General features: G+C 36.6%; 1 protein-coding gene and 1 long non-coding RNA gene across 2 annotated transcripts; one reads left to right on the forward strand and one right to left on the reverse strand.

Moving 5' to 3' along the window:
• Positions 1 to 9,001: 9,001 nt before the first annotated feature.
• Positions 9,002 to 11,049, reverse strand: LOC127988083 (uncharacterized). Its single transcript, XR_008161505.1, has 5 exons — positions 10,978 to 11,049; positions 10,269 to 10,323; positions 10,106 to 10,145; positions 9,606 to 9,704; positions 9,002 to 9,187 (listed from the first exon to the last, which is right to left on the reverse strand). It is a non-coding gene; the product is annotated as an uncharacterized LOC127988083 (long non-coding RNA).
• A 21,100-nt stretch (positions 11,050 to 32,149) lies between these two features.
• Positions 32,150 to 114,981, forward strand: LOC128014204 (reticulon-4 receptor-like). The gene is made up of 2 exons (XM_052597587.1): positions 32,150 to 32,637; positions 112,855 to 114,981. The coding sequence occupies exons 1-2, from the start codon at positions 32,616 to 32,618 to the stop codon at positions 114,270 to 114,272; spliced, it is 1,440 nt and encodes a 479-aa protein (XP_052453547.1). The 5' UTR covers positions 32,150 to 32,615; the 3' UTR covers positions 114,273 to 114,981.
• Positions 114,982 to 142,608: the final 27,627 nt, after the last annotated feature.

Genomic DNA, 142,608 nt, shown 5'->3' on the forward strand with positions numbered 1-142,608 from the left:
TGTTTTTTTATTTTTATTTTTTTATTTTTCATAGGAAGATAACTGACCCTTTACTCTCCTTTTTAATAAATGTGCTTATAAACCAAGAACAAGCTATTTATAGCTGTATTTATAAGCTGCTTACTACTGACTATTAATATTGGGACAAGGCTTTATAAAGCATGAACTGACTATTTACTAATGAGTGCAGTTATTATAAAGTGTTACCAATGCATTTACTAATGTTAACAAATTAGACATTATTTTACAGTGTTATAAAATTCTTTAATGACTTACAAGCATTTGTGAAAGTTCTGCTTGCATTACAGCTTAGTCTTCATCTGTGAGCTGAACAGTTTTACTGTTACATCCATGAGATTATGTAAATTAAGATAAATGTCATGTCACAGGATGGAATAGGTCAGTATCAAATGAGATTTAAATTATTATTTGCAGCACAAATAAGTATTTTTAGAATTTTGTTTTTAATTCCTGAAACTGTCAGAAAAGGATAAGGCCTAAGAGATTTCTTAAGCTGTAATGAAAACAGCAATGTTAGCAAAAGCAACAAAAAATAACAATTTAAAATAATTTTTTTTTTCTGGTGATTAAAGAGATGATTAAGTCTCTCTCTCTCTCTCTCATTCTCTCTCTCATTGTGTCTGCCACTCAGCTCATGCCCATCCCCCAATCACAGACACACACACACACACACACACACACACACACACACACTCAGTCAGCACACATACATTCCTCAAACAGAGGGACAGAGTGAGTTGAGATGTCTGACAGTTTTTTAATTTTCTTTTAATCATACAGTGTTGTAAAGTCATGAAACTATGCATATGTCCTCAGAATGATTTGATCTCTGTATGATTTTTTTTTTTTTTTAAGTGTTTGGAAGCTGCAATTTAAAAATACAAGACAATTAATGATTCCCTTTTTACTGTCATTTCAAAAAATCACCACGACAAAACCGTTCAAGCTAACCAAAATCCGTTCGCAATTTAAGTTCCTCAATGTTTTTTCAACATGTAGACAAAGTTTGGTGAGTATAGTGAACATTTCCTGTGAGGAGTATGCATTAAATCAAAGCTCAATTTAAATATTCAAATCAAAATAGCCGACTTCCTGTTGGTCGTAGCTGATGACTGTGAATTAGAAAGTTGTCCGTCTTGAAAAGAACAATTTATGTACCAAGTTTGGTGTCTGTAGCTAAAACTAACCCCCCCACTTTTGACAAAAGGTGGCGCTATAGAGTGCCTCCTTCACGCCCTTTTAAAAGCTTTTGCCATTGTCTAGCTATCACTAATACTGATATGTGTTTTGAGTTTCATGTAAATCTGAGCTTGTTGTCTGCCTCAAACTCACCATAACAGAACATTCAAGTTTGACACGTTGCCATGGCAACACAATATCAGATATCAATATCCCCACAACAGATTTACATCGGCCATGTTTTGTCATTATTCTGATGAAGTTTTAAGTAAATAGAGTAAAAATAAGATGCTGAATTCAAAGCATTTGGAAAATGACACACTTCCTGCTGCCAGTTGGTGGCGCTATAATGTTGACTCTTAATAGTCACATATATGCGATCGGTATCATACAACGAACAAACCAATGAAGTTTGATCAAACTCAGGCAATGTATGTGGATGTTATTAGACATTTCCTGTTTCTCATTTCTCGCCATAATTTCAACGCCTCGCCACGGGCAAACCGTTCGAGATATCAAAAATCCCCTCGCAATTTTCCATCCCCAATGTCTTGAGATCATGTTGACCGAGTTTGGTGGCAATCAAGTAAAAGACCTATGACAAGTATATCAAATTCCAGAGCATGCTTTTTATAAACAGCCCTAAATAGCTGACTTCCTGTTGGGCGGAGCCTATGACATAGAGTGCGAAAGTTGTTCGGCTCAATGAGATCTATAAGTGTACTGAGTTTCATATAAATACATGAAAGTGTGTGTGAGCTATGGTTCAAGATTTCTGACTGTGTTCCAGGGGGCGCTGTAGAGCCCCTGTGCCACGCCCGGGTCCCAGTCTCTGTGGCGTCCTGATGGCCGCAGATTCCAATGTGTGTGCCAATTTTCAAGAGTTTTTGAGCATGTTAAGGCCTCCAAAAAACCCCGGAAGGTTTAATAAAAAATAAAAAAAATAATAATAAGAAGAATAATCCTTAGAAGAACAATAGGGCTCTTCGCCCCTTCGGGCTTGAGCCCTAATAATAATCAGTATTTTATGTTAATTCTAGTCTTTACATAGCAACTTCTTAAAATGTATCTTATTTGTGTGTTTTGTTTTGATTTATGTTAATATTTAAAAGTCTTTGCTCTCCATGTGCTCAGTTATTACTGTTTATAATGTTTCTCTGCTCCCATTAATGTTTTAAGTGGAACTTTCTCTTAATAAAGTACAACATGGTGTTCCATATTTATTTATTTATTAATATAATTAGAATTATTATTATTATGATTATTATTATTATTATTTTACAAGGACAAATTGTTCTCTGGCATTTAAATTTTGGTCATGGGATCAAGGTTTGTCCAAGTGGCATGATCTTGCTGGTAGAAAACTTCACCATTTACTTCTAAAAGGCATCTTTCTTAAGGTTGGAAACAACCTTTGTATAGAGATTTTACCCTGATTTGCAGTCTGGTCAAATTGATGCTAGTTGCTGAAAGTCATTGCCCATGTGCAGATGTTGGGGCAGTCATAGTTGAGCGATTTCACAGAAAATCACGTAGTGTAAATTCGGCACAATTCTTTATCTTCAGACTATGATTACATCCAATGCATGGATATCAAGCTTGATTCTGTGTGGGTTTGTTTTGATCAGAATGTCTTGATAGTCTGTTAACATGTGATCACCAGTCCTTTAGAGAATGATGCCCAGGTTTTTCTCTGTAACTATTCTCAAAAAAACTGCAAAATCTGCAAATGCATGACACCTAGTAATTTAAAATCAGTTCAGGTTATGTTGTGTAGTGTATTCCAATCCATGATTTCAACCATTCAGGTTATTAAAGTTAACAAAACTAAAATGAAACCATAAAAAAGCTGTTACTTGGAATAAAATAAATGTTAACTGAAATAAAATAAAATATAATCAACTTTTTATGTCAGCTAGGTGCCAATGCAACATTTTTTCTTTTCTAAATGCAGTTTAACTTGAGTTATTAAAATAAATCCAATTAAAACTGAAATAAAAATGAATAAAACCAGACAAAAATGCTGAAAAAAAAAAAAACACTTGGCAAAATTACTAAACATAAGATATTATAAAATAAAATATTTAAAACTGTTAATATTAACTATAGTAATATTTCAATTATTCCGAAATACTGTCATATTCTGATGAAATTCCAAGCAGCATACAATTTATATATCACTAATATTACATTGTAGATGATCTATCAATAATAACAAGCCCAATTAACTAGCCGCTACTACTGTAAGTTCAGTCTTCTGGCTAATTTACCCATATATATTTATAATGCTAGAACATAGCAAAATCACAAAAATCTGAGCTTTAAACTGTACTTAAATTATGTCCCAAATGTTACAGGGTTGCAGAACTGCATTCCTCATCTAAAATAAAGCAGCTCATTTAATATTTCGTTTGACCTCCTGAGGTGAATGAACAACATCTGAAGGTTAAGCCTTTTTTTCTTCTTCTTCTTTCTTTGCTCATGCTTTATTGTATGGCCTCTTTGACTTCTACCTCAGCCTGCTCTCTATGGATGATCCAAAGCAGTTTCCTGAACTCCATCATGCCTTAGTATAGAATACAGTTTTAAATCTCTCTGACCTCTCAGAAGTGTACAATAGGTTACTGTTTTTGTTGGTATGTTTTGCCCCAGACCATGATTGCAGGTTTATACTTCTATCTATCTGGCCATGAAAGTGATAACTATGATAGAGGACACTTCATCTGCTCCAACGTGTCATTTTTTGCTCTTGTCGAGATAGATGGATGTGGTGTGGGCTGTTAACAAAAGTCTATCTACACAATACGCTTGTGTTTTGCCAATACAGTATTTGTGTCAGGTGGATTCAATGCATTGTGTTTGCTGATTGTGTGCTTTTTGTCCTGTTCCTCCATCATTCTCAGTAACCTACAGGAGTCATGTCTCTAAGAGCACATAGTGTCTGTGATATTGATGTTAGAGCGCTGTTTCAGGTGTGTGCTGGGATGATTTGTTCAGGATAAAGGTTGCTGAAGACTAGTTACTGTTCTACAGGGTTGTTTGATGTTCTATATATATATATATATATATATATATATATATATATATATATACGTATATATATATATATATATATATATATATATATATATATATATATGTGTGTGTGTGTCTGTGATTCAAGATTTGATGAATAAATAGTTAAAAAGAGCAGCATTTGCTCAAAAAAAGAAAATAAATATTTTCTAACATTATAATTTAATCACTTTTTATCAATTTAACACATCCATGCTGAATAAAAGTAATAATTTCTTTGTTAATTGTTTTGACAGAATTAAATGTTTATAGAGATGTATCCCTGTCATGTTTCCTGTGTATCAGGATTATGAATATATTATGAATGTAAATGGAAAGGCAGCTAATTCTTAAATTCTGAATCTTACTCAACCCTCTTGTCCCAAATTAGATTCAGATCACAGTCAGGCTAGAGTCAATCCGGCTGAAACTGAAAGAACATGATGGCAGTATTTACTTTAAAACATATTTATTTAAAACATATTTATGAGTCATAAATCACATCAGAGGAATAACGCAGTTTAAGTGAAGTGACGTGAAATATGGCAAAAAATGTTAAGTAAAGGTTTTAAATATCTAACTTTCCAGCAAAAGTCACAAAGCATTAATATTCATGACAGAGGTGTGTTTGGGTAAAATATGAAACAAAGTGTCCTAAACATAAAGGGGAAATTAATTTAAAATGTATTATCAGCAGTCTTTTGGAAAACATTTCAGTCAGTCGGCAGACTTTTGCCCATAATCTTATCCTTTTTATATTACATCATATTACGATGCAGCTTTTCCAAATAAATAAATAATAATGATGAATAAAATAGTGTAACAGTTTAGAAACACATTTCTGGGAAATGACTGCACAACTAGCTGATGTGAAAATAGTGCAAAGTGCAATGCATGGAATTGATCTGGATCTGTGTACTTGTTGCATAATGTTATCATGGCAAAAATTATGTAATTTTTCAGAGATAAGTTGCCACAAAGTTTTCCAATCACTTGTTGAGAATGCTCTGCTGGATTTGTGTGAGTAAAGTGGTCCATTAAAAGCCGTTTCAGGGGAATGAGGGACTAATGGCATATGTTCCACCAGATTATTGAGACCCACCACACCAAGATTCACGGCTTATGCCATTTATTTATTTATTTATTTCAAAGATTTGAAAATCCAGGCTTAAAGCAAGCTTGACAGCTGAAAACTTCAGCGGTTTATGTATTTTTGTTTTTTATTACTGTTTGGTTTCAAAAACAAAGTGATTGGTTTGATTATTTTGTACGGTTGAGATTGAGCAGCAAAGCTGATGAGTGCCTGTTAAAATGAAGGAAGAGAAAGCTGTCGGGGGAAATGGTCTGTGGGGGTAATAAAAATGTCTTCAAAACCCATCAGAAATGATTAAACCTCAAAACAAGTGAAGTTCATTAGCCGTGCTTCTGCATTCCAAAAATCTATCTTCTCCAAACTATCAATTTAGATCAATATCAATATTTGTACGCTTGCATTATTTATAGTAAACCAATCATGTCGCAGATCTTCCAACAGCTCTGTGTTTGCAACGTCACCAAACCTCATCAGTTCATCACCAGAAGCATGCACTGTAGGCGATCCTCTCCAAATCTGTCTTAAAATGTACCTTTGCTATTTTTCTGATATACATATGTAACTTAATTTGTTTCCCGATTGATTAGTTGCATCATGGCATTTGCATTACATGGTTAAAAAAGAAGAATCAGTAATTAGGTGTTATCTTATATAAATAATAATAATAATAATAATAATAAAATATTTTTTTATTTTAAATAAATACACTTTATTTATTTATCATTTTTTATTATTTATTATTATTATTATTACAATACGTGCATTATGTTTAATGTTTTTACAATGCAAATTATGTGCCATTTGTAGTTTAGGAACTAAATAATGTTGTTATTAACAGTGTTTATTTATTTGTTTGCAACTATGCATTTAATTGAAAATGTATAAATTAATAAATGCATACATACATAATTATACACCATTTGCGGTTTAGATTACAAATGTAATCATATAATATCATTGTTAAATATAAATAATAATAACAACAACAATAATAATTGTTTGTTTTATTTATTCATGTATTTATTTTTTGCATTCCATTCAATTATGCGTCATATGCAGTTTAGATGATATATAAATAAATATATTTAATTATAGTAAAAAGCAATTTATTATTTAGTTATTATTTTAAATTGCATGTTTTATTATTATTTTATTTATAAATTTTGGTTTAGCTGACAATTAAATACATTTTATTATTAACAAAATGAATGAATAACTAAATTTTTTTTTTTTTTGCACAAATGCATAGGCCAGTAACATATATTACTATTATGAAATGAAAAATACATTTTAATGTGAATAGAGAAGGTGAGAGCTTTTTGTGAGGTTTTAGTGAATGTAGGATTTCAATCAGTATCTTCCTATTCATAACGAGATGCTCTTACCACACATTCTGAAGCACTTAGTACAGTCTGTTTCGCTGTGTTAAATCACATTGCTGAATAGCTTTCACTGGGGTCATTATGTTGAATCTTCCTATCTAACAGACTGAGTCAAGGCCAATTTAATTTACAATAACTTTTGCATTTTGCACCACATCTGAAACAGAGATATGGCTACTGTTCAGGTATTATATCTACCTTTTGTTTCTTCATGTTTGAGTCTAATGCACTAACTCAGTGCAGCCACACAGATGGTTTGCTTTGCTTTGTGTGTATATCTATAGATCATGAACTATTATGGGCACCCTCTGAGGGCAACATATGGTTGTTTTTTTGTATTTGTTGTATTTCCAAAAATGATATATGATGATCATAAAATATACATGCTTGTCTCAGATCATTTCATGGCATAATTCATCCATAAGTCTACTACAAAACATTGATTTTACTTTGCATATTTATTTAGTTCCCAGAGCCACGTGCTATAATGCACTGTATGTCACTTTAGATAAAACTACATGCCAGATGCATGAACGTTAAAGTCTATACAGTATAAGCAAGGAATGGCACTAAATCATAAATGCACTTTTGTATGCAGGGACTCAAATTTGAAGTGACCCTGTGGTTCTTGTAACATTAAAAGACATGGACTTTATTATTCTGAAACTCTTGCTCTTTATTTTTACCAATCACTCAGTGTGGGCTTATGTGAGAATCTTTTGTGATATGTGCCTGCATTTTATCATGTAAACTCTCACCCAGATGACTGAGGAATTCATTAGAATCATATATGAACACCTGCTCACATACAGCCTGATAGCAGTGAGCAGTACGCTCACAATTAAGAAAATTTTTTGTGATTAACTTTAGAATTTATTTTAAGAACATATATATCTATATATATATGAAGAGTTTGGTTCCAAAACACTAGTTTAAGTATAAATGTGTTTTCTTTACCAAGAATGTGCCAAGATGAAAACCACTATTCTCTGTTTCAAACTTTCACATAGCATCTTTTGGTTATAATAACATTAAAAATTAGAATCCAGATTTTGATTTTCAAAGGTTTATCATGCTATAAATTAATTACAGCAATAAAATTTAATTTTATCATGAACAAGAACTTGTACAACAATGACCACAGAAATTCCAAAATGACATTTCCTTTACATTCAACTTCCAAAAGTTAATTCATCTTTGCCATGTTACATTTATTTAGTTGACTAGTGCTATGTGCTTTATTAACAACAACAGAAATCGCATTCATAAAAACACTAACACTGACTAGCTATGGAATATCACGTTCATAATCAAATACGATTCATCTAATGAAGACGATATAGCGTATAGCGTGTATTAAATGCATCTTAATCCATCTGAAAGCACGTTATGGAGATTTACCGGTACTATTAATCACAGAAATGGCTTTACTGATGAGATGCACATGACAGTCACATGTGATTTATCGTGCAGCCCTTGTTTGTTGAGCACAAAGTACAAAGTAGATGAGGAAAACTAGGATGCCACGTGTATTCAGAGCGCCACCATTACTGTCTAGAGTGCATGGAATGTTGCACTGTGATTGGTTGTTACCATTTACAGTGTGTAGAATGATGTGCTGTGATTGGTTGAGTGTATCTATCACATTCTGCAAAAAAGAGAGACAGTTTGAAAAAAAAAAAAAAATACACTGTAAAAAGTAAGACCTAGATCAAACTTATAAAAAGTGAGGCAAGTGGCTGCATTGGATGTTTTAAGTTGAGTCAACTTGCAGCCTTTTTCAAGTATAATAAACTCTGTAAAATTACTTAATTCAAACACAACAAAATCAAGTTGAGTTAACTAATAAGTGCTATATTAGTCAGTTAGATAAACCTAATTTTCTTGGTATATGTAACGTATTTATGTGTTGCTACAAGTAACCTGTACTCATTTTAGTTAGGTTTTATGAACTTTATGCTCATAGTAAATTTAACCTAATCAAATGTGAATAAACATTTTAATTAAGTCCTGGCTATTACCTCAGAAAATACATCTAAATGTCTATATTCTAAGCAGTACAGTAAATCACTTTACATAAACAGACTTTATCAATAACAATTACAAATTCAATTGAAGAAGAAAAAGATGGGAAGACGGATTAAAGACAATAACATTTATTCAATGTCAACTAGTGTCACTTTTAACAGTGCCTACAAAACATACAAAAGTATGCATAGGGTCCAATCCCACAAAGAGCCTCAGAAGTATATCTCAGAAGTATACACCAGATTTGAGTGATATTAGAGGTTGTGGGCATAGACAAGTCCAAAGAGGAGGTTTTCTACAGGTTTGGCACACCTCTGACCATGGGCTGTCCTTCAACTGTGATAATCCCAATCGTGTTTGGCTGATGGCACGTGTATATTTTCAGTGGGGAACTGCCAAGCTCAGCGTGCACCTCTGTTTCATCATGACTCTATTGAGGAGACAAAAAAGAATCAAGAGTTTGGTCAGACAAACAGGTATTGAGATGAATATAGCAGACTGGTAGAAGACAGATACGACACAAAGTCAAAGTTGTACTTTTTAGTTGCTTAAGGTGATGGATACTAGATGGATACTTTGACTAGAGCATGTGACCAGAGTGAAGTCTACCATGACAATGTCATAGAGTGTTACTATACTATCATGATCTACTGTAGCATGAGTGTTGTCTTTTCTGGTTCAAAGGATACATTACAATAAAACAATGCAATTTTCCTTGCCTGTACCTTATTGGTCATCACATTACTGTATTAAATATATTTCAAGGACAAAGTAATTACCCCATATCATCACAATAGTAATAACATACAGACAGAAATTAGATAAGTAGCTTTAAGCCCAGTACATACATGGTGGACACTTATGAGGTCTTCCTTTCCCTCCCATATGTACTCAATCAGGCATCTCAGTACCACTTCTCTCCTTTTCTCCACATAGCCAGACGGATCCTGTCAACAAGTAAAATCTGATCAAAATTCACTGCCTGATGACAGTATCACAAATCAGAGAACCTCTGTATTTCAACCATGCAATTGATGTAAAAGGTTGTACTATACATACACCACTACCACTGTACTGTAAAAGATCTCACACTATCACCAGCATCTCACAAAATTGAGATTTAACTGACCATGTAGGCTGTATTTATCAGTATGAATCAAGCTTCTATTAGTGCAGTAGTAGGAGGCAGAAAGGTGATCATATCTGCCTTCTATTGGTGGTTGGTACATAACCTAATTCAGAAATGTAATTGTATGGAGCCAACACTATTGTTTGCAATTTTACCTATGTTTTACTTACCTGGGAATAATTATAGCTTTAACTGTATCTATTCTGAAGTTTTTCTTACCTGTATCTGAAGACCCCAGGTAACAAAAACGCTTGGTTACCTAAAGACAGAAAAAATATGCATGTTAGAATAAGTTTAAAAACCAGTGGTAAATGTAAAATATTTAAGTAACAGGTTAAAAATAGTTTTATGGTTTTGAGCCAGTGCTATCAAATGCACTTACAACTCTGCTGCTGATAACACGAGGACCCCACGACAGCTGCATGCCCCACCGGAGACTGTGTTATTAAGATGAAATTAAATAAGTCAAGTCACCTTTATTTACAGTACACAGCACTTTGAAATATATATATATATATATATATATATATATATATATATATATATATATAAAGTCTTCTTTGTTGCCTTTTTCTCCATCACACTTTAGAAAACATTATATATCACCTGAAAACATAAAATCTCAAAATTCATCCTTTGAAACCCATTTTAAATTCATCTACCATGAAAATTGTACATCAAAATCATGTTACAAAATGTTTTCAGTCGTGAATTATAGGTTTGGATCATGCACTTTCAAGTCTATGTTCAAAAATGTGAATGGCAGTTAACAGGGTAAGTTAACGCTAACTAACGATTAAAAGTGATATTATTGGTAAAATTAAAGCCAAAGTAGTCTTAAAACATAATAGGCATTACTAAAGCACTTGTTTAATTTCATATTAACAACACAGTCTTAACTGCTGTTGTCTTCTTATCGTTGCATACAAGACTTCACTGCTTAGCACTGTGTAGCCAACTTAGCTTGCCATGTGTGCAGGATAGCTAGCTATATAGTACAATTTGCAAACCTTACTTTAGCTTCCTAGTTGAGTGAACAATTTTGCGTGACTTTACATCACCAATAAATTGCCAAAACTTGCACATCTTACCGTGTTAATCAGTCTGTGAAATTTAGATCCGCTGCAGCTTTCAGACAGTTGAAGTGCCGAGGAAGCATCTGCCTTGGAAAGTCCCCGCCAGTGAAAAAGGGATAAATCCAATTTTTATTTCAAATATTTAAGTTTGATGAACACACATGCTACATCGACAGCTGCTCAAATAAATTGTGTATTTCAACTAACTTTTATAACATTTCTTGTACACAACAAACTCATACAAAAAGCTACCCAAATAAATTGCTATTGTTTTACTTAAAATATATTGTTATGTAAAAAGTGATATATTTTAAGTAAAGAGGAAGTATATTTATACTTTTTAGTATAAAACAAATAAAATAAACTATATTACAACTATTTAAAATATATAAAACCTACTGTGTGGGTGTAGCACTTTTTACAGTGTACATATATATATATATATATATATATATATGTGTGTGTGTGTGTGTGTGTGTGTGTGTGTGTGTGTGTGTGTGTGTGTGTGTGTGTGTGTGTGTGTGTGTATACAGTATGATAAAAAATTTGTTATTTTGATTGGAAAGTAATAAACTTCACTCAAAAACTTAACACTTAAGTATATTTTCTAAATAATACTAAACTAACCCTGTGGATTACATTTCATGCTGACTTTAAGTGCTCTTAAACATACTGTATATACGGTATTACCATAAAAAGTTAGCAGCTCTACTTTTATTACGTTTCACAGATTTCATTATTGTTCTTCAGTGAATGTGTGTTCATTAAACAATCAGTCAGAAAGTCAAACAAACAAATGGATTGATATACAACTGAACAGAATTTGCATTGCCATCTGGCTGTTTATTGTAAATGTTTAAACAGGAAGAGCCTTAAAGCACTCAGTAAATATTGGGCTATCATTCCTGTTTTGCTTCTGTCTTGCAGTGTGACAGATACAATGTTAAACCTGTAAATATTTCAGTGCATCCACTGCTGTGACACATACTGAGTCATATCATAATGACTCGGCTTCTCTCAGGTTCTTCATCAGCTCGTCCAATTACAGGCAGCGATACTTTGACACGTCAGGTTACAGAGAGCCCAGGTGCAGATGTGTCCCATTACTGGGAAATAACACTTCTGAATGTCTCATCCTTGCTAGCCTCGAAAAAACACTTCCACTCATTGCTGTGATCTTTCATGAATTGTTTTAAAACATACAGAGAAGCAAAATGAATTGCTTTTTGGTCAGCTCTTCAATGTGGTTTAGCTCCGGAGTGCCACAGTAATGCTTAACAACAGAAGACCTATTGTTGGTCAGTGTGTTCCTCACATTCATATCTAAACCCTTGGTAAGCAGAGCGAGATCTGTTCTGGATGAGAGAGTCTGAGAGCAGTGATTGCTGCAGAAACCTGAACAAACACTCTTCTCACCCTCACGGTATACTTTCATTTGTTCTTATGATGTGAAAGTAGATGAGATATCAATGCTTGGTAACTCAATTATAAATATAGAACCAAAAATACAGTAAAAACAGTAATAGTGTGTAACTCTTTTCTATTTGAAAATCAATGTATTCCTGTGATGCAAAGCTGCAATTTTATTTTATTTATTTATTTATTTTTTTGCATAACTTTAGTCTTCATTGTCACATGATCCTTTTGAAATCATTCTAATATGCTGATTTGCTGCTCAAGAAACATTTATTATGTTATAACTGCTGACAACAGTTGTGCTGCTTCATATTTTTGTGGAAATCATGATACAGTATTACCTTTCAAAGTTTAGAGTAAGCATTCAATTGATGAAGTATCATGGTTTCCACAAAAATAATAGGCAGCAAAATCTGCTTTCATCATAATTTCAACTCTTATTAGTAACTGAGCACCATTAATAATTGATAATAACTGAGCAGCAAATTTGCATATTAGAATGATTTCTGCAGGATCATGACACACTGAAGACTGGAGTAATACATTAAATTTGCAAATATATTAAAATATAAAATAATTATTTTAAGTTTTAATAATATTTTGCAATAATGCCATTTTTTGGTCAAATAATTGTCTTGGTGAGCATAAGAGACGTCTAAAAACATGAAAAAATTGTCAAATGTTTTTCAGGCCCACACTGAATCTGAACACAAATATCCAAATATCCCATTTACAGTATTCTGCACATTCATAGAAGCATCTTGGTGTTATTGTTTTTAATCAATTTGATAAAAAAAAAAAAAAAAAAATTGTTAACCAGCAATAAAAGTGGAGCCGTCTCATCTCCCTTCCACTGAAATCTGCAGAATCAGAATCAGAATCAAATTAGTTTCATGGGCCAAGTGTGCTCATACCATTTGCATGGTAATGCAATGTCTGATTTTAAAATGGGTTTTAAAGGAAGAATTTTGAGATTTTAAGTTTTCAGTTGATATATAATTTCTGATGATTTCTAAAAGGCAAAGGTCAGAACTCCTGTTATTATGTAGATTTTTGAGGGTGCAACTCTTGTCATAGATTAATCTATTACTTTTCCCATTTAATTTTTAACAAAAAAACATTGGTAAAAAAATATATATTTGGGAGTCTTAGACCTTTCCAATGATATACAGTTTGTCAAGATTAGATTAGATTTAATTGTAATATAGTGCAGTACGGGACAGGTGACAGTTAACAGGTTAAATGGTTCTGGGGTGTGATAAATGTTTATTTATTTATTTATTTCAGTTATTCATAGAGCCTATCAATTAATATATATGCTTATTATAAAATAATTAGGAAAATGCTCTTTTCATGTACTGAAGTACAGCATTTTTTTATGTATAATGATATAAAATGCGTTTTACATCATGCATTATAATACCTTAAAAAGTATTTTTTTTTTCTAAAATCATAATGTAATATAATTGTGGTTGCAATAATTAATGTTACTTTTTGAAGTAATAAATAATGTTTTAAGTTAAATAAAACCTGTTTTTCAAAGAACTGTAAGAATTATTATTATTTTATTTTTTTGCAGTATACATAAAGACCTGCTGTCTTCAAATAAGGTGTACTATTATTTTGTAATCTGACTAAGTAGCATGAATGTTAGTTAAATATGCCAAACACACTCTTGAGCGTGATCTGTATAATCTTCTTCATAGCGGTTTAAGTGTGTTCAGACCCACCGCAGACAGTAGAGGGATTATGCCACTTTGAAAGAGGCCTGTTGAGGGAAAGTGGTAATTAAGTTCCAAACCTTCATTGATCTTCTTCTCTTTCTCTCCTCCTCCTCTTCAGTGCTAAATAAATAATGTAGCTCCACAGAGCTAGTATTAATTGGACTCTTACAAGTCTGTGGGGCTTGGATTGACCTTTGGAGGATTCCGTACGGATCAGTCCCATGGAGCTCACTGAGATACACACCCCAGGCAATTAAGCGAGAAACAAGAAGAGGGTTTGACGAGGAGTCTGCGAGGGGTCCAGAAAGACTTTTGCGCCGCTGGTCAGTGAGCACATACAATATTTGACTCATAAATAATCATAATTAGTTTTACATGACCGTTTTCCAAACTTTTTCTGAACTGAATTAAAAGACTTAATTTTTTTTTTTTTTTTTTTATGTTATGATTGGCTAATATTTTGAGATTTGAGATTCATAGGGTTTGGCAGAGGGATGAAAACAATATTTTTTTGCAAGTAATCGTTAAATGGCTCTTAAAAGGGCATTTCCAATATCTAATGAATAATAAAAACATCATTAAATATATTATATAATAAAGCAAGCACCTGACAAATTCAGATATTAGTTTGTCATGCAAAAAATAGTCAACCATTTCTTATCCTTTAATAAAATGCTTGATTGCCTGATGCTTTTTATTTAGATTATATATACGTATATATATATATATGTGTGTGTGTGTGTGTGTGTGTGTGACTAACCTATATATATATATTTCCCATGAAAGGTCAAAGTAGAATATATACCAATGATTCTATGGTGAATACAGAACAGGAAGTGGCAACATTTTCTGTCATGTGGTCGTGTTTCTCTGCACTGGGCTGAAAGAGAAATATATGACAGTGGGCAGAGTGAAGGGCACCGCTGTCACACCCGCGCACCGGTCATCACTGGCTTCTTAGAGATTAATGGAGGCATCTTAATGGACACTTTAAAGAGGTTATCCTCAGGCAGGTCCATCTTCCTCTGCTGTGAGTCAGACACAGAAGCGCTCTGTGGTGAAAGCAGTGGAGCATCTCTCTGAGCCCTAATGCTGACTGTTGGTGTCAGTTATCTTGTTTTTTGTTTTTTTTCGTTTCTTTTTTGGGAGTTTTACTATCAGTGAGGTTTAGATTAAATGAGCACAGGGGTACAGTGTCTGCAGTCGCACAGTTTGAGTCATTTTTGGGGTAGGTAGCTTCCAGATAAGAAAATCCCGGCTTATATTTATCCTGGGACACTTCAGCTGACCACTAGCTTTGTACCCAAGAGTAAGACACAAAATAAAAATGAAGAGTAAAAAAAAAAAAAAAAAATCCTGAAAGTTTTATGAACTCAAACTGGGCGGAACTCTAGAAGAACTTGCTTAGAACACATTTTATCCGAAAATCAAAAGAAAAAATAAACAAATTAGCTGTTATATTTTGTATTGTGACACACAGTGACAATACATTTTTTAATTACCCTCATTCTCATTACCATAATGTATTCAAATATGTATTTATTTATTTATTATTCATTGTGTGTGTGTGTGTGTGTGTGTGTTAAGAAATCTCATAATTCATAATCAATAATCAAAAATGATTTAATGACCTCAATATTGCAAAATTACAATTATTTATATATCTTACAACGATAACTTACACTTTACAATTATTATTTTTATTATTATTTTAAACAAATATATAATTTTTATAGCAACAATACATTTTTATATTTTTGTGTATTATATTTTTATGCAATGCCTTTTGATAGGCTTTATAACAAATATAATCTATTTTTGTTTTTGGGTAAAATATTTATTGAACATGATTTGGATAGATTTGTAATAATCACAAAAAATAATGTAATAATTTAATTAAATTAGACTTAGAAATATCTAATGATGTTGAACCAATGGGATTTCAGAGTGGGCGGGGCCACCCATCTTAATGCTACAGAAATTTTAAAATGTCATATTTAAAAAAAAAAAAAATGTCTGTTTGTTTGTGATTGTTTATTTTTATTTATTTATTTATTTATTTATTTATTTATTTATTTATTGTCTTGCAATATGGCTATGAGTAAAATATGAGAAAAAGCTGATTAATACGGCTATATCTGTATATCTGTCTTCTTTATATGACTATATCACTCAGTCAGCATATTGTCTTGAAAACTTCAATTACTTTTGGTACAGTCTCAATTGGTACATCTCTCTGGACAATATACTTTATTGAATTTGCATTGTTGAGCTTCTGCTGAGACGGATATTTAGATATTATTTCAATTTGACACTTGACATTACACTCACATTTTCACTCAGCCCTTTGCCTGTTATAAGAGGCTTAGTACAGATTGCGCTGTCTCCATGTAAACACACATGCTGTGTTCCTCAGCTCTCTGCCTGTTGTTCTTAGATGTAATCATAAAATCCTTAAGCAATCCCCGGGTGACATCACATCAACATCTTATATAAAGCTGTGGAAAGAAAGACAAGAGCTTCTCTGACCACAACATCATTTTCATAGAATTAGATGGGTTTTAGCATGTACGAATTTCACGTTTAAGTGTCCTGATGTAATCTAAACATCAGCTTAGCTCCCCAATTACTGTATATATTCATACACGCTTTGTATGACATGCTAAGAAGCTTTAGGGTTTAGTGCTGGAAGACGGAGCCGGAAAACAAAAGAGTTATATAACAATCAGTAATAGCACCGCACATGTCGGAAGCACAGTGTGTGTGTAAATATGATTTGCGCTACAGTACATTATGTTCTTGAAAAGCCAACTGGCATTTGGGCATGTAAGGATAAACAGGGCCTCTTACTCAAAGATGATTGACTGGCAATAGGATTGTCATGATTTGGAGAGTTAAATTGCAGTTATGGAGAAGAAAATCAGGCCTGTGTGTTTTTGCACAACAATGGTTGTCTTTGTTTTTGTTTATTCTCCATTGATTTTCAGATGTATGGCTGGCTGGCTTGACCTCTTCTGTGAAACATAAGAAATAAACTGAAATAAACTGAAATAAAAAATGGGTGTGGTTTGATTCTAGCAGTTGCTCCGAGAATGCTATGGTGTTGATGTTGTTGCTAAGCGGTTGCTAGTGTAAAATAATATTTTATGTTAAAAAAAAAATATTTGTACAAATAAAATTATATTTTTTTGTTTTATTTAAAAATATTTTTACATTTATATAAATCTTTTATAAATAAAACAAATTTTGGTATGTTTGTGCAAACATTTCTACAAATAAAACTGATATCTCTCATTATCTGCAAAAAATGTGTAAGTGTTATTTAAGTATGATTTCTGTATTATTTATTAATATTTTGATTTAAATTTTATTTTTGCTTTCATTTGCCATTTTATTTTTTAAATTGTACTAGATATTTTAAATGCTTTTTTCTTCATTTTTCTTTATTTGTTTATATACACACATAAAAGAATACGGAAAAAAAATGACAAAAGCATGTGATTCAATGACACTGGCTTCTTTAAGAGTCAGACAGAAATGTGCAGATTTCAAGTGTGTTATTGAGCTTTACTTTTAGAACTCAACTCCTCTTTAGTCGCTGTAATTCTCTCTGACTCATTCAACCCAGTCCAAAGAAAAGTTAAGTCGTTTTCTTGTCATGTGTCACTGTGTGTCCAGGAATAAACAGTGAAAAAAGAGAACAGAAAACAGAATTATCTGAGGGAGTCACAAGATTGTAGCCAAAGGAAAGCTAGAAAAGAAAAGTTTCCCCCGTGCCAACGAGGAGGGAAGTTCACTGATGTCTTTGGATTGTTGTACTGCCTCTGGCACTGGATGACACGAGTGTGTGCATGCTATCGTGAAATCAGACGAATACAAAACCAATTTAAAGCATTAGGTTTGTCATGGGTCACCCAGCGGGACAGTGACATCGAAGAACTTTAAAAAACACAAACGTGTATGCAAAACCTGACGGACTACTTTGTGGGGCAGCAATGAATGAATATCTAAATCCTTTTGTTAATGAAGATTGTTTAACAATTTAATTGTTTGTACTGCAGTGAACTGAATTTCCCTTTCAGTCGGTCACGTTCGACGTTACGAATGGGATCTCGCCCGAGAGCCCAATCACCTTCGAGTGGTACAAAACGAGCCAATGGTACACAAAGTACCTTGGTCTGCGGAATTTGCATCGCGAGCTCCGCCCCGCAGAGCGGGTATATAAGGAGCAACGCGAGCAACTCGCATTCAAGCTTTCGCTTCGGAGCCGAGCACATCGCTTGCTGCAATCACCGGAGTGTTTACAAACAAGAGCTGGTGTTGGTGTGACGGCGCGATTCAGCGGTTCGTCTGGGTTTCCTGCGACAGCTCCCGCGTTCCCCTGAGCGCTTCAACACCTCTAAAAGAGACAAATTTCTCTCACAAAAGAGTTACGGGCCGATTTGCGTCTTTTTAAAGATGTCATTTCGCCCGTGTGTTTCTGGGTGCGGTCGATATATCGCTCCTCGTGACGGTCACGATCGCTGTGTCACGTGTCTGGGCTTCCAGCACGCTGAGACTGCGTTCGTGGATGGCTCATGTTCTCATTGCGGGGACATGACCATCTCGGCGTTGAGATCGAGACTCGATTACCTTAAAAGGTATAGAGTCCCCTCTGCCACACCCCGTTCTAGCTCTTCTTCTCGTAAGAGAGCTACTTCGGCTGGTGGCCAGGGTGATCTGAGGGTTACCGTGTGGGCTTCCCCGACGAGCGAACCTCCTCGGGCCACACCCCCCTCACATACGTCGCAGCCGGTTGAGTTCCCGGATGAGTTTGCTGGACCCTCTCAGGCTCCTGACATCTCATTCGGGGCTCGCGAAGAGGACCGTATGTCGATCGCCGCATCACAAGGCGGGCTTGAGTCCTCGGGAGATGAGGGTTCGGCTGCGTTGCCTCCCTCGGGAGTGCCAGCGTTGTCCGAGTCTGATCCCGAGCTGACGGCCGTGCTTTCCCGGGCAGCGGAGAGCATCGGGCTTGAGTGGAATCCTCCGCCCTGTCCTGAGCGCTCGAGGCTGGATGATTGGTTCCTGGGGGCTGCTCGTGCGGATCGCCAGCACCCCCCTCTGGTTCCTTTCTTCCCGGAAGTGCACCAGGAAGTAACTAGTTCATGGAGGGCACCTTTAACTGCCCGAAACCGTTCTGGTTCTTCCTCCGCCTTCACTGCCCTCGATGGCGGGGCGGCCAAGGGGTATGTTGGGATTCCCCCGGTGGAGCGCTCTGTTGCGATGCAACTGTGTCCACAGAGCGCCTCCGCTTGGCGTGGTGGTCCCAAGCTGCCCTCCAAAGCCTGTAAGTTCTCATCCACGCTTGTGGCCAAGGCTTACAGAGCTGCGGGCCAGGCCGCTTCTGCCCTGCATGCCATGGCCTCTCTGCAGGTCTATCAGGCCAAGCTGCTCCGGCAGCTGCACGAGGGCAGTGCTGACCCAGGGGTTTTGCAGGAGGCGCGCACTGCAACCGACCTCGCTCTCCGGGCGACGAAGGTCACTGCGCGCTCCTTGGGTCAGGTGATGTCCACTTTGGTGGTCCAGGAGCGCCACCTATGGCTGAACCTGGCAGACATGAGGGAGTCTGATCGGGCTCAGCTCCTCAACTCCCCGGTCTCCCAGGATGGCCTCTTCGGCGACGCGGTAGAGAGCTTTGCCCAGCAGTTCTCTGCCGCCCAGAAGCAGTCTGAGGCCTTCAGACACATCCTGCCCCGGCGGCCCTCTGCTGCTTCCACCCCGCCGCCGGCGCAACCTCAGCCTGCTCGTCGCCGAGGGCGCCCCCCTGCGGCCTCCTCCACTCCCGCTCGACCACAGCAGCAGCCTTCACCCCGGCCGCAGCGAGGAGACGGCCGCAGAAGGGCGGCGCAACCCGTCTCTGCCCCTAAACCTGCCAAACGCCAGGCCAAGCGGCGTTCCTGAGACGGGCGACCTGGAGTTGGAGACGTCAGCTCATCAGGAGATGGTAGCAGGACCACTCCTTCCCCCGGAGGAGGGCCGGGGGAGAATCCTTTGTTCTCGTTTTCCTTTTGTTCCGCCACTGGCCCTGCGGCCAGTGGTACCCATATCTTCACTAAAAGAGCTGTTTCCTCTACCTCCGGGTCCCAAGAGGCCACGAATGACAGCTGGCGACGTGCTTCCTCGCCGCTCTCGTTCCCCTCTCCCCTTGCCAATTTCCATGCAAAGACGGCTCAAGAACGCTTCGCCTTCTCATGCCCTCTTTGCCACTTGGAGTCAGACGAGTGCCCGCACTCCGCCCCCGCTAAGGGACGCTATGCCTCCCATGCCGGGGCTGTCTGCTCCACCACGCTGCCCCACTGTGGGTACGCCTGTAGTCCCCTTGACCCCGCTGGTTCGGTTCCTGGGAGCCTGGCTAGAGCTCCCCAGGCCTTCCCGCTGGCTCATCCGGACGCTCAGGCTCGGCTACGCGATTCAGTTCGCCCGGCGTCCCCCCAGGTTTCGGGGTGTCCACGCGACGATGGTGGGCAAAGATGCCCCTGTCATGCGCGCGGAGGTCGCGACCCTGCTGGCAAAGGGCGCGATAGAGCCGGTCCCTCCAGCCGACATGAAGTCCGGCTTTTACAGCCCTTACTTCATAGTACCCAAGAAGACAGGTGGGTTACGGCCAATCCTGGACCTGCGTGCCTTGAACCGAGCTCTACACAGACTCCCGTTCAAGATGCTAACGCCCAAGCGCATTTTCGAATGCATTCGTCCGATGGATTGGTTTGCAGCGATCGACCTGAAGGACGCGTACTTTCATGTCTCCATTCTTCCTCGACACAGACCGTTTCTTCGGTTTGCTTTCGAGGGGCAGGCATATCAGTACAAGGTTCTCCCATTCGGGTTGGCCCTCTCTCCCCGCGTCTTTACGAAGGTTGCGGAGGGGGCCCTGGCTCCTCTCAGGGAACAGGGTGTCCGTATCCTCAACTACCTCGACGACTGGCTGATCCTAGCTCACTCTCGAGAGCGGTTGTGCGAGCACAGGGATCTGGTGCTCAGACACCTCGCCCGACTGGGTCTTCAGGTCAACTGGGAAAAGAGCAAACTCTCCCCTGTGCAGAGGATCTCTTTTCTCGGTATGGAAATAGACTCGGTCGCCATGTTCGCGCAGCTTACAAACGAGCGCGCGCAGTCACTGCTGAGTTGCCTGAGACAATTCGAGGGCAAGAGAGCGGTTCCACTGAAACTGTTTCAGAGGCTCCTGGGGCATATGGCGTCCGCGGCGGCAGTCATACCGCTCGGGCTACTCCATATGAGACCGCTTCAGCACTGGCTTCACGACCGAGTCCCGAGATGGGCATGGCAACAGGGCACGCTCCGAGTGACCATCACTCCGGCCTGCCGTCGATACTTCACCCCGTGGTTGGACCCCTCGTTTCTACGGGCCGGCGTGCCCCTAGAACCGGTGTCCAGACATGTTGTTGTGTCAACAGATGCCTCTGCCACGGGCTGGGGTGCCATGTGCAATGGGCATGCTGCGTCAGGCTCCTGGCCAGGACCCCGACTTCAGTGGCATGTCAATTGCCTCGAGTTGCTAGCAGTACGTCTTGCTCTGCACCGCTTCAGGGCCCTGCTGAAGGACAAGCACGTTCTGGTTCGTACGGACAACACTGCTACCGTAGCGTACATCAACCGTCAGGGTGGTCTACGCTCCCGCCGCATGTCGCAACTCGCTCGCCATCTCCTCCTGTGGAGTCACAAGCATCTGAGGTCGCTTCGTGCCATTCACATTCCAGGCAGGCTCAATCGTGCAGCCGACGAGCTCTCACGACAGCAGTCTCGCCCCGGGGAATGGAGACTCCACCCCCAGTCGGTTCAGCTGATTTGGGAACACTTCGGAGACGCCCAGGTAGACCTGTTTGCCTCTCCAGAAAATTCCCACTGCCAGTTGTTTTACTCCCTGACCGAGGGCACCCTCGGCACGGACGCCCTGGCACACAGCTGGCCGCTGGGCCTGCGCAAGTATGCGTTTCCCCCAGTGAGCCTTCTTGCACAGACATTGTGCAAGATCAGGGAGGACGAGGAGCAGGTCCTCATGGTTGCGCCTTTTTGGCCCAGCCGGACCTGGTTCCCCGAACTTGTACTCCTCGCGACAGCCCCTCCCTGGCCAATTCCTCTGAGGAGGGACCTTCTTTCTCAGAGACGGGGCACCCTCTGGCACCCACGTCCCGATCTATGGAACCTACATGTGTGGGTTCTGGACGGGTCACGGAAGGTTTAGGTACCTTGCCACCACAGGTGGTAGCTACCATCACTTCAGCTAGAGCCATGTCCACCAGACATGCCTATGCCTTGAAGTGGAACCTCTTCGTCACTTGGTGTTCTTCATGGCGTGAGGACCCCTGGAAGTGCCCGATTGGGTCAGTGCTTTCCTTTCTTCAGGAGGGGTTGGAACGTAGGCTGTCTCCTTCCACCCTCAAGGTCTATGTGGCTGCCATTTCGGCTCACCATGACCCTGTTGAAGGTAAGTCTCTTGGAAGGCACGATCTGATCATCAGGTTCCTGAGAGGAGCAAGGAGGCTCAATCCGCCTCGCCCTCAGCAAGTCCCCTCTTGGGACCTCGCAGTGGTTCTATCAGCACTGCAGAGAGCTCCCTTCGAACCCTTGCTCTCAGTAGAGCTAAAGTTTTTATCTTTGAAAACTGCGCTCCTGACGGCTTTGGCTTCGGTGAAGAGGGTCGGGGACCTGCAGGCATTTTCAGTTGACGAAGCGTGCCTGGAATTCGGGCCGGCTAACTCTCACGTTATCTTGAGACCCCGGCCTGGGTACGTGCCCAAAGTTCCCACCACTCCTTTTAGGGATCAGGTGGTGAACTTGCAAGCGCTGCCCCTGGAGGAGGCAGACCCAGCCCTGGCGCTGCTCTGTCCAGTACGTGCGCTCCGCACCTACGTGGACAGAACTCGGTGCCTTAGGACCTCAGACCAGCTCTTTGTCTGTTACGGAGGCCAGCAGAAGGGAAAGGCTGTCTCCAAGCAGAGGTTATCCCACTGGATAGTGGATGCTATTGTCCTGGCTTATCAGGCTCGAGACCTGCCATGCCCCCTAGGGGTGAGAGCTCACTCAACTAGGAGCGTAGCTTCCTCCTGGGCGTTGGCGCATGGCGCCTCGCTAGCAGACATCTGTAGAGCTGCGGGCTGGGCGACACCTAACACATTCGCAAGATTTTATAATCTCCGTGTAGAGCCCGTGTCCTCCCAGATACTCGCCCCTTCGGGCCAGCAAGGACCTGCTCGGTGTCAATCCGCTTGCTGCGCCATTCCACTCCGCGGACTGGATGCGTGCGCTATTCCCCTCAGGTGAGTTCCTCAGTCAGAACCCTGGGTTCCTCCAGCACTGTTGATGTCCAACACTTGCGTACATGCCCTTTGGTCAGCCATGTGTGGGACTAGGTGCCTCCATGTGTCGTGATTCCCCTTCTGGGTAATCCCACGTGTGTATGTCCACAGTAAGTCTCTCCGCAGCATGTGTCTTTCCCTTGGCAAGCCCTTGCCAGCTCTGTCGTTGAAAATTCCACCCGGCGGGCTGGGTACCTCAGAGTTCTTATGTATCACCACCTTGGTAGATACCTACTTCTGTAAGTCCTCCCACGGGCAGGCAGCCTGCTAGCATATGTCCAGCTGGAATGTGCTACCCAGCGTATTCTGTGCGAGCTGTAGGCCCTCACGCGTGCTGGCCTCACGACAGGGTGCTATCACTCACACGGGTCGCTGGAAGACAGCCATGTGGCGTTTTGTAAGGGACCCCATTCGTAACGTCGAACGTGACCGACTGAAAGGGAACGTCTTGGTTACGTATGTAACCCTCGTTCCCTGAAGGAGGGAACGGAGACGTTACGTCCCCTTGCCACATCGCTGTTCCGCTGAACGGCCGGGTCACTGGCTCGGCTCCTCAGCGAAGACTTGAATGCGAGTTGCTCGCGTTGCTCCTTATATACCCGCTCTGCGGGGCGGAGCTCGCGATGCAAATTCCGCAGACCAAGGTACTTTGTGTACCATTGGCTCGTTTTGTACCACTCGAAGGTGATTGGGCTCTCGGGCGAGATCCCATTCGTAACGTCTCCGTTCCCTCCTTCAGGGAACGAGGGTTACATACGTAACCAAGACGATCAATTAAATAAACAACAACAACAATAAAAAGATTGATAAAGGATTTTGAATTTTTTATGCATTGAAAAATATCAAGACACGCCAAAAATCATAATTTTAAGCAGTGAAGCAGTCATTTAATATGTTTAAAACTATCTATGTTTAATACTATCTTAACTGTGCATTAGATAATAGTTTAGCAAACGTGTCTAATAGGTCTTACAAGAAAAAAAAAAAATTATGTTACGTTTATATGCTTAAAAATAAGCAATGAGACACAAATGTGTGCCATATTCATAGACTGCGCCAAAATACATTAATCACAATGAAGGAAACTGTGTGTACATTGTTGTTTCATTCATCTTGTCCTTTATCTAGACCAACAGCGACTCCAAGAAACTTTATCCACTGGAAAATACAATATGAATGAAGAAATATGGGTAGATCATTTATCACATAAAATAGGTAACAATTTTAAAAACTCTGACCTCAGTGTAATTTATTTTTACTCATTGTCTCTTTGCTTAATGCACAGAGAATTTTTTTTTTCCTGGAAGGTATAAAAATTGAGGCTGTGGTGCTTTTATCATTGCTTCGTATGTTTTATTGGTTCAGTCGAGGAGGTATATGACCTGGAGAAAACTAACCCAGCACTTACTTAGCATTTCCTTCATCTCAGTGGGAACTGCTCTGCTTATGGGACCTGTTTGGAAACAGTCATTATTTTGACCAAACAGTCATTGTTTGGTGCCGCTAATGGCTCAGAAACTGCACACTGCACAAACAAGTATTATGAAAGAAACATTTGTGTTTTGTAGTTATATCACATATCTTTCATTTCATTATACATTTTTTTCAGACTGCAGAAACATTTTTTGTTGTGCATATTTTGTACATATGCTTTCTGTGTTTGCATTGCTGTGTATTTAATGATGCATGGCAGCTGAAACCATAATTTGGCTGCTTTATGTTGTGGTCTGATGTATAAAGCTATAATTTTCCACATGCCCCAAATACAAAATGTTTCTTTGATGGAAAGGAATTGCTAAGAATATCTTTTGCACTTCCACATCAGTGTCACCACATATTCCTTATGACTGAATCGCGACATGTTGCTGTGTTTTCTGTTTGCAAAAACAGGAGGCAGTACAACAGTGAAAATTAGGGCTGGTTTACATAATTTTTAGTCAGTGTAGTCTAGTTGGTCTTTGGTCATTGCATTCAAGCTTTAATTGCTTCTATGGTTAGAAAATGCCTTATTACAGAATTTATGTACAGGTCAGGGGATATGATTAATTGCACTAATTTTTTTAATAGCATTTTTTGTATAATTAATTAAAATTAATGTGACAGCCCTAGTAAACATTCAAATGAATCAAATTATTTTTCAAATTATTTTTATGTTTCTAAGGGGAATACTGGAGAAAAGAAAAATATGTGAAGACAAGGAGAAAGGAAAGGATGAGTAAACAAGACAGAAGGTAGTTGGAGGAAGGGAGGGAGGGAGCGAGGGAGGGAGTGGGTGGTGGTGGTGGGGGGGGGAGGGGTTGGGTCGTCCTCAATTACACTTTAGTCCTGAGATGCCAGAATAATCCCAGATGGAAAACTAGACCCTATTTTACCTTTAAAAAATATCCTTTTCTCGGTCAGGAGATTTATGCACTAATTCTAGGAAATCTGTATGTGATACTATAACAGCGAGGCAGCAATTTCTTGGCGTAATAAACAAAATGAACTTGTTATACTCTATTCATTGAATACTTTGTGACTATGAAAGTACTATGCTTTTTGTTATGTTTTAAGCAGTGATGTAAAGTATATAATTATTGACAAAAATGATTTGAAACTAAATTCTCTGTATTTTTTATTCTAATATATATTTATATTTATATATATTTATTTTCAATATTATTAGTATAATTGTTATTTTATTTATATTCCTATAAATTATTCATTAATAATAATAATAATAATAATAATAATAATAATAATAATAATACATATGTATGTATTCTGTTTGAATTGGAGGAAATTAATCATGATCTTCTTATAATTTCAAGCATCTGTCTAATCAGATATCAATAATTTATATAGAATTATATTGGAATGGAAAGTCAACACTGCTAGCTCGTTTAACTCTTTACATATTTTGTTTGCACTTTTTCTTAAGGCAGCATGTGGCTGTATTTTACCTTTAATAATCCACTGGCTGACTTTTAAATTTGTTTGATGCTTTTAAAATTAAAAGTTTTGTTGAAACAATATGCATTTCAGTTGTTTATACCGTTAAGGTGGATTTTAACAGTATTTGCCCTACATCAGTAAAATTAAGTTTCCATTGATCATGAAACAACAAATATTTTTTATTTATTATTTTTATATTTATTATGATCGATTTCATTTGACATACACATCATGGAGCGATGCACGTTTGCTTTGTTTAGATCAAATTCATGTTGAAAAGCCCCAAATAAGTCATTGATTCTCATGTTCTCTCTCTTAAAATGCACATGAGCGTAAAAGTCAATATCATTGTATATGTCTTAAGTCTTTTTCTTTTTTCTTTTATACTAACCATTACTCCTTGTTGGATGCCTACATAAATATTTAGTTCATATGTAGTTACATTTAAACTAAGTTTAATATTTAATAGTGCGTAAGTTGTAACATAGCGGCCCTTTTTTTTTTAGCTTACAACTAAGTTAGGTTGTAACTTACTGGTGCAGTCAGCCCCTGGAGTGTGTAGTGCGTATATGAAGAATACAAATTGTCCAATCTGTTTGATACTTAGTTCATTATAACAGAACTTTTGAAGCATGCAGTGGACTAAGGCAGGGCTTTTTTCTCAAGGTAAGCTAATTTATACAGCAGCAATTGAAAATCTAATTAAAAAGACAAAATTAAAAGGAGAGACAGAGAGAGAGAGAGAGAGAGAGAGAGAGAGAGAGAGAGAGGAAGACAGGGGCGATGTAATTTCAACTTAATGTGAACAAGCCTACATTGTCTTTATTCCAATGTGTTAATGAGTTTTGGACAGCGACAGGGGGCAGTTCCATCATGGATATTGTCGTTCTAGGCCACTGAGGAGAATGAGCTGTCACAGGCTCTTAACAGCGAGTGTCGCTGTGCAGGAGGATGTGTATGTGGGCATGGACTTGGAGTAGAGGTCACAGCACACAGTAAGCTTTGCGTGCGGATCTGTGAGATGTAGACAAATGATGGGGGAAAGGATTGTCTCATCTCATTGTGTGGAAATGCTTGTTACATGAATGGGATTGCAGTGGATGAACAAAGCCTGTAATAAAAACAGTCACGATTGATCCAGTGTTTCCTGTCGTGTGAGTGTGTGTTGTTGTAGGAGCTGTTTAAAGGACGGCCAGCTTAAAATACGTCAGAGTCAGCATTACAGAATCAGAGGTATTACTGACAGCGGGCTGAGTGGCCAACAAAAAGAACAATAAAACACAATCTGCCTATCCTATCAGTCCATTCATCCATAAACCCATCTTTCCATCTGTTTGTCTGTCATTCTGACGGCCTGTATCTGTATGTCATTCTATCTGTCATTATATAATTTTATCATTGTTTCTTGTTCTGACGTCCTAGCATTCTCGCTGTCTTTCATTCTGTCTGTCTGTCATTCTTTCATTCTATCAATCTGTCTATCTGTCTGTCTGTTATTCAGGTCTAGAAAAACAATAGTTCAGTAATATGTACAATGAGTGGTGTGTGTGTTTATACTGTATATGAGTGTACAAGAGTTTGAATACATGTTTGAATGCAATAACCAATCAGAGGTTTGTTCTGGGTTCATTTTAATTCCAAAATATTGATGGTGTAAATTTGCATTGTTTGGTTATGTATGCTTTTGATTTGATAATTGTCTTAATTGTTTACTCATAATTTTACAGCCTAAGTTTTTTTTGTTTTTTTTTGTTTTTAATCAAAACCAAATACATTTTGGGTTTTGGATTTTTTTAGAGGATGCAGAGCCAGACTTACACCATCTCCATTGTGAGGATAAACTCTAAACTGTCTATGAGTAAGCATACTTTTAGATGGCCATTTGCCTTCACATATTTTTCTGTGATGTTTTGTGTCCATCTGTAAATCTGTGAATGTATGTTTGGATTTTTATTTTTATTTTTTTGACTGTGTTTGATAGGGGTGTTAGTGGTTTGTCTGTGAATGCTCTAAAAAAGAGAATGAATCCAAATCTGTGACCATGTAATCAACTGTTTAGCAACCATAAACTGTCCTTCCTTTGTTCTATCACCATTATGTTGTTCTATTTTGTTCTGTGTAATACCTGAAGTTTAGTCTTGTGTAATTTTTTTTATTTTTTATATTACTGTGTGCAATGTGATATGCTTCAAAATTGAAAAAAGGCTACGAAAGCAGCATGACTGGATAAATGGAGAATTTGCGGTAGGATGAGAGCTTCAGATGCACTCAAAAAAACATGATTCACAGAGCAAATATTGACCGACTTTGATTCCTTCACATGCCGGCACATAGGCGGATCTCAAACTAATACAATTGAATCGTGATTTGAAATAAAACTATAAACCTGCAGGAAGCTCTGTATGTGGGTGATGGAAATGGTTAAAAACAGCTCCCTAGCGTAAAAGATCTCTCTCTCTCTCTCTCTCTCTGTCCTATTAAAACTGCTTTATCACTTCAACTCTTTAAGACTTGAGAAGGGATTAGTTTGAAATTGTGGCCATCCTAAATTATTTAAATTTGCGCTTAAAACAATTTTTAAGAAGTCATTTAGCAAGCAGTGCATATTTGATGCTCTTCGCTTCCTGCAGTCTGAAAGTTCAGTTACTCTCTCAAGGAGAGACCTGGCTAGTTGTCACAATAGGAAGTTTTCATAATTATAATCATCACTTAATTTAAAACAGCAAGTCATGTCTAATTTACAATTTCAAGATTATAATAATTTTCTATTGAGTAAATAAGTGAATATATCACAGCCATAATGACATACATTCAGACAAGAGTCAAATAAATAATGAAGGAAGACTGCAGAAGAGTTTGAACTTCGTTCTTTCTTCTCAGGACAAGGTATATAAAAATTTAATTCTTTTTTTCTTTTTTTTCTTAAATATGAAACTGGTGCAGGTTGTCTCATGCAACTTATGTTGCAATTGTATATGATTCATTGTGTACAGTTTCATATTTTGTATATTATTTTGTCAATGCTTTCATAAATGTTTTTTCTTCTTTTAAATATACACTGTAAAAAATATGTATTTGAAGTTTTGAATAAAACAAAAATTATAGGAGTTAAGTTTTACAGTATTTTTATTTCTTTTTTTTTTTTTTACTATTTTAGTCTTCTATAAAATTTATTTATTATTATATATATATATACTACTAATTTCACTATGAAAATTGTTTCACCACCATTTTTTTCAGTATATATGTATATATATATATATATATATATATATATATATATATATATATATATATATATATATATATATATATATATATATATATATCATATCATATATTATCTTCTGGCCAAAAAAATATCCCTGATAACTGTGTGTGTGAATTAACATGCTCATTTAATCTACTGTTCAAGTTTCCACACTGTGTTTCATCCACGATCTATGACTGCATATTACACTCCAGCATTAATTGTGGTTGGTAGTCACAGGCTCAGTATTAAAGCAGGCTATCTCAAATGCATATGCTCAAGGTAATGAGTATAGACAAAATTAGTTGGATACTGCATTATTGCATGATGGGAGCAACATATGAATGAATGCATAGAAATGTTAAACAACTGCCATTTGAATGCAACTCTTTGTGCACTGTTAAAAGAAACATTTGCCTGAAACTAAAGTACTTAAAATCATAAGTGTTTATTATTATTTATTTATTTTCTTTTTTAAATCTTGAATTGTTGTTATATATTATAAAAATGACTTATATAAACCATATGTTTACAATGCTTTGGTAGAAAGGCAAATAGGTAAAACTTTTGGATGAATCTTAAGCAATAGTTTTCATTCTTTTGCAAATGTGACATGTTGATTTACATTGTTTCATATCTAATCAGTAGATATTCACATCATTAGTCTGTGAGGAGAGAAGCCAGATGGATATGGATGGATCTTTTTGTAATTGTAACATGAGAGGTCTTCAAAGTCATCAAACCTGAATGTCATCTTTCTCTATTTTCACAGAAACAATTATCCTACCTGTACATTTTTCCAACAGAGACAGTTGATTCATGGAGCAGTGTGTTAAATGCAGACAAGGAAATTTGTTTTATTGGTTCTTTAGCTGTTATTATGGACTTTATAAGTCATCTGACAAAGATGGGTATGTCAAATGAATTCAGCTGCAATTTCTAAAAGTTTACATGTCCTCAGGCCCTTTTGTTTATAATTGTATATATATATATATATATATATATATATATATATATATATATATATATATATATATATGCAGGAATGCCTTAGTTTTATACAAATGAATTCTCTCCACGCCAAAGCATCTGAAATCTATAAAAGATTCATTAGTGCTCTATTCCTGCTCCTGTGCTATAAAACATTAATCTCTCCCTCTTTCTGTCTCTCTCTCTTTCACAAAGCAACCCCACAATACCCTTTCTCTTTCCCTTTTTGTCTTTGTTTGTTTATATTCAGTTCAGTTATGCTTCATTTGCATGACTATTGGGGTACAGTAATTTGAAAGTACAGTTTAAGAGAAATCAAATATGTAAACAATGCACAGAAAATAACAATACTAGATTAATAATAATAATAATAACAATAATAAAAGATACAGAAAGATAAAGAAAATGTTAGAATCTTAAGATTTTAAAAGGGACATATGTTAAAATTTCAAGTTTTCTTTTCTCTTTGGAGTGTTACAAGCTGTTCATGCATAAGATCCCTAAAGTTGCAAAGATTAAAGTCTCAAACCCAAAAAGATATTATTTATAAAAGATAAGGCTCGTCCATGTCCTACTAAAACAGCCTGTAAGTACTTTTTCATATTTAAAGAATTTGCCACTGATGATTCAAATGTGAGTTTTACGCAGTGTAGAGTAGCACTTATTGTGTCTTTAATCACAAATGCAGACATGGTTTTAGGTTTATGCGGAGAAATGCAACGCATAAAAATACAGTATAAGTCATTATAATCAGTAATTATGTTCCCACTGGATGCAACAAAAGCCTCATTTGCAATGGGTTTTATTGCTTTTGTCTCATCAAACGGCATCACAGTATGGTAAGGGGCGCAACATCACATGCTTGAGTTATTCGGCAAGTCACAACGCACTGGATAGCTGGCCAATTAGCGCACAACTCATTTTTCAGAATGATGAGCTTTGTAAAAATCTACGCCTTTCAGAAAGGCGGGGCTTAAATAATTGTATTTTTATTTTTACCTTAAACCACATTATCACATTGCATTACACCAAATACAGAAAAAAATATCATTCTATGAAACAGGTGCCTTTTCCAGTTAGTGATTTTTAGTCATTGTAAAGTAATGCATGTTATTCGACTGCATTGTGCCATTTCAAGCTAAACTGAGACATTTTAACATTATACAAAGTATGAAAAAGATGACTTATGCTTGATGAGGACCTCTTGGTGTCATTATTATATGTAGCCTATGTATGTATTTATGTATGTGTTTGTTTATTTATTGAATTGTTTATTACTAGTTTATTACTAAGGTTGACACAAGCTGGAGACTTTCATATTATTATTATTTATATGTTGTTGTTGTTTTTTCATTTAATTTTTGCATAACTGTGTTGATGTGTTTTAAAATTGTTTAAAATAATTGTCTGAAATAATAATAATAATTACCTGTATATTAATCTCTAAGCCGCCCCGCCAACTCTCTCTCTCTCTCTCTCTCTCTCTCTCTCACCTCTCTCTCTCTCTTTCTCTCGCGGGCGCGCACGGCGCCACAGCCTATTTCCGTTCCTCCCGCGCGGCTGCACGGACGCTCGGATCTTTGGAATACTTCTGCTTTCACCGGAAATGTGACATACAGCCTATATGGATTCATCCCGCCAGTAGTTTATCCCCTTCCAGTGTGACTTTCCCCAGCTCTCGGCAGTCCTCCGGGGCAGCTCCGTGTCGGCAGTGAGCAGCAGATCTTTGAGTTTGGATGTTACTGTGATTGTGTCTCTGTCCAAATGACTGAGAAAGGAACCACCGGGAGACGCTGCTCTCCGTCCCGCGCCTCTACGGCGACCGTCGGGTAAAGTTTGAGCGGCAGGGATGATAGTGGTTCATCTTCCGTGAGGTTTGCAAATTATTACAATTTACCACAGCGAGGAAAACACCATCTTCTGCAGACCAAAGGGAACATCTTTCTGGGATTACTAATTTACTGGATTTATTCGTAAAACATGAAGGCTTTAATTGTTGAGGGTAAGTCATGGACATTATTATTATTTATTTATTAAGTTATATTTGCTGAATTCGCTGTTTTGATTTATTATACACAGTTTAACCGCCGCATCTACACGCCACGCGCATTCCCAAATGTCTTTCACGGAAAAGAAGGGTATTATGTGCTTTACTCCCGGTACCTATTGCAAACACTGAATGGGTGTGCTCATATATTCAGAACTCTCCGTAAATAAAAATACGGTCATTTTGTACTATCGTACGCGACGCGAATGTTACACTACGAACACGACGCTTCGTTAAAAACGTGTTCTAGTTTGACGCGTCGCAAACAGACAGTCTGTCGGGAAAAGTCAAAGTTGCTTTGGATTGACACGAGCATAAACCTATGTCTCAACTAGTTAATGCGCGTCCATGAAGGGGTGCGCGAGCTTGAGTATCTGAATAGGTTTACGCAGGGTAGTTTGCTCACGGTCGAGGTTGGTTAGCAGTTTCCTACCGCAGACGGCACTCTTCCCGTTGTTGATGCAGTGAGAAAATTGAAAATAAAATTATTTTGTAATATTTATATTTTTTCTTTTTTAAATCAATTTGAAATGTGCTTCTAATTTTAGACAGTAATAATTGTGAGGTTTCAAATACATCCTGTGTGTTGTTCAAGACGTTTGAGTAAATCTGAGTAGTTTCATATGGGGTCTGCTCATTTGCATATGGTGTTTGGGGGAGTGGCCATTGGCTTTTAAATCAGAATATTTAATTACAAAGGCCTGGACAATGAATGGGGGTTTATAAAGATTGTAAATAGTTGTTGTTGATAACTTATAGTTGCGCGTGCAGTACTGTCCATGCAGTTTTGTGTTTAATGCTAGTGTTTTATTTGATTTATTTTCATACAATGTCAAATGTGAAATATATTTGAGCATTTATTTTCTTACAGTACCAGTATCTGAAGAAAAGGACCTTATCGAATATGCTAACTTTAGTCATTAGAATTAAGCATATGTAACTAAAAAGGAGTATTTTCAGAGTATTCTCCTCTAAATACATGCAAAATAAAAATAAATAAATAAAAAACATAAATACAGTATAAAATTCTCTGGTTTTCCCTGGTGTTTATAGATAAATAGGTCAAGGAAGACTTTATCTATAAAGTTTTATAATATAAAAATTCAGTCTAACATTTGGTTTTGCTTTCTAAATCAGGCAAATTCAGAAAGGTGCTGTCCATGGTGCTGAAATCAACAACAAAGTCTCAGCTTCCTGTTTTGCTGTTTTCAACCCAAAGAGGACAGCAGAGATTACGGCACTGTTAAAAAATGGTTGAAGCACATTTGTACTGCATTATACCTGGCCTAATTAGGCTTTAACAAAGCATTGACAATGTTTGTTTTGATTATACTTGTGAGCTCGTCAGCAGATCTAACTAAAGATCACATCACACGATCACAAGAAGCTTTGGGAGGTGGTGAAAAGCAGCAGTGCTCCACCCTATACAGCAGTGACTGAATCCATACATTTCTAAGAACGGAAGCATCTCACTGCACAACTTTCATCCAGCAAGCTCAATGCACTCTAGATTAGTCTAAAAGGGTATTTTAGATTAGTGCAAAATGTATTGCAGGGATTTAAGTAAAAAAAAAAAAAAAAGGTTATGTAGTGTTTCATGCATGACCAACTTGTGTGTCTCCTCGCGGTGCGCTTTCTCACAGGGGTAGTTATGTTGTTTAGGATGCCAGATGGACATATTCTTCTCACTGTTTGGACCCATTCTGTATCTGTGACCCCGCCTCGCAGAGCTAACCTGATTGAGCTGAAAACACATTAAATATTCCATCATAGTGAGACGGAGAGCGTTAAGGATGAGAAAGAGGGGTAGTATAGTCGTGCAGATGGATCTGCCGGGGGTGGAGAGAGGGAATGTGAGGAGGAGAGGAGAATGAATAAGGAGTCTTCATTTCTGTAATGTGATGTGTGGAGGTATTGGTATTTGGATGATAAATGATGTATATTTTTGTTTTAGCTGTGGATCCTGTAATTAAAGCTAGAGCAAGACGAAGGATAGCCCACTCAGAAAGCTTTTACTCTTATTTTCTTTGTTTGTCCACTCACTCACTTTTGGCCCTCATAAGCAGTAGTCAACCATAAAACAATCTGATTCATTTCAAAATGAGTGAACAGTAGCATGAAATTTACATGACCTCTGTGTCAATTTACTCACACTGTAAAAAAGATTATTAAAGTATGCTTTACGAGAAAATAGTATTTCAGTCCTTCTACTTAAACATTTCAAGGTTAGTTTATTGTTACTTGCTGTTTCTTTGTAAAAACTGCCAGCCATCTGACTTATGCAGATGTGAACAGAACATGAGCAGTATATTCATCCACTGGAAGTCTTCCCATCTGCTAAAGCTCACAATATTCATTTGCACTTGCTTGCACATTCAAATATGGCTCCTTTAGGTGTAACCAACCAAGTTTGACATTATTAACACCAATGCCGTTGGTGCAAGTTTGATGAATGTGTATCTCTTAGGTTATAATCTTACTATATAGTATAGGTAACATTAAGCATAAATCAACACGCAATATAAAATCTGAAACCTGGGCAGTGAGTTTAGAAAGGACAGTGAGTTTAGAAGTATTTCAGTCAGAAAGCATTGTTAACAGAAAGACATTTGTGTTTTAAGCTTGTAGCTATTGGGTCTGCAGTTTTGCTTGTGTTTGAAGTCTGAAGAGCATTTTTCTCCAAAAGGGTTTTAGTCTCTGTTTCAGGCAAGCAGCTGTAAAGATTACTTTTCCTTCCTGACGGTCGAAAAATTTATTAAAAGTGCTGAAAATATTCCAGCCTGCAGCTCTTCAACACGGAGAGCTAATTCACTGTGGTGAGCTTTTAGTGTAAAGCTTTGTCTTATAACTTTCACTCATTCTGTCACTCTCAAGAAGACCCTCTTCATAACCACCCATATTTACACAGACAGCAAACAAGGCATTTGCACTCCAGTCTCCTGTTATCAACCAAATAATGTGGATGATCAGGATACATGGCAGAGAGCAGCAGACTCACAGAAAGGCTCTGTTGGAGGGAGGCTCATTCTGCTGAGAGGTCTCTCTGATACAGAGCTTCATCTGCTACTCGCAGGTGTGGAACAAAGGGTATCAGCTGTTATGAAGTCGCATTGGTTGACGTAGGATGAATCAGACTAGCTGTGGTCTGGAAAGTGCTGGGATTTCAAAGATCATAGTAGGACTTGGTGATATTTTTCCAATTGTGTGCAATGACGTGTGCAGTCTGTTTGTTGAGAGCTTTAATGTTAAGAGCGTCACAGTCAACAAAACAAGTCTGCCTGATATTCCAGTGGATTTACAAGTAATTTTGTTTTCCTTTTTGTTTTGTAATTTGAATCTGAGTTATATATAGGGATGCAACGATACCATTTTTTTTTCAGAACTGATCCGATACCGAAAATTCTGAGTATCTGCTGATACCGATCTAATCCATTACCAGTGCATTTTTTTTAAAATAAATATAGAATTTCCATACTTCTCTGTGTTGACCTGATCATTACTCTTTTGTGTTAATCACACAACACAACTTTTTTTTTTTTCAATTTTAATGAAAAATAGCAAATGAAAAATAAAAATGTAATCATATTCTATGACTAAAATACTATTATAAACTAATTTATTCACAAATAAAAGTGAGTAAGTATAAAATCTGGTAAAATGTTACACTACTTTTTTTAATATTGTAAAATACATTCATGAAAAAACAAGTATATACATTTATATAGAAATCTAAAAGACATTTATTTTAAATGTATAGAACAGTAATAATGGCAACAACATGTGATAGATAGGACATAACAAAAAGGACTTTTAATAATCTTTGACTGTGCATAAAAGTATTATAATACTAAAGGTGCCAATACAGACCAGCACAGACCGATTATGCGCATCCCGTGCGCAGAAGAACGAACTTGAAACAATACAGTGTCACAGTGTGCAGGCTGCGCAGCCCTCCGAGTCTGCATAGAAAAGTTAGCACAACACACAAGCTGCACTGCTCGTGGTCATCTTCAGTTCTCTCTTCACAGCACTTCAGCTGGTGTACTGTTTGAATAAATCAATTACTCCAGGATACTGGTTTATTTTCGACTCAGAGGGAGTGTTAGCCATGTTAAAAAAGTAAATAACTTAAGTAATTTGCGGATTAATGCTTCCTGGAGAAATTAGTTTTAAAGGGGGGGGGGGGGGGGATGCTATTTCATGCATACTGAGTTTTTTACACTGTTAAAGAGTTGGATTCCCATGCTAAACATGGACAAAGTTTCAAAAAATTAAGTTGTACGTTTGAAGGAGTATTTCTGTTCCAAAAATACTCCTTCCAGTTTGTCACAAGTTTCGGAAAGTTTTTTTTAGAGTATGGCTCTGTGTGACGTTAGATGGAGCGGAATTTCCTTATAAGGGCACTTCTGCCGGAAGAGCGCGCGCTCCCGTATAGCAGAGCACTGAGAGGCTGAGCACAGACAATCACTGATCAGAGCGAGAGCGTCGCGAAATGTCACAAAAGAAGTGTGTTTTTGGTTGCCAGAGCAAGACAACCCTGCACAGATTACCAAAAAAAACAGCATTAAGGGACCAGTGGATGGAGTTTATTTTTACAGAGCATCAACGGAGTTGTGCAAGTGTTTGTTCCCTGCATTTCGAAGATGCTTGTTTTACAAACAAGGCCCAGTTTGACGACGGATTTGCGTATTGTTTATTTCTTAAGGATAATGCAGTCCCAACGAAAAAGGGTCACGATCGTGTGTTGGAACCGCTTGCGGTGAGTAAAACTGCTTAAAATATCTCTGCCTCCTTGTTAGTGCGTCCGCCTCCCATGCTGGAGACCTGGGTTCGAGCCCCGCTCGGAGCGAGTCGTTGCTGCTGCTGCTCTCGTTCAGTTTCAGCCATCACAGCTGTCACATGCTCTAAACACAAAAGCTTACTCGCGCTTGTGATTCTTTAGCTCCGCCCACACGTCACGCCTCCAGCCGGTCGTGTTTTTCTGGGAAAAATCGGTACAGACTATCTTTCTCTTCTGAATATAATAAAACTAAAGACTTTTTGGAGTTATGAAGGATGCAGTACTACTCTATAGGTACTCAAGATTAACAGGTTATTGAGTGAAAACGAGCATTTCACCCCCCCCCCCCCCCCCCCTTTAAATGATTCAGTTTGATGTGGTGAACTGGTTCAACTGGTTCACTAAGAAGAACCGGTTAAATTGAATGATTCATTCACAAACCGGACATCACTAGTACAAAGGGAAGAGGTATTTATACATACTGTATTAAATATGTGCGTTAGTTTATTGAGCCTTCTCTTTTAACAGTTTTAAACCACAGTTATTGTGCGATCTTGAAGATAGTTTCATCGTTTTTACTGTAACTGAACACAACACACAGTTTGATTGCTGAATGGAGGAGGACAGACATCCACAGCTGAAGAGTTTATGTGAACTTGAATTTAATTACTTCAATATTAATGTGTATCGCACATTGATCTATGGAACAGCTTCAGAACACTTGAAATATGGCAACAAAAATGTTTATGTGCCTAATAATGGTGTTGTGCCTTTCGTCTGTACGATACCCGATCAGCAGAAAATTGCAGTATCAGAGCCGATACCATACCCGAATATCGGATCGATGCACCCCTAGTTATATATTTAATTTAATTTCAAATATTTAAAATGTGTACATCTTGTATATTTTGTTTCAAATATATATAAAATAAAATAATAATAATTATACATTTAACAGAAGAAAAAAATTATAAAATAGTACTATGTACGATATGTATCTATACGATGCATGCATACAGTATATTAACTAATTCGTTATATATATATATATATATATATATATATATATATATATATATATATATATATATATATATATATATATATATATATAAGTAACTGATTTTTTCAAGAGAGTTTGCAGGCAGAGAGTGGGAGAGTGAAGTTATCAAGGTCAATGGTCCTTCCATCTTTCTGCCAAATAGCATTCTGAGTGATGGGTGACCTCAAACTGACTGCTAAATATTGCATTTAACGTGTAGAAACAACTGAGGCAAGATGCAGGTATAATCAAGAATGATTCTGTGGCATTATTTGACTTCGGAGTGCTGTAAGTAAATCAAATCAAATCATCCTCTTGGCTTTTGACGGCAATATAAAGGAGGCCATTATTAGAGAGATCACTTCTAATTATTATCGCTCCTGTAAGTGTAAATCCTGTTTGCTCGGAGTCAGTTGCTCAGATGGCAGCATTATCAACAATCAACAAGAGGAGACAGGAAACCCCTACAGTACCTCATTCAGTAGATGGGAAGCATGAACGAGTCCCTGAGGATTTAAAGAATGGAGAGTAAACTGATTGTATAGAACTATAACAGCTATAAGAATATATAATAATATGTTAATATCACCAAATATAAAACCCCAAACACTAAACACTAATACATGCATTTCACTTTTCATTCCTGAAAGTTGTTCATTACTAAGATAAAAAAGATTTTTGCTCCTGTGTCTCAGATTTTTTTTTTTTTATTATTATTATTTATGTTTTTGAAAGTTTGGGCAAGTTTCTCAGTAGATCTCAACAATGTCTCAAAATCATAGCTGATTTTATGAGATTTCAACATGAACATGAATTAACAGTAGACTTATCTGTGTCAATTTGATTTATTCTTAGGATTTTAAGAGGGCTGATAATATGATTTTTTTCTAAATATGTTACTTAAGTCTGATAAGCTATGAAACAGAAACACTATTGGGTGTGGGGGTTTTATCTTTGACAAATTATGTAATTTTATGGATTCCAGAATGGTGAGAAGAAAAAAAAAGGATACTGAAATTGTCAGCTTTCTGTATCTTGGGGGCTTCAAACTGTCAAAGCTGTATGTGGCTAATGCTGTGTTTTGCAACATTTGCGGATTCAGTTTTGGCCTAAAAAAAAAAAAAAATATCCATTGCATATAGTGTGAAAAGTATTGCAGGTGTGGTAAGAAACTCAACAGAAGCTCATCAAATCCCACTGAATGAACTGAATCCACTGCAGTAGCTTCATTTATTCAGGCAATCTCACATACTGTTGCATCAGATGAGCTCTCTGTTCAGCAGAATGACCAAACCGCATCAATCAGATGACCTTTACAGATGCAGTGTAACGATGCTTTGCAATCTTTCGCTGACATGGGATGTGTTGTGTATGAAAAAGGATGATATTGTTAAATTTGAAGTTATTCTTGCCAAAATAAGCTTAGCTGTCATGCTTAAAGGTATGAAATGGTGTTAACAGCTGTACTCATGGCAGCTTTTGACTATTAAAAGGCTTTGAGCTATAGCATGGAATGAAACTAGAGCAACTTTCGATTTGAAATTGGGGAGAAATTTCATCTTTGAGAGATTTGAGAAATTCAATCACCATCCATGATGGTGTTGGATCATTATGCCACCATTTTTTTCTTAATGCATTCTGCAATCTATTTTATTTTATATTATTTTTTCATTTTAGAGTTTCACAGATTATTATTCTATGTAAAAATATTTCCTACTCTAGGAAAGCGAGGTATAACCAAAATCACAGTATGTCTATGTACACCATGGTATCTCTGAATACCCGATTCTGATTGGCTGGCAGGTACAGTATGCATTAAAACCATAGGTTCTTTGCACAGGTAGTGCCAAGTCAGTTATATTAATCGATGCACACTCACACATAAACACGTCAAGAGAGAGAGATGTTGGAAATCACAGATCACGCTGTGCACAAAACTTATTGTCAGCGCTGCACTGCAACTTTTATTAATAAAATAGCCTAGATACTAGATCGCTACATTATATTCCTCAGCCATTATGTGGTAAAATCGCTGTTTTTGATGTAACTAAACAGCTTGTAGATAGAGAGTCGCACAGACGAAGGTAACTCACACACACAGCTGTCGTCTCTCTCAGTTGATAATTCATTCAAAAAAATGTGGTTTTACCACAATATTTAATCTCTGTATCTGATTTAAAGCAGCCAGAATGCTAGAACTAATGAGCTGTAACTGTCGAAAATAACCATCGTCTTTACTCTTCTGGTCAAATATTGTGCTGCAATCAGTTGTCAGTGCTGGCAAATGAATGTGGTATAATCAGGATAATGCACGGCTTTAAAACTATTTTAATGCACTCTGCAGAGGCAACCACCAAATGCATTATATATTTTTAAAATATAAATATATTTTAAAAAAATGTTTTAATGTTTTTTGAAAGACTTTAATGTGCACCAAGGTCAAATAAAAAAAAAACACATCACAGTTTATATATTCCTGTGATTTCTTCTGACTCCAATGTCATATAATCCTTCAGAAAACATTCTAATCTGCTGACTTACTGCTTCTTATTATTAATGTTGAATACTGTTGGCTGCAAATTGATCAACATATTAAAGAGATTACTGCTTGAAATTACTGTTGAAAATCCAGCTTTGACAGCTTTTACATTATAAGAATAAGTTAAATTTAAATTTGTTTTAAATTGTTACAATATATAATATTTATTGCTGTTTTTACTTAATTTATTTAATCAAAAAAAAAAAAAAAAAATACAGCCTTGGTTGAGCATAAAATAATTATTTCAAAAACATAAAACAAATCTTAATTTTACCAAACTTTTGACTGGTAGTATGTGTGTGTGTGTGTGTGTGTGTGTGTATATTTATATATATATATAATGTTATTTAAACTCCTGCACACTGATAACCTCAAAAATATATCTGCCACAGTATACAGTAAATGTCAAAGCAAACCTGGCATGTTTCCTCCGTTGCATGCTTTATACATCATGCTGTCCAGCTCTATTCTGCACAGTGTTATACTTCTGTGTTAATTAGCCCTCCTCCCGGGCAGGTACATTTGATCAAAAACTTTTGTCTGCATTAAATTCTGCATAAGCGATCATATGTTAATTAATTTTAGATAGTGCCTGAAGCAGGATCTAATTGCAGCGAACACGGAACTTAGAACTGGCAGCGTAATTGACAAGAGGTGGACATGCAGTAAAGCGTCCCTCTGAGGATTAGCTCCAACTCTGTCTCCAGACAAACACCACTTTCTCCCTTTCAAAGCAAACAGGGAGAGCTCCAAGCTAACAAGTGAGCCCGTGCTCCTCTTTCAAGCCGCGGCAGCCATTCTGTCTTCTGAATCAAAGATTAATTAATGGTGATTCTGCTTCATTTTTTCCTCATTACAATACTCAAATATAAATGCTTCAGCTAACAACCATTTTTAGCCGAACATACGCCCATGGTAATGAAACATTTATCCTTTAATCTGGAGAGGAGAGGTAAGTAGCTGAACTCTGTGAGTAGCTGAATAGAGCTGGTGATGGATGAGCTGGTAAATAGTTAATTAGACAGAGCACAAGACGACCTTAAATTAGGTGCTTGACTTGAGCCTTTGTCTGGACCATAAGTCAGTGTCGTTCCTCCTTTTCTGTGCCGTTTCACCATTTTTCTCTTTGCGTGTCTTTGTTTGGACCTCTCCAGCCACCTTTACTCTCTGTTTCTCTCTGCTCGCTGTCACTTTTTCGCTTCCGTTATCACTCAGGCAGCCGTGATTCATCACACCTTTAACACCACAGATCCATTAGTGACAATCTTTTAGCATCTCTTTTAGAAATCAGCACAAATGGAGTGTGAGAGCTAGTACAAGGCTTTGGATTCAGACTCTGATACAAGGTCTATATAGATTTAGATATAGATTTATTCTTCTGGTTTAAAGCTTTGTTGTTAAATCAAATAGAATTAGACAAAAGCAGTTTTTGCTAATTTTCTCTCTTTTATTTTTCTTTCTTTTCTGGTCAAAACAAAACTAACTTGGGAAATAACTCCCAAGATAACGGGTATAACAGAATATGAACCTTCTTACAGTTTTTACAACCGAGTTTAAATAGGTTTTACAAATCTCTCAAGAACATGTCTGGTCATAAACCTGGACATGTTTTCATATGATTTCTTGTGATAATTAATGCGGACCTCAAGGGTGCATGGCTGATAAGGCACTATTAAACACTTATCATTTTACAGTAGACTATCCTTGCACTTTTGTTTGGATCTGAGACTATATGTTTCAAGATTATAGATAAACAAGTACACTTGAGATATCACACAAAACCTTAGCATATTACACTGATATTGATTGCTCTTCTGTTAACTGATACTGCTGAATAAGACTGAGAATTTAATCAAATATGGACAAATGGTGTGTATAAGAACTGTGTTTTATCTTTTTTACTTCTTTCTTCTGGCTTTAAATGAGTATTTCTCTATGATGGGGAATAAAACATTCTCCAAAACTTCTTTGGAGAAACAGGCCTTATAAACAGCAAAATACTGATTCCTTTTAAACAGCTTCTAAATAAAATTCAGAAGTACAAGCGTTGCTCATTTTAGACATTTTTTTTTTCCTTTGAGAAAAGAATGAGTAAGTATCAGACAGATCGACAGAGAGAGACAGACAGATAGCTAGACAGAGAAACAAAGGCACAAAGTGAATGGTTGATATACCCACCAGAGAAAAAAAACAAACACTATAATAAAATGAAACAAAGCGTGAAACTGAATAGAAGACAAAATATTGTGTTTTTCATCATAAGTATAGTTTGAAACAAGCAATGTATCTACATTAGGAGTCAGGGCTGGGTGGAAAAAAGATATTTAGACCATCATTCATCTGCTTGGAAAGGAATGAGGTATGGCAGAAGAGAAAGCAATGTCTGACAGAGAGAAACAACATGGATGTTTCACTGGATCTGAGCAAATGACTTAAACACGATTACAGAGATCCCCACCTTGATAGAATTATGGCATTATTGCTATGGGGATTGTTCCCACTATGTGCACATAGTGACAAGGTGTTTATGGGAGTGAATGAGGTGAACTCAATGCAGATGTTCTGGTGCATGATGATGGAGTTTTCTGGGCCATTCCAGATCTAGGCTATCAGTCCAAGCATAAGCAGAATGAAAAATCAAGAGTCATAACAAACAGTCAGAGAAAGATCAACTACAATTCTAAAATTTATAAAGAACAGTACTTTCAAAAGTCCCCTGCAAAACTCTCTGCCGTAATGCTAGGCTCTTGTGGGTGGTTGTTAGTGCAGATGGATGGTTTCTAGGGTGCTCTGAGTGTTCGCTAGGTGCATGTAAAGCCGAGTTCAGACTGCACGATTTTCAAAGTAGTCGGGTCACTGTTCTTTTTACACTGCTTGACTATCTTGGCCAGCATTCAGTCGCTGCTATGTTCACACTGCACAATGGATGGGCGGCAGAAGGTTTCACACTCCATAACTTTACAATAGGAAGAATTGCCGACAACTCTGTCTGGCATGCAAACTACGTATCACAACCAAACACACACGAGATATGACAAGGAAACAACATGTGCAAGACCGGAGTTCTCACGTGAGACTAAGATTATTATTAAAATTGATAGCCTGCAAGTAGCCTGACTACGTCAGACTTCCTACTTCCGCTCAATTTCATTTCGCTTTTGTACTCAGTCTGATACAGCGTCAGAGCTTTCTGTTTGCCACCGGTCTGAAAACAGCCGGGCCAATCAATGAACAGCGTGACATAGATGCTAAGCACCGAGTTTTAAATTGTAGGTTAGAGAAATCGAAAACCGAAACGACCACGGAAATGGGAAACGAGACACGGGATGCAATTCGCTCTCTTATGGAGAACATTCAACTCTTTTTCAAACTGAAGCCAGAACAAGAAGAGTGTTTAACAACAGGTTTACAGTGGAAGTTCAATCAAAGATTTGAGTTTGATGCATGATGTCTGTGCTTCGATGCGGCTGTACAGGCGCATAACATACGTCATAACTAAACGTATCTGATTGGCTTACGGGTAACCAATGATTTTAAACTTCAGACAAGCGCCCCCTAGCGAGAGAGAAAACACTTCTCTATAATGCCATTCCAGACTCTGTCTACGAAGCAAAGTGAAGTAGCAGAGTCTGGTATTACCAGGCTAGCCTGCAAGAAGCTTGCAATACAAATTGCCTGTGCGCTGATTTGTAGCGAAAACAAGAAAGAGGAGGAAATGGTTGGGGAGATGGAAGGATACTGTGGTCTATAATTCCACCCCAAACTCCTTGCTGCTCTGTATCTTGCTCTCTCATTGGCTGTCGGTCATCGCTGATGTAGTTTTCTGTCAGAACACTTTTCACACAGCAGGATTTTGAATCGGCGGTTCTCTCAGATCGCGTCTTTGCTCATTCACACTGCCTGATTGTCACTCGTGTGAACGAGCACCGACTCGCCTGTGATTTCGGGCATTTGTCGGGGATTTCTCAAAACCTGTCGGCTAACTAAAATCGGGGCTAAAATCATGCAGTCTGAACTCGGCTTACAGTAAGTGTTTTACATGCTCTATAGGTTTTGGATGCTTGATAGAGCTGATATGCTATTGCTAGGATGTTCTGAGTGGCTGCTAAGTAGTTGTTTGGGTATTCTTTAGTTATTGATATTGTGTTTTAGGAATATGATAGAGCTGATATGCTATTGCTAGAATGTTCTGGGTGGTTCCTAAAGTAGGTAGATGTTGTTATATTCTGGGTGGTTGTCAGATTGCTATATGATTGTTAGGGTGTTTTGGGTGGTTAATAAAGATAGTATGGTGTTACTAGGGTGTTCTGGGTTTTTGTTAGGTAGTTGTTAGGGTATTCTGGGTTATTGTTAGTGTTTTTTAGGTGGTTGATTGAGCTGCTATGCTGTTGCCAGGATTATCCAGGTGGTTGCTATGTAGGGCTACACAATTAATCAAATTTCTAATAGCGATTACAAGTATGGATGGCACAATTACGTAATTGTTTTAAGTGGCAATACATTTTTCAAAGTCCACTTATGTTATTCGGTGTGCTTTTTTCTTTCTAGATGTTATCTTGAGGTTTTTTTTTTTTTTTTTTTTTTCATTATTTTAATTTTAGTTTTAGTATAACATTATAATACCTAATCACTTTTTACTTTTTATAATTTAAAGAAGAAACCAATCTGATGCATAGTTGACATTTGAGGCTTAATACTATAGAAAAGCAATAAAAGTTTTTAGAGTGTTTTTTTCATATAAAAATATGGCATGCTGTTGCATCAAACAATGGTACAAACATCATTCAATATAAATTGTGATAATCATAATTAATAATCGTAATTACAATTTCAAGGGAATAATAGACAATTATGATTTGTGCAGCCCTATTGCTATGTAAATGTTACAGGATTCTGGGTAGTGGCTAGTGTTGGTATGCTGTTGCTAGGCTGTTTGAGTGGTTACTTTCTAGAACCAATAAAACCAACCTGGATGAAAATTCAGTACAGTACAGTCATCTAGAGTGCCTTTGACTAAATAGAGAATGCACAGTGGAGAAGCTGCCTTCTGTCAGCAGCCTTGAACCCAGAGAAGCCTTGACAGCGTACAGACTCTACGAACAGGGCCTCGCTGCAGAGACAGACAGATACAGACAGAGTCAGACAGCCTGTGCTCTTTACTGCACACAAAATGAGGTAGAAACAGAGCTAGACTTTCTGACCTTAAGCCCTAACCGCACACAAATTAAATACACAATGTTTTCTGGTTTGTACAGAACCTCAGAAACCCATATGTCTGCTAGATTTGAATGTGAAATCTGACTTACAGAGGAAAGGGTAACCAGCGAGACAAAAATGTCATGCTGAAAGTGACCTGCATATTAGATAAAATACACTTTGATTCATAGATCTGACCTGGTTTGTGAAGTAAACTACAAAATTAATAAACTCACTATACTTATTTGGTCTTTAAAATATTGAATAAGAAATATTTACTAAATATTAAAATGTAAACTTGTGATGTTCCTTTTTGAATTCATGATTTTTTTTTTTTTTTTTTTATAAGAAAAACATTTGAGATATTCAGCAGATATCATTGGTATTTTCTTCTCTTAAATACTGTCTAATGTTTGTAAATTGTACTGTATATTGTAGCGATGCACCGATACTGCTTATACTGATAGCCAATGATTAAGAATACCGATATCAATATTGATAGTTTGGTCATCTTAAAGGGTTAGTTCACCCAAAAATTTAAATTAGACTGTTTTACTCACCCCTGTGGAATCCTAAGTGTATGACTTTCTTCTTTCAGACACATCCAGTCAGAGTTATAATAAAAATTGTTTCATGGCACTCAAAGGGTGTTGCATTCCTTCAGTCCGAAAGTTAAAATACAAAGTGTCCTTCCATTAAAAAAGAAAAAAAAGTTTTTGTAAGAAAAATATCCTTAATGAAAAAGAAATAAACACTTTAATCTAGCTTGCGCTCACTGTTGTAAACTAAGCAGTTCGGGGGAATTAATTATGTGTTCAGCTTTGCGCATGCGCCGCTCAGAAGTTACGCACGTGGAAACGCAGCGGAGAAATCAAAACAAAACAACTGTCAATAATTAGAAGTAATAAACGAGGATTTGTACAGAACAATGTCGGAGGATTTTGACATAAGCCAAGAGCAGACTGGTTTTCCTTGGCTAAAGTAAGGAAACCTTGCTTCTTTTGATCATGTACACAAATGTGGGATTTCACGAGACTCACTGGTGAATAAGCAATGCTGACCCTATACTACATGTTCCCAGAACTGCTTGGTTTACAATAGTGAGTGCAAGCTAGATTAAAGTGATTATTACGTTTTGAATATAGACATTTTTCTGTAAAAAAAAAAAAAAAAAAAAAACATTGATTCGCTACGGGATGCCTTTGTTCACCCCCTGGACCCGTGTGAGACACTTTTTAATACGTAAAGGCACCTTTTATTTCACATCTTTTGAACTGAAGGAATACAACAGACTCAAGGAATTGAGTGCCATGCAAGAGCAAAGAGAGTTTTTTATGTTACTCCGACTCCGAGTCGTCTGAAAAAAGAAAGTCATATACACCAAGGATGCCTCGGGGTGAGTAAAACGCAGCCTTATTTTTATTTTTGGGTGAACTAAACCTTTAAGAAAAAAAAAATAAAAATCTCTCCCAACTAATGCTGTAAATACAGGAGGCCCTCATTTGTTACAGAATATTAGAGGTTAAAATTTTTATATTTAGGGCTTTTCTTTTCAGATATAACAATCACACACAATATAAAAAAGTTGTATACAACGCAATTGCACATATGGTGGTTTTTATAAAAACGTGTCTTCATGATAGATTTATTTAAATATATTATTAACAGTTAATACTGTTGTAACTATCTGTAGTGTTTTTATAGTTAACTAAATAACTGTGAGCAGTTGATGACTTTCCTGAGTTAAATGCAACTTTAAATGGCATTTTTTTCTTTCTGTGACATCTGTCTTTTGGTTGAAATGCTGATTGAGTGATTACCTGAGACCATGATAAATTTTGGTAAGTTGTAATGTATCTTTTAAGAACTTCTGATGTTCATTCATGTTTACTTCGCACTGTAACTTGTATTAACGTTGAAGAGACTCGCGCTACATATTTTGCTTTTAGAACTGAAGTTGCTGCAGTGGTCCTCAATTCCAGTCCTGGGGTACCACTGCTCTGCACATTTTGAATGTCTCTCTTATCTGATGCCCTTGGTTCAGTTCATGGACCACCCTCTTAAAGAGCTGATGATCTGAATCAGGTGCAGAAAATGTGCAGGGTACCCCAGGACTGGAAATAGCCACTTCACTGAAACACGCCTCTCAGAACAATGACATGTTTCATCATTTCACCAACAAAGTTATCAGAAAAGCTAATAAGAAATAAATCACTGGAACTAGCGCAATCACAAAACGAGCATGATAAAAGCGTCCGTTTGTATGCATGCTTTGTTAAATATTTAAATTCAAAAGCATCGATGTTTTACTATAATTGATACATTGAGCATAATTAATTAATCAGGATTGAAAATTAGTCACACAGAAATAAATGTATTTCTATTTTATTTATTTATTTTTAACACTTAAGCATTATGAAAATGGCCTGCTTATTCATTCGAGACTGTTTCTGTTTATCTGAAGTCACATACATCACATTTAGAATGAATGATAATTTCTCTATTTTTATAAAAGCTCCAAAACAAAAAAAACATTATTATATTTTTATGACATAGGCTAAGTGGAGCTAAACTCTCAAGACAAGACTTATGACGGATAAAATATGTTACTACACGATTTTTATAGAGAATAAGAAGCTGACTTCTGATTTCTTCAAGCGGTCATAATTACCATGTTTACTATAGTAATGTTAATGGCTAGCATGCATAGTCTTTTGCATCGCTTATAAATATGTCTGCCTTTTATGGTGATTATAATCCACATCGGATCCGGTCAAATTATTTCAAACACTCGCTGCTGACTGAAATTGAGTTTTGAGCTCAACATATTTTTAAAAGTTTTTAATGCTGGTGTTATAACTGTTAGCTTTCTAAAATGATCCGCAGAGCAGAAGCTCTCCAGATGCGGAGAAACTCCCCCTTTGTTCATAACCACTCCCCTAGCCCCGGCTGGCCCACTTTGGCCCAAGGTTTTTGTTTGTGGGGGGGGGGGGGGGGTCCTGATAACTTACCGGAAGTGACAGTGGAAATGTGACTGGCCCTGGCATGCACTAGCACGCCCGCTTTTGGCCCGACAGTTGAAATGCGGCTAATGAGAACCACTGGGCTATAGTGATCTGCCACAACAAATTTAAGAGCATCAAATCAGCATTTATTGTTTGATTTTTGTAATAATATCTACAACATTAGAAAGCTGATACTTTGTTTCTTATTTGTTTCGTATCAGAATTAACAAAGCACACAACCCTTTGGGATTATTGGATGGGATGGACATTGTAATGTTTGGTGAAGGGAAAACAGTGAACGGTGTTTATTGGCTGATACATCGGTGCATCCACACTAAATTGTTATTGAGTTATAAGAGTTGAGTTATAAGTCCAGGCTAAAAAAAACAAAAAAAAAAACAAGTGAGGCTTGATTCTTAAGAGAGTGAGACAGGTGCATTTGTGTGAAAAGACAGAACACAGCTCATTTACAAAAGTACCATTAAGCATGAACATGAAAAACATCTAATGAAGCGCTGGCTTGTTTTATTCCATTAACAAACTGTCTCAACACACCATCAGATGCTACTTCATAAATCCTTTTTAATGAAACACAGACGTGCACCTACATACACACAAACTCACTAAAACAGCCAGATAATTGCAGTGTTGAAGAACATCACGTAGACTCTAACAGTAATTTGGAGATTATATCCACATAGCCAATGAGGGGAGGTGAAATTGCTCCGGGTCAAATGTGGTCAAAAACTGCTGGATAAATCCAGTGCTGGGCTTTCAAATCCATTTCAAGCGGGTGAAAGGGGGAGATGTAGGGGCAGATAAAGTACTTGATAAGGGTATGGATGTTAAAGTCAACATGAAATCAAAATTGACCATTGACTTTCTTATGACATGTTCCTGATGGTAATTTGAATGTTTCATTGAGTGCATGTTATTTCAATGAATGTGTGCAGCCAAACTGAGTCATGATTAATGATGTAAGAAAAGAGTGGCACACTGCAAAAACAATCTAATGTGTGTGTGTGTGTGTGTGTGTGTGTGTCTTAAACAGTTCTTAAAAATAAATACATATAAAAACATCAAATATTAGTATTTTTATGTTGGTTTTTAATTTATTAGTGTTATTTATTACAACTCTCATAAATTAGTATGTTTGTATATATATATATATATATATATATATATATATATATATATATATATATATATATATATATATATAAATATGTATATATGTGTGTTTATCATTCTTAAAATAAAATATATATATAAAAAAATCCAATATTTGATTTTCTTTTATTTGTTGTGTGTGTATGTATATATAGTTTTATATATTTATATATATTTACTATGGTGGCTTGAGACTGTTGGATGGTGATTTAGCACTACGTTGTCACCTAGTTGGTGAGACGCAGTGCTATTAAGCAGCGGTTCTTAATCCTGTTCCACTCCACATATTTTGTATGTTCCTCTTATCACATCAAGGTTTGTTCTATTTGACCGTAAGTGACCTGTGAAGTGGACTTCACTGGATATTAAGCCATGATTGCGGTTCAAAGGAAATGTACATGTTACATTCAAATATTATGTCACACTTCACATTACTCTAATAAGTTTCATCTTTGATTCAATCCATGTCCATCAAGTTTGGACACCTGAATGGGAAAGTTTCCAAACTTTTGACTGGTACTGTACTATAAAGTACACATAAAGAATATCGGCAGATATAATGATAGTTTTTTTTTTGCCTCTAATATCGGTATCGGCATTGGACCTAAAAAAAAATCCCCCAAAAATTGGTCGGGCTCTAGTATTACATATTATATATTAATGTTGTAAGTAAGTAAGTCAAATTTATTTGTATAGCACATTTCACAGATAAAAAATCACAAAGTGCTTCACAGCAATAGTTAGAATACACAACACTCATAAATACATTACAGCACATAATCAAAATAAACAGAAGTACACATAAGGCCAACCTACAGTCTAGTTAAAAGCCTCTTTAAAAAGAAGAGTTTTCAACTGGGTTTTAAAAATTTCCTCACAATCCAAGCAGCGTATGGAAGGAGGCAAAGCGTTCCACAACCGAGGTGCCACAGTTTTAAAATGTGTAAGGGGGGCAACTAAAAATCTCTGGCTTGTTGATCTCAGACTACGTGAGGACGTAGGCAGCTGTATCAGGTCAGAGATGTATGGGGGCGCCTGTCCTTGTAAGGCTCTAAAAGTTAGAACCAAAATTTTAAAGTGCATTCTAAATTTCACTGGTAGCCAATGAAGAGAAGCTAAAATTGGAGTAATATGTGCCCTTTTACTCATGTGGGTTAAAAGCCTAGCAGCAGAATATTGGACAGTCTGGAGACAACAAAGATCCTTCTTATTAAGGCAAATAAAAAGACTGTTACAATAGTCTAAACGAGACGAAATAAAAGCATGAATGATCATCTCCAACTCGGCCTTTGACATTTTATATTAATGTTGAATGTCTTACAATTTTATATCATATATTTAATAATATTAATAATATGCACTTTAATTGGTATGTAAAAATATTAAATAACTTATAGAATCTATATATTAAATGTTTTGTAGTGTGCATTTCACAACCAGACAAATAAATGAATGAATACATACGTACATAAATGTCCTGCATATATTTCTTTTTTATCCTGTTTTACTCATCACATTATGGAAGTATGGGTTGCAATTATAATTTTTTTAAGGTCTTAGGTGTTTGTGTGTATGTGTGTCTGTGTAACCATATTGAGGGGTTTGGGTGTGGCAGGTGCAGATTATTTTTTTTATATATACCAGAGCATAGCAAATTAAATGTGAGCAAACTCTCTCTGCTGAATTGTCTATTATAATGTTATCTCTAATCGCTCACATCTCACAAGGGCAGGCGAGAGGTGGCGGCAGGACAGGATATGGATCTGTCTCTGAAAACTTGGCATTGGTACATTATTATGGATTTTCCAACAGTAAATGACATTGTTTGTCCACACTCCACAAAAAGAAGCTGGTCCAAACATTTGAGCTTCTCAATATGCTTATGTTTGTTTATTCAGTGTGTTTTTGAGCTTGAAGGTCATCCATTCTTTTAAATATACTGACAAAAGGAAAGGTTGTTTCATTTTCCATCTAATCGTCAGTTCAGGTCTCAAGGAAACATAATTATTTCAATAATCAACAATAGAGAATGTCCACATGTCCACTGCCAACACCTCATTTTCCGTGTGCGGAATATATATATATATATATATATATATATATATATAATAGCCAGCATAATTTCTCAGGCAGCTATTATTATTTAACAACTTCATCCTGGGCCAAACAGATAAAGTGTCACCATTTAGAGAAAGATGAATCAATCGTTTTGCCTATTGTGAAACCTGCTACATTTTGGAAATCTACATCTTTATCATAATATCTATAGGGCATTTGCTGTGGCACTGAACTGTGTGCAAGATATTTAAGCCACTTCTGAGATGTTTATGCTTTTTTCATGCATTTTAATAGGTCGAATTTCTGACTGATTAGATATGCATATTTCATTTAGATTTGGCTACATTAGCCAGATTGCTATGTGTCTTAAATGCATCTTGAATGGCTTTGTGCTTGACTTAGTAAATAAAGTAAATAAATTATAGTAAATAAATTCTAACTGACCCTTTAAGGTCACATGGACTACTTTGATTATGTTTTTCTTACCTTTCTGGACATGGACAGTATACCATACACACAGATTCAATGGAGGGACTGAGAGCCCTTGGACTAAATCGAAATATAAATAAATAATCTAAATATTAATCTAATATATTCAACTGTGTTCCAAAGATAAATGGAGGTCTTACGGTTTTGGAACGACATGAGGGTAAGTTATTAATGACATGATTTTTTTATTTGGGTGAAATATCCCTTTAACGGCATACATCACATATTTTACTCATAGCCTAAGGTCGAGTTGGGGACATAATAACTGATCATAATGACTTACTGTCTTTTTACGTGTTGCGTTGCATATCGCCCAACATAAACATAAAACCATGTCTGCATTTGTGATCAGAGAAACAACAAGCACTACTCTACACTGCTCAAAACTCACGCTTGAATCATCAGTGGCAAATTCTTTAAATATGAAAACATACTTACAGGCTGCAAAGTCAGCATCTCAGCACCTTATTTCTTTGTCTAAACCTTTGGATGGTGTTATGCAAATCATCTCACATTGTGATGTAGACATGTTTACACGTAGGCGTTTAGAAACGAGGCGTTTTGGGAGGGCATGGACGAGCCTTAATTTTTATAAGGAATATGTCTTTTTGTTTGAGACTTTAGTCTTTGCAACTTTGGGGACAGCTTGTAACCAAAGAGAAAGGAGAACTTGAAATCACATCATATGACTCCTTTAATGGTCCCCAACTAAACAAGCCAGAGGTGACAGCGGCAAGGAACCAAAACTCCATCGGTGACAGAATGGAGAAAAAAAAATGTTGTGAGAATCCAGGCTCAGTCAGGGGGCTAGTTCTCCTCCGTCCAGACGAACCAGCAGGTTGATCCATGCTGCAGCAAAGTTAGATTGTGCAGAGAGCTCATCTGGCTCACAAACACACACACACACACACACACACCTCCCTTTCCCCAGTCCTTGCTACCGAGAAAAAGGGAGAGATATGAGTGGAAAATGAGATGAGAGATATTGTATATGCAAACAAGAACACCTACGACCGTGAAGCTCTGATGTTCTTAGTCATCACACATTTCCCTTTTTCCAGCCTTCCTTGTACTCTGCAGTTTATTTCTCTTGCTGTTTATCCTCAAATGAGGTGTGTAAAAAAAAGTACCTTTTTCTTTATGGTGAACAATTCTCAAACACTGTACAACAAAAATACTGTGATAGATAGATAGATAGATAGATAGATAGATAGATAGATAGATAGATAGATAGATAGATAGATGGATAGATGGATAGATGGATAGATAGATAGATGGATAGATAGATAGATAGATATCCAAGTAATTTGTCGTATTTCACCAAATTTGTCAGAAAATCTCATTCTTTTCCAACCATTTGCTGTTCTATTTAAATCATTATCAATTAGCAGCAGATCAGGCCTTCCTTCATGACTAATTAAAGCAATTAAAGAAAGCTTGAACGAATGCATTTTATACAGATAGCAGCACCAAAGCGACTCATTTCGCTCACAGGTCAAGAGCAGAATAATTAACTGGCGATTACACCCTCAGCCTAGTGCTTCAGAGGAAACCGACAGGGAGATGGAGGGTGTGTCTGTATGTGTGTGTGTGTGTTTGTGCATGTATGTTCATGCCACATGCATGCTGGTGGTGTGTTGGCTTTGTGTTTCAGTGTGTATTTGTGCATACAGCACAGGGTGCATAATTCTAATGAGATATTTTACAATATATATAAGCTATGATATAAAGTTACGCATATGTGATCATGGTCATTATCACACATCCCCCAGCCAGTCTAAAATACCAGGTTAAATGACATAAATGAAGCCACACAGATGAGAAATTAAATTGAATGTGCCAACCCCAGGGAGAGCTGGTTTTATCTCATGTCTTAGAAATAGACTGTCAAATATTGATGCCACACATGCTTCTGTCATGTTAAATGTTGAGATGCTGTCTCCCTTCTCGTCTCATGCTGATGTCCTCGTGTCAAACTGTTCATCAGGAGGGAGCGATACAGAGGCGCAGTGATAAACAAGCAGATCTGATAAGTCAGGATTAGTAATTGCACACAGAAGCTCTTTTCCAAACGCTTGTCTGCTTATCTAGACAGCTTTTTTAGGCATGCTGCTGACATTAAGGCTGTTCAAAATGGTGCATACCCGGATCAAGTAAAATTCATAATTGAATCGGCCCCTGTTTAATCAATAATTGAGAATTTGAAATGAACTGCAATGACAAGAAGAGGAATTGCAATGCAAAGAAATTTGACACAGGCAATGCTTTCCAGGAAATGGTGTATTCTTTATCTCGGGTCTACAAATGTTATTAAATATAAACTAAATACATATTTCTATAGGTTTCATTTCAAACATGTATCTATCTTAACTTTACTAGTTATAAGTGAAAACTGGTCCCTAAACTTAAGTGTTACCAAAGACTTGTCCACATAAAATAATTAATAATATCAAAGTAGTTTAGCTAACAAAAAAGTTTAAGAATACCAGATGTAGAAGATAATCCCAAAAATACAGTGCCCTTAGAGAATTCAAAATCATGTTCCAAATCGAAATGTTATATATTATCATGCTTATTACACAACTGCATTGTTAGTTTAGTAGCATGCCAATGTCAAACTCCACAGAAATCAATTGTGAGTGGAGTCTCTTGTGGGCATTGCGTGAGGAGTATATATACGGCGTGCTGATTCGTTGCCTAGAGCGATCCAAAACACTTGCTTATGAGGTGTCTTTCTAGTTAGGATGCAGACAGTGAGGCTGCTCACAAAATTTGGAATAGATCAAGAGTGTCAGAAGGAGAGATAGAGAATAAATGAGCGATTGTGCATTTGAGACGAACGGAGAAATGGATAGAAAGGAAGGGTGGAGGAGAACGGGATGTCAGGAAGCTGATCAAAGACCGTAGCAGTGTGAATATTCATGCATGTCTTGTTAAAGTCCAGTACGTGTTGGCCTATTTGCCACGGAAGTGCAGATATCTGGCTGCAGGGTTTATTTTCAGATATCGCAAGGCCATTAAGAAGTAAAATGGCTTAAGATTGTAAACGATCACATTGCATACCGACCCGATTGACACGCAAGGACAGGGAAGATTTTGAATTGAAGCAGGCAGGTAGAAAGAGAGCCACCTCTGTTGAAAAAGTTGAGAGCAAGGGTAAATAAATAAAGGAGAATAATACCCACATGATGGATGGCGCGAGATGTTTTCATGATCACACCTTGACGGAGCTGACGAGGCAGGATCAACTCATTCAGTATTCCGCTCAGGAAGAGAAAAGCCAGGGAATCTACGGCCAACTCGACTCATCTTCAAAGAGATATTAACATAGCGCTGGATCCCTTTTATCTCTCCTCTAATTTCAAGGATGCCAGCTGAAATTAAAACACAGCGAGTGTGAAACAAGACTAAAAATATATGGAAAGAGAGAGAGAGTAGGAAAGCAGGTCGAGGACAGGCAGCCCATGGTGCACAGGAAGCAAACGTGCTCTTAATGAGGCCTGCTTTATTAGGACCCGGCCACAGTCAGAGTGGAAATGGCAGGTGGGATTCGTCATTAGTGGGATCGCGGTTCACGGCCAATGGAGATCGGGGTGGATTATGTTCATTAAAAGTTCAGAGCGCAGGAGTAAGACTATTCAGTGCTAAAAAAACGTCTAAGAGAAGAAAGGACATAACATTAGTCAATGTAGATTCAGCCTCTGATGGAATCCCCCCCCCCCCCCCAAAAAAAAGCTCAAAGCTAAAATTGTCAGTTTTGCTCCAACTTTTAAGGACATGTGAGACCTACCTAGTTACTAGATTTGGCAAAGTCGGTGCTATCAGATATTTTGAAATACACTTTTAAAAATAGTTTTCTGTGTAGTACTGGTTGCTCATTGAATAGATGCAGAACTGTTCGTAGAAAGTGTGTGTGATCAGAATTTCTTAGGATGATTATTTTGCTGCATATGTATGCAGCATAAAACACTACTATAGTCTTACTATAGTGAAACAAAGTAGACAACTTTACCAATTATAATGACTGTTCTAGTTTTGTCATGTTGCTCACTTTCTGTATAGACTGTGTTTTAGAGAAAAGTAATATTGTATTTTAGTGAAGTCTGTTTATGCCATGCACTGTTGTGTAACAGCCACAACATAACCCAAATACCAGCTGCACTCAGAGACAGCCTGCATTTTCAAACACGCATTCATATTTTATAACAGCTTTTCTTTTAAGTTAGACTGTTGTATTAGACTATTTTGACCTTTGACTCATTCTTTCTTTGACATTGCGTGCATGTACATATGTTTTCGTTTCAGCAGTCTAGTACACTTGTCAACAAATTCTATGGGCTCCTATTGTATAGCTTTGGCCCTGCATACTAGACACCTTTTCGCATTTAGATTTTAATGAAGACGGTATGTGGTTTATTTATGTTTGTATCACAGACTATTCAGATGTTACATATTGCAGTTGTGCAAATGATGATCATTTAATCATTAGACAAATATCCTTGATTGACAAAAGAGCCGAGACATAATTATTGTCATCCAAAATACCTTGCAAAAATACAGTGGCATGGTAAAGTGATGTTTCAGATAGTCATAGAATGGTACTTTGAAATAAAGAATTGACAATCAGGATGTTGAAGACTGGAAATACCATAGTATTATCATGGTAAATGTCCTAAAAATGTGGTCTTATGTAAAGAAACTATATGAAAGACAATGGTATTAACACAGTAAATGTTCAAAAAACATGGTTTACCAAGGTACTTAAAATAACATTATAGTATTACAGTTGCAAATGTCTAATAAACATTGTTCTTCAAGATACTTCATATTGTGGTATCACTATAGTATATGTTTAAAAAATGTGTTCAAAAGATTGTTTTAAGGTACTTTAAATAATACATGATTTTTTTACCATGGTAACTATCAAAATGGCCTTCTTATTTTAAGGTGCTTCAAAAATACCAAGTCCAAAAACATGGTTATCCTGTGTTTTTCAAATAATATCTTGATTTAACCATGTTAGCTGGCAAACTATTCTTATTCCCAGATGATTCAAATAATAGCATAATATTGGTGTGGTAAAAAACAAAAAAAACAAACCTTGATTCCTCAAGGTACTTCAAATAATACGGTAGTATTGCTATAGTAAATGTTTTGGGAAAGTATTTTTCTAATAATATCATGATTTTACCATGGCAACTGTCAAAATAGTCTTGTTATTTCATAGTATTTCAAATAAAACCATGGTATTATCATTATCATGATAAAAAAAAAAAAAATCAAAATAAATTTTTGTAGTGCTTGGGAGCTAGAAAGATTGTATGAGGAACTCTGAAATGGGAGAGAGACAAGAACAGAGAAGGAGAGGACAAACAGGTGTGTGTGTGTGTGTGTGTGTGTGTGTGTGTGTGTATATGTGTGTGACTGTGTGCTCAGGTCCAGAGGAGAAACTCTCAAAAGTGGATTCTCCAGAGACCATTGAATATTGATGTCCCACTCCTTTATGCAAGACTCGGCTTTTATCTCACCCTCTCTCTCTGAACAGCACCTTTTAAGGTCTTATCCATCTATTGATACCATGCAGTCTAAACCACCATTACAACTCGCACGCACCATGAACCACTGCAGCAAACATACAGAGAAAGCCGCTGTCTGGCTAATTACTGATCTATTTAGCCTGTAACTCAAAAGGGGACCATAAATGCACAGAAAATGCAACTGAGAAAGCGGCATTAATGTATCAGATGCATGCACACATTCACACATAGTCAAGTCTTTTATCAGGGATCTAAGAGTTTATTTGTTGTTCCTTGATGCAAAAGTCCCAGTTATAATTGTAATACAGCTCTGGATCAATTTGAAATTCCTTGAGAGTGCCTTTGCATAATGAATGTTGTGAATGCATGAGCACAGAACCCATTGTTTATCCATCAAGCAGCAGAATTATTAAAAGGGAAAAGCATCCTTGTTCAAGGCAAAAGTATTCAGAGGCAGCAGTTTTGCTTACTAAAGAGTGCAGAGTTGAAGTTTTAGCTTTCTACAATAAACGACCCAGTACATTAGATTAACGTCAGGAGTCAGATATGCTGGAAGGTTCAGGATATTCACCATTAGTTGAGACTGTGCATCTCCTTACTGCTTTGGATGATGCACTTTACTGGCGATGTCATAATGGGTTCCGTTGTAACATAAAATTCACTGGATTTAATTCTAAGCATTTTTAATTGAGTTGTGAGAACTTGATGTTGTGAACTGGTCTTTCTTCGGTGTGCTGGTTTAATGTGAAAGTAATGGTGGTGAAGTAATCTGGTGGTGAATGGAGCTTGATGAATAGGAACAGATGGACCGGCCTGGGATCATAGTGTCAAGACTGTCAGTCTAAATCTGATTTTTATTCATATCCGATTGGAAACTGATTTAATTTATTGACTGTCTACACTGTGTAGCACAACTGCTCAGTTCCGATTTATGATTATTTTAATTATTGATAAGCAGGTGCTCCTGAATTTTTTGACTGTGCCCCTAAAAAGACAAGTAATCGTATATATGTGTATATATAAAATGTATATTAATAATTTAAAGGGGGGGGGGGGGGGTGAAATGCTATTTTTTCACACTGTTAAAGAGTTGGATTACCATGCTAAACATGGACAAAGTTTCAAGAATTAAGTTGTACGTTTGAAGGAGTATTTTTGTTCCAAAAAAACCTCTTCCAGTTTGTCACAAGTTTCGGAAAGTTTTTTTCGAGTATGGGTCTGAGTGACGTTAGATGGAGCGGAATTTCCTTATGTGGTCCTAAGGGCACTTCTCCACTTCTCCCGGAAGAGCGCGCGCTCCCGTATAGCAGAGCACAGCAGAGACATTCACTGATCAGAGCGAGAGCGTCGCGAAATGTCACAAAAGAAGTGTGTTTTTGGTTGCCAGGGCAAGACAACCCTGCACAGATTACCAAAAAAAAAAACAGCATTAAGGGACCAGTGGATGGAGTTTATTTTTACAGAGCATCAACGGAGTTGTGCAAGTGTTTTTGTTTGTTCCCTGCATTTCTAAGATGCTTGTTTTACAAACAAGGCCCAGTTTGACGCCGGATTTGGATATCGTTTATTTCTTAAGGATAATGCAGTCCCAACGAAAAAGGGTCACAATCGTGTGTTGGACACGCAGGCGGTGAGTAAAACTGCTTCAAATATCTCTGTGTTGTTAACTTAGCAATCGGCGCATAAGCACATCAAGTAAACAACATGCAATGTTGTCATCAAACTGCAAAAAAAAACAAAAAAAAAAAAACAAAGACGACATAAAGTGGAACTTAATCATTTTCCAAAACCGCTAAGCAAATATATACAGTTTCAATACATACCACATAGAGACGTCGTTGCTGATGCTGCTCTTGTTAAATTTCAGCCTCTGGATCTGTGTCACAGCTTCCAAACGCTCTCAACGCAAAAGCCTACTGGCGCTTGTGATTCTTTAGCTCCGCCCACACGTCACGACTCCAGCCGGTCGTGTTTTTCCGGGAAAAATCGGTACAGACTGTCTTTCTCTTATGAATATAATAAAACTAAAGACTTTTTGGAGTTATGAAGGATGCAGTACTACTCTATAGGTCCTCAAGATTAACAGGATATTGAGTGAAAATGAGCATTTCACCCCCCCTTTAATTAGAATTTTGTTTCTAATTTTTCTTCTTTTTCTTTCCCCCTTGAAAATATATCACAAATCACAGTAGAGCTATAAATATATAGATTATTTGTGGCAGCTGTTACAGAAATATTTTAGAATAAATATTCTAATTTGTCCTTGATATTACATAGCTTCGGTATTTGACCACTATTTATGAAAATCCTTAGATACAATAACACTAATAGTTCCCTTTCAGTCGGTCGCTCTTGACATCACGTTGGTGACAGACGCATTGGGTTATCGCTTCGATAGATCAATCTACTTCGAGTTTTAACTAAACGAGCCAATGCACATTGGCATGCAATTATTGCATCCAGCTGCCCCTGATCACAGCATGAAGATAATAAGGCAGCAGGTGCAATGCATACAAGCTTTTCACTTCGGAGCAGAGCGACAACATCGTTCTGCTCCATCCAAGTGTCTTCAGTCAGCTATAAGCTCAACGCACTCTTCCAATAATTTTTGATTAGTGCTTCGCTACACAACATACAAGCTTTCACTCCAAAAGTGCGCAAATTAAGTATTCCCATATTTACCTCATATTTCCTTTAACCTGTTAACTGTCACTCACGTTTTTGAAGAAAGAGATTTTTTAAACAAAGGTCAAAGCTCCTTTTATAATGTATATTTCTGAGGGTGCACTCTTATCATAAATTCATCTATTACTTTTCCTACATAATTTTTAACAAAAAATATTGGTAAAATATATATTTGGGAGTCTTAGACCTTTCCAATGATATATAGTTTGTCAAGATTAGATTAGATTTGATTGTAATATAGTATAGTCAACCTAGGCGTCCCGTATACGGGACGGGGTGACATTTAACAGGTTAATAGAATAGATAGGGTGACCATACATCTTTATTTTCCAGTTGTTGTGCTGAATTCTGTACCCCTGCCAGATTATGTACCCCCTCATTGAACACCTCTCCAGCAACGTTCATGTTCTGCTCCCAAGATTTTTGTGTCCGGTCTCGCCCACTCCCGTGAACATTCTAACATCGCTTCGAATTTTTGTACATCAGGGAGCCGCTCTCAATATGTGGAGTATATAATTGCATATGATTTTCACAATCACACCCACTCTGTGTAAAAGAAGCACATTTTACAAAATAGGATATTTGTCAATGAGCTCTGGATCTATATTCCAGCATGCTCTTGTCTGTTATCTCTACACAACCCCCCCCCCCCCCCATTTTTATACAAAAAATATTTGTGTGAGTGTGTGTGTGTGTACTGTATGTCAACTGAGCCATCGCATCAGTTTTTATGTTCCTTGGGAATCAAACCTATGGCATTAGTGTTGCCAACGTCATGCTTTATCAGTTGAGCTACAGGAACTATCTCTCATGAGAAGCTGTATTACAGGCCACTTTAACAAGTGAAATTGATTTAAACTATTCCACCAATGCCAGAATTTATTCCCTTTAGGAAAAAGAAAATCTTAATTTGGCCCAGATCAATGTGGCAGAGCTGCCTGTATGGAGAAGCACTGTTCTGCAGTTTCTACTATTCTTCAATTAGAGATTCTAAATTGCTAAATGAATTTTCCATGAGCCGCTCTCTTATTCGTCGCTATCAAAGCTTCTGGGCACATAGGATGGTAATATCTTGCCACCCTGCAACCCTCTCTTGCCAAATGGCCTTTTTTTCTGTGAAAGTGTGAAAAGTTTGAAAGAAATGGATGTGCATTATTGATCCCTGATGGGAAATTCAGACCAAAATAGCGGAAAACATCAAATGCAAAATACACAGATCAGTCTTCCTTCTTGTGCAAGACATCAGAGTGAGATAAAAGAGACACGTGTGATGTTACTTCAGGCCCAGTTGACAGCTCACAGTAACGTGAGGGCGGGCACAACTGGGAGATAAGTAAGTGAAGTATTGTCTGATGGCAACCAGCAAAAAACTTCCGCAGTAATGCTTTTTATAACACTGTTGTCGAACAAGCCAGTGGCTAAAAGTCCTCCAGGATGAGTGCTATGGGTAGGACGGGGAGAGTATTTTCTGGATGGACTCCGATTTCACCAGCTTCATCTTCTGTTCTGCTGCTTTAGGAGAGTCCAGGTGATGTCTGATAACACAGCCGGCCTTCTTTATTGCTTTGTTCGGATACTCAGAATCGACTGAACTAGTGTTGCTCTCTCTGCACTATACAAAAGTATGCTGGCTATTGCAAACAAATATATAATCTATTTGGGGCTGATGCACACATTAAATGACCTGAGTCTTTCCGAGAAGTAGAGTTGTTTTCTGTCTCCAAAGATGTTTCATGATAGCAGAAAACGTATGGTAAAAAATATCTTTCAGACTCAGACATATGCCATTACCATGAATTGCACAAAAACAACATGTTAAAAATGTAATTCTATTAATTTCATTCAATTCAAATTCCATTCTAAATATTTTAATATATAGGCAGACATTCACTGCGCAAAAATGAAACACATTATGGTAAATAAAAAACATTAGTCTACTTTTTTTTTGTAACAATATAAAAGTATTTACTTGAACGTTTAATTAATTTAGTATATACTTGCTGTATAAATTATTGTTTTAATGACTGAATAATAAAAAAATAAAAAAAAAACCTTACCCCAATTTTTTTATTCATTTGTTAATTTTTACTGACCCCAAATTTTTGTGTGGTAATGTTCCCCTCTGCTGTCCCTATTGGAATATAGAGGATATGGAGGAATTAGTAATTTTCTTATGGCTGTGCACTCCAACAGGGATTTAATTACCAGGTGCTTGCAAGTATTCTCACTTTTATATATGATTAGTTGACTGGAGGTGGATCGGGTGAGGTCATTTGCATAAAGTTAAATTCAGCTTGTCTTTGTCACATCGCCAGCAGTTATTGTTGCTCATGTCACCTTGAATCTCCTTCAACACTGATTGAAAACAAAGACAGTCAGTTGCTTTGTTGCTGAAATTTTTTGTCAGTGTAAACTCTCTATTATACAGTTTTTCTGGCAGGTATGCAACGAACAGGGCTGGACACACACCTCCTTCCCTTTAATCTTCAGAGGCTGATTTGTACACTTAAGGTGGCGACGATAAGAAGGGTTTAGCATCTGATAGCATCTCAGTCATTTAAAGAGGGTTTGTTCTGGCCCAAAGCTCTGATGTTACCCAACAGATAGCTAAACATCTCACAGTAACAGGATCTAATCTTGTTTACAACACAGAAATGGGCAGAGGAATATAGACAAATCTAAGAGAAGAAGTAGACTGGATAATACAGCTAAAACTTTTAAATCTCAGTGTTTTAAAGTTAATTTTTGACTTTTATTCTTTAAATTCTTTAAATTGTAAATGTATATCTCACAATTCAGACCTTTCTTCTCAGAACTATGAGGGGGGGGGGGGGGATTCAGAATTGTGACATATGTCAGTTTCTGGAATCATTGTTTTTGACCAATGTTAACTCTTGTTTTAATAAATAAGATTATATGACATCAACTTTTTACAATTCCAATTCAGTTAGACAATTCTTGTTTCCAATTTCGATACCACAGCAAAAACTTCTAGCCGAACAAATATAAAGTTCAAACAATAGTAAAGACAAGGGAACAGTCAGTAAATAATAGCAAATTATTAAATAAAAAATATATATATAAAAATTGCACAACTAAATATTTAGAACAAAGATGCAAATGAAATAATGGTTCATGAAAAACAGCAGACAGGCTGAATGAAAATGCAAATTCACTCTCTGACAGCAGGTGGTGCTAAAGGAACAGCAGTGATACAGCGTTTCCTTGGTTACCACTGTAAACAAAGCAGTGCTGGCTTATTAAATTAAATAAATAAATGGTAACACTTTAGAATAAGGTTCCATTAGTTAATGTTAGTTAATGTATTAATTAACATGAACAAACAATGAATAATACATTTATTACTGTATTTATTCATCTTCGTTAATGTTAGTTAAGGAAAATATAGTTATTCATTGTTAGTTCATGGTAATTCACAGTGCATTAACTAATGTTAACAAGCACAACTTTTGATTTAAATAACGCATTAGTAAATGTTGAAATTAACATGAACTAAGACTTATAAATGCTGTAGAAGGATTGTTCTTGCTTAGTTCATGTTAACGAAAGTAGTTAACTAACATAACTAATGGAACCTTATTCTAAAGTGTTACCAAATAGATTAATTATTGTTAACTTATCAACACTAAGTACATTATACAGATGCAAGATGAAAAGAACACTCTATATAAACCTTTCTGAAGACAGTAAGTTCCAGTCAGAGACATTCATATAAACTCCCAATTCATTATTTAGGATTTCTAAATTCCGCACATTGGGAACAGTGAGCTGCTCTGCTTACTATAGTATTTTCTCATCTTTACATCTCATCATATTCAGCATCTCTCGTCTCTTTTAACGACTGCTTAAACACTTCATATTTCCAGACAAATGCCATTTTGGAAAATGATTGTAGTGCAGTTTGTGTAAGCCCGGAACAGGAATAAACAAAAAAATAGCCAGTCGACCATGCATCTGTATCCCACTGTATAAATAAAATATAGATTAGTCATTGTTAAAGCTACAAAGTTGTTCACCAAGACGGGTATTTGGACATACTTTTGTATGTATTTGTTCATTAAATCACAAGAACGTGTACTGTACACACAGAACATGTGTCATTTTATTTTTTTATTTTTTTTATTAGAAAGGCTTAATTAAAACACTTGCAAATGATAAACTTTCACGATGACAACAGTGACAAATTATCAGCTGTCCCAAGCGTCTTTCACGCTGGCCAGGGGCTCAGACAATCCTTATTGTCGAGTCCTAATTATATTATAATATGTATACTTATATATTTGTTATATTTGAATTATGTGTATGTGTGTGCGGGGGGGGGGGAGGGGTGGGGGTATTAGCGTATGTTAATAAAAAATATTTCATGCTAATTTTTTTACTAAACATGCAGAGAATTACGTTTTTTATAATAAAATAATATGCGTGATATGTATTTTATAATTTTTCATGATCATAATCACAAGCCATCACAATGTTTACGATGTTAATTTTTTTCTTTGCTAGCCAAATCACTGAATATATCTTGGACATTTTGAGATTTTGCAGCCCTAAGGATCACTCCCTGTATTTTCCATCTATCTCTGGTCCACCTGGTGTCTTTGCTAGCAACATACCAGAATGATGCAAATCCCTTGTCGTACACATGCATGCACCTGCAGTAGAGCAAACAAATAGGTCTGTTTATCTCTCGGCTGCACTTTCACAAATCATGCAATTGTTTTGTGGATTATCAGGTTGGCTCCTTTCGTTTCCGATGTGCACTGTAAAGATTAGTTGTGCTCAGACGTGAATTGTAACTTGGACCTAATAGCCTAAATGGCCTTCTGAAATCTGTGAAAGGGCAGGTAATCATGTTAATTTTGTGAACTGGATTTAGTTCCCGTTCAAACAGATGGCAAGTCTTGCATGAAAGTGGCTTGAGCCTTAATGTGTGAGATTAATTAAAGCACAGGATGGACTCTGATCAATGCCAGTGTTCCGCAGTTGTGCAGCGTTCATTTAGCATCAAAGAAAAGGAAAAGAAAAGACTATAGTGTGACTTTCAATTGTCTATGATTTTGCCATTCAAGTTTATCAAATGGGATTGATGGTGATTTGCATGATTTCTCTGGATTAAATGACCTTTGAATTAAATTCAGTTTAATTAAATAGTTTGAAGACCGAAGATTGCTGAAGCCTTGTTGACCAGATGTGCATTATTTGATGCTCATTTCTAAACTATAGCCGATCTTTTCCCTTTGTTTTTTAGCTGAACCAATTTGTCACAGCTGAGATGCTGAGATAATAGGTTTAGGTATCACAAATCTCAGCCTTTGTTTGCTATGCTTTATTGAGTCCTAATGAGAAGAAGGTGATGAGGGCTAGAGAAGGAGAATGAAAGCTGAGGGTCCATCAATAACCGATGATCAAAAATCACTCATGTCGTCGTGGAGGATACTTAAAAACAGCCAAGTTTGGCAAGCATTTCCCAAGATGCCGAATTACAAACCCAACCCTAACCCTAATACAATCGAAAGAGCATCTCAAACCTGTAAAAAGGCCAACATTTTTGCTTTGTACATTATAAAAAGTACAGAATATACAGGACAATATGATATTTTCAGAAAGTTCACAGTGACCGTTAGAAACTTATACCAGGGGCATAGGTGAAAAACTTTTTTATTTTTGTTTATTTTTGTTCATTTTTGTTTGGGGCAAGCTGTAACATTAGTTAGCAAGTAAACAAGATATCCATGAGCAGAAGTGTATATTTACATTTTCTTAGATATGTCTATGAACTAACCTGTACTATTATTTTTTCTTTTTTACTTTTACACTTTTTTATATTTTTCGTATTGTTTATTATTATTATTATTATTATTATTATTATTAATAATAATAATAATAATAATAACAATAATACATTATTATTATTGTTATTATTAAACTAGATTATAGAACATTGTCATTATTATTATTATTATTATTATTATTATTATTATTATTAGAGACATAAAGTCTAAATACAAAGTCTATAAAATGTGTTGTTTTTTTCCCCATATTTTTGTTATTGTTGTTATTGTTGTGTAAGTAGTTTCGTTATTTTGTACATATTTGTGCATTTACATATATGTTTATAAATGCATTTTTATTATTATGAAAATTAATTTGGAAAGACAGAAATTCTCACCGCAGTGTCAATTTTTTTTCTCCACGTAAAAAAAAAAAAAAAAAAGTATATATATAAGTATATAGTATATATAATATATATATATATTAGGGCCGGGACTCGATAAAAAAAAATAATCTAATTAATTAGAGGCTTTGTAATTAATTAATCGAAATTAATCGCATTTTAATCGCATATAAATATTTGACCTGAGAACAGTGAGAAGTAATTTTTTTTTCACATGGATTTATAGTATACCATTGAATAATGACTGAATACATAAGCTTAAACAAAAAAATATTGTTTATTTTTGTTCAACCAAGTCTAGCAGACCAGTGTAATTTTTGCCATGAAGTGTAGTAATAGCATATTTAGAAACAATTTAGAAATAGTACATTTCAGAAATTCAGGAAGCTTATAGGTGCTGGAACCTTCTGTAAAGTGTTTTTTTTTTTTAAGTAAAACACAATACTGTCAATTACATTCAGAACATTGGAAACACTGACTATTAGAAAACATCTCTCTGTTGCTTCAGAGGCCATAACATACTAAGTCCAACTCTCAATAACCTTGGCCAAAACAATAAAGAGTTCAACATAAACTGTTGCACCAACAAAATAATACATAGTTCAACATAAAGTGTAAAGTCCACGCTAGCTGCTATATGTTTTGCGTTGAGGTGATCCTTGAGGCTCGATGTGCTGCAGTGATATACGAACGCTAGTTGGTGCTCCAGTATAATCGGTCCCGCCGAAACTCATTCAGTGAGAAACGTTCTGCGGTGCAAAAATAAGTTATTAAAAATGCGGGAATTTTTTTTCTGTAATTAATTAATCTTAGTTAACGCGTTATTTTTTGTGTAATTAATCTCAATTAATGCGTTAAAGTCCCGGCCCTAATATATATATAGTATATAATAGTCAAAAAGAAAATAATAAAGTAAAATAAAGTCCGTTATTGTTGTGTAATCTATTTCAGATTTGAAAACCCAAATGAGAATCAGTTGGTCTTTTTCTGTGTAAATAGGTGGCAATGTATTCATATTTGTGAAATTCTTTGTAATTTTTCAGAAAGGACTTTTGGGAAGATTGTGTTTTTCCTGCCCTGTTTATGGGATTCTGAGTGTCATTCTATAGGGACAGTAGAACTGTTTCTCAACTTATGAAAGACAAAGGTGGAACAGATGAAGCGGTCCATGAAAAAGCAACAGCATCCTACTGTTCAAAGTACAATTACAGGCAAAGTACAATTTTCCAGGGACATTCATATTCATAATACAGACTGAGTTTTCAGGACTGATTCACAAAGAAATTATGAATTATTGACTTAGAACATTTGCTAGGTGATGTACTACTCCACTGAATCACTCATTGTTGAAAAAAAGGGCTCATCCTCACAATATATCTCTTTAGAAATGTATAATAATTTATAATAGAACTCATTTTCTTTGCATTTTAGTCATATCTTTTGGATTCCTTTAATATATTAGGGTACAAGTGTTCACAAAGGAAACTAACAGCCAGCCACATTCATCTCCTTATTACAAAGATTTTGACAGCTCAAAGAGTAGTCCGGCAAGCTAAAGACAATTTATGCTTAATTTTAGTGCATGGAACTTCATATTAGGTGGAAAATGAATGGTACATCTATGTGTAAGTTTGCATAAGAATCCATTGTATCACTAGTGGCCGGATTCTTCTAAGAAATGTGATTATTGTCACTTTGTCAGGTCAAAAATTCAATTTTAACGTAGACAAGTCTGGTTTACATGTTTGTTTATTGCCTTGTGAAACTAAGGCTGTTACGGGTCTTTAAGCACAGACAAAACAACCGACATGCAACACCAGACCCTTTCTCCAGTGCACACACCTCTTTCTGACCGACCGAACCACTGACCCACAGGTTGCCCTGGAACGTGAGGCCTCGCTCCAATGAATAAACCATAAAGCAAGGTGTTTATTACCTCTAGATCAAAGCCAGCGGCAGTGTGTAATGATAAATGGGCCAGGAATGGATGTGTTGTCGTGGCCCTCCTGGCTAATAACGACACCAGTCATTAGCTGGATGCCTCCAGCACAGAGACTGGCCCTAAAGTATGTGACATGAGCATTAGTGGGCTTTGGGGCTTTTGTTTTTTAACGGCTGAGTCAGGGCATGACTCAGTTAAGCCTCAGTGATAGATATGGAGTCATCTTAGCGTGGCAGGAATGAGACTGCAGCTTTCACATTATAAACAGGATTGCTGTGCATTCTCTTTTTATGAGCAACCTCTAGTTGTACACTCGTTATTGCTGTGCATTGTGGGATTGAATGAGTGCACACGATAATGTCAACTAAGATTTCAGACACCACTAAAAATGGCTGTCCCCTAAACAGTGCCTTATATAGGTATAGGGGGCGATTTCAGACACAGGGCTAGTGGTAGACAAGACAATTCTAGAGTCAACCAACCAATCAATGTTCTGCGATGAGTTTAGCTTTAACCTTTTGGTTACCTTTGCTGTGCTAGGTACCCCAACGGAAGGGTACCAAAAAAGTGGTACGGTACGGTTCGATATTTTGATAGCATTCACAACTTCTGACAGTGGAAACGGAAATAACTGAGTACGGTACCATACTGTACTGTACCAAACCATACTGCTCAGTAGAAATGAGCCATTGTAGTTTATTTTTGACAGACATTTAGATGCGGGTTCATCTGAAATAATCAATGTCACACTAATAGGCTGTGATCTCATTTCAAAAGTGCACAGCAAGAAATTGATGGAAATTTATGATGGTAAACACATTTTTGTCTGTGTGTAAGTAATGTACAGTATGCACAATACACCATTCAAAAGTTTGCGGTTAATACGATTAATTTTATTCAGCATGAATTATCGACGATGGCTGACATACATTGGGAAACACTGGCTAGAAATGACCAAACCTAGCAGGGAGTTCATATATATATTTTATGTAGCACAACTGTTTTCAACCTTAATAATAGAAGCTTGAGGAGCAAATCAGCATATTAGAATGATTTCTGACTACCAGAAGTTGTATAGCACCAGCCAGTCAGATAGGAACTATTGATTTTCTACCAGTTCTTGCCATTTCTGTGTGCAAAATGCATCAGACGGTCAGTGAACAGACTGAGGGGTTGAGAATACTCCTAGTTAGACTCTGAACCTGACAGTCACAAGCTTTGAGAATAGCTATGTTAAGAACTTACAGGGTTTGCAACTGGTTGAAAAAGACATTAATAAGCAAGACAGAAGAGTCAAAAATGGATCCGTCATCCACTGTAGGCCTTTCTGCTTCCCTTGACACCATCTCGCCAATAGAAAAACAGAGGAAGTGCAGATAAAATCCATAAGCTTCAGCTCAGTCTGCAGAATGTGTCAGAAGTGTGATGGGTGTGATTTTCACACTGCATCTAATTGCATCAAGATATGTACAGAGCACATCTTAAATATGTGAATGTAAGGTCTGCAGAGGGATGTGCTGTTAGTTATCTTCTGTCGTTTAATAGAAATGAAGAATCATGCTGCATATAAAAATACTAGAGATAGATAGATAGATAGATTCCTGTGTCCAGGTTATTCAAAAGGCTTAAAAAAAAAAAAAAAAAAAAAACGTTTTTTTTTTTTTTTTTTTTTTGGAAAATCAAAAGAGTTTTCTGAGAGGGGACCCTTTAACAATCTATATCACCGTGTTTGGGTGTGTGTGCGCACTTCAATAAAGGCAGTGCATTAATATAGAAATTAAACTGACTGGAACACGTCTATTAAACAGTTTTAAAGCACATATTCCAGCCAATCAGAATCAGGTATTTAGACATGGTATAAATATGCATAACTGCTGGAAATCTGCAGAGTTCTGTGGAGGTAGATTCCATCTGGGCCTGATAATGAGCTCTAGTCCATCTTGCTACAAATTTACTGGAGTTCCTAACCACTTCCAGCTCCTGCTGCTCAACACAGCAGTACTGCAGCAACTCTGAGAAAAATTACCCACACTGCACCTATAACGTGCATGTGTGCAACGAGTTTTATTTATTATTTTTAGTAATAATTTACTATAAGATTCTAAATGTGAGCAATTGTTAATGCAATTCCTTAACATGAACTAACAATGAACCAAAATATATATTATGAACCAACATGAATTAATAATGAACAAAAGCATATTTTAAAGTAAGATTTTAAATATTTTCTTGAAAATTCATTGTTAGTTTATAATAACTAATATTTTAACTGTTACTCAATTTATTTATTAGTATTATGAGGCTCAGTGTGGTTAAGGTGCGATAACTGTTATAAGTAGGAAGAGATATTAAGTCAGATTTTGTAAGAATCATACTTAAGCTGAATTTGTTTGTCATTCTTTGCATATCAACTCTCGGCCAACTGGATTCATGAGTTTTCCTCAAGCAACGTCTTGCATTAAGTGCCTTAGATTCAGTAAAGGGCTGATGTAAAGGGATAGAGTGACTGCATATTAAACACTAACTCATCAACTCAAAGGTGTTACATTATTCATAAGCACAAAATCATATGATCAGGCATGTTGAGGGGAGGGAAAGTTATCTGCAGGATATTGCATTGAGGGGGAAGGGGGTCATTTATATTTGAAATGAAGTCCTCTTGGGAATAGCATGAACACTAGGGGGCAAACTTGAGCTTCATGCTCATAATTAAAACAGCAGCAAAAAAAAAAAAAATGGAGAAGCCACTTACAGAACATCTCTCACATGCTGGCTGTCCTTGCCCACTGCCTCGCGCTTTGTTTAATTAGGGGCTTTACCTGCTATAGATTCACATTCATAACCTCTTTCTGTGTTATGCTTCTTCGGGTCTTCCCCATGTTCTCAGTAGGGGCCTTTCTCGGCAGTTTATGTGTAACTCTAGCGCTCTGAGAAAAGTCACTTGGATTTCACTCCTCTGCATTATAGATGCATAACAGTTGAAGCCTGACTGAAAGGTCTGCGTTTGTACTGCCTGATTTCATTTGCATTCATCTTGGAAGTGCCATGTCAGCTCAGGGTTCTGTTCAAAACCATCAAACTTCAAAACAGACCTCATCTACTGCATTCTCTGTCATTTCTATGCCCCTAGTGTTGCCAAATGGATTTGCAAAAATAATTGTTTTCAGACAGGTTGCCCAAGTACTTTTGCTGTAGGTCAGGTTGAGTCAGTGTTGCTTTTTCAGGCTAGTATAGACACCTGTTAATTACTTAATTATAGTTGACTCATATTAAACTTGGGAATAATGCACACGGAAAACACACTCTTCACATTTGAACTACTCTTGTACCTGTGCATCTCACCTATAACCTATGATTCTTTGCGTTTGAGGGATTTCAGTGTTTTTGTACCACAAAGGTACTCGGGTGTGAGAATGGAGAACGCAAATGGTTCAAAAGGTCACATTCAATTTGTTTTCTCATTTATTACTGCTCTGCTCGTTATCAAATTCTGTCTGTTTTCAGGCTTTGGGAATTCAAATAAACAATATGGTATTAAAGGTTGTGCTGTACTGTGAATATAAAAGATGCAGTGGAGTATATGCAACCTTTCAGAAAATATTTTCTCAATATAACATGGCCTACAGTATTGATTTCATACAACTTTACTTTATCTAGATTAATCTCGCTGTGATCTTGAAATTAATCTAGATTCATCTATATTAAAATGGCTCATTCGACGGCATTCAGAATATGTGTGTTAACCAAATAAAATTGACACACAGTAAGTCTTTGAGAAGGGGTTTATCAAGCTAGATGGTGCATTAGAAATGTACATCTCCTGTTTCCAAAATGCATCACAAACTGCTTGAAAAAGCTGTAAACTAATTCCACATTGCACAAGCGGGGACCCGGTGAAGGTTGTACCAGTGGGCCCTGTTTGAAATTGTCTAATTTGTATGTTCGTTTATTTTTATTTATTTGTGCTATTTACACAATGTTTAAGTTTTTTTCAAGTTTGTAGGTGTCAAGGTACAGAAACTAAATAATTAAATGTAAAAAAGCACTGGATAGTCTTCAATGTAAAAATTAAATATACAATGAAACCTACATTTATTCAGACACCTTCAACATTTCTCACATTATTACAGTTTTGCTATATATATCAAAACATATATCTGGTGTCTGAATAATTTTTGGTTTGACTGTAAAAACTACAAAGTAATTCAGTCAAGAGCAGTGAGTGATTTTCAATTTCATTTTCTTGGATTATCATTACAGCAGCCAGTAGCTAAATTAGGCGCGGTCACTTTAAGAGACGGTGAACACATCCAATATAATACACATCCATTTCTTTCCTCAACTGTTTACTTTCACTTTAGAAATAACTGACAGTTTTTTCGAGCATAATATTTCCAAGGTGGATATTGTGACATATTTCGTATGTATTTGTCGGCACTAGAGCAAAAATAAGCAAATTCGATGTTCAAGTGTTTTGATCGAAGCACTTGAAAATGCTTATTTTTAGTGTCTTGAGACGCCTTTCTTTGCGTGAGCCCTGAACACCAGAACACTGCGAGTACTGAATCGGGCTCTTTCACATCTTGCTGTTTGTTTCAAACTGCGATTTGTATTTGTTCGTTCCGGTGCAGGAGGGACTTTGAGGAGAACTTCGCAGAAGAGAGCTCGGTTCAGTGTCGCTGTCCGTTAGGCTGGCCTCAGCCAGTCGGTTATATAAAATATCAAGCTGAAAGTCATCATAGCTTGCTTAGTATAGACCCAGCTCCCAACCCAACTTTGAGAATAGATTAACGGCAATATTTTTTTATCGCCCAATAACGGCCCACCACTAATATAAATATATATATATATATATATATATATATATATATATATATATATATATATATATATATATATATATATATATATATATATATATATATATTAAGGAAATCATATCACCATATTGTGGGTGTGTATATGTATATTTTAATATATTATATTATATTATAGTTTGTTTGTTTGTTTTTTGGAAGAAATTAATACTTTTATTCAGCAAGGACACATTACTGACCAAAAGCGAGATTAAAAATAAATCACAGTTTCGATAAAAATATTAAGCACAACTGTTTTCTATATTAATAATATGAAGAAATATTTTATGTGCACCAAATCAGAATGATTTCTGAAGGATCATGTGACACTGAAGACTGGAGTAATGAGTCTTAAAATTCAGTTTTGCATCACAGGAATAAATTATATGTTTATTTTATAAGAAAATGTTTATTTTAATTTGTAAAAATATCTCAAAATATTACTGTTTTTACTACATTTTTGATGAAATAAATGCATTATTTTTGAACAAAAGAGACTTCTTTTAAAAACATTAAGTCTTTCTTTACCTTAAGACAAATATTACTTTCACCCCTCAGAGAAGAATGTTCAATTTTGATTGGGATTATCTGGCAAGATGGTTATCCTGGCCTGGCTGGGTGTAATTGGGCTATTTAAGTGCAGAGAAATGTAAACTTTAAAGCAAATAGTCCTAATTTAGTCACCCAGAGTGTTGCACAGCATTGAACGCAGGTTCATTAAACTGAGTCACAGGAGTCGTCCACACTAGAGACACGGGGGAAGCTCAACTACATTTTAATGGTTCCGAAGATTTGGGGAACTGACTCCAACACAAAATAACAAAGCAAATATCTAACCTTTCTACTAATCACTGAACACAATTACCTATAAATAACAGTATGGAATATTTAAACCAAAGTCCTTGTCTTTATTTGTGGCTTGATTGCTTTCACTGTAGCTGATCTGAATGACAGGAAGAACACTAAATACATTTAAAGTGGTACTTTTTCACTTTCCATGCAAGTAAATATACTGTAGCTTAACCCTGTTAAGCCATAAATAATAATAATAATAATAATAATAATAATAATAATAACAACATGGCTGAATGGCTGCAACCCCCCTTGTAGTGACTTATTCACAATACAGCACGCCTCAAGTACCTTATTGTTTTTATAAAATGGATATCACACAATATTAATATAAAAATGTATATACTGATACGTAACTTTTAAAAAGTAAATTCATTAAATGCACAAGAAAACAGTATATGACAAAAGGCAGTTGGCCATCTTTTTAGTCAAAACATTGAATTGTGGCACAGCGCGAGTTTGCAAGCATCATTAAAGAGTACAGTAATATTCCCTCCGCACTTCATAAACTCTAGGCTTTCACACATAGAAGCGCACATTAACGCATCTCCTGCAGAAGAGTTTCTTTGACAGAGGTTTTTGGCCTCAGAATTAAAGGTCAATGACGCAACATGACGGCAGGAGTGTCTCTCATGATTCATTACATAAATAATTAACAATGAATAACATTTTGCAAAAAAAACGGTTGTAACATGGTAGATAGTTTCTAGCTTTCTGGTGAAAACTGCTAGATCATCTTGGAGCAGCAAATTGTTTTAACTTAAGCTAGTTTTGCACGCAACATTTAGCTTGTTGACCAGCTAAAGACTAGCATAAAACAGCTAAAAACCAACTACGCTGTTACAAAACACATCTAGCTTCAAACTCGATTGTCCAGCAGTTTATGAGTTAGTTTAATGTTTCTTTGGAGATGAAAACAGTTTTTAAGCTTACATTAAGTTCTTCATATCAGAATATTGCTCTGTGGATTCTTCAGAAGCCCAATTACACAGATTTTCTTTGTCATCGGGCTGTAATACAGTACATAACTGTTGTGTTTGTCAGGACTGTGCAGCAAATTGACTTTCCAATATCAAATTCTGGGTCAAACAAGCGTCCATATTAGTTAGCATAAATCAAACAAAGCCTACACTTTCCACTGATGTTCATTGCTATTAGTAGCTACAGTACACTACACCTAACATCACTCAGTGGAGTAGTGCATGCTAATGAAAGCTGCAAAAGTGGACAGAGTCTGTCTTTTTTGGTGCTAATTTGCATGTCGGTTTAATTCCCTGATGCTGTCAGGCTCTTTAGAATTAGCAAGTGAAAAGAAGTTTTAATGTACAGCACTGCACCTTAATAGCTCACACCTTTCCCAAGAGAGGAAACAACTTGGAGATGCTGGACAAAACATGGAAGATTGTTGTTCTCATGGGCTGAGCTACTCATTAGCAAGACATTAGGGCAGAAAACCTCAGCCATGTGGTTTATTAGTAAAACAGGTACTGCATAAATACATGAAAGGATGACAAGGCGAGAAAAGGAACAAACCTTTCCTGACAGAATGAGACTATTTCCATATGCCCTCAGTCTTATTAGTAATTGGCAGATAAACAGTTGATTGCTGCATTCGGATGAGTACCATAATTACCATAGTTTGTATGGAAAAAGCTGTTGTTTCTACACACTGCAGTTTTAGGCACTTCTGACAAAAAGAAAAAGAAAAACAAACAAAAAACGTAGAAAACTAAATTAATTTAATTGAACTTCATTAAAATATATAACGTTGGAAAAACAGAATTGCAAAAAAAAAAAAAAAATCATTCATTTATTCATGCATTATTATTTATTATCCACTGATGACATTATAAATATATATAGTATTGTTGTTACTGTCTCACAGAGGAAGGCGATGACGAAGATAATCTACAAATAAAAGGTATTTTATATAATAAACCACAAGAGTAACGCTTCGTAACGCTCATAACATGCAACATAAACTGACCAAATACTGAACAGAAAGAAGACTTTACGTAAGGCAGCTGATGAGTGGAAAACAGGTGTAGGGAGTTAACTGATGATGACTAATGAGCAAATTAATAAATAAAAAAAAACATATAGAAACAAACAAGGCAGGAGAAAGGGAGTCACAGAAAAGCAACTGAGGATGGAGGCGGAGCCGGTGGGAAGGAGGAGCCTGACAGAGCCAGAGATGGAGTGAGGTGAAGCCAGAGGAGTGGAGTCTCGGGGCGGTGGATGGTAGACAACTGACCAAGGCAGAGCCAGAGGGGCGAGGGAGCCCGGTGGAGCTGGTGGGATGACAGACCATGGTGGAGACAAGGGAGCTATGAGCCTGAGCGGAGCTGATCGGTTGAAGGACCGAGGTGTTGCCAGCTCACACACTTGGTCAGACGCTGATCGAATCTCAGGCTCCGTGTCGATGCTCTGCAAGTGGGCTCAGCCAGTAACTCCATGCAGCGGGATAACAGCTGGCTGGTCTCCGGTTCATAAGTAGGGCTGGAGATGTCCTCTTTTGCAGAGCAAATGTAGAAATACAGCCCATTTCTTTCCAGCACCCATTCCACCAAAGCGGCAAAATCCTCTGGTTTTGGCTGTAATTTATGTTTTTTTGTGTGACTAGCCCTATCATATTAACCCAATATGGATTTATAGTAGTAGTAGTAATAACTGCTGTTAATTTATTTAATTTTGGCAGAGACTATACTTACCTTGATACATTTTATAGGGCTGTATAACAGTGTATAATATTGTTTTGCTGGCAAATTAAAAGATTTAGAGGTGAGAAAGCTATGGGAACACTAGCAAGGATAATTTACCCGTTTTAAATAGCAAATAGTAAATACTTAATTAGCAGTGAATATTAATAAGACACTGACATGTTCAGCTTTGTTTTTACAGCTCTTAGATGGACTGAAATTGCTACTTCTGCCTGACAACAAGATTATTTTGGATTGAAAATCACATTGAATTTGTGCGTATGGCTGAGGGCAGAGTGATTGTCCATGGGTCACAGAGAGCTGAAGTCTACACTAGTGTAGCCAAACAGTGAGAGCTGAATCAGAACTGGACAGCGAGCCTTTCGCATCACCTTGACATTGCTCACTTCTTTTCTGAAATTTAGGATAGATGAATTTAATCAGAATTAAATTCTACAAACTAAACGTACAAGGAATTTAACTCTCAAAACAATTACTGGTGTCTTTCTTCTTACATAAGACAATTTGACATTTACAATGTTTCTTTTCCATTTTATTTATTTATTAATTTATTTGGTATGTAGTGGCGTAATAATTGGGATCATATGCAGTCATCTGGTCAGTATCACAAATCAAAGCCCTTCAGGATGAAACAACCCTAAAATCTTTATATCCTAATAAAGATTTTAATTTTTGTTGACATTTTTAAGCAAAAAATACAATTTAACAGAAGTAAATTGTAAAGAAGGCAAAGATTATTTATCTTTCTTTTTTCTCTTTTATTATTTGATTAAAATGCTATAAAAATTTTTAAAAAAGGTAAGTAAAATTGCAAAGTTTTACAAGAAGTTTAAACCTGAACCCACAGCACCTGAAAGAGCACCACAGCTTATGCGATGTTGCACCACATTTCTTTTTTTTCTTTTTTCACAGCTTGCTTTGGAAATTCTACAGACTAGGGATGTGCATCTCCATAACTGAGGCAGATGTGATGTGCATCTCGATGCATATCCAACGATACAATACATTTAAGATACTTATGAAGCAGCTTTTGATGCAGTGTGATATGATTCTGATTTATTTTAAGACAATATGATTCAAGGCGATATTATGCAATGGAAATAAAATATGATGCTATGCAATTCAATATGGTAGAGATAGTTTTTTTTTTTTTGGGTTCATTGTCATTATTTGGTGGAAGATGCAGTTCTACCTCTGCCATATTAATCTATATTCTTTGTGACTCTCAGGACAGACCTCAGTCTTCTTAGTGTTGTGATACATCATATTCACATAGCAGTGGTGATGAAAACACGCTTTAGAAAGAGTTTAGAGAGGAAAAAGCAATCTATATATAAAATACTGGTGACAAATTATTGATCACATTCTACATAATAAAAGTATAGCACATCTACTAATAATTATATATAAATAAATTATTTTTTTACAGATGCAAATATGTTAGAAATGATGCATTGCGATACAAGTGGAAACTTTGCATCGTTAATTTTTATGCCAATGCACTGATGCGAATCGGTGAATCTTACCATCCCTACTAAAGACAGAGTGCAGAGAGTCAAGCAAGCCGTAATAGTTCCCAAATGCTTATATCCCTAACCAGCCTGGCTCACTAGTTTATCATGCCGCTTATCTAATGGCCACCCCCGTAATGCAGTCCCCTTCGACCCCCACCCCCTGGATTGTGCTCATCCCTCACCGGATGGTCCTATCAGAGAGCACATCAGCCTGCACCTCTGTTTCACTGTCACGGCTGAGACAAACACACAGCTTACCAGCTTTCCATGCCACAGATATGACCTTTAAGAGAAAAGGGTGAGTGATCCATTAAGAAGACTGATAGAGGATGACCACTTCATCAGGGAAAAAGAGATACAAAGAGAGAAGAGGAGGAGGAAATATGCTTGGGAGAAGGGCACTAGTTTGAGAAACAAGCGCAAGCTGAGATTGTTTAGAGAGGGGAGCTGGAGATTTAAGAGACAGATGTGGAGGAGAGTGGAGAGGGATCAGCAACTCTTTATAAAAGGAGACGGGCCACTCGTTGAGAAATTAATGGGGGAAATTGCAATGCAATTGGTGTGGTGAGATATATAGTGGGTAAAAATAAGATTTGGGGAGGAATCTGTTTCCTTGATGCTAAAGATGAAAAGAATAATCCAGGTGCAATACAAGTTAAGCTTGTACCTACAGAACATTGATTAACACACACACACACACACACACACACACACACACACACACACACACACACACACACACACACACTCCTTATAATACCTGTGTCATACCCATGTCATTATACAGAGTTGTGTCCTGATATGTCACAAAAACAAGAGCACACACACACACACACACACACACACACACACATAGAGAGAGAGAGATGCTTAAACTCTTCCTTTGTTTTCATAAAAGAAGCAAAAATCGAGGTTATATAGCACTTCAAATGGAGATGAATAAAGCAAAGTTGTAAATGTAAATGGTGCTGTATGTCATTTCTTTGTCTTTATTAAAGCATAAAATACAATTATATTCTTGCAGATGTTTAGGAAACATGCTAAGTTCACATACTTGTTTTTTTTTTTTTTTCAGAAAATAAGTGGCACAGCCAGTGAGGGTGGGGTTTGAGCTTAACTTTTGTCGAAGTATCTCTTTAACCTTTAACATTCTACAGGGGGAATTGCTTGTAGTTAAATTGCTGCAGTGTGTAATGTATCATATCATGATTAAGATGAATGATCATTAATGCAGTCACTCCAGAATGACGATGATTTTTTAATCTGCATCGGGCAGAGACAGATCATATTGAACAGTAAAGTTGATTACAGTAACATTAACATCTTCCTTGCACTTTGACTCACAGGAGACGAATCATGTGAGACAAGCCGATCTCATGTGCATAAAGTTACACTTTAAACTTTGTCACGTTGCCAACACCATTCTGCTCTCATTGAAAATGAATTACTTCCAGTCGCTGTTTCACTGAACAAGGCTTGATTGTTAAAGTAAACACCTGGAGCTTGGTCAAGCAAACTGCAGCTAAAAAAGGTTCTCGCCTTGTTTACACCGCCAGTGACATCGTCACTGCATGTCTATATTCTCTGTACTTTCCATGAAGTTGGTAAAAGTGAGATATCGAATTTGACTCGTAAGTTACATTCTGCTTTTGGAGATGCTGTTACGTGAACTACAGCAGTTCTAGTGCATTAAATCATTAACCAGATGAGCAGTCTATCGAAATACAATTGAAACTTACTTATGCAGCAAAAAATATCTTAATGTTATTTGAATTTGACAAATGATCAGTTTTCCTGTCTCTAATAATAAACATTATGCAGAGGAAACTTTTAATATGAACTGCGTCATTGCTCATTGCATCATATAGTCAAAGAGAACCATCAATGTACAGTATGAACCAAACTCAAGACAGTTTCTTTTCCATGCTTCATTTTATTATATCCATGTACACTACTCTGAAAAAGTATTAGGCCATTAGTATTTTCAACAACAAAAAAATAGTTATTTCTTTCATTTGCTGCAGTTTGTCAGCAGGAAATATCAGTTCCAAACATTCCTTTTGCCATTAATTGTAATAATTGTCTGACAACAGCCAGTGCTGCACACAGAGATGTGATCTCAACATCATCAGTCCGTCTGTGGTTACATGAAGAAACAGAACACACTGAGGCAGACTAAATCCAGAAGAACTGGCAACGCTTCTAAGACGCTTGAAGAAACCTTACAGCAAAGCTACCTAAAAAAGTGTATCTAGGACGAAAGCAAAAGTTGGTCACACCAAATGGTGATTGTGTTTAGTTAAAAGACACGAATCGATAAATAAAATCTATTTATGACATTATTTTTGAAAGTGCTTTTTTCTTTTTTTTTTGGTATGGTGAAAATATGAATGGCCTTAGACTTTTGGACAGTACTGTATTTGTTTACAGACCAATCATATAAAAGAGTGAAATCACTGTAGAAATTCTGTCTTGACGTTCCTGCGCTTGAGATGGTCGACATTTCAATGTTTGATTGCAAATCGTAATCAGTTCATAATCAGATTTAAGGCACTTCCACAAATGGGTTCAAAAAAGGCCTCACGTTTTTCTTGAAAATAAATGAAAGTTAATACATTTAAAAAATTTAATAAAATAATAAATAAATAAATGAATAAATGATAATATTATTAATAATAATAATAATAATAATAATATTTAACTTATTTAAGATATCACTTAGTAGGAGCCAGCCAGCAGGGGATATGATGTTGGTTAGTAGTTTTATTATTATTATTTTTATTAGTAGTATTATTTTTTTTACAATTTTATTATTGTAATTATAATACAAAGTAATTTGTGTATATATTGCTTTACAAAATGTACATTGTTTCAAAGTTGAAAATATTGCTATACTTATTGTTGTCCATCTTTTTTTTAAGGAAAGGTAAAATTCAAAACTAATTTGTTTTCATGATTGGATAGTTTTTGGGTATGTTTTAAATTGGTGACTTGACATGTGATATTGATACATAACTTAGCAAAGAATTTTGAAAGATTTTGTACTTTTAGCCACAGGAACAGTACTTGAATTACTCGAAATAGCTACCCAGTAGTACCAGCTAGATGGCAGCCGACTGGACTGACTTGCATATATTAAAAATAGTATTACGAAGAAACAGTTTCGGAAGAGGCCTGGCTCATCATCTCTTTCTCATCAAACTCAATTCTCTGCTGTGGGTCTTGAGTTTTGTCTGAGCAGTAAAGAGCATAAGAACACAAGCAGGTAGTAAATAATGCATTTGTTTTTTTTGTTTGTTTGTTTTTTTGTTTTTTTTCGCAGAGGCATTCACACACTCAGCCTCGACACAGCCTCTCTAAAGTGCCCTTATTACAAAAGTGAGAATTTCTGTCCTTGTTTTTGGGGGTTTAGTCAGAAACTCGTCCCAACTCAAAGATGAAAACAATCCCATGAGATGAGACTGTGCGTTAAACGAGGAGAAAGGAAAGCAACACAGCTACTCAACTTGATGTTTTTTGCTCGTGTTGGTCTGAAACAGAGCTCTGTTCCACTCTTTGCACCCACAGGACACTTTTCACATTGTACCTTTGCGTCCAAACCACGGTACTTTGCATCAACACGAGTACCAGCGCAAGTACTAGCGACAGCTGTTTACCACTGTAGATAAGTCACGACTCAGGAGGAGAAGACGCCATTTTCACTCTGTTATTCAAGTATAAGTCCCTTTGGAATTGAGAAGTTTGCAAAGAACAAGATTTGCAGAGGCATTGCATGAGATGTGAAGAATATGAGCTGCTCTCAGAAGGTAATTTATTTGGAGACGAAGAGTTATGAGAAATAAATTATACTATAATAAGTGTGACTGGGAGCGTACAAAGATGCAAATTGTGGTGTGATCAGCAGCAGTTCACTTCCATGCGGTTGGCCAGATTGCTTTCATACTTCAATCCGCAGCTGAGTTTAGTAGCTTCTTAATCAGTATTTCCAGTCTGAAGATCTTTAAACAATATACATTTACAAAAGAAGCAGAATTATGCAATTCTGTAAGGACTTGTTTTTAAAGGATGAATCTTAAATTAAGTTATTAATCTACTATTAGGGTGACCATATGCGCCGTTCACTAGAAAACTATTTCTCAAATAGGTAAGAAGAATAATAGATAGGGTGGCCACATGCGCCGTTCATATGGGACACGTCCCGGCCAGGATTTTAATATTTAATATTTAATATTTTTATATATAATTTAATTGTGAGTACATATTATTTTTTTCACATATTTTAATATATATATATATATATATATATATATATATATATATATATATATATATATATATATCTATCTATCTATCTATCTATCTATATATATATATATATATATATATATATATATATATATATATATAATTATTTTTTTTTTTTTTTACATAATGCATCACAGGAATAAATAACATTTTCAAATCTACTCAAATAGACAACACATAGCAGTATTTTAAAATTTTACAGTTTTAACTGCATTTTTGATCTAATAAATGCAGCTTTTGTGAGCATAAGGGACTTATTTTTAAAACATTTTCTAATTTTACTTACCCCAAATTTTTAAACAGTAGTGTATGACTACAGTTTGCATTTTTTAGCTTGGCATACACAATCGAAATGATAGAGATGCCAGACTGAGTCACATACAAATGTTTTCTTCCTGGGATTTCTTAACTCCAAGTGTGTTTTATGGAATGGTTGAGAGGCCTGTTAAAGGGTAAGAGAAGTTGGGTGGGGGCGGCTGGTCCATGTTCCTATGTCGGCCCAGGCCAGCTTGCCGCTTTGCCTTGTAATTGCTGGCTTACTGCGTGGACGACAGAAACATCAGAGCAGAGACAGATGGTTGTGCCTCTCACATCCCTCTCTGGAAGGGATTCAGCACACAGGCTGATTGAATTCAAGTGTTGGGACTCTAAGCCTGCCTGCTGCCTCCATGCTATATTCCAGCAGAGGAAGTGGGGTATTTTCACACGGCCATTTGTTACTCCCTTCCTCTCACTGTTTCCCTCGTTCTCCCTCACCGTCTCTCTCTCTCTATCATTTGGCTTTTCTGCTCTTTAGCTCTTTATCCTATCCATATATTAGGGCTGCTAATCGGTTAAAATATTTAATCACGATTAAATCGCATGATTATCATATGTTAACTCATGATTAGCAGCTTAATTGCATATTTTTATCTGTTATAAATGTACATTAAATTAATACTTTTCAAGTTTTTAATACTCTAATCAACATGGGCATGGACAAATATGGATGCTTTATGCAAATATATGTTTATTATTAGTGAACCCATACTCAACATGAAGCATAAATAATTCAGATACAGGTTTTTACAAAAACAAAAAAGTTTTTAATACTATTTTTAAGAAATTGAACCAAAAGTCAAAAGTATAAATTATTATATTAAAGCTGCAGTAGGGAACTTTTGACGCTCTAGCGGTTAATAAACAGAACTGCTTGCGTCTTGTGGAAGAACATCGTAGCCGGAGCTACTTCTCTCTGTTTATGTCTATGAAGAATCACAAAGGTACTGGGTTACTCCGCCGCGGTACCCCCGAAGCAATCTAAAATATTCAGAATATAAACACTTATTATAGGTGCACCCTAGTGATTCAGGACAAGCCAAAAACACGGTTTGGAAAATGGATTCATGGTGTACTCGCTTATTCTATACATTTTTCTACATTTTGAACACAAACAAAGTTACGGACCGCAGCACTGATTGGTTATTTTTTACCGGGAGCGCATGACTTTCTGCAAATGGCAATAGGACACTGGGAGGAGCCAGAGGAGCATGATTTTTTTCACAGATTTTCTGTCTCATATTCTCCTGTTAGGACATAATGACAGGTTTAATTAATATGTAAAAAATATTTTTTTACAAAAGTTCCCTACAGCACCTTTAATTTAACCAATTATTATCAATTAATTATTATATTAATTAAATAACATATTACTATATTTCACTGAATTGCTTAATATTTTTATAATGCATTATCTTCTTATGGATCTACCAGTTCACATTTATAACTGCACATTTGCTGAGTAACAATATGGGTCGATTTTAGCATTGGTCTAAACAAAAACAGCAGACAGACTTATTGTAAATGTAAATTCATTCTCTGTCAGCAGATGGCACTGATGGAAAGGCTGTAACAAACAGACTGTAAACAAATAGCGCAGTAGCTGACTTTGAAATGAGAAGTGCCCCTATTTATTCAATGCAATCATCATGTTTTGATGTTTAATAATCACATTAAGCCATATTGCAATTCTTGTCTTTCCCTCCCCAAATTTCAGACCCCTTGAAATCATAATTACGATTTTCTTGGACCATTTAAGACTTTATATGGCTTCAAATTTGATGCAACTAAATTTAAGATCTTTTAAGACTTTTCAAGGACTCACAGAAACTTCAAAATTAAACTTCAAAAGGCAATGATTTCATTGAATAAATATGAGTGCTGCACATTTCAAAGTAGGCTGCTAATAAAAAAAAAAATATATATATATATATATATATATATATATATATATATATATATATATATATATATATATATATATATATATATATACAAATATTTAAATAAAGCATCCATATTTGTCCATGCCCATCTTGATTAGACTATTAAAGTTAATTATGTCATTTTCATTTCATCTTTCCTATAATACCTGAGTATTATAAGTAGAGTTCATAGCAGTGCTGCTTTGATTACAGGCGTTACCTGGGAAACCACTATTTCTGCCACTCTTAAAGTGCCTCCTGCTGGCAGAGAGTAAATTTGTACTTTCAATAAGCCTGCTTTGTTTTATATTTACATTACATATATATTTCCCCCAGGGAAAGTGCCACACACATACACATTTACTTTTTTTATTGAATACATGATTACATATTCACACAAGTCTCTGGAAGAATTTTGAACTTTTAAAACTTTAAGGTCCAGGGCTCAGTCTTGCCTTAGCAAACACCATAATAATCCCAGCAAGCAGACAAATGCATTTGAAATATCACACAGTAAGGCTCCAATCATAACAATTCAACTTTGGGGCACTGCAACTACAGCAAAATAGTGCAGAAAAGCCCGGCCTGGACTTAATGTACTGCAGCCTGTGCAGAAAACTGAGAAGAGATGAAAGAGTTTTTTTTTTTTTTTTTTCAGGTCAATTTGCCTCCAGGGTGTTTACGCCTTGTAAAGTGAAATAGATCAGCGAGGGCTGAGCTAGAAGATATGGATGATAGCAGTGGTTGGCTTATCTGTGCATCAGTGTCAGCACTGCAACATCCTCACCATGCAACCAGTTCACTACTAATACAGATCTCTATGACTAGCTGTGCTTCACAACTGTTGCCTTGTTTTTTTTTTTTTTTTAAGTTGTGCCAATTTGTTACACATTCTTTTCTCTTACAATTATTTTTTTGAGCAGTCTTACATTGTGTCTAACCGGGTGTTAACCAGGTGCTGTGAAGTGACAAAGTGACACATTTCTTGCATGCTGATGTAGTTTTTGCTCTAATCAGAAAAGTTTTATAGGTCACATAGTTTCTATTTCTGTTGCAGTGTGCTGAAGAGCCCCCCATCAATGATGTGTGCTTGCATATTTGGTTACATGGATAACTCCTAAAAATAAAGGTTCTAAAAAGGAGTTGCAGAGAAGAACACTTTTGGGTTCTCCAGAGAACCTTTGAATAAACAGTTCTTAAAAGAACCTTGTTTTCATATTGTGAGGAACATTATAATAATCTAAAGAACTTACTTTCTCTATAAAAAAAAAACCTCTTTCATCCAATGGAAAGGATCAATGGATGTTAAATGTTCTTCATGTAGGCATTGATGCCGATAAAGAACCTTTTTTAGGAAACATGAGATAATGGTAAGCCTTCCACTGAAGAGTTTTGACAAGTTGGAGATGTTGCTCTTTTAAAACAGCTGATAAAAAAAGGGAAAATCTTGGTTTATGACATATTAAGGGCCTTCAAGTTAGAAAAATCACAAATTAGATTGTTTCTCATAAATGGCAGTGAGCTTAAATGGAGACTTTTGCTTAAATCGTTTTAGATTTTACTACTGTGATGAAGTCTAATATGTGTCTCCTTTAGAGAAGATCTCAAAGCATGAACTATTCCAAAGGCCTTTTAGGAGAAGCGTCTGAGATGATGTTGAAACTTTAAACAAGTGATGTCACATACAGCCAAGTATGGTGACCCATACTCGAAAACGTGCTCTGCATTTAACTCATCCAAAGTGCACACACACAGCAGTGACCACACACACACACTGTGAACACACACCCAGAGCAGTGCGCAGCCATTAATGCTGCGGCGCCCGGGGAGCAGTTGGGGTTTGGTGCCTTGCTCAACGGCACCTCAGTTGTGGTATCGAGGGTGGAGAGAGCACTGTGAAATGAAACCCTAACCAGAATCTAATTCCCTGTATGATAATTAGGAATCTCAGGCTTAATTTATGGGAAAGCTGACACCATGTCTAGGTATTGCTAGAAGCCATGTGTCACGCTGTTCTAGCATTGCTTATGCTTCCTCTCATCATAATTAGGCTAAGTGTACAAATTGGAAGAAGGAATCGTAATTTAGATTTTAGGCAAAAATTAGTTTTTCATACCAGATATGTTGATTGAGAACACAACTTTTAACACATGCTTCGCTCAAGGGCATCTGAGTCAGCCGTGTGTGCAGTCCTGCTCTAGATCATATTTCAATATGAGCAACGACCTATCATGTTTTTCATTTGAATTTGTTCGTATCTACAGACAAGAACAGAGATGTTTGCTCGGGTGATCCAACATTTTAATCCCCTTTTGAAAACAGACTTTCTATTATGTACAAAGTCAACCATCAGGAAGTCCACGGATTGAACTTTTTCCACCTGACTTGTTTCCAGTGAGGCTCTGCATTGTAGGTAAATGTCATGGTATGTCTCTCTAATATAACTGAGATTTGAGACCTTTTCTTCTGGACCTTTCCTCCATAGTCCAAATAAACTTATTGATGTGTTAAACCTCAAAGGAGGCTTGGTTACAAATTAGAGAGAACAATTTCTGGCGAGATGATTACAAGTGAAACATATGAACTGAAGGTTGTTTTTGAGTGTGGGTTTGTTTACTTCTGGACTAGAGTTTTTAATGCAAGCTCATGAGGGTGAACCAACCACAATTTGGATTCTCATGTAGAGGAAATTTAAAAGACAACCGGAAACAGCCTCAGTAACACATTTAAACAGCCTAAGATGGTTTAAGCTGCTCAGACCAGGTTGTTGACTGGTTTTGGATGGGATTTGGCACACTTTTTTTGTGCTGCCAACTACCTAAAATTTTGATTCTCATGTGGAGGACAGTTAAAAGACAACTGGAAAGTCCATTGCACATTTATCTAACCTAAGATTGAAGTTGGTTAGACCAGGCTATTAGCTGGTCTAGTTGTGTTTTTTTAGTTGTTTTTTTTTTTTTTTGACACCGTTAACACGTTTAACTCTTGTAATATGCAATATATTGAATAATTTCATTTGATAATTTAGATTGTGGATTAAGTGTGTTACTCTCAAAACCAGTTAAAATAATACAAATATTATTCAGTAAAATAAAAAGATTGGCATGCAGCCTTCACGGTCAATGTCTCTGAATAAAGTGAATATAGTGTTTGGGTTATTTATTTTTTTTCAAGTAATTTTATCAAGTAATTGGTAAATGGAAATGATAAGTAGTAAATAAATAAATATGTTTTCTTAATATATTTATTCAGTAATTGGTAAATGGAAATGGTTAGTAGTAAAAAAATAATAATAATAAAAATATTGTTTACTTAATATAAAAAAAGTACTTATATTACATACAAAAAAGTGAGTACATGTTACATAAATCATCTTTGACTGTTATGGTTACATGCTTCTAATAAATTAAAGTAAAAGCAGAAAAATGGCAGCCACTTGTGTTTAAAAGGACAAACTCAAGGAGAGAGAGGGAGAAAAGAAAAAACCTGCTAAGTGCCATCTTCATGGAGAGCTGTAATTTTCCTAACAGGCAGACTCCAGTATTTTCATCATGGATGACTTGACCACCATGAACATTCTGGTGACCAAATGACTTATTACCAAAACTGTAGAAAGACTAGTTTCTTTACAGTTCTGTTTGTTTTTATTGCTTAATTAGTACTAAAGGGCTTTTGACATCACTACTGATTCATATTTTTATTCTCTAACCCATGCAGTCCTCGCTATCATTTAGTTTCTTTACATTTTGATCCCTTCATCTCTCTTAGAGATCGACTGATATAGGTTTTTCTCTGGTCAATGCTGAAATTTTTTATCAGGGCAGTTCCCCTTTCATCTCATAAAATCTATCAGTTGTAAGTATCTTCAGAATTAGGAAGTGATACAGAAAATTGCTTAAATTAAACATTTATTGAACAACAAGCCTCTCCAATTAGTGCACTTGAATAATTTAAACAAATTACATACACAAAAGAGGTAATCAAAAATCTAGACTTTGTCAAATTTCTTTCAGATCAAAAATAAAAAAATCTAACTTTCGGATGAAAAAAGTTGTGCATCCGGGTTCGCTTGACAACTTTCACATTGTGCAACACTCAGTCGCCATTTACGGATACCATAGTAATGAATGAGAAACGTTGTAAGCTTTTTGGTGTAAACTCAAAAAATTGTTAAATCCAAAAGTATTGCTTAGTGTAAAACATCTTGGAGATTTGCTGATAGTCTGTTGATTCATTAAATGATAAACTGTTCCCTCTAAAAAGTTTATTCAGCTTAGTGAAGCCTCTCTTCCATTCATAAATAAATGTAAAAAAAAAAAAAACGCTCTCTGGTCTCCTTTCCCACGTACCGGCAAACTGGAAGCATTAGCATTAGCCTTTACACTTTTTTGGCTAAAGGTTGCACGCTTGCCTTCTAGTTTGGTAGTAGGCTTGATAGAGGTGCATCGGCACTACGCAGACCGATCAGCATATGACATCAAAATACCATGAAACTGATTGGAGAGCAGACGGCTTTTAAAGCTTTTAAATTGCTCTTGCGATACTTTGTCATAAACTGAAAGGTATCATCAACTATGCAGCAGCGATGCATCTCAAACAAGCCTATTGTTGCCACCGCCATATGTGTTTAATTGCAAAAGCAAAACTACTTTGTTTTGCCTTCCAAAAGAGGACACAATTAGAAATCGGTGGTTAAGTTTTATTTACAACATTGTTACAGAATAGTACAGCTCAAATATTCGTGTTTGTGCGGCGCATTTTACGGAGGAGTTTCCTGAACCCGGTAAGGGGCGTAACATTTCCGTCACACGCTTGAGGTATACGGCCAATCACAACGCACTGGATAGCTGGCCAATCAGAGCACACAGCACTTTTCAGAACGTTGAGCTTTGTAAAAATCTACATATTTCAGAAAGGCGGGGCATAGAGGAGCAACAACTCTTTTTAGCAACGCCATATGACCCTGAGTGAGAGCCCTGTTCTAACAGCTCAAAAATGCCGGGGCACGTTTGTGCTGAATCCGCAATGTCCGTAATATGGTTTATGTTTGCTAATTAAATCAAGACAATAGATTTTGGATACCCGTGTCGCACAGGCCTTCAAGTCAGTGAGTGGAGTAATTGTGTCAGCTTCTTTACAATTTTATGTCCTAACTTTATTCATGCTCAAACATTACGGCTTCATCTGCTCTCTGCATCAATTCATAGCTTTGGCAGAAGTGTTAAAACCTCTTAAAGAAGGATAAAGACATTAAAATTCACTTTTATATTATTTTATTATAATATACAAGTAATTTTTAATGTCTTTATCCTTCTTTAAAATTAAAAATGTTTAAAAATGTCTATTGCTAAATATTTTAAAAATGTTGATACAATTTTTAAATTAATACTAATAATAATTAATATAAGAAACATAATTTTTGTAATATTTTACAGTAAAAAAAAACTTAATTGGAAAAATATAATAATAATAATAATAATAATGTTAAAGTTTATCTTTTGTTGAAGTGCTTCTCATGACAATGGTTTACACATGTCATGCTCCCAAATGCACATTAAGTTGATTTAAAACATCCTGAGATTGATTCGCTCTCTGTAGAGATGTAACAGTATGAAAATTTATTATCACGATTATTAAATCACGATTTCGTATCACTTCGGAACATTCATTCAGTATTTGAGCGAAGTGGAGAGGCAACAATTTCCCCTCTGCGCTCCAAGCATTCAAAAATCACTCCGCTCCTGGTTCAACATTTCCCGCTCCTAGCTCCACAGCTAAATTATATTAAACAAAAAATACATGCATAGTACTAGAAGAATAGTTTTAACATGGTTTATTGGAACACTACAATTAGACCAAGTCCATATTAAATTATCAATTGCCTGGTCTCAAAAATGTCTCTCTCTACTATGGCAAAGCTAAAGGTAGTCACTTCAGAAACAGAGAGAATATGCTGTAACTTTTCATTTCTTTCCTGAATATATGCGAGCGATCTGTAGGCCACATTATGTGCAAACTTGTGTGCTCCGTCAATGTGCAGCAATGTAGCAGCAAATTAGATTCGAGCGGAGATTAACAAATTGTAGAACTTATTCCAGAAGTTTGCGTTCTGCAAGTGAACGACGTCTTGTCCTGCCATCCCAAAGAGGTTCAAAATCACTCTCACAGACCTTTGCCTGGACTGTGGCCAACGAGTCTTTACTCATTTTCAAAAAAACATCTAAAGACTCATATTTTTTGCCAGCATTTAACCAACTAATACTAGCACTTACCTTTTCTTTTCTTGTTTATAATATTCTTGAAAAAAAAAAAAAAACTGGCAATGCGTTCTGTACTAGACTAACTAAGACTTGTCATGGCACTTGTATACTGTTGCTGTTCTTTTGTTGGTCTAATTGCTTCTATTATTCTCATTTGTAAGTCGCTTCAGATAAAAGCGTCTGCTAAATGAATAAATGTAAATGTAAAATGTACAACATGCTTTAACCTCGCACATTTGTCCCTAATTATGTTTAATGCTTGAGTTGGCATAATTTGTGCTCGTGATGAAGCGGTGCTGAAAACTGTGCTTTATGCTGAACAGTATTCATTTATCGCCAGTTGTTCAAATCACGGTAATCTAATTCGGATTAATGATAATAAAAAGATGAAACGGTAATACTAACCATGGGGAATTTTATCATGATTTATCGTCAAACCGGTAATCGTTACATCCCTAGCTCTCTAACTAAGTTAAGTTCTCCCAGCTTGACCAAGCTGGTTCGACTGATATCTGTAGCTTGTCTCAGAGGTGTTGTGGCAATGTTTCAGGTGGTCAGATTAGGAGATCCCACATGTAATATGTAAAAAATATTTTTTTTACACAAGTTCCCTAAAGCACCTTTAAACTTGCTATCCATTGTAAGTGTTGAAACAGAATGAAACATAACACGTTTGGGTCGGTCTCTCGTGCTGTATCTGCTGTAGATGGTAACCAATTAATCTTACTGAAAACAGCACAGACACACATTCTCAAACTTGTTCTGCTCAGTCATCTGCACTCTCATTTCATAGATATCCGCACATTCACGCACATCCACATAAAGGACGATACTGTAAGCATCGGGCCAATAACTCAGCAGTGATGATGGAAAGCCTCTTGGATTGTATGCAGCTGAATCATTAGCTCCCACTTTCCCTCAGTCTGGGGTAATGCATTTTTAACCCCTTAGGCTGGAAACCTGGAAATTGAATTTTATTGCTAGTAAAAGCTCTGTGAAAAGGGGCGGGGGAGACAGTTAGTCAATGCAAGAGAAAAATAACATAATTTTAATGGCATTGTCATGGCTCATTTGCCATGTAATTAAGGGATGATCTCACAGAGAGCCTCCCATCAGATTGAATACACAATGGGAGGGCTTTGAGCAAAGACAGGTGGCATTTTTGTGACTTTGAAGGGCACTGCGGGATTTATTTATTAGGGCCGGGACTCGATTAAAAAAAATAATCTAATTAATTAGAGGCTTTGTAATTAATTAATCGAAATTAATCGCATTTTAATCGCATATAAATATTTGACCTGAGAACAGTGAGAAGTAATTTTATTTCACATGGATTTATAGTATACCATTGAATAATGACTGAATACATAAGCTTAAGCAACAAAATAGTTTATTTTTGTTCAACCAAGTATAGCAGACCAGTGCAATTTTTGCCATGACGTGTAGCAAAAGCATATTTAGAAACAATTTAGAAATAGTACATTTCAGAAATTCAGGAAGCTTATAGGTGCTGGAACCTTCTGTAAAGTGTTTTTTTTTTTTTTTTTTTTTTTTTTTTTTTAAGTAAAACACAATAATGTCAATTACATTCAGAACATTGGAAACACTGACTATTAGAAAACATCTCTCTGTTGCTTCAGAGGCCATAACATACTAAGTATACAAACCTTGGCCAAAACATTAAAGAGTTCAACATAAACTGTTGCACCAACAAAATAATACATAGTTCAACATAAAATGTAAAGTCCACGCTAGCTGCTACATGTTTTGCGTTTAGGTGATACTTGAAGCTCGATGTGCTGCTGCGGTGATATGCGAGCGCTAGTTGGTGTTCCAGTATAATCGGTCGCCGAAACTCATCCTGTGAGAAACGTTCCGCGGTGCAAAAATAAGTTATAAAAAATGCGGGAATTTTTTTTTCTGTAATTAATTAATCTTAGTTAACGCGTTATTTTTTGTGTAATTAATTAATCTCAATTAACGCGTTAAAGTCCCGGCCCTAAACTATATATATATTCTTTACTTATTACTTGCATGATTTTGTGCAGCTTTGTTTTCCAAGCACTGTACCAGGAGGCATTGTTCAAACGTCTGTGGTCACAAAGATTTTAATTTACATTTTTGAAAGTACTAGGCCTACCAAAGCTGAATTTATTAGATAAACAAGCAGTAAAAGCTCTAATATTGTGGAATATTATTATAATTTTAAATAACTGTTTTCTATTTGTATTTATTTTCAAATGTAATTTATTCCTGTCAGCATCATTACATCAGTCTTCAGTGTCACATGATCCTTCAGAAATCATTCTAATATGTTGATTTGATACTTCTTATTAATGTTGAAAACAGTTGTTCGGTTCAATATAGAAAAAGTATTTTATTATTATTATTATTATTATTATTATTATTATTATTATTATTATTATTATTATTATTATTTTATGAATAGAAAGTTCAAAAGACCAGCATTTATTTGAAGTACAAATCTTTGGTAACATTCTAAATGTATTTACCGTCACTTTTGATACATTTAATGAATCTTTTCTGAATACAAATATGAATTTATAAAAATAAAATAAAAAACCTAACCACAAACCTTTAAACAATTGTATATTGTATACATAAAGGTTTACTTGCTGCAAATTTAAAATTAGAACAGTAAAAAAAAAAAAAAAAAACTTAATTTATTGTTGTAGTAACAGCTACATCTACCAGCAGGGGCGCACTTTTGACGCTAACAAGACTTGTCCCTCAAAAATAATGGATGGTATTACTTTCAGATCATTTATTACACTGAATGTGCAAGGTCAGGTTGTGTGCATTGCATTATGGGATACAGTGTGCTGTGTTGTAGACTGCACACTTTAGGAAATGTAGAAGGTCATCTGGGCATTACATGCATACCATGCACAGTATATATTTGCAATACTCTGCAGAATTTTTTTTTTTTTTTTTTTTTTTTTTAATGTGGAATGCTATAAATAGAGCATGAAAACAATGCAAAATCATCATTACATTTTGCAGCCCTCCAAACAAAGAATTAAATTAACAGTACATCTTGAATGAAAAAAACCTTTAATCCTGGCAAATATGAAGTTCGAGGCAGCTACAAATCCTCAGAGCGTGTCAACACGAGGGAGCAAAATGTTAAACTGATGAGACAGTTCCTGACAAGTCAATGTCTGACTATGAAATATTTAGTAGATGTGTGCAACCGCAGGTCTTAAGCAATCCAAATTTTCATTATGAGGGACATGCAATGAATATACTCCTCTGCTGTTAAATAACGCTGAACATATGCAATGAATGTGCTTTTAAACACGCTGCATATGTGATTAATGCTCTCTACTTACTGTAAACTCCTATGACTTTTCTGGAAATTTTGTGTCAGTATATAATGTTTGTTGAATAGTTAAAGGCTTATTCTTCAGTAAACTTTAATACAATAAATGTTACACAGGTTTTGGTGTGTTTACACACAAGAAGTAGCATCCCATATAGAATCTACATATATAAATAAATATTTGCAAAATTAAAAAATTAAAAAAAAAATTCCACAAATATGTTTTTATATATTGTAAGTCTAAACATACTTATATTGTCCAAATCATTTGCATTTACCCATAATACATTTTAAGATTAGAAATGTAATTTAAATTTCTGCTGCGTGTCAGTTGCGTGATGGCTGCTTCGCGTTTTCTGTCTTTACACACCAGAATCGTGCTGGTGCTACTACTGTAGGTGACATAGAGGGAGGCCGCCGACAGACCAGGATCTTGTCTTCACGACAACAATATCTATACTTCATGTTGAGCATAAATATAAAGCCTACTGATAAAGGACACCGACGGCAAAATAGACCATGTTTGACAGATGCAATAAGGTTTTCAAAAGGCATCACGCGAGTGTGAACATCACTACAACTAGGGAAAAAACGACTGTAATTCAAACGCAGCTCCTGTCGGCATTTAAACAGACCTTTGCTCTTAATTCCGATCGCAATAAGAAATCTGAGCAGGCCTAAAAACTGAAACTGCTGATGCTGCACTTTACACTATGGAAAAGTTTTATATATATTTTTTTAAATATGAGCAGGCCTACAAGCTGGGATTGGTAATGCTGCACTGTAATCATAGTTATTAATTTATATTTTTCATTATATTTTATTATATGATATTGGTTTGAGACTGAGAGTATTTTATTTAGTGGGGAACTTTGCAGCAGAATTTTATTTCTTATTCTTTTTTAAGTTTATATATATATTATTAAAAACTATTTTAAAAAAGTGTAAACAAATTGTTAAAAAAAAGTTTATAGTAATAAACAACCTGCAGTTTAATGTTTGCATTTATTTCCCTTACTGTACCGAAAATGAACCGAACCGTAACTTTATAACCGAGGTAAGTATCGAACCGTGATTTTTGCATACTGTTACACCCCTAATATATATATATATATATATATATATATATATATATATATATATATATATATATATATATATATATATATATATATATATATATATATATATATATATATATATATATTTATCTTTATGATTTTATAGGTTTTTAAGAAGGCAATTTTATTGCTCAGATGTATCAGAGTATAGAGCTGTAGAATTGTTTGGTGTGGTGTAGTTTAGATTAATTAGTTATGGATGAATTTGAGAAATGTTTGAGTTCAGATTGATATCTTGTGATCTCAGACTGTTTTAAAGAAGACATGAGATTACTTTTTTATCAGGAGAAAAAAAAAACATTTGCTCTCAATTTCATCTCATTGACGGCTAGGAGAAACAGCTGAAATATTAAATAGATCTCATTCATGATTTCTCTTTCATATGGGTTGGCATTTTCTGTTAAGAGGAAAAATAAGCCTTAGATCCTTTCATGCTTTTGAACATATATAAATGCTTTTTGAAAAGATGATAATGCAAACAACTGCATTTGAGACAAGATTTTTCTCTCTCTATCATTTTCTATCAGCTTTTAGGTGTCATTCTGGATTCCCAGTGTTTATCTTTTATTTTCTAGCTCCTCTTATGAAATACAGCCTGAGCAGAGACACTTAACATATACCGGCCAGACGTGTCATTACATGCAAAGTCGTGGAAAAGTCATGCACCCCACCTCCTCCTACAGAGAGCAGAGAAACTGGGTCTCCGATGGCAGAATATGGATTATCCAGTCGCATGAGTTACATAATGTACACACCATGTTAAAAACTGACAGAATGATAAAATGCCAGCGTGGCTTTAAGAAAAGCCTTTGTTGTTTGTGTATTTTAGCACGACTGTGATGCAAGCTATTTTTAAAATGCTGGAGAAATGTAAACCGGTTTTGGTCACACATTTACATGGTGCGGTTGATTTTGAGCATGTATAACAAGGGACAAATGCATTGTTTTATCGCAAGGACACAAAATAAACTGTCATGTTTTAAAGCACCACAATTAGACACAAAAGAACTACAGTAGCGTTTTCTGAAGAGACACTTGTATCTCCAGAATGATGCTTTTCACTGTAGAAAGGCAAGCTTGTATTGCACATCTGTACGGTGTTGTGTCTGTGAAGAATCTGAGCCGTATCGTCTGACCTACGGCTGACCACAGAGCGAGACAACGAGACGCTCCCATTCAAACACTTAATCTCAGGAGCTCAATATTGACAGTTGACAGCTCCACGGTGCCATTCAGCTGTTTTTATCCATGAGTTCATTGAAATGTGAGAGGTCGTTGAGTCTTGTGTTAGTCTGACTGCTACGGGTGGACACAGCGAGTGAAATCTTAGCACTGTGGTCATTAACATTCTAGTACAGGATGAAAAGAAGGTTAAAAAGGGTAATGAGGTGAAATATGTTTTATATAGTACATGTGTGACCAAGCACTGTTCGTTTGCTGCATCCAGTGGAAGAGCATCTAATGACTGGGAAAGTTAATGGGAATTAATAATAGGAAACGAGATTAGCGCTTTTGAAATAGGGAGTGATGTACTATATAGACATAATCTAACATCTTCAGTGTAACACTCACATTGATGTCACATTAAAGTGAACATTTGCAATATTGTATATACATTATGTGACATATTTACAAGAGAAATTCTGACTTTTTTTTTTTTAGTTTATAAAAAAAAAGTTTCAGAATTTCAGAGTTTATATCTCACAACTCAAAAATGTTGAGTTTGTGTCTCATAATTCTGACTTTCATTTTACAATTCTGTGTTTATCTCTCACAATTCTGACTTTTTTTCCCCTCAGAATTCTGAGTTTACTTCTCCTAAAGGTTTTGACACCTGATCATAATGTATTCACATGCAGAATTATGATGAAGAAAAAAATCAGAATTTCTAGATACAAATTCAGAGTTAAAATGCACAATAACTCACAACTGCAAAACTCAGAAACTTGCAGTTGCCTTTTTTATATTTTTATTCCATGGCAGAAATAAGCTTCCATAGAAAAGATATTCAACAAGGAATACAAGAATGTCATCAGGAATTAAAAAGAGTTAAAAAATGTCTAAATGGAAGGTGGTTCGGAGGGAGGGATTAACATCATTACTCATTTTAAATGCAAAAAAACTATAAAAATAATAAAAATAATTTGATAACGAGTCATAATAAGTTCCTGACATGTGGAAAAAACAAGACAAAAATGACTGTGTTTGCGGCAAGAAACCTTGACTCATTAAAAATTGAATGCTACAAGAGTGTAAAAAAGGGCCTGTTTAATAGGTTTTACTGGTCTCTAGGTAGAATCTACACCACAGGGCCTGTTACTATATGAACTGTGGGTTATGATCTCAATAATAAATGTACTAACAAGGAATACTCTGTGTGGGAGACGAGGACAGGGATTATTGCTTACTACAGAATAAAATGAACATATATATTTATTAAAATGAGCCTAACAAGCAAACAATTTAACTTAATTTGTCTGTCCTGTCCTCCATTTTCAGCCATTTATTTGGATCAAAGTGTTGTGTGTGTACTCAAGATAATGACCAGTTGATGGCCCTCTTTAGATCACAGCCTGTCCTCCGTTATCTAATCATGAATAAATCCTCAGAGAAACACGCTGCCTTCTAGTAGTGTCAAATTTTGTTGCATTGAAACATTTTTCCATTATAATGAATGGTGCGCAAATCACTTCCAGCACGAACATGTGCATATTTATATATTGGGTGAGAAAAGCCTGAATGAATGACAGCACTTTGTCCGCTGAGCCAATTTTCAATTTGCTTCCAATGTGCAACTGTTTAAACTCGCAGATGTTTTTACTCTAGACTGCATTTCGAATCACTTTGCCACCCAAAACTGAATTAGCATGTTTACCCGCCAGTCCAGGATCTCATTAAGTTAGGCACCTAAAAGATGCCACTGTCAGTCTCGCCGAAGTTGGGGGATTTCCAGCGCGTCTCGACTCACAGAAAATAAATTGTTTACATTGTGATGAAAGCGGCGTGTCTGGAACGCCACTGAATGTTTTTTTCATGGGAGCGCAGGAGAAAGAGAGTGTTTTTATTTTGACAGATCTGTCCACAGGGTTAGCTATCTGAAACTAAATGTGTCTTTGTAGTGGAGTAAATATGCTGGATCTGAGGTATCTGAAAGGTATGGCTCATCAGCCCGCTCTGGTTTATGTACTAATATAGCATGACGTTAAAGATGAATACATTTGATTTGAAACCAAAAATCAAAACTCATATGCCTCAAAACCCACTTTCTGCTTCAGCATAGAAACATTTGCTCCACACAGAATCTGATACTGATTTGAGTAAAAATATGTTCAGCATAATAGATTTAGGCATGCATGATAAAAATGTATTTAAAAAGAGTTAAGAGTACTAGATTATTGATATATGAAAGCATATATGTATATATATATATATTAGGGCCGGGACTTTAACGCGTTAATTGAGATTAATTAATTACACAAAAAATAACGCGTTAACTAAGATTAATTAATTACAGAAAAAAATTCCCGTATTTTTAATAACGTATTTTTGCAACGCGGAACGTTTCTCACTGGATGAGTTTCGGCGGACGAATTATACTGAAGCACCAACTAGCGTTCGCATATCACCGCAGCGCACATCGAGCCTCAAGTATCACCTCAACGCAAAACATATAGCAGCTAGCCTGGACTTTACACTTTATGTTGTGTGTTGCACACACACACACAAAATAAGTTGCTCAATAGATAAATGAATGGATAAAGAAAAAAAACAAACAAATAAATAGAAATGTATAAAAAATAAAAGTAAATTCTAAAATTAGTATAAAAAAAAGATATAATAAAGAAATAGTATAATAAATAATATAATAGTAAAAATAATACTAAAATAAAACTGTGGTAGTGATATATAAAAGTTAACAAAATGTTAGAAATTTGTAATCTTTTCTTCTAGGAAAACTGTCCAAAAATATTGATGGCTCATCTTTTATAATACAATTATGTTTAGAATGATAACGAACTACCTTCTTCTGAATAGAAATCAGGGATTGTATTATTACCTTTGTTAAAACTATTCAAATGTTGTTTGTTAACTGTAATAAAGCTGAAATAAAATAAAACGTAAATATGAGATTAAAACTTGTTTCAGTTGCCAAAGCAACATTTCTCATTTTCGTTTAGCTTAAGTTGAAGCACTACAACTACTACAATTTAATTAAAACTGAAATAGAAATAAATGTAACCTAAATAACTAATAACTTATAAAAATGACAAAAGCACATAACAAAAATTTAAAATTATAACAAAGTATAAGCAAAAGCTATTTCAAAATATTACATAATAACTTTAATACTACAAAAATAGTAGTAAAACAACAGCTAGCAGTAGCAAGGAGCTATTAATGCTTTATGGCTCTGATTCTGCAGAGATGCAGATTGCATGTAATATAGGCTCTCTCAGGTACAATACTAATCTCTGAGTATTAAAACTATTAGTTATGACTATGCTGACTTGAAGCTTTGGGAACAGTTTTGAATATAATATGATTATAGTTGTGTTTGTGTTTATTTTGGCTTATATTCCAGGTGGAGCATGTGGGCTTGTGAGAAATAGGCTGGGAAATCATAATAGTTAGCAAGAGATGTGCATCGCATGGGTGGGAGGATGAGAAACGGAGAGAGCTAGAAAGTGTTATCATATATATTCAGACTATTAATATGTTTGATATACTAATCAGATTGGGTCAAGTGTTATGGACCTGAAACCTCACTCACTCACAATGCCTTCATTGAAAATCCATCACTTAAATAAAGCAGTCTCCGCTCTGAAACACAGTCTGGTATGAGAACAAATATTAGCTACTGAGCTCAAATTAATGATTGTTTGTTTTTAAATGTGTCATAATGCTATAGAAATTAATACTTATGTTTAGCAAGGACTCATTAAATTAATCAAAAGTGATAGTAGAAACATTTACTATTTAATGTTAACAAAAATGTCTATTTCAAATAAATGCTGTTCTTTCTATTCAAGAATCCTAGACAAATCCAGAGGTATAGAAGCCACGACTTTTTTTTTTTTTAAAGATTAATGATAATAAGAATAATAACTTTTTCTTGAGCAGCAAAACAGCATATTATGATGATATCTGAAGGATCATGTGACAACGAAGACTGGAGTAATAATGCTGAAAATGCAGTTTTGCATCACAGGAATAAATTAGATTTTAAATTATACTCAAACAGAAAATGGTTATTTTGAATTGTAATAATATTTCATAATATTGTTGATTTTACTGTATTTATAAAAAAAAATAAATGCAGCCTTGGTGAGCATAAGAGACTTCCTCTTATGACCCCACGATAATAAAAAATAAAAATATAAATAAAAAGATTATAGTCTTCCATTGTAAATATTTGTATATTAAATCTGGATATAAGGAAAATCAACCTAAAATGGCTTATTTTTAGTTCTCTAAGCTGCTTTTAGAACATTTTTTTTTTTTTACTTTTGTATAATGGGATTGTGTTGGCCAAAGATTTATGCTTGCATTTGCGAACTTTCAAAGTATGTTTCCGGCTTCAATAGTAAACCAAAGGGTCTGTGTGTGTTTCTTTATTTATTTTTACGCAACCTGCTCGATTCTCTGTTATTCATGAACCATCTGGCAAACTTAGAGCATGTGGTACAGACGGCAGACACAAATAAGTCCTGATCTGCTTCGCTTTGCTCCAGCATCAATAAAATCATCTGCATTCCACAGCTCATGCTCAATGTTCCTGCAGAAAGCTCGGGCATCTGTTCTCCTTGACCATGCATCTTCACGTTCCTGTCCCAACACCTTTCATCTCTGTCACCTTTACTCTCACCCAATATTTCCTCTGTCCTTAATCTTTTTTCTGGTGTCCTAATCTTTTATGTCCAGAGGATGTGTGTATATAAATATATATAAATATTCAGCTTTGCATCACAGTAATAAAGAACATTTTAATACAGTATATATGACAATATAAAGCAGTTATTTTAAATTGTAATATTTCATGAGCTTGAAGCAGCTGTCTTTTAGGCTTTTTTTTATGTTGCTCAAAACAAAAAACATCTACTTCTCAACTTCTTTGGCTTTCTTACACCAGACTGATAAGTTCTATGACTGATGTAATAGTCACTCACACAGGTCGCAATGACATCAGAAAAGAGTCTAGATGAATTCAGAACAAAGTCAAATGAGAAAAGGGAAAAGCAGACAAAGGAGGTGAGATTATATGATGGATTTTGCCGCAAGGAGGAAAAAGTAGCAATTAGCAAAAGTATTGAGAAGAGCTGAGAGAAAAGAGCCTGCCATCAGCTACAACACCTACACCCACACCAACACTGCTGCTGCTGTTCATGATCAGATGTAGAGGAACCGTTTGAACTCATGACCGTCTGGGGTTACAGGTCAATAATGCCTACCGGGTCTTTAGAAACTTGGTCCATCCATTCACACTGAGAGAATGCTGGATAGGTACTGTTATTCCTGAACCGTTCGTCCCACCAGTGCTGTTTCTGTGTGTGTAGCTCTGTATCTGCTCTGAACAGTTTGTATAATCATGTCATATCTAATATTTTTTAGGCCAACTATGAACTTTGCATCACACTGGTTCCCTTGACAAAAACCCAATAGGATATATTATTTTGGATTATTGTAGAAAATAAACTCTCTGGCCAACAGAAGTTTATGACTCTTACACATTTTGTTCATCATGATAATTTCACAAATTAAAATGAGTTTAACTGTTTAGCGTGATGACGTTTCATGTCTATGACTTCTGTTTTTATTTCTTTTTTTTGGGGGGGGGGGGTGGCTTTCTATCTGAGTAAAAATGTCTACACAACACATATTTACTTGTGTGTAATAATAATATATAAGTTATTGCCTTACCTCATTAGAAATAATATGTTTTTCAAGTAAACATGTCAAGCTCACTTAAGTTTGTTTGTTTTTTGAAACTAAGAAAAAAAAATTATAAGACCTAATGTATTCAAGATACATTTTTGAAAATAGCTCTGTCATTTTGCTTCGCAAGTTAATGTAATGCTTTTTTTTCTAGAAATTTAGATTATATATGACAAAAATAGAGATTAAGTTGAATGTTAGGCAAATTATATTTTTCATTGGATGACATTTTGATTTACCTTATAAGTGGACCTCTTTCTTCACGTCTTGTTCTTTGATATGTTCAACATTAGAAATGAAAGTAGCATCAATTTGTATCAAATGTATAGCTATGTTTAATTAATAAAAATAATAAAATCTTTATCCAGGTATTCAAAATTGATCATCTCACTCAAATGTGGTGTCTAGTGCTGTACGTCAACAGTTAACAAAAAGTCTCGATCACATTTTTTTTCTCCTTCTCTCTACATCTAAACTTGGCACTCTATATTAATTGGTACTTTAATTCTACAGTTAATTGGCCTTCAGAAAGCTCACAATGAAGCGGAACCAGTGGGTGCTAAAGAGGCTTGAAATGTGGTGAATTTATTTTTATATTTAGCTCCGTGATTAAGATGTTGGCACTTTTGCTCATTTGTTTATTCAGAGGTAATGAGTCTAATTAATGTCAACTATATGGAAATGAGTAAGGCTATACATTCATGTGATGCAGAGAATGGCACTGACAGGGAATGAATTGGTGGCAACTCAAATGCCCACAAAACCTGTCAATGCAGTCCTAGTGCGGCTGGTTGCCAAAGCATTTTTATACAGTTGGTGAGGTTTACAGGGTGGTTGTCATGGCATTGCCAGGGAGTTCTGAGTGAATGCTTGCCCACCCACAAGTCACATTGCACTGCAGTATATATACACAAAAATATTACAATCATTAAAAATCCCAAATTACAACTAGTACTTATAATTAGTAATTAGGATGTACCAAACTTAAACCAAATTATCTTGTTTTAAGGATTTTTTTTATTTTATTATTTTTTTTTAATGAAAAAAACAGAAAGAAAAAAATACAGGTCGCATTGAAGTCACATGATTTGAGGGATTATTTATGTCAGTAATAAAAACTAATGTTATGGACTAATGTTATTGAAAGGGATATGATCATCCAAAAATGAAAATTGTTATCATTTACTCAGCCTTGAGTTTAGTTTCTTTCTTCTGCTGAAGACAAAGAAGTAATCAGCTAAACAGCTGATGGTAGCCACTGACTTCCATAGTATTCATTTATTTATTTTATTAGTATTATCTTTTTTTGTGTGTGCAAAATTTAGTTTTTATGAAGATGTTGTTGTTATATATATATATATATATATATATATATATATATATATATAATACATAAAATATGTATATATAATATTTTTTGTTAAGTATAATAACATGCAGGATGAGCTATATTGCATTAAAGCTAACAAATTGGGAGTTAGTAGTTTGTTTAAATCCATCCACCATGTCCAAAACATCACATTGGTCTCAAGAAAGTGGCTGCTATTACTTGTGAAAACCACTTACGTTTGAGATAAAAATAGTGTAAATGTCGTTTACATGCTCTCCATATGCAAATCTGCAAAAGTCAGGGATTGCCACTTGTCCCCCCTGCCACTCTCTCTCTCTCTCTCTCTCTCTCTCGCTCTCTCTCTCTGTGCACAATTATCTCAATCCTTGTTCAGTATTCAGTATTCTTTTTGTTTTCCATACAAATAATTAAATTAGACAGCAGAGAAGTATCCTTGATTTCACCTCCCTGATTATCAATGGTTTATTCGCTATCCCGTGGCGTCTTTTATATCAGGATGAGAGCTTTTCACACAAGTGTAGAGACTAGCAGCAATCAGTGCATTTTATGCAAAGCTGAAAACACCATTCGGCTTGTCAGGTAAGTAAGAGGGTGGTCCTCAGCACGTTGAACGGTGCACTGCTAATAAGCTCGTCATCTGAGAATGCAGCTTGGCTTCTCTGCAAAATGAGTAAGTGGTCGGCTGGAGCGCTGCCGCTATTAGGAGCGATTCTATTGAGTTTAGAAAAATACCAGAGCTAATGCCAAACTAATAGGTCGGTAAACATTTTGAGAATGCTACTATATAGACTGTAGGCTGCAATCCAATAACTTGTTATGAAATGGGCTGTTGTTTCGATGGCATGACAGGATACTCGCATCCCCTTGACAGGGAAGGAGAAAAACAGAAATATAAAAAGGCAAAGCGGGGCTCCTTACTGGGATCAGAGAAAGGAGAGGCATGACCTGCATACCAATGGAGACAAGGTAGAAAACCATTGAGTGCTCGTGTTTAGTCCATGTTTGCCAAATGGCCTTCACAGTGAAGGGCGCCCGGCAATAAAGGACATGGCTGTGACTGTCCAGGGGACGAGACAATGCACTGAAATAATTGGAGGATGGTGTATGACATTTTGAGTAGCTTTACTCGGCACTAAACAGATGAAAGACATCGAGGAACCACAAGGTTAGCACGGTCGGCTACAGATGAAAAAAAGGGAGCTTTGAAAGCGGGTCTCCGCCATGCATTGTGTGGGTGGGGATAGTCCGCTAATGACTAGAAGATAAAACAGGAGGTCTGCTAGATTCATGAAGCCTAACGTTTCAAAGCGCAGCAAAGGAATATTTCTAGCGTCAGAGAGGGTGAAAGAAAAACACTGTGAAGCAGAAAGACAGAGAGGAAGGCTGACGGCTCACTGGTGGAAGATGACAGGAGCGGGAGAGGGAGAAGGAGGATATTTGAGGGAAAGTGTAACACAGGGATGCTGTCAAGCCTCAAGCAAGCTCCATTTAACAAGCTGCAAGATTGAGGGATGGAGAAGAATTCAGGGAGCAGTGCAGGAGCGTCCACAGGCTCCTCTGCCTTCTATATGTGTATGTGGAAAATCTCACACATGGGTCTGACTATGTTAACGTGGCGGTCGATGAAACAGTTGCTGAATGTTCACAAAATAATGAGCTTTTGTCAGTCCATCATAAAATAATGAGCTTTTGTCAGTCCATCATCAAGATAGATAGATAGATAGAAAGACTACTCAGAAAAGTAGTAATAACTTTTGACTTGCCAGGAAATCCTCATTTTGGACAAAGAAAACAAGTTATTACTAGGGATAGATCCCGAAACCCGGTATTAAATGGGCTGGTATTAAATGAGAATGAGTAAAGACTCAGCTGTACGAACTGAGATTGGGAGGTCATTCCACCAGCTGGGCACAGTCCAGGAAAAGGTCCGTGAGAGTGATTTTGAACTTCTTTGGGAAGTTCAAAATCACAGTTTGTATAATCATGTCATATCTAATGTTTTTTAGGCCAACTATGAACTTTGCATCACACTGGTTCCCTTGACAAAAACCCAATAGGATATATTATTTTGGATTATTGTAGAAAATAAACTCTCTGGCCAACAAAAGTTTATGACTCTTACACATTTTGTTCATCATGATAATTTCACAAATAATAAAAATCATAGCGTGGTGACGTTTCATGTCTATGACTATGACTGTTCTTAATTCTTTCAGTTTTTTTTTTTTTTGGGGGGGGGGGTGGCTTTCTATCTGAGTAAAAATGTCTAAACAACACATATTTACTTGTGTGTAAGAATAATAATATTATAAGTTATTGTCGTACCTCATTAGAAATATGTTTTTCAAGTAAACATGTCAACCTCACTAAAGTTTTTTTTTTTTTGAAACTAAGAAAAAAAAAATATATAAGAGCTAATGTATTAAAGATAAATTTTTGAAAATAGCTCTGTCATTTTGATTCTCAAGTTAATGCAAAGCTTTTTTTTCTAGAAAACAAGATTAAATGTGACAAAAACACAGATTAAGTTGAATATTAGCCAAATTTATATTTTTCATTAGATATTTTGATTAACCTTATAAGTGGACCTCTTTCTTCAACATTAGAAATGAAAGTAGCATAAATTCTGATATGAATAAAAGTAATAAAATCTTTATCCAGGTATTCACTCCAATTGCTCATTTCACTCAAATGTGGTGTCTAGTGCTGTACGTCAACAGTTAACAAAAAGTCTCAATCACATTTTTTTTTCTCCTTCTCTCTACATCTAAACTTGGCACTTGATATTAATTGGTACTTTAATTCTGCAGTTAATTGGCCTTCAGAAAGCTCACAATGAGCTGCAAGAAACCCGGTATTAAATGGGCTGGTATTAAATGGGTATTATATATATATATACACACACAGAGCTGGGTAGATGACTTATGAATTGTAATCAGTTACTGATTACAGATTACATGAAAAAAATTATATATAATATAATCCTTTAGATTACACAATTTTGGTAACGTAATCTGATTACTTTTGGATTACATTTAGATTACATTTGTGCTAACCCTTATTTGGTATCACATATATTCAGTTAGCCTGATCTTGTACTTTTTTGCAAAATTTATATATATATATATGTATAGTATTTTTAATTCAGCAAGAAGAGCCACAATATTATTTTTCAAGTGCAAAATATGGAGAGTTAAGACTTACACAATACTAACACTAATTTACCTTGCTGTTAGAGTTTGCTAGTAACATTGAGAAAAAAAGAAATAAAAGCTTTTACATGAAAAAGTTACTTGTCCGGGGAAAAAAAAGTTTTTTTTTGTTATTTTTTTTGTGTGTGTGCTGTTCTTATAGTGATGATTTCTCAGCGAGTATGACAGACTGCACGAGCCTCAACTGAGGCGACCTTGATACTGTCAATACATTATCTGTTATTAGTCACCGTTTACACTGAAAGTAATAAAACCAGAATCATTCTCATAAAAGTTTCGGTGATGCCCTAGTTATTGTTTGTTATTAAAAGTTTGATCAGGTTACTTGTCCGGTCGGGCAAGTACAATTCTCTTTCACTTGCCCTTTCACAAAATCCACTTGTCCCGGACAAGCGTTAAATGTCAAGCCCTGGCTAATATATAGAGTCCATTTCCAGGTCAAATATTCCATCTCAAAACACTTGAAGTGCATAAGGTAACGTTAGTAACAATAAAGATAAATAAACATTACTATAAAATATATTAAAGGACATGAAATTCCCAGCAATAACTTTGATAGGTCAAAGAATTCCATGGACAGCAAATGAATGCATGGTAGGCAGAGTTTACACTGAATAGTGACATTTCCCCGTGTCTTTCTTTAAAAGTTAAATGATGTCTGAACATCCAGTGATTATAGAGTGCTATCCCCTCCTTTTACCATTATCTTGCTGCTGATTTATTCTGAGCGTGATTCTGACATCCCTCCCCCTCTCCGCCCCTCTTATATATATATATATATATATATATATATATATATATATATATATAAGATAAGAGGTAAAACTATTGAAAACTAGCCACGTTTCGTTTAGTGCAACTTCCTTCCCTTAACAGTGGTGCACATTTGTTCCTCCCTAAAACCCAAACTAAACGTCATGATCATCACAATCGGTGATTGTTGTAAAATGCTGTCTTCACTGTTACTAAATTGTGGGACATGTTTGATAAAAAAAAGAGAAAATCCAATGCATGTATATTTTGTCTTAAAGTGACACCACTGGCATTTGGACCATCAATGTTAATCAAACAGCAAAAAACGCAAAGAGAAAATCACTAACAGATCTCAATCTAAATAACGTTAGCTTTGACAAGAATTAATCTATCAATTCATACAGTGAGAACTATGAAGTGTTCATTTACATTTGATTACTTTATTAGATTTGTTTTGTAGGCTATTATTAAAGCTGCAGTAGGTAACTTTTGTAAATATATATATTTTTACATATTTGTTAAACCTGTCATTATGTCCTGACAGTAGAATATGAGACAGATAATCTGTGAAAAAAAATCAAGCTCATCTGGCTCCTCCCAGTGTCCTATTGCCATTTGCAGAAAGTCATGCTCTCCCGGTAAAAAACAACCAATCAGAGCTGCGGTCCGTAACTTTGTTTGTGTTCAAAATGTAGAAAAAATGAACATAATAAGCGAGTACACCATGAATCCATTTTCCAAACCGTGTTTTTGGCTTGTCCTGAATCACTAGGGTACACCTATAATAAGTGTTTATATTCAGACTATTTTAGATTGCTTCGGGGGTAACGCGGCGGAGTAACCCAGTACCTTTGTGATTCTTCATAGACATAAACAGAGAGAAGTAGCTCCGGCTACGATGTTCTTCCGCAAGACGCAAGCAGTTCTGTTTATTAACCGCTAGAGCGTCAAAAGTTCCCTACTGTAGCTTTAACTTGAGCAATAATGTTAATAGACCTTCATGAAAATAAATAAATAAAATAAATAAAGCACTGCTCGTTTCATTTGTATTTTTGTTTTACTGTATTTGTCAGTTTGTTTCTTTGTTCATGGTCTTACTGTATGTTATGTAACCCCTCTCACCCGGGTCCTCTCTGACGCTCCTCGCACTCGCTCCAAGCGGGGCTCGAACCCGGGTCTTCCGGCATGGGAGGCGGACGCACTAACAAGGAGGCTAAATGGCTACAGCCACTAGCGTCTGTCGCTAGTGCGTCTCTTGACATCGGGGAGTGAGGTTTACCTGCACAGCACTACTCGCTGGCCTCCGTTACACTCACCCCCCTAAACCTCACTCCCATCCGGGTCACGGCACCAATGTAACCCCTCTCACCCGGGTCCTCTCTGACGCTCCTCGCACTCGCTCCGAGCGGGGCTCAAACCCGGGTCTTCCGGCATGGGAGGCGGACGCACTAACAAGGAGGCTAAATGGCTACAGCCACTAGCGTCTGTCGCTAGTGCGTCTCTTGACATCGGGGAGTGAGGTTTACCTGCACAGCACTACTCGCTGGCCTCCGTTACACTCACCCCCCTAAACCTCACTCCCATCCGGGTCACGGCACCAATGTAACCCCTCTCACCCGGGTCCTCTCTGACGCTCCTCGCACTCGCTCCGAGCGGGGCTCAAACCCGGGTCTTCCGGCATGGGAGGCGGACGCACTAACAAGGAGGCTAAATGGCTACAGCCACTAGCGTCTGTCGCTAGTGCGTCTCTTGAGATCGGGGAGTGAGGTTTACCTGCACAGCACTACTCGCTGGCCTCCGTTACAGTTATCATATTTATACAAAACACAAAAAATCCCTGCACACTGGTGCATTTACATATTTGTTTTATATTAATTTAATTTACATTTAAGGATATAAAGCAATGTTAATTGCAATGTTAATTCACTCACACAGACACACACACACACACACACACACACACTACTGTTCAAAGTTTGGGATCAGAATGATTTTTAATGTTTTTAAGGAGTTTTTATGCTCATCAAGGCTGCGTTTATTTGATAAAAATACAGGAACAAATTTTATATTGTGAAATATTATAATGATGTAAAATAATGTTTTTTCTTTTCTAATATACATTAAAATCTAATTTATTACAAATTATATATTATAGAATACAAATCATTGGTTATGGTCCAGCAGACCGTAGTTTCATCATCATCATCATCTCTCTCTCTCTCTCTCTCTCTCTCTCTCTTTCTCTCTCTCTCTCTCTCTGTGTATTTAAATCTATATATCTTTCTTGTTGATATTCTCATAGGTCTTCAGAAGTATCATATGTTGAGGACTGTTGACATGTGAAGCTCAAATTGTCCAGAGATAAATATTTACCTGCATCAATCCCTCAGTGATGTGTGATAGAGATCTCATAGATGGCTGTGTTTTATCATCTGGTCTCCTGCATAATGGCTGGCCTCAAGAATGACTGAAAAAAACAGCATCTCTTATCTGAGGGCCTCACGTGGATAAAACCACCCTCAGACACATCTGTGCAAGATCCATCCGCACACACACCACTGGGCTTTAGATCAGAGATGAGAGGAGGCCATCTTATCTGTAACATACCAGAACCACTTCAAGCATGTTCACACTCACCATACTCCCATGAAACTCAGATCCTAAGTCCTCCCGCTGGCCCCGTCTCACCCAACCACGCACCAAACACCCACAGCACACTTATCTTCCTCTGGACTGACTAAATGTCAACCCTTACACCAAGCAGGAATGTGATTAGCTCCATCGTTGCTATTAGCACTAGCTAATTTTGTTCAAGGCTCCCTCCAATGTTTCATCTATCGGCCCTCACAATTGGCTTTCCTCGCTTGCGTTGGCTGATGGATGGGAATGGATCCCGCGGCACACATTTTTGCTGGTAGCATTCATGTAGGCACAAGTACAGACAGGTCGTGCAAGCTGGTATTTTAGAGCTGTTTGATGTATAGAAGAGCACATTTTGTTGTGGTGTCTGAATTAAATATATGCTGTCTTTTTTTTTTTTTTTTTTTTATAGGTGAAGTAATTTCCTGGAGAGATTTACAATGTGCATCTTTTTTTCCCCAGATAATATATATATATATATATATATATATATATATATATATATATCATTGATTATTAAATGTAAATTAAATGTACTGTAATTAATGTACTAAAAATATGAATTATTATTTGTTTATAAAAATGCATTTTGTGTTGTCACTAAAAGCAAAGCAAATTATACATTATATTGACTTTTTATTATTAGCTTTAAGACATTTTTTATTTAAATTGATTTGTAAATTGATATATTTATTTATTCATTTATTTATTTATTTATTTAATTTTGTAATATGTATCATTCCAAAGCAACTGGAAAAGTTAAGATTTATTAATGTTTTTAAAATGACGTCTCTTGTGCTTATCAAGGCTGCATTTATTTATTATATATATATAAATAATATAGTGAAATATTATTGCAATTTAAGATATATGTTTTATTTCGAATGCAATTTATTCTTTTGATGACATCTGAATTTTCAGCAGCAAGTACTCCAGTGTTTAGGGTCATATTGACATTTGGTCTTTCAGAAATGAGTATGTTTATATCTATAATACAGAATCTGTAATACAGAAATCAAATATATATAACTATATACTAATAATTTCTTATCGATGTAGAAATCAGTTGTGCTGCTTAAAAATTGTAAATTTTTGTGGAAACTGATGTATTTTTTTTTATTATTATTCTTTGTCTTTGGAAAATAGAAAGTTAGACTGTTTAACCAATTTATTGTTTTTTTTTTTATATATATTTTAAACATTGTTAATTACTGTCGCTTGAGCAATTTTAATGCACTCATGCTGATTAGAAGTGTTTAAAAAATGTGTTACATGATCACAGTTAAACATTCCCATTTTCCAGCTCATGAAAATTTGTTCAGCAGATCAACAGATTTAACAGCAAACATGAAATTATGTCTCCTGACAAATTAAGTAGTTGATGACTTGACCTTGAACTGACCCCTTGGCCTTTTGTCTCTTCTCAACAGGTGGTCGCCTCCTCTGCCTGGTGTTATGGCTTAACCTGGTGCCGATGATGAACGGCTGCCCAGCAAAGTGTGTGTGCTACAGTGAGCCGAGGCCAACTGTGGCCTGTCAACAGCAGGGTCTGTTTTCCATTCCCACAGAGATCCCTGTCCGAAGCCAGCGAATATTCCTCCAGAGCAACAAACTGACAGTGGTCCGATCCACCAGCTTTAGTTCAGTGCATAACCTCACCGTCTTGTGGATGTACTCGAATAACATCAGCCATATTGAGGCGGGAGCCTTTTACGGGTTGGAAAAACTGGAAGAATTAGACATTGGCGACAACAGCAACCTTCGCATCATCAGTCCCACTGCGTTTCGGGGACTGACCAAGCTGCATACCCTTCACCTGCACAGGTGTGGGCTGTCAGAGCTCCCGGTGGGAGTTTTCAGAGGACTCTTCTCGCTTCAGTATCTTTACCTGCAGGATAATAACCTTCTGGCGCTGCACGAAGACACTTTCCTGGACCTGGCCAACCTAACCCACCTATTCTTACATAACAACAAGATCAAGGTGGTGACCGATCACATGCTGAGAGGTCTCACCAACCTTGACCGTTTGCTCCTGCACCAGAACCGCATCATACATGTGCAACAACGGGCTTTCAATGACCTGGGCAAGCTGACCACCTTGTTTCTCTTTTTCAACAACCTCACAATGTTGACAGGAGAGGCCATGAACCCACTGGTGTCCCTCCAGTACCTGAGGCTCAATGGAAACCAATGGATTTGTGACTGTCGTGCCAGGCCATTGTGGGACTGGTTTAAGCACTTCAAAGGGTCCAGCTCCGAGCTGGAGTGCCACCTTCCGACCTCTCTAACCGGAAAGGACCTTAAGCGACTGAAAAGTGACGATTTGGAGGGATGCGTGGACTCCCCGTCACAGGTTCAAACCAGTATCTTCAACACCAAGGCACGCTCTGGAAAGTTCCACTCGCTCGATGATCCTCTTGGCGAAAGCATTCCCAGGTGTTGTCTTTCGGATAACGACAAATCCTCCATTATCTCCAGTAATTCCCTCCCGGATCCTTCATCGTACAACAGCCGACAGATCACCAACAATCCCCTGAAAGAGAAGGAGAACATCTCCAAAACCAAGTTTCGGGAGGTAGAGCGAGCGAAAAACGACACTCGTAATAAGCAGAGTCTAAATGACGGCCCTTTGGGAACCATGTCCAACAACCTCGACCAGAGCTTGGACAAAATCGACTCAGATCTGCTGGACAATATGGAACCTTCTATAGCACCAACCAGAAAGAAAAAAAAGTGCTCCAAAAAGCCCAAATCAGACCAGCATTGTCTAAAGGCTCATGGATCCACTGTTCAAGTATTGGCCGTTCTCTTTCTCCCCTTGTTATGGCTGTCTCTGGCATTGTCCTAGTTCATACTCTCATCCATCAGTTTGCTCTTGACAATGACACAAATTACCTGCAGTAGCCTACGTGGACAGGCAAAAGACGGCGAATAGGGGGTTACGATGTTGCCCCGCATGGATGAGAATAAGTCGTAATGCTAAAGACGCATTAAAAGAAATGGATGCCTTTACAGAATACATGAGATCCAATGTATATAAAACTCGGTGCCCAAATGTTTGTTCTATGTACTTTTAATGTGCTGTGTTTAAGCAACACTGCAGCGAGTTCCCTATTCCCAACTCACCTCCAAAAAACATTGATCAGAAAGTGACTATTGTATATGAACCACTAATTAAGAGGGGGAAAAAATTCCTTAATGAATAAACTAAACCAGAGTGCCGAAAGCACCCAGGAATGTTGCAGAGAAGAAATCGAAGGAAAGTGACGTTTTTGTTAATTTTGTTTTGTTTTTTTTCAATATTTTTTTTTCTTTTAAAAGTGATACATTTGTTTTATGCTGTTTTTTATGTTTCTAAGTATTTCAGTAAAGACAAATGTTTAACTCTCCCCAAATATGTGCTATGTTTGCGTCATGACACACACTACAGGTGGCATCTTGGGAAGGAATGCTGTCTATTTGTTCACTGAAATTGCGATGGAGTCATAGAAATGCATTTTATTTTGCTGGTGTACAAGCATAAATATATGACAAATAAAATATCTCATTTTTTTTTTTTACAGCTGGCTTCTCATGTGACTGAAGAACCTAGCATAGACTATATTACATATAATATTATAGGTATAATGCATTATTTTTCAAACAAATTCAAAAATGTATTTATATTCTAATAAGATTGAAACCTCAAAGGCACACATCTCTCCTCATTAATGAACTTTAACATAATCAATAATGATTCATCCATGTGTGAAGCTCAGAAATTCACAGCTTCAAGCTTGCCAAAACAACATCTTTCATAACCAAATTAATGAATGTGACACTGAATTTGAGACTACTACTGAGACCACCAGGTTTCTTTGTTTGGGATAGACAATCGGCAAATACAATGCAATTATTTGAAATAACTATATCAATGCAATGACGTGCATTTTAATAACTTTCTCCTAAATCTTTATATTTATTTATGCAAACTTACATTCACATTTTACATTTTTGTATTTAGCACACACTTTCATCTAAAGTGACTTACAAAAGAGAAACTAATAAATAGTAAACTGAAAATCTCATTCTAATTTTTATTTAAAGAAAATAATATATTTTATAATACATAATTAGCATAATGGATGAAGATTAAATTCCATTTGAATAAAACAATGTCAAAATAGTTTATATTTATGTGACCAAATCATACACACAGTGCATCCTAAAATATTGATGTTTAGAGCATGCTACAGTGTATTTTCAAGTTTAACACCACAAGAACCCCATTTTCTGATATCTCATAATTACTCTTAACAGAACTGAAACATATCAGATTGGCTGGTACTTTATCATTATAAAAAACATGCAAAAATAAAACATTTGCCTCTATTTTAATTATCCCAACATAATTGTTCAATTAAAATAGAAACATGTCACTGTTTATTCCCAATTTAGACTGGAAATGTTGTATGATCAAGCAAACTATAGGAATCCATGTTCTGTCCTCTCCCATAAACAGATGGCAGCCCATGCTGGGATTGTTTGCGGATGATGACCCATTGCTTTGTCAAATCTGGCCGGCGCTCAAGTCCTCGGCCACTGCCTTCAACTACTCGTGCGCTGCAGGAGTCTGGCATAAGAGATCGAAGCACACTTCAGTAGGGAGAGGTTTAGCCAGCAGTCGTATGTTATACTAAACACAGTCTTGTCAGCTTACTTACGCCCCGGCTACACTCCTAGCAACTAACGTACACATTATAATCAGTGAAGCTGTCTGTAGCATGCACAATAAGCATTCAATGATGAACCATCATAGGTTATAATGACAGAGTTCTTAGATTGCTGTGCTGCACACTTGAAATGTAGATGGCGTGTAATTATGAGAACACTTGAGGTCTAAAAGGTCAACAGTATTACATAACCCATTTTACTTACCAAAAAAAACAATTACAAAAAAAAAAAAAAAAAAAAAACAAGAACCTTAAGTGTGTGTGACACCTGTGACATCACACACATAAACACATATATACAATTTAGTATATTTTCAGTTCCCTTTCGAAGGGAACTTCGACAATACGTCAACGACGCTATGGGGAACGCCTCAGGTGTGACAGGTGTCTGAAATCAAATATCAACTCACAGCAATCATGCTGACCGGCGACAGCCGTGAATCATCAGCTTGAATGATGAGCGTGCGACCTGGATATAAAAAGGGCGCCTTGAAACCATGACAATATCCTTTTCGTCTTCAGGGACTGTTTTGTCTGATTTAAACGTCTGCTTACAGCGAAGAAATGAAACGCACATCTAAGGCAAGTCCTAAAAGTTTTGTGAAATGTGCTGACCCGTGCCCAAGATATTTGTCGCCGGGTGACACTCACGAGATGTGTGTGTACTGTTTGGGTGAAGAGCACGCACAGGATGCTCTTGAGGGATCATCCTGTGCAAATTGTGAGCGGTTTCCTATGAAAACGCTCCGGTCTCGTCGGGCTCTCTTCTCGAGGGAAGAGAGTTCAGCGTCTGGTCCTCGCGGATCGGGTCCCGCTCGTGCCGAGGCAGAGCGGCGACGCGCTTCATGGGGCTCCCAGATGGAGCTCGCTGACAGTCTCGAGAGGGGCGTTAACCTCTCGGACGCGTCATCGGCTGACGAGAGTGAGCTGCAGGTGGATGACGGAGACTTTTCTCCTACTTATACTGCAGCGAGTGCTCTTCAGGCCGGGCAAGAGATGGCTGAGGAGGATGATTTAGATCCTCAACCTCGTCAGCCATCCTGCCCCGTGTACGCAGAGCTGGTGGAAGTTATGGAGCGCGCCACTGACAAACTTCAGTTGCCATGGCGGCGCGCTCAGGGAGAGATCGTTCGCGGTCGTTTGGATGATCGGTTTCTCCCTGAACATAGACCACCAGCTCAGCAGAGCCTTCCATTCCTTCCTGATCTCCATTCAGAGATCGAGAGGGCATGGAAGAAACCGTACTCTGCCCGTATTCATCGACATCAGCGGGGCAACTTCGCTGATGTTGAGGGGATCGGTGAGTACGGTTATGTGTCGATGCCGCCCGTTGAAGAGACGTTTGCGAACTATCTCGTTTCTGGGCGGGTGTCGACACTAAAAGCTCCGACTCTGCCATCCAAGCCCCTTAAAGCCACGGCTCGCTTGAATGGCAGAGCGTACACGGCGGCAGGTCAGGCTGGTGCTGCCCTTCATACCATGGCAGTGCTCCAAGCCTACCAAGCTGACCTGCTGCAGGATCTTGACCAGGGGGCAGGGCTGTCCCCTGAGGCAGTCGCTGAGTTGCGCCGGACCACAGATTTGTCCCTCCGGGCCACTAAACAGACTGCTGCCGCGATCGGCCGATCGATGGCGGCGATGGTGGCCACAGAGAGGCATCTGTGGCTCAACTTGGCTGATATCGGGGAGAAAGAAAAATCCCTTCTCCTTGATTCACCAGTTTCGCCTGCTAAACTTTTTGGCACCTCCGTTGAGGCGGTGGTTGGAAAGTTTAGGGAGGCGAAGGCGCGCTCAGCTGCATTTAAGACCTGCATACCTCTGAGATCCGGGCCCCAGCCCAGGCAGGCGGGAGGACCTGGTCCGTCTTGGTCTGAGGACCGTAGGCAGGACCAGAGGTCTAGTGTCGCCTCTCGTGCCCCCCCTCCATGGAGGAGTAGGACACAGAGGAGGCGGGCCTCCCGCAAAAAGAGGGATTTAAGGGAGGTCATTCAGCACAAGCGCTGCAACGCTCAGCGGAAATAGGGTTTGATCTCCCTGGAGGGCCTTTTCTACCAGCCCTCTCCCTCTTCTTGACACCCCAGGCGTTTACGTTACACCAGCCCTGGGGATGGGCCTTATGATGAGAACTATGTTCTGATGGCCCACCGTAGCAACTGGTTGATGTGAGCGCCTCTTTTAGGCATGTAAAAGTGGTCGACCCCAGATTCATTGAGAACTCTCTGGCGAGTCTTCACTCCGCACGCCGCAGGTGAACGTTTGGTTTGTAAAATTCTGTGTGTATAACTAACACTGATTGTATTTCTCTACAGACCCTGTTCCCTGTATAGACCTAGGGGGTCATTCTTAGAGGAGCAATTAAAGTATGGACTTTAGGGCCCTGAAGCCTCCCCCAGTTGGTGGCTAGAACGAATTAGGAGGAAGCTCAAAGAAGATTTGGCTTCTGTGCTGAGTATGTGATGGCCTTCCTGTCATAACATTTTATATGCGTGGTGGGCCACCGCTCATTTCTGTTTAGCCTCAGGGCTATTAGCCACCCAGAGGGTAGAGTAGTTGGTCTTCCTAAAAAAAAAAAACTTTTTTGCTTTAGGTTTAGACTGACGCTGGCGCTTCAGATAGATCTTCAGATAGATGTCCTGCCTATCGGTTTGTGACATTGGTATCCTGAGTACTCGCTCCCCTGAGCTCTGTTGGGTTTCAGTAGGTTGAGTGTTTTCACGGCCTCTCAATCAAGTAGGCTGTGGCTCCTCCGAGCCCTCAGGTAGATCTATGCTTGTAGGTCGGCCCTTATCCGGGCCGCCTCTGTAGCTGGCCTAGGCTATGCTAGGGATGTTGGAGGCGTGTTGCTAAGTATAGCTGCCACATTCATTATGTGTTGGGCTTCCTCCCCTTGATTTCAGCCTCCTCCCTTAAATGGGAGTTGTTGGCCAAGGCCCGCCCCTTTCTCTGCATTCAGGGGTGATAGAGTAATGCAGGGTGGTAGCTGAGGTAGGATCAGTCTGACAGGGTTAGGCCATCTTTCGCTCTGGGAAGTGAGAGTTTGTCAGACCATGCCGAACAGAGATGTTTTGGGCCTCTAGAGCTGGCTCCACTCAGCCCGTTGAGCTAATCGCTCGACCGATGGGTTGAAGTGGGTTGGCTTGCAATTTAGCCCCCCCGCTCCCCTAGGCTGGGCGCAGGACAAATCCCTGTCACCCTTTGGAGCCACTTGCAGGCCTGCTCCCTGTCTAACATTGCAGGGGCTATTGGTTGTTACTCCCCCGCTGACTCAGGGTAGTTTTGAGTAGTCCATTCTCAGCTCTGTATGTATCTACCTCGCACCACGATGGCTCCGGTTGAGCAGGGAGTTCTAAACTACATTTCATTCCGGTTTTTGAACTCCGCTCCCTTTGAAGCCAGAGCATTGCCATGGGCTGACGCCTATGCATTTAGTAGGTAGGCCCCTAATGGGGCCTCCACTAGGCAGAATAGCGTATGTTGTACTCCCCTGCTATAAGGGTATTGCTATTTGCTGAGTACACTGCCTCTGGCAATGTGATTAGGTACCAGGATGCTGTAGCAACAGATTTCTGCCACGAAGGCTGCACAGTTGGGTAGTAGGCCCCAGCAGGCCTCCTTGACGGAATAGCCCCCAATAGGGCTCCTAGGCCAGCTCACCTTCGGTGGTTGGCCCTGGTAGTTCGGGCAGAAGGCTCACTGCTGATTAGTAGGCCTTAACAGGCCTCCTCTGAGGTGGGTCGCAACATTGTGGAACGTACACTTGGACAAAACTATAGGAAAAGTTTTTAATAGTATGGTTCCAGCAGTGTTCGGTAAAGTAGCAGAATAGACTCGCTATCAGCTAGCAGGCTCGACCAGGCCTCCCTGTTAGGCGAGTCCCCAGCAACAGTTACATCCAGCTGATTAGACTGTTTCAGGTAGTAGGCCTCTTCAGGCCTCCCTGAAGGTGGGCTCCCACATTTTGTGGTGGTCAGGTAGTAGGCTTTACTAGGCCTCCCTGAGGGTTTAATCCCACATACTGTGGTTACTAGGTGGCAGGCCCCACAGGCCTCCCTGGAGTTGAATTCCCGCTTCTTTGAACTGTCAGGTAGTAGGCCTCATAAGGCCTCCCTGAAGGCAAAGCCCCAAAGACAGTCAACTGGACTGCCAGTCTGGCTCACTATCAGCTATGGTTTTCAGGTAGTAGGCCTCTCCAGGCCTCCCTGAAAGTAAGCTTTCCTTCACTGTGTTTATCAGGTAGTAGGCCTCACTAGGCCTCCCTGAAGTTGAGCTCCCACATACTGTGGTTGTCAGGTAGTAGGCCTCACCAGGCCTCCCTGGAGTTGAGTTCCAAATGACTTTCAGTTTCCACTTAAGGTGGTTATCTGGTGACAGGTAGTAGGCCTCTCTAGGCCTCTCTGTAGGTGAACTCCCACATATTGTGGTTATCAGATAGCAGGCTTCACCAGGCCTCTCTGAAGGTGAGCTCCCACATACTGTGAGCTCCCACATACTGTGCTTGTCAGGTAGTAGGCTTCTCCAGGTCTCCCTGGGAGTAGTTTCACGGTGATGCTGGGTTTCGTAAGCTAGTGGCCACTTACTTTCAGTTTAGCAGTCCTTATCAGGCAGCTACCGGAGGTGAGTTTGAGCCCTGGCTCGGCTCAAGTTTTTATTCTCTGCTACGGGTTCCCTCCTGGAACCTTTTTATCCTGCTACAGCCTGGTTGCCTACCAGGTAGATCTTATGCTCCCCTCACTGAGGGTCAATGTGAGTATGTGGTCTCCTGAGTCTGGTCAGTCGGTCGTAGGCCTCTCATGAGGCCTCCCAGTTAGATCAGTCCTTAGGCCCTCACAGGCCTCCTCAGTGTTTTTTGAAACACAAACACTGGGTAGATCCGTGGATCGAGTAGAGAAACTCCCCTCGCTGGCAAGGGTTGTAAAGCACTATGCTGAGTCATACTCTCCAGGATATCCCGTCTCTGAGATCCGGGCCGAGTGGTTCACTGCCTGCTCCGCAGTTCCTCGGGCTGGATGCCTTCCTAAAGGCAAGTGTCCAGAGGCTCTGTCTTCGGACAGACAGGAAGTGGCCAGTCTGTAGTGTCTTATGTAGTGACACCAGGTCAGGCCTGCCTGGTGGCATTTCAGGTGGCATTCCCCTGAATAGTGACTGGCTGGGGTTCCCTCGGGTTCCCTAGCCACATTCCCTAGAAGGGACCCCTTCTAAGAAGTTGAAGTTGTGGTCCTAGGCCCTTGAGCAGGCCCAGGTAGACCTTTCACTAAACTATGTTTATGGAGGTTTTCTGTGGTATCATATAGCTTGGGCTATGACCGTAGGGAGTGCTGTCACTGACAGCCCTGTGTGACCTGAGGGTGAGTGGTTCTAGCGTTCATTGAATTGCTGGTTCTGACAGTTGTCACTGCCATTGGGCATGCACTCCCTTTAGCATGGCGGCGTGGGTATTTCGTTCCCCATAGCGTCGTTGACGTATTGTCGAAGTTCCCTTCGAAAGGGAACGTCTCAGGTTACAAATGTAACCTTGGTTCCCTGAGAACAGGGAACGAGACAATACGTCTCCCAGCCATGCCTCAGGGTCTGCCTGCCAAACAGTCCCTTCAGACGAAAGGATATTGTCATGGTTTCAAGGCGCCCTTTTTATATCCAGGTCGCACGCTCATCATTCAAGCTGATGATTCACGGCTGTCGCCGGTCAGCATGATTGCTGTGAGTTGATATTTGATTTCAGACACCTGTCACACCTGAGGCGTTCCCCATAGCGTCGTTGACGTATTGTCTCGTTCCCTGTTCTCAGGGAACCAAGGTTACATTTGTAACCTGAGACGTTTTCATTTTATTTTTTGTTCAACTTTCAGTTATTTTTATTTGTGTAAAATTCCTATTTAGCTTTATTTATCTTTAATTTTTAGTCATTTTATTCCTTCAACACACGCTTTTATTATATCTATATAGAATAAAACACATTGATTAATCATTTACAATAGTGTACCTACATATAAGCAAACTTGAATTCATATTCACAGTAAATTGAAGACCTTGTTCCAATTTTGATTTAAAGAAAATACTGACCAGGGATGTACGAAGGAGAGTGAATTATCGTGATAATACATTTAACGCTGAATGCTAGATAATAATGTTAAAATAGTCAATGTATTAACGTTAAAGTGAACCATTACACATGATGTACTTTACAAAGTGCATCCACTCAGAGAGCATTATCTGAAACTCAATCCTAAAACGCTGATGTTTAAGAGAAGCTACAGCACTTTCTCTTAACTTAAACAACGTGAGAAACCCCTGACACGAACTCCACAGGTTAAAGCAAAAAACACAGTCTTAAGATGTCTTAAAGACGCATCGACTTACGTTGAGCGAGGGCTGTCTTGGGAACAGTATGAGGCCTCATTTGATGTGTTTCCTCTATTCTTTTTTAAGACTAAAGGTCACTGGTTTTGCAGTCACCTGTTCAGTCCATCTGACATTGAAAGATTTTCATGGCTTTTTGGGTATAAATGAAATCCCAGGGTAAAAACCATCCATCCCTTATCCAAAAAAAAAACAAAAAAAAAAAAAAAGGTGGGTGGGTGATTGGGGAGATAATGGCTGCACTGTCTCTACAGAGAATTCACATCTTCCTGCAAGGTTTCTGGGTCTTCAGAAATGACATCAAAGTCCACATTTAACCTTTACCGGCGCAGGAAAAACGATATGTTGAATACTGTATGTGAGGTTTATGATGGCCGTCTACACAGCGTGATAAGGAGGAAAGCGGTAAGTGATGACAACGTGGAGAGGGAAGTGTCACTGTCATAATGTGCAGTGGTAATTATCAATCTTACTCTCTCCGGGCGTCAAGTCGAGCTCGTCGACATGCCGAGGAGCTGCTGTATTTACATCATCTGCCCAAGGCATCTGCCGCAGCCTTGTGAGAGTATGAAATTGAGTTTATTTACACCGCCCACTCTTAGTAACGCAGAATATCACTCATCACGATTCTCTGCAGGAAAATCACACACACGGCGGGCCGATGAGAGTCCAACAATCAGATGTGTTTAGATTGGATTTTGATGTAAATGATGGTCATTTGATGTCTTTTAATCGACTTCAGCTGTTAACCTGCTTTTCAAACTTAAGAATGGAAACTGCTGTAGCGTGTGAAGCCTGTGGACAACACTTGTGCTCTCTTATGGAAGAAGACTTTTGGGAGTTTGTTATTGCATTAAAGTAAAAAAGGAAGAAATATTTTATTTGTAATTTATTTGCATTACACAGAGCTCCTCAGGGGACATGATGATGGACAAAAATGCAATGGGAGAAAAAAAATCATGCTCAGGAAACTTTTGCTCTCCCCCTAGAAACTGTTTTACCTGTAACAGTTATGCATTCTCAAGAAACATTGTGTTTTCTCTCAAATTGTTTTTATTCCCTCAAGAAACTTTGCATTCTCTTACAAAAAGTATTGTACTTTTTGCTAATTAATGCAATGTTTCTAAGAAAATTAAAAATATTTGTAGCCTAATGGAAAAGTGTTTGGGGCAAGGTTAGGGGCAACAGAGACAACAAATGAAATTGCAAACAGACTGAGTATATATAACACACACACACACACACACACACACACACACACACACACCTATACACATACAAATAAGGGGTAAAATTGGAACAACAGTTTTAAGAAGTTATTTTCTTTTACTATTATTTACAACAGGATCTGCATTTTCATGGGTTTAAATAAAGGATTTTTATTATAAGAAAATAAAAACTTGGCATCACCAAAACCTATTCTTCACTGGTTAAAAAACTAAAAGGAAAATAAAGAAAGTAAGAAAAAAAAAACTTGATTTTCAGTCATCGAACGTCAACGAATTTGAGACAGACAATATTCTGTCTGTCAAAAAACATGCACAATTCACAGTAGCATGTACCAGAAGCCTACAGAGGTCCAGGGAGTACACACATTACCTCAAAACCCCACACATCGGATGTTTTGACTGCATCATCGCTTTCTGAGAAGGAGAAAATGGCAGCCTGAGCAAATCAACATGCTGTCTGTCAGAGAGTGTAATGCAGAGGTGTAAAGAGTACCTGAAAACCATACCCGAGTAAAAGTACGGCTACCTTAAAGTCAAAATGACTCCATTACAGTTACAAGTCACCAGTTACAAAACAACTTGAGTACTTAGAGGATCTGATTTTAACAGTGCTTAAGCATTTTACTCGTACTAAATATAGGCTCAAAAATGCAGACATGCCAGTGAAAAACAATAATTGGTTTGTAAGGAGAGCAATCCCGTTTATTTTCTAAAACCAAAATAAAACTGAACACCTCAAAATTATAAATAAATAATAATAATAATAATAATATATCCTTCAAAACGGTGTCTTCAGTATTATGGATAACTCAATAATGTTAAGTAAAATGAAAAAGCCTTCTTGAACTAGATGTGCTGGTTTCATATTCATTGCCGGCTGCAGTCATGTCCTCATCTTATATACTGTATATAACACCTGTGATTCACAACAGCTTGCTAAGAAGCTTACGTTCACATAAAGTAGCCTTGTTGACAAGTTTGGGTGAGTAAGGGCTAAACACTCAAGATATAGTACTTTCAGTGCCCTGTAGTTGGTGATATTACTTCTTTTGTAGCAGAAATAAACTGCTGCAGAAAAAGCAAGGTGCCATGCGAAATGAAATGTGTAACTGCAACTCTCATGACAAATGTAGTGGAGTGAGAAGGTCAGATACTTTGTAGAAAATATAGTTAATTATAGAGCTAATAGCTTTGATATTCAGTTAAACTACAGAGTATCCAAAAAGATACTCAAGTACAGTATAATTACTTACTCAAATACTTTATTGTACCTCAAACATAACAAACATGAGAATAAATCTGTTAAAATGTAGTTTGATCACTATCTCCTCAGTTGTTTAAAAGATTGAGGCCATTATCAATGTTAAATAAAACTTTTTACTTTATTAAAATGTTTACTTTTTTGTACCCTTTTACCTTGGCCTCCAACTTCTAGATCTGGCTGTTAGACACACAAATGCTCAAGCCACTAACAACAAGCTGTGGCTGTATATTTGCTGGCGGGAATCATCCACTGTAGATAATCTGCACAAATTAAGACAAGATCTTTTGGAATTTCCGGAGTTTCTCTCACAGCAAAAAAGGTGATTAAATGGCAGCTAGCCATTGTTTTCGATAACCTTCACCAACAGAATAGCTTGAGGGAACGCTTAAAAGACACTGATCTGCAGCTGAGGTCAAGAGACTGGAAATAAGTGAACAGTTACAAAGACCAGAGAACATCCCTCCTCCTCTGAATGTGAGAGACTGGGGTAAAGACATTAGTTTGCAGACGGGTGCAGAGTTTCAGTACAAAATGACCGATTTCTCCAAAGCCATTTGGAGTTCTCTATGTGTACTTGCCTGAAAGAACAATCTCTGCATCTATGAAAATCTGTAGGCGTCCTGCACCATTCTGAAGTCATTCTGTTACACTGGGACTGGGTTGTGAGAGTCTGTGGTTTACCCTGTTCTCAAAAGAACAGAAAATGAGTCCTAATTATATCACCCACCCATCTGCAGCACAGACTCATTCCACCACAAACTGCTAATTTGGCAGCGACACAGCATCTCACTATTCTTAAAGAATGTGACTCCAGGGATTTATATAAATGCTGCTGACATGTCAAGTACACAAACTGGATGATTTGGCTCTAAAATGCTCATTTAAATCGATTTTTAGCACATTTTGTCTCACAGTTAAATACTTTTAAATACTTTTAAATACTTTTAAGACTTTAGAACAGAGCTGGACGCTGACTTCACATGACAATAAACAATAAACTCTTGCATTATCAGCACACGTTTTTCCTGTGTAACACTGTAAAGCTGGTTTGACGCAGTCTGTATTGTATAAAGCACTATATAAATAAAGGTGACTTATATTATTATTTTTAAAGGCATCAGCTATATAGCAGGCTTCACAATTATTACTCATTGGCAAAATATGGTAGTAAAAAATATAACAAATACGACTGATATTTAAGAAACGTTATTACAAATGTCTCAACTCAAGAACAAACCATTTTGACCAATTTTGTGAATCAACTCATTGAATTCACTGAAAAGGTCTGATTCAGATTGACTTGACTTGTATTTGTATATGCCCAGGCTGCAGATTAGCACTGAATTCATTCAGCATGGGAAGCATATGGCCATCTGGCTAAAGGCGGCAAACACATTTCACATGCTTTTAGCTTGTGGCCGTAAGAGCACATGACCACTGAGGGCCATTTGAACTGAAGTTTATCAACTAAATGATTGTGCCAAATGGCAAAGCAAACCTGCAAAGATTACGGGAGCCAAGCCAAGAAGAGGAATGTGTGAGTATTGAATGTTATATGCACACACAGAAAGAGAGAGAGAGAGAGAGTGAGAAAAGAAAATGGATCTTGTTCACTAATAATTGCAAGTTTTCTTCTAAAATTGAAATTTCTTGAAAAAAAAGTACTTTCTTACATGATCAGCTGCACTTTTATGCACAGACGGAGATGTAAAGTACATCCTTTTTGTTTCTCTGATTCTGAAAGACTGTAAGTCTTATTACTTTTCTTTCTCTTTGACTGAAATTACTACTTTAATTCAACATTGGTCATAATAATAACTGTTTCTGAACACAAAATCAGCATTTTAGAATGATTTCTGAAGGATCATATCAAACTGAAGTCTAGAGCAATGATGCCGAAAATTCAACTTTGGAATAAATTATATATTAATTATATTAATTATATATTAAAATATATTAATATACAAAAAAAAAAAAGTTTATTTTAAACTGTGAATAAAATAACAATAATACTGTTTTTGCTTGCACTGTAGAGTTATTGTAGTTAATTAAAAACAAATTAAAACTAAAACAAATTTTTTTTACTTTAAATAAATTAAAATATAATATGAAAATCTTAAACATTTTTTTTTTCACTAGCTGTCAGGGCATTGTTTCTTGTTTTATTTTAGTTAAGTACTTTATGTTAGCTCAAACTAAAAATGCAATACAAATTAATAAGAACTATTATAGCATAGAGACTTAAAAAAATAATGAAAACATAACTTTCTAAAAAATAATAGTTTATCAATGATACTAAAATAAACACTGCTTCTTTAGATCAAATAAATGCAGCCTTGGTCTAATGCAGTCTTTCAAAAACATATGAAAACTTAAGAAATTAAATTAAAACATAAATATACATGCATTTACTTATAAACCCGTCTTACTTCAGTTTTAAAAGTGTGCAGTATACAACACAGCACCTGGTGTTAAACACTATCCCACAATGCATTGCATTGTGATGAACTAGTCAAGATGAGTTTTCGAATAATTTGCAAAATAGCTGCAAAAAATACTCTTATTCATTCATCGTATTCATTCACCCTTATTCATTGTTTTTCCTCAGTTATCTGATTTGATTTTAGCAAAAGTTTCTTCAGTGCACTAGAACATAATACAAAAGAGAGAAGCCGTCACAGCATAACCAGCACATCACTGATTCATATCACCAGACTTACACATCCTGTTCTAGACTTAAGTGGCCTCAAATTATCCGTACTATAATTGTCTTTATTAATTTATTTTTAATCTTTTGAAATCCCAAATGTAAGAAAGTGTCATGCATTTTATTTGGAACTGCATCGATCTCTCTCAGAAAGTTAATCTACACGTTCTGCATGCATGATTGAGCTCATCAAACATATTTTAGAAAGGATAATTAGACTGCATTTTCCACAGAGTACACCGTGTCTCCTCCATCTTCAGTTTCACTCATTGACCTTTAAAGATGCTGTTCAGGATCTTTTGTGGAGCCTCTGGTCCCTGTAAACCTTGTTTTTTTTTTTTTTTTTTTTTTTTTGCTTTAAACAACTCCATTTCTACTTCTATATTTTGCAAAATAAATAAATAACTTTGGAACAACATGAGGGTGAGCGAATAATGAAACAATATTTATTTTTGAGCCAATTATTCCTTCAGCTTGTGTTTAATGAAGATTAAAGTTCATCCGTTGACTTGATTTCATGCAGTGCAATGTGCTCATCAAGAAAACCAACTGAAAGAGGTTGATTCGGTTTTCCATGATCTTGCACGGAACAAGGTGCGAACACGAGATGCGGAAGTGATGCGTCTAAGAAGCAAACAGAAATGACTCAGTTCTTAAGGTTCATGGCCCTCTGAAACCGTACGCCCATGTGTGGAGGTTGAATCTGTTCCTCCTCTCATTGCTTTTGATCCAAAAATAAAATTAGAAACAGCACAACTCCTACAGAACTACATACCAGCCAAATGGTTCATATAGCCGTGCATCCAGCATGATTGTGTAGGCCAGCTGAGAGAGATGTGCATTTGAACTCCAGTGTTTCAAGAAAGCCAGAACGCCCACTCACAACCTGGATAGGCTCACATTTCTCTTTTTAGATGCACAATTACACAGTCCTTTACTGTTCATGCATATAAAAGTTATATTTAATGGCATAGCTGAGCACACAGATAATTCTGACATCTACAAAGCCTCTGCAGGTGAATCTCCGGGTCACATTTTAGCCCAAAATCTACATCTGTAAAATAATACCATACATTTTTGATTACATAAATGCAGTCTGGGTGAACAAAATAATCTTCTTTCAAAAACATATATAAGAATAAGAATAAGAATAAAAATAAGAATAAGAATCATTATTCTTAAATGGCAATTCTAAATTAATATTTAAATTTAATTTAATGTTGTATACATTTGGTTATAATTATTATTAATTAGATGTAAATATTAATTAAATGCATAATTGTAATTTATAATTATTATAATTATTGTTCAATTACAATTATAAGTTAAAATAATTGTAAATAATTAAGTTTGTTTATATTTAATTACTACCTGCTTTCTTAAAAAAGTAAACGTATAAATAGTTATGCAACTATTAAAATGCATCTCTTTGATTTTTTTTCTCAAAAACTAAAGAACTGACTATAAGAATAATAATACAACTAATAATAAATGATATACATAATTGTGTGTATATATATATATATATATATATATATATATATATATATATATATATATATATATATATATACACTTAATAATTAATTGTTGTTGTTGTTGTTACTATTATTTTTTGCATAAATAATATTAATCATCTTTTATGTCCATAAAAAATATATATAAATAAATAAAATACTAATGATGCAATGCAAAGAAATCTTACTAGTCCTAAAAACAGGCCTTAAGTAAAGAATCAATTTCTTTATGATTTTGGTTTGAAAAAATGACTCTTGGTAATGTGCTTGACGGGTTTTGTGAGATTTCCCCTTTGCTCCTCTAAGTCAGACTCATCCGTATCCCGTGTTCTGCTTCTACTCAAACCCTCCTGTGCGTCTCAGAGGACAGACTGATGAGTTGCTGCCGGTCGGGGGTGATTATTTTGGGGCTTAAAGTAGCTGAGCAGGCAGTACAGGAGCTCACGAGTGTCAGAAAGCACCTCGTCTTGATGCCCATCACAGCCACTGCTGGGGTAACATGAACCTAACAGATGGTTCATCAATGTCACCTCGTAACTGTGGAGCGGAGCATGAGGAAGCAGGCGAACGCAGACACCTAGAGAGCTAGAGGGATGAACGCCTCGGGATCATCATGCCACCAAACGCCATTAACCTTCACTGAGTGTACGGACAAAAAAAAAAAGACAGGGAATCCATCTGTCAACTCAATTAGCATTAGCTTTTTGTCAGTAAACTAAAGAAAAAGTAACATTTATGTAGTGGGCATATCAAAAACATTCATTTAAATCAGACTCTACAGGCGCTAAACCACACTAGAATGCAAACACACTATTTAGCTATTTAACACTATTTTTTTCTCCTCAGAGACAGAGGTGAGGACAGTGAGACAGACCTGAAAATTGGCTGGAATCGATCACCTGGCTCCACTTGTGCTGTCATATATTTCTATTAATCCCAATTTGCTGTTTTCTGTCAAGCCAGACAAAATTAATGTTCCATTTATCTCAGTTCAGACGCACATGGTGAGTGAGTAATATAGAGAACTTCAGACAGACACCTCCATGCAGTAAGAGTAAAACAACATACTTCATGTACATTATAAAACATGTATATTCCTGTGTACTTTCATTTTGGGTTTGTGTTGCTATAATGACTATTATATTATTCCATTTATTGCACCACTACTTCATAAAGAAATAATAATAACAAAAATTGTGACATGAAATTATGAGTTGAGTTCAAATTATTTTAACACAGAAATATAGCATACAATACTATGAAATTTCATATATAAATATTAAAATGTATGACTGTCCAATCAGAATCAAGTATTCATGTGAGCTGTGTAATAATCCTGACTGCATCGATATGAACGCAATATCCAGATCCATTTAGCCTTTCTCTGACTTTAACGCTTTAAAGTCCAAGTAGTGAAATATCATGAAGCACAAAAATGAAGGTTGTCAGGATTTTTAGTTTGTAGGTTAGGTATCCAGCTGCTATCCAGCAGGATTGAGGGATTCTTCTTAACTAGATTGCGCATTACTAAAGGGTATAAGTAATGAGCTGGTTTAACATGATTAAATAAGATAAAACCTTTATTTTGGGATGTGTCCTGACCATGCACCTACACAATACAGTTGAACACACACACAAAATAACAGGTGCATTTCATTTTCAAGTGTTCTGACCCACGCTCAGACCGACAGGGTCACAAAAGAAAAGAAACGAAAGGAAACTAGCCTTGCATACTTCCCACGTATGCAATAAAAACTGCATAGGCAAGGTATGTCATGTTTTTATATTTAATGCTGTTCCCTCTGAATTTTATTTAATAGTGCATCATGCACTTTGTTTAGGTATATGTAGGTTTATCATTCAGGAATATTGTCGTTGTACAGGTATGCATGGCCACAGGGAATTATGCTATGCCTTAGGTCTTATTAATATTATTTATATAAAATATTTGTATTTAAAATTTATATTTAATAAACATCAAAAGCCATTAAAAATGTTACATAAAATAAAAGTAACATAAAAATATAATGAGATTTGCCCTCTGCCCTCAGCTCAGCTCTGAAACAATATTAGTTCCATTAGATATTCTATTTTATTTAAGGAAATACATAAATATTCATGAGCTGTATTTAAAATGATTGAAAGGCAATACAAATACTAAAACAAAATGAATAATAAAAAAAAAAGTCTCTGATATGTAGTTTTATTAATATTTTTTTATTGCAAGTGACAGTGTGATGCATGAAAAAGTGCATTGATTAGACTTGTAGAGAATCATTTTGTTTCAGGCCACATACGCTCAAATAAGTCCTTTATTTACTCTCTCATAAAAACACAATCAAGCGCAAATATCAGTAACATTGTATGAAAGGCATACCGTCTGTTAGATGAAACACAAGTGCATTGATATATGGTAACACCATACATCTCTTTTTTGATTTGCAAATAATAGTTAACAAAACTAGTTAACAAACTTAAAAAAGATAAATACTTATAAAGCATTTATTAATCTTAGTACAAATTAATTTCAGTATTTACTAAAACATCAAAAGTTGTATCTGTATATATTATTTAATGGAGCAAATAGATAATGAACTAATAATGAACAGCTGCATTTTTATTAATATTAACACAGATAACTAAATGCTGTAATGAATGTATTACTCTTTTTTTAATGCATGCATTAACTAATTTTAACTAAAGTAGTCTAATTGTAAAGTGTTATTGATTTATAACTATCTGCCATTAAATGGTGCAGCTCTTAAATATTGATTAGCAGTACTAGGATGCATTGAAACTCATAGATTGCTGGTGTAACTGGGCCCTGGTGAGTGGACTTTCCAACTGCAGCAAAGATGGCAACACGCAGGCTGTGAAATTCCACCAGCCAAGCAGCTGCCACTGAAATTAATGGGAATGAAAACAGACAGCTTCCTCCAGGTATATTATAATTCCTCAACTGTCTGAATGTCCAATTGACTTTTAAAACCTTGGCATTATAGTAACACAGCTGCCACTAATTGGGAGCAATCATTATAAAGCCATGTGTATACAGCAACTATAGTGTTCATTTCTTTGTTATCCACAAGCCGAGGAACAACTTCACTTACTAATTTTGTAGCGACCCTAGAGAAATCTGGGGTTATATGTCTTTCATAAAGGTGAGGGGATCGGATTATTTTCCATTTGGAGCTGAAACTGCAACATTTATGTGAGCAGCCTTTATATATAAAAATGCCATCAGCTTGTTAGTATTCAGATGTAGTTTTGTATTGTTCAATTAGGCACTGAAAAGTTTAACATCAGCGTATTAAAAGGCATTTATGCATGGACATATTCATTTCTTACACTGGTGAGAGTTTAATTCAAAAATAACATAAAATAAAACTCAATGACTGACCATTAGAAATGTTGTCTTGGCAACAACTAAATAAATTGTGAGTTTAAGTACTTTATTATTATTTTTAATTAAAATAATACATTACTGCTAAATAGAAATATAACAAAATAATAATAAAACTGACAAAAGCACAAAAAAATACTAAAACAAAAATTTGCAAGAACACTAAAAATATAATAGTGAAAGTGAATAAAAAATATGCACAAATGCTATAAGAGTATATGAATAATAATAAAATAACACAAAGGTATTTCTTGGAAATGTCTCCAGTCATGTCATGCAACTGTTTCGGAGCATTGAACACCACAATTTTTACAATTTCGGTGATACATGATTTCAATGATTTGTACATTTCTAAAGTTGCATGCAAAAAAGTCTTCCAATTTTAAATGATGTCAATACATTGATCTGGTACATTTCAGTACTCATACAAACATATTTGCACACATTTGTATACGAATGAGATCCCCCTAAATTAAAGCTAAAACCAACGCTATATATTAATGCAGACGGATGTATCTTACACTTTATCCAGAATCTATCTATGAATATGAGAGAAAGCTTGATTGCTATTAGATAACAATAAATAATCATGCCGGCATATTTTGCTTTCTTTTTATTAAACTGAACAGTTTTTCTTTCTATTTGTGGACTTTTATTAATACAATCATGTACTTTTTATGAATCTGGTTTAAAATGAGGGAGAACAAGTAGAAAAAGAATGATTTGGATTCATATCCAAATATTTTTAACTTTTTAACAATTCATCACTGAGTAACACGTTAGTCATGGTGCAATTGTACACACCAAATAGAAACACTGCATCAGTGGCTTTTGCACAGAGAAGAATTTCGTTAAAATGTTAATTTTAATGCTGTCAGATTAAAATGAATTTATATATATATATATATATTCTGTTCATCATGTTCATATTCATCATACAGTGTGTGAACCAGAAGGTTAGCTAGCATACACCAGGTCGTGCCAATGAATGTGACTCGCCATCAGTTATTTAGAAGTACACAAAACTCCTGAATTTCCAGGTGGATTCCCTTTAAAAAACCTCATTATGTCCAGCATACGTGCGGTCTATATGCTGCCCTGCTTTTTCCTATTGTCGATATGCATAAAACGGATGGTTCCCGCTCAGTCTGTATAAGGTCAGCCGTTTTCAAAGCCACTGTAAATTATGAACACCTGTGACCACACATCAGCTGAATACTATATGAATATGGCAATCATAAACAGCTACTGAACTCTGTGTCTCAATTTCAGTTTCAAGCTTTTATTGTCATTGCATCAGAATGCAATGAAATTTCAGAGGCTACACACAGAGGTGCTACAATATGATAACTGCATACACACAGACCACAGTAAAGTAATCAAAGTCCATTTAATTTGGAGTAAACATTTAAATGGTGTATAATTACTTCATGACATATTTATTCAAACATTAAATTACGAAGACAACAGGTTAATTTAAAATTTTATGAAAATGTAATATATTGCATCCTTTTTAGCAAAATGCTTATCTCTAGAGTAAATTTTTCCAGCTAACTTGCAAGCTATAAACATTAAATGACTTTCCTGAGGTAAATGCGACATTGTGTCATCTTGTTTATGAATTTCGGTTTCCAGGCATAAAACATTGGCCCTTAATTAAAATGTTAATTTCAGATACCAATACTATCCAACCAAAACATCTCCTTTGAATAAAGGTACAGTTATTATTTATTTTTATTTTTTTTACCACCACTGAAAACCACACAAGGCAACCAATCAGGTCAATGCTATGCTTTCATTAAGTTAATGAATATTAATTAAACAAATTAAATTAACAGTCTGTCACATCATATAAACACATGCAGAATAATATATCATAGATTAGGCAGCCAATTACCTGTGGAATTCTGGGGCGGCCTCTCGTCCCCATGGACTTATTAATGCTGTTTGCATCTATGAGGCACAACCGATCATATTAATGTTTGTACATAATAAACATTTGTGTCGAAGCAGGTCTCTTCCTTCTGTTCATGCATATCTCAAACCTTTAAAGCAAACGTCTCGATCTCAAATTTCTTGGGGGCTGTTAGCAGGTGTTGGTCTCTGTCAGGGGTCAGATGAATGGTGTTTTTACAACCTTGAATTTAATCTATAAGCAGTTATTGGCACATATTGAGACTACTGATGCATGAACAGACACTTTCAGAGCTGAGCGATGCATTCTGTTCTGCACATTTAGTGGAGTAATGATGCTTGTCATTTGTGTTTCTTGAGAACTGTGATTTTTCTCCTTGCAGACAGTGCTTTAAGTGGGCCAAATATAGCTCTTGAGCGTACCGCCACCTCTCCGTGCGCCAGGAATGTGCTTTTAGCGTACCGGTACGCTCATTTGGACATCTGTTTTAATAGAGGATTTAATCTTTTACCTGCACTGCCGATTTTCACAGCGCCCTTCACAATGCAAGCTTCCTAATTCATCCCACCCAGAGCAGAAACTACATTACCCATTCACCCTTAAATTATACAAGTGAATAGCGCATATGTCGCTTTTCCCACTGTTAAGTGTCAACAAATCAACGTGGCCGGAGAAGGTGTGTGAAACTCGTTGTGAGTGTACACTCGGTTCGGTTAAAAATCAAATACCGTTAACAACACTTAACTAATATGTTTTCTTAGCTTCAGACTCTGAATACTGAAAGAACAAGATCAGAATCAGATAATTCACTGACTGACACCTCACCACTTCTGCATGATATCACTGCAGGTCAGATTCAACCTAATGAAGTAATGCAGCTCTTTCAGGTAGGGTGACCAGACGTCCCGAAAAATTCGGGACAGTCCCGAAATCTAAACTGTTGTCCCGACTCCCGAATCTGGCCCTAATTGTCCTGAAAATTATACTAAAGCAAAATCTTGAGTACTTATTGTCTGATAAACATTAAAAACTGTCTGCGGAGGTTGAGTCGTCCTGCAGCCCCCGCTGGCTGCTCATTGGCTGCAGCATCTTTTTTCTAAGTTCTAAAAAAATACCGTAGGCGGCTAGGCACAAATTTAGATATTCATTAATCTAATTAATCTATAGCCTATGCACAAAGACAATATGATCTTTTTTCCCCTTTTTGTTTTAAAGCTTGATGAAGAGAGCGCAGTGATGCACGCGTACAGGAGTGATTGACAGTTCGCTGCACTGTGTACAAAAAATACTCCGCTACACAATTATTTCGTTATTTTCATTTAAGCTCATTAACGTTAGTGTTACAGAAAGGTCTGATTTACGCACTGTTACAACAGCCATTGTTTTTTGTTTTTTTTGTTTTTTTTACAATGACATTTGAGTTCATGATTTTAATGTTGCTGTTTCTTGTGGCAGACTAAAGAGTAATGACAGACGGTTGATCTTTGAATAAAAATGTGTTTAGTTAAGGTTTGAAATTCATTATCTTTTATTATAGGCTACGAAGTCACTTAAAGCACTGCTTGCAGATCAGTCAGGTAGCAGTTCCAGAGTCCAGACGGACAGTCATTTTATATCGAAAGACTATAAAAATACATGCCAATCAATTCACACAAAATATTTAATAAAATTAAGGAATAGTTCAAAGCAAAATTAAAATTTGCTTAAAAAGTACTTGCCCTCAGGTCATACAAAATGTAGGTGAGCTTCTCATCCATCAAAAGATTTTTAACTTTCCACCTATAATGCGGCTAAAAAGTCTGTGTAAATAACATTGTTTTCTCCGTGGAAAACATCGTCTCATCTGAATCAGGAGAGAAATATGCACAGATCAAGTACTGTTTACAAGCAAGAACAGTTCTAAACAAATATGTTGGTTGATTCTGATTTGAGAGGGCAATGGAGAAGTGACCTTTTCACTGGAGGAAGCATTATTATGGATTATGGAGTCGTGTTTTGGCCAAATGTGAAACGCCTTAAAAATGTTTTTTTTTTTTTTTTTTACAAACATGCAGCTTTTAACTTCACAAGACATTAATTGATGGACTGGAGTTGTGTGTCTTATTGTGATATTTTTTATCAGCACCCATTCACTGCTGAAGATCCATTGGTGAGCAAGTGATGTAAATTGAGAACATTTGCATGAAATTGTCATTATTGGGTTAACTATTCTTGTAAACACAACCGGATCTCCAATGCAGGCAACTGAATTGAGAAATTACATATTGGCCACTATATAGAGCACTGTGTGTTCATAATGCATAATAATGCGTCCTCTGGTCAAAAACCATCCCCTGTTGTCCTCTCACATCAAATTTGTTTAGAACTGTCTTTGATTGAGAACAGTGCTTGATTTGTGCATATTTATCTCATGATTCAGACAAGATTACTTTTTCACTAGAGACATCAATATTATGGATTATGGTTTGGACTTTCTGATGGCATCCATTCACTCCAGATAATCCACCAGTGAAGGTTTTTTTTTTTTTTTTTTTTTTTTATCACCTTACATTTGCAGCAAGTTTTAATTTTTGAGTGAAATATTCCTTTAACCCTTTAACTGCCTGCTCAACCAAATGGTTGATTTGTCACTTTATGGTAAACGTAGAAAAGCTAAGCTAATGTTTTCAGATAATCCTTTCTGCTGTCAGAATGTACTATTTGCTGAGAAATATAACTTTCTGATCATTCATTATAGTTCATATTTTCTGATTTCCATAGTATGTGTATGAATTCCGGTACTTTTGACATAAAGTGACATTTCAACCATTTGGTAGAGGCCGATATTTTAAAAATTATAGGACGTGTTGAAAAGAAATACATTGAGTGTGGTAACTAATGACATAAGGAGATAAGAAATGCAAACAAAAAAAATTTCAAATGCTTTTTTCTTGGTTGGGCAGTTAAAGGGTTAAACACATCAGGAGCTCCAACACTGGCAAATGCATTGATTATATTGGGAGAAATCTCTTAATGTAATTTTACTATAAAGCGGAAACTAACCACACATGCATAACTGTTTTTAAATGGATCTAAGTATGCAGGCTTGTTTGTTGTCCTTACCTTGGCTAGAATTGTGTGTTGTAGGTCTGTAAGCCAAGTTCAGTTGTGTATATTGAAGGTTTCGGTCATTTGTTCAAAAGCTTGTGTTTAAGATATGGATGCACATAATGAGTTTTATTCTCTTTATATGTTTCTCAATAGAATTCCTCTGTCAAGATGCATAGCTGATCTTTCTTAATCAAGCTGGAGAATAATACACAAGGGTCAATTTGAATTACAATTTACTTTGAGATAAATGCATGCTTATCTCGTGCTCAAATTGAGGTGAACATCTCTGTACTGCAATTAACATTAGTGCTAGAGTGCTGCTCAAATGTGTAGTTAACATAAACATGGCATGTTTCACATCTCAGCTCAACCGTTCTGCACATCACAGATTTATTTGATTTTTTTCAGTTTTTGTGAGGCAATGCTATATTAATATTGCTCAAATATTCTTTTTAAAGTTAAAAAAATCTCACATTGACTTTGACATCAGTAGAACACTCAGCATTCAGAATATTACAACGATGTCATCGATATATTTGCATACTGAATTCCAATTGGTTTTATTTCTTTCATCTATTTGAAAACAGAATATTAGGTTACTGTTTATAATAGGTTAGGCTATAATATGATAAAATATAATATATACTGTGTGTGCGCACATACATACATACATACATACATACATACATACATACATACATATATATGCACACACAGTATATATTTTTATATATATTTTTAATAGAAATGTGTATTTTTGATATTGCTTAGGGTAGAATGTATCTATTTAACCATATACATTTACAAATACACATTATATATGAACATTTATTTATTAGTATTATTATTATTCCTTTGCCTTTCAAGCATTGACATTTCCTTTAGAAATGTATATTTAAAAAAAAATATATATTTTTTTAATATTGCTTTGCCACAATCCAAGAATGTGTGTGCATGTGTGTGTTCATCTATTCCAAAATAGTTGTGTATTTAGTATGCAGTAGTGTATATCCATATTAAGATGCATCTTCTAATTATGCTAATTTCTGCATTATTAGAGCTATCTTTAAAGCTACTTATAAAAATTTCTATGCATAAATTTTCATACAACAGCATTGATGAGAACAGGCTGGTCCTCTGGGAGAGTCTGCTGTCATGTGATAATATAATCTTGTACTGTGAATAACAGCTGGAGGCAGGAATAAAGAAGGTTAAAGCCCCTATATAATCTGACATCTACAACAATTTGCAGAGAATTGTGGAAAGCCTTGGAGGTTGGTTCAGTTTTTACCTGAGCAGCTTTAGTAAAGCTGTGATAATAGCAGTGTCTTCTCTCCGCCCTCAAGTCGTACTGTCACTATTACTGTCAGATTTGTTAATACAATTATTTATTCATTTTCGTATATTTGTTGTTTTTTTTACAGTATGTTTATAGATAATATATATATATTTTTAATGGTTCTATATTTATTTCTTAATTGAAGAAAATGCTAATGTTCTCTACACAATCTGTAATATATATATATATATATATATATATATATATATATATATATATATATATATATATATACATACATAATTACTTTTTTAACTTATTTTTTTGTCTGAAGTATATGTGAGTGGTGTTTTCCTCATGCAAAATTCACTGCTAGTTTTATGGATATCGTAGATATGATTGCTTAGTTGTTCTGGGTATTTGTTTATCGGTCCATGTCAATAGAGTCTAGTTTCTATATGGATTCCTTCTTCAAAAGATTTTTGTTCTTGTGTTTTATCATAAGTCAAGCTAAAATTGTACAACTTTTTTTTTTCTTAGAGAAGTCATAACACACATCTGTTCAGTATGCGACATGATTTGAGATGGCATTTATTTGCACTTAGCATGCACTATTATTTAATTTCCTGTTGCTTATTTTGTGAGACTACAATGGCTCTATTTTGAATCCCTGAACAGTTTTCTAAAAAAGAGCATCATTTTCATTCAGTGAAGACATTATATCGGAGCACATAGAGAGTCTTTCCTTTGCCGACACACTCTTGCTGTCATACAGCATTTGAAAATCACCAAGCAATTTTGTTTCGTACCTTCAAGTGAGCAACGAGCGTGTGATTATACTCCAGGCGGAACTCTAGTAGTCAGGACATCATCTTTATGGTTTATAGTAAACAACCCTACACACACACACACTTTCAATATCAGAAACTGCCCTGAAGGTTTTTGAGGGAAAAATGTTGTGATTGATGTTCGTAACTGTTATCACACATTTACAAGCTTGGGGGTTGCCAAATAAGAAGCAGTGCCTTATGGGTAGTTCGTCTTGCCACACTGAACACTGGCTAATCACAGAAGCACTGAGACGTGTGTCCCCCAAAACCAGCCTTAAGCCCCGCTCACACCCTTTCATTTTCAATGGACAGCTTGTGACTTTTGGCAACATGAGTGACAGTGAACACTGTCGACAGGATGTGAGCTTGTCAAGTGATAAAAGTCACGCAACACAAGTTAAGAACAGTTTAACTTTGTGCAAATTAACAGTTAATTATTTGAGCAACAACTAATGGGAGTGAAGAATCGGGCAGTGGTGCTCAAACTTCACCGTCTTGAGTGGAGGCAAGACGGGACAGAGTTACAGAGCAATTTCACTGTTTTGTATGATTTGACTGTATACTAGAGATCAACCGATATGGTTTTTCTATATCCGATGCCGATGTTTAGAGGTCAGGGTCAGCCAATGGCCAATATGTGCTGCCGATTTTTAGGGCCGATATCTTTAAGTTTTCCCCTTCATTTGCATGCTAAAATGTCACACTAATAATAAGTGGATGCACAAAATTTCTATACTTATCATCATTTATTAAGCACTGAGTAGAACCATTTCTCGAATCTGAAATTTGTGCACTGCACGGTTTTAAAATAAATAATGTATCCAAAGTTAACCAAACAAATCAATAAACTGACCAATTATTAAATATATAAAACAGAATCACCTAAAGGATTATTAGGAACACCATACTAATACCGTGTTTATCCCCCTTTCGCCTTCAGAACTGCCTTAATTCTACGTGGCATTGATTCAACAAGGTGCTGAAAGGATTCATTAGAAATATTGGCCCATATTGATAGGATAGAATCTTGCAGTTGATGGAGATTTGTGGGATGCACATCCAGGGCACGAAGCTCCCGTTACACTGAGCGGGGCTGAGTAACGGAGCCCTCAATCAGGCTGCAGTGTTTGTGAAAGCTGCCAACTTCTCCACCCCATTTACAGAGTGAAATTCTCTGACTACCTTTATCTCACAGGACTGTTGTTAAATCTTCCAAAAGTTTTGGATGGGGTCCTTCACATGCGACAGCAGCAATTTCCACCACACCAATAACACGGGGCTGCCTGCCGACGTGCCTGACTTTAAATCGGCGCTACTAAACACGGCTATCGGCCAATGCCGATATATATATAAAAAAAGGACAAATATCTTCCGGATATATCAGCCGACCGATATATCGGCCGACCTCTACTGTATACATGGCTATAAAAGAAATTATGCGTGAAAAAAAAACGGTTATGTACTATGATCACCAAATGAATCTGAATATCTTTGACCTTTTATATTAAGGTGTTGGTTAAATACTTAACAGTGTTGGATGCAAAAGTAAATAAATAAATAAAAATGACCTGAATTGTAAGAATTATATAGTGAAATGTGTTGTTCTTGTACCTCTGTGTGGACTTTGCAGATGACATTAATTATAATAAGGCTGTGTCCAACATTATAATTTTATTGTAGAAGAAGAGAACAACTTCATCATTTACTTCAATTATTGCAGAAGAATTGTCAATATGCTGCAAAAAGAGACAATGTGCAGTCATAAATCAAAAGAACATAAAATATACCCCACTAAGAGTCATTTTCCTTATGTGGCAAACATCCCGTAACACACACAAGCGCACACACACTTTTTCTGCTTAACTGTCTGTCAAATACCGCCACACAATTCAATGCAAATCACTTTGTTTGCCAGATAAGAGAGATCAAACATATTTTGTAGAGCTGTATGAATGCAAATTTGCCCTGGAACTTAGAGACAGTAACCAAGTCAAATATGTCAGATTTGCATTTACATTTTTTACATATATATATATATATATATATATATATATATATATATATATATATATATATATATTATTTTAATTGTAATAAATACAAGACTTTAATGACAAGTTAGTCAGTTTGTCATGCAGAGTGTGACCGTGTGTTACAGATGACCGTGTGCCGGTCTAAATCCAAGTAAAAGCTTCTGCTGTTATGCCTGTGAGCAAACACCTAAACTCTCTTCTCATAAAAAAACCAATAGGTGTTCCAGAACACAACAGCTTCAATCTTTCTCCACTGCCTAGACCCTCTGGCTTGCCTTCGAAATCAGAAATAGTTTTCAATCAGTCTGCCAAAAAGAAAGTGATGGGAAGATGGAAGCTGTCAGGGTCATCTTATCTTGATAAAACGATGTCCTTTGGTAAGAAAGTTAAAGTTAAAATTCTGGCCTCCCAGCTCTATAAGAGTGATTAGAAACTGCACTGGAATCAAGTATGTAATGGAAAATGTTTTTTTTTTAATTTTTTATTAATTTAATTAATTTATTTTTGCATTCATTCTTCACACTGGTCATATATAGTGTAAAAAATTTAATATTTATTTTTATCTTTTTTTGCATCTATTTTTTCAAATCACTATGGTGTCACATTTAATATCTCCCATTAATATTAAGTCACATTTTATTTTATTTTATTAAAATGTTATAAAATGCTTAATTAAAATAATATAAATTGTTTGGTCACTTTTTGTAATTTATTTAAATTTTATTTTTATTGCATCCATTTTTCAAATCGCTCCTATTGTCATACCATGTCCAGTGAAAGGTTATTATTATTTATTAATTTTTTTACATATTTTTGTTTCTTATAGAATAAAAAATAATAATAACAAT

Source organism: Carassius gibelio, chromosome A5 (assembly GCF_023724105.1).
Source record: "Carassius gibelio isolate Cgi1373 ecotype wild population from Czech Republic chromosome A5, carGib1.2-hapl.c, whole genome shotgun sequence".
Taxonomy (NCBI): Eukaryota; Metazoa; Chordata; class Actinopteri; order Cypriniformes; family Cyprinidae; genus Carassius; species Carassius gibelio.

Coding starts and splice junctions, on each gene's coding strand:
- LOC128014204 (XM_052597587.1), top strand. CDS start 32,616: ATGAAGGCTTTAATTGTTGAGG. Junction 32,638..112,854: donor GAAGGCTTTAATTGTTGAGG/GTAAGTCATGGA, acceptor TCTTCTCAACAG/GTGGTCGCCTCCTCTGCCTG.